Below are 118,347 nucleotides of genomic sequence, written 5' to 3' on the forward strand. Positions count from 1 at the left end.
TTACTTCTGTCCTCCTTCCAGCCTACCATAGGTGCTCCCACAGGCTGACTTCAACCAATACAGTATCAGGAGGTTGGGGCATTGGTGAAAGCGACTTCTAAATACATGGTGAAAGTGTCCTGGAGGCGGACATTGCCAGCACAGAACATTGACACAGAATAGCTGAAGAACCAAAGCGGATTCCAGAACTGAAAACTACAATCACAAGAACGAGTAACTTGGGCTGGGGACACACCTCAGTCCTCACAGCTCTTGCCTTGCAAACGCAAGGATTTGATCCCAAGAACCCTCGCCTGCTGTCCAGCATACTTCATGAGGTCTAATCCACTGAGAGACCTCATTTATAAAACAACAAAAGCAGCAGCAGAAGCAGCAGCAGCAGCAGCAGCAGCAACAACAACAACAACAAAAGGGCTCCTGAGGAATGACACGCCAAAGCCGTTCTCTGGCCTCCACGTGCATATGCAAACACGTGCACCCACATCTGCACACACCAATCCACAGTTCAATGAACTGTCCACACCTGCAGTTATTACGGTAAACTGGCAAAGACAGAACCACAGCCGAGGACAAGAATCATGAACGGCTGTTAGATGATGGACTTGCCATCCAGTAGGAGACAGGGAGACTGAGAACGAGGCAGACTTGGGAAATTTGGCAAGCTGCCTGCCTGGCTTCTGTAATCCTTCATATCTGAGCTCCAAATTGGGAAACTCATTGAAGTAGCTTGATAAGAGGCTGCTTCCAGACTGTGGCCTGTCCCCTCCAGACGTGAGCCCATCCCTCTCCTCTTGCTTAGAGACTAAGAAGCCTCCTTGTTGGTCTCCTCCTGCAGCCACATCTCCACTCTCGACACCAGGCAGGCATTGGACATTGAGGAAGAGGGGTGTGCTCCCCTACCCTGAGTATTCCTCCGATTTCCTTAACTCCCATCAGGGTTGAGGGGTGGATTCTGGATGCTGTGTTCTGGCTGGTGTCTCGGTTGTTGTTCTGTTTCTGTGACAAAACACCACGACCAAGGTAACTTATAAAAGAAAGCATTTACCTGGGCTTATGGTTTCAGAGGTTAAGAGTTCATGATGGCAGGGCTAAAGCATAGAGGCAGGAACGGCCATCTTTTTGTTGTTGTTTGAGACAGGGCCTCTCTTACGTATTCTTGGCTGTCCTGGAACTCACTATGTAGATCAGGTTGGCCTTAAACTTAGAAAGATCAACCTGCCTCTGCCTCCCTAGTGCTGGGATTAAAGTCGTGCCCTCCCCCCCAACGCCGGGTTTGAGAGTTCACCTCTTCATCCACAAGCAGGAGGCAGAAAGAGAGACAGCAGATTGTCTCAAGTCTTTTGAAGTTTCAAAGCCCACCCCCAGTGAGGAAACTTCCTCCAACAAGGCCACACCTTCTAGTCCTTCTCAAATAGTTCCACCAACTGTGAACCAAGTATTCAAACATGAACATATAGGGGCCATTGTCACTCAAACCACCACATTCTACTCCTTGACCCCATAGGTTCACAGCCATATATCACAATGCGAAATGCTTTTAGCCCAACTTCAAGTCCCCATAGCTTTCCACAGTCTCAGCAACACTGTTTAAAAGCAAACTACATACTTCCAACATAAACTGTTATGGAATATGCATTACTATTCTGAAAAAGGAGGAATGGAATATAGTGAGGAAATACTGGGCCAAACCAAGATCAAAGCATAATATATCTGAATCTAAATCCTTTAGCGCCATGTCTGGTGTCAGAGGGCTTAGACGGCTCCATCCTTCCGGTTTTGCTGTCTGCAACTTCTCCCTCTTGGGCTGAAACCATTCCCTATGTGAAGCCTTCCAGAGTGAAGTCAGAACACAAGCAGGGAAAAGGGTACCTGCGTTAGGCTGTCTCAAACTCTAAAGTCGAATACTAACCCACCTAACTTAAAATGCTTCCAGGCCCCTAACTGCCTATAAGAAAGTTTCAAAAAAGTTTAACATGACATGCCGCATCCTCTACTGGTCAGCTTTTCAGTGATGCCAGCCCACCTGTCTTCTCCAACTCCTTACCCATCATGTTGATTCTCCTGGTCACTGCTGTCACCAAACACCAGAACAAAGCAACTTAACAGAGGGAAGATTGGTTTTGGTTCATGGTTTCAGAGGGCAAAAGGCAGGAACAGCTCAGCCTATGCTGTCAGAGCAGCAGGCAGAGGGCTTGGGATCAGACCTAGCAGTGGGAATTGCCTTCAGAGGCCTCTAAAAGGCCTCCTTTTACCAGCCAGCCCCATCTCCTAAAGACCCTGAGGCCTTCAAAACAGCACCAACAGCTGGGGAACAAGGGTTCAAATCATGAGCCTGAAGGGACAATTCAGATTCAACTCATAACAGAAACTGCTTGGTTAGAAAAAAAATCAGTTTTAATCTCCATTGCCCCTCACCATGTCAGGAGCAACGTTCTGCTTGCAGAGGTCCATGTTGGGGACCAGATGCCTGGACCTCAGGCCCTGAGCTGTATGTGGTGTTTTAAAGTTCTAAGTTTGGGATAACGTGTCACATGGCATTGTGTCTCCCCGTGACTAATTCCTTCCTAATCCTCACATCTTAGTTCAGACTTCTCCTCCTCTTCCGGGAAGCCTTCCCTAACTTCCTGTCTAAGACATCAGATGGTTTAGCCTTCCAATATCCTCTACATCTTCTCTAGCAATCTCACCTGGACATGGCCTTGGAGACCTGTTCTGCTCCGATGATTTGGTGTGTGTGCACAGGATGAGGCTGTGCACCTAGGCCCACAAGTACCTCCTCCTCTCCTCTTTCTCTTCCCCCCTCCCTTCCCCTCTTCCCTCCCTGCTCCTTTCCTCTTCCCTTCCCCTCTTCCCTCCCTGCTTCTCTCCTCTTCCCTTCCTCTCTCCTGACATGGACAGTTTACTTTGAGATGGTTTTTATCACCTTCGGTTGAAAGAGTTCTAAACCCCTACGGCTTAGAGTTAGGGACCTCCTCCCTGAGACCCCCAGCCCTGGGAGCTTCCCTTACTCTGTATTACCACACAAAATCGCACCCAGCACTAGAACCCTGCCCCTGGTTATTGCCCCAAACTTCTGCTAACCTCCTCCCCGATGTCTTGATATGCCACGTTCATCTCTACAGGCAGAACATGTTCTGTAAAGATACACAAGTGAAGAGCCGCATAAGGAAGGAACACCTTCTTGCTAGTCAGAGGACCTCAATGAAACAAGAAATAGCCACCTTTCAGAGACCTATTTTCTGAGATCTAAGTTCCTCCTTGCTAAGTTTGACAAAGGGTTTATTGTATTTTAATCTCTCTTCATCCAGACCAGGCTGAGCCAGCCACTCCTATGGGACATGAAGTAGTATTTCATTACAGAAAACAAACCCAGCCCAGATATTCCGCGCCTAAAACAACGAGCAGTGATGTTTCTGGCAGGACTGGGTAGAAGGAAGTGAGCATGTGGGGTCAGGGAAGCTTTCCCCTTAAGGGCATTCTTTTGTATGGATTGATCTATTCAGTGAGCATTTAATGAGCACCTACTACATGCCAGGCATTACCCATAGTACTTCATTCTCACAGTTGGCTCACAGAGCAGCTACCTGCTATTGTGTCATGGATCAGGGCAAGTTTGGAATCTTAATTTTTTTTTTTCTGTGGTGTGGTAATCCTGTAGGGATCAACTTGGTCGCCTCTGGTCAGGGCACCCCAGAGGCTACCCCTCAGGGCTGCAATGTCCCGGGATACAGCTGGAGCTGACCAATCCCCATCCAGTCACACGCGCATGGATGTGTTTGATTCAGTTGCCAGCTCTCACACAGCATCCCTGGAGGGCAGCCTCAACAGAGCAGCTCCCTTCTCCAAGCAACTGACCCAAGAGACCGGGGAGTTACTGCCTGAGACAGAAGATGCTATCTTTTGTAACATAATCTCAGAACCGACTTCAGTATGGGATATTCTGTTTATCTGGCAGAAGTTGGGAAATCCAGCCCATACTCTGGGGGAGGGGATGACCCAGGGTCCCAGCACCTGAAGTCACAGTGACTAGGGCACCTTCAGGCTCAGGCCTGGACATGGCCATTTAAGCAATGCCTCCAGGTCAACCAGCTAGACTTCTCTGACTCCAAAAGTGGATTCCCGGGCTGGCTGGGGATGAGATGGAGGAAGTGTGTGCTCCATGATTGCAATGTGATGGATTACCCACAATTCAGAGGCTTAAATGCTTGCTATTATATAGTTTCTAGGGGTCAGGTTTTACGAGCAGTTTACCTGGGAAAGTCTGGCTCAGGGTCCCGCTAGAGCTGGAGCTGAAGCCAGGCTGCAGCTCTGAGATGTGGGTAGCTCCGGTCTGAGTAGGATTCCTGGAAGGCTCCCTCACCTGACGGTGGCAGGAGGCCTCGGCTCCTCTGACAGAATGATGCCTGAGCATCCTTAAGGCACTCATTGTACTGGGACTTCCCCCAGAAAAGTGATTCAAGAGAGTCTTGACGAAGGCTCCGATGCCTCTTGGAACCCAGCCTTAGGAGTCATACCTTCTGCAATATCCTGTTGAGTTACACAGGCCAGACCTCTTCACTGTGGGAAGTGACTATTCAAAGGCTTGGGACTGTTGGCAGATGAAGACCACTGGAGTGTGACCGCCACAGGGTACCACAAGACCAATAGTTCCCAAGCTCATCTGTTATTAGTTGCTGCCATGTTCAAAGAGGTCCAGAGAATTCCCACAGATTGTGGAGCATGATCTGATTTCTTTTGCTCCATCTCTCACTGTCTCTTGGGTGGATTGACACATGGCGTTGGCAGCCCACTTTGCTTCCAGACCTCAACAGTCCCCACAGATTTTCTTGGTGACATGGCCACTCCATTACCACGTGGTCTGTGCTATGGGAAGATCCTGCAACTATTCTGCCTTAGGAAAAAAATGTGTCTCTTTAGACACATGGAGACTCTAGGTGGGTGATGGGACAGGATGGTGGCCAAGCTCTGTCAGAAAGCTTCCACTCAAGTTGGGGGTGCAGGTACTCGCCAGTTAATCCAGTCATGTGTTGTGTCAAATTCTCCCACGAGGAAAAAAAAAATCACAGGACATGGGTAATAGTGGGCTGGCCTATTCTCTGTGCAATGTTTGAATAGTTAAACGATTAGGCTGGGCACGAGCGTCACCACTGAGCTCCAGGTAAGTGTTCAGCAATCCAAAACAACAGTAGTTCCAGTAACACGGATGCTTATTTCTGTCTTGTATAAAAACACGGAACGATTAGGAGATAAGACCTGGGCTCTCTCTATCTTAATGCTTTGCTCTATTTCACAGTCCAAAATAGTGCCCTCCACATTCTAGGCAGCCAGCTGGATAAAGGGACGCAGAGGGCAAAGAGCATACAGCAACTGTTCTGAAAGCAACCTTCTCCCTACATTTCAATAACTACAGACACACTTAGCTGCAAGGCAAGCTGTGAGATGCAAGTTTCTACGTGCCCATCTAAAAGTTGGGAGCTTTCTCTCTGTGAAAAAAAAAAAAAATATATATATATATATATCAACACCAGCCAACCTAACTTCATTTATACTGCTGGGCATTTGGTGCCCTTGGTCATGAGATGTTTTGGGAAGTCTGGGATAAGGATAAGGATGGTCCCTGAGATAGCCAAGTAGCTAATCTCCTGACCACCTTCTGGAAAGGAAGACACGAGGTCAAATGCCAACACCACAGAACTTCTGTCTTGGGGTCATCTGCACCCAGGGGGTACTGAAGTCCCCTCAATTTTTTTCTGTTACTCTCAGGCTCCGGGATAGGCTGAAATTTTCTCCTTTCCCATAAGAGCATGGGGTGCTTCTTGGGTGACTGAATGACTGGAAGGGAAATGAGGGTTGTCAGGAGAAGAAACTGGTAGGAACATGGTTCATGCACTCCAGACCTTGGCTTTTGCTGCCCACTTCAGTCTTTTAGGAAATCAAGTTGCTGTTTCCATATGTTTTTACCTCAGGAAATTGCCCATCACAGGTCCTGCTTTTTGAACTTGGACCCCACTTTCCTTCTTGAGTTGTTGTTTTGAACCACCACAACTTTCAAGAAGGCAAAAGCAGCAGAACCCAGGGAAGGTCAGAGGTCAGATTTTCCCTACGTGGGTGTTCTAGTTGGCTTTTTCTTTGCCGTGTTAAAGCAACTTGGGGAGCAAAGGGTTTATTTGGCTCACACATCCGTATCACAGTCCTTCACTGAGGGAAGTCTGGGCAGGTACTCAAGGCAGGAACAATGAAGCAGAAACTGAAGCAGTGACCTGTGGAGAATGGCGCCCTGCTCACAATTCAGCAAGCTTTCTGATCCCAGGCCTACCTGTCTAGGAACGGTACTACCCATAGGGGCCTGGGCTTCCCTATATCAATCAGGAACCAAGAAAACATCACAGATATGCCAATGGCCAACGTGAGGGAGGCAAGTCTTCAACTGAGGTTCCCTCTTTTCCCTCTTCCCAGGTCTGTCAAGGTGGCAGCCAAGATCAGCCAATCAGAACAGGTTTGCAGTGCAGCTGCCTCCTCGTCCTGCCCAGCAAGCTGAGGGAGCTGTTCTCTGCACTTTCGTGTTTCTGAGAACTGAGGCTCAGGGTGCAACCAGCTTTGCCATTTCTAACAGGGTGAACCCAGGACAACCCTGCCCGGACCTCACTTCAGGTGGGTAGATACTCGACGAGTACTGGTTGGCACCAAATGGAAGATGGTAAAAACAGATAGCTAAGCCCAGCTGTCGCCGGTGGAGACGTTCTCACTAGATGCCAGGCTGTTCACTAAACCAGGGTCCCAACGGTCTCCTTTGATACCTAGGAAAAGCGGGGTTAGCAGATACGCAGATGGAGAAAGGAGGGGTGGAGGGTCCCAGGAGCCAGATGGTGGTTCCTAAGAGGCAAGGGATGGGTGGACTTTCTCAGTGCGGGGACTCCATCCCCTCCACCCCCCAGTTTTAACTTTCACCCAGGGCAAGCTCCAAGAAAGGAACCCAACTTGCAACATTCTCTCTGATCTTCACAACGCAGTGGCTTTGTTTTAGAAGCACAAAAGCCACTGTTGGGAGGTCCCACATAGGCTAGGAAAGAAGATCAGAGGCCAAACGGAACCAAAGCATGAATCCTAGGGATGTGGGTCTGGGTAGCATCCCGCTTCTGGGCCATCTCATCCAGCCGGCCCTCAGGTCCCTTTAACCGGGCAGCGGAAGGGGCGGCCGGGGGAGTCGGCGGCGCCCAATGGGCTGCGCGAAGCGTCACTTCCCGGCGGCGGGAGGCGAGTGGCGAGTGTCGGGCCGGCTGGCGGGGGCGGGGCGGCCGAGGAGGCGTTGGCAGCGGGCTCGGACCCACGCGGCGCTGCGGCCCGCCTGGCCTGCAAAGCTCCCACCGGCTCGGCGGCACGATGCCCTTTGACTTCAGGAGGTGAGTGAGACCCGGGGCCGAGACCCTCTCTGCAGCCGGCGACGACCCCGCGTCGCGTGCAAACGCGATCCTGGTGCACGGTGCACGCCTCTGCAGGCCCTGGGGGACTGCGGCCTTTCTCGGGGCTTGGAGCCCTACCCCCAGCCCCTCGTGTAATCCGGGCTAGCCCACGCACTCTCTTTCCACAGCGCAGGGTCCCCAGCTCGCCCCTGACACCTTGCATTCATTCCCCTCCCCCTATCTGGGAACCAGATTTCCTCCCAACTCCCAAATAAAAAGAACCATCATCCTCAGGCCTCCCTAGTGGACCCTCGCCCGGCTGACAGGTGGGGACAGGCTCCTGGCTTTGCCGGTGGGATCTCAGGGCTGCAGCCCCGTCCAGTCTGGCAGCAAGCAACTGAAGAAGCTTAGTTCTTCAGAGCCCAAGAATCCTTTGCCTATCAGATACAGAGGCCTGTCCCCTCTGTGCTCTGGGTATGGGGATAGTGGGAAAAGAGGAGGAGGAGGAGGAGGAGGCTACGATTCTGGGCCTCTGCAGAGGGGCCAGGCTTTCTGCAGGCGCTACAGTGGGTGCCTTTGTAGGGTCCTGTGCCTCCTGGAACACCATTATACAGGGCCAGACCTTCTGGAAGCCTGCCTGGGAAGGGCCTCTCCACCAGACATTTCCCTTGAGATAAGAAACTCCAAGATGCCCCGGGCTGGTGGGATGCTTTGGAGCGAAAGGATTAGAATCCTGGCGTGCCCCTCCACCCAGCTGCTTGTGTGTTCTGGATGTTCGAGACAAAGGCTCAGGGTGCAGCCCCCCACAGCACAGCTGGCTGACCCCGGCAGGTGTCTGGGCACCCTCAAAGTATCGGTTTCAACTCTTGCAAATTGGAACTAAAAATAAGGTCCCCACCTGGAAGGGCAGGGAGGATGAGGCACCCCTGGCCCAGTCTCCACAGCCTGGAACTCAGAAGTAGGGCATCCGTGAACGAGGGGCTCTGTCCGCTGAGCGTTGTCCACAGGCAGAATGTGGGTATTCCCCTGTCTGTCACAGTGGCCCCTCCTCTGGTGTGCAGAAAAGAGTAGAGTGACAGTGCCCAAAGCTTGCTGTCAACTTATGGCACATGGGCAACCTGGGGTCGAGGCCTAGACAGGACATGGGCCCCGGACCTCTTGACCAGCTGAAGTGGTTTTTTATTTTTTTTTAGCTCCTCCTGGACACTGGGACCATCTGGCAAACCAGCTTCCTGCTGGCTTAAGGCAGCCCTGGGTGGACACCAGGGCTTAGACTGAAGCGCACAGACACACGTCAGCTTTGAGCTGGGAGAGCTCCCTGACAAGAGTTCAGGGGCGTTCCCAATACCGCAGTGTGTCCAGGCAGAAAGAAGGGTAATGGGCACATCCAGGTTCCCCAGACCTCCCAGGGCTGACTGTAGAGGTCCCCAGCCCCCCTCTGTCCCCAGATAGATCTGCAAGTTCTAGAGATTTTGAGTTGGTTGAAGAAACCATTGCTCTCCTCACTTTATCTCCTCAGCTCTCTCTCTCTGCCTGAATGCTAGAAGGGCCGGTCTGGGTTCATGTTGGAAGTTTGGGGGATTGGTGAGGTGGAAAACAAAGGAAAGCAGCTAGAGCCAGCTAGCTCTTGCTTTAGCCTTGGCAGGGCCTGCTTGTCACCAGCCAGTTTAAAGGATTGATATTTAAAGAGCCCAGCCCAGCTCTGAGCTGCTACTGCCCTAGGTCTTTCTGGACGTGCTTCAGGTCCTGAGTGCCCAGGTGCCACTGGGTGCCCACCAATATGTGTTTAGTAAGTTCTTGCTTGCTTGGGCTTCCTGGAGCACAGCAAGAATGGATTCCATGCTGTGTGAGCTCCTCATGCAAAGGAAGCTGTGTGCCCGGTAAATGTGTCCTCTTTCAGATTTTGACACAACAGTGCTGCAGAACTCACTGAGAAGGAAGGTTCCACCATTCTACAGACCTTGCCCACTTTCAGGGCCACTCATCAGTTTGCTGAGGGCTGTACCCAGTGTTTAGCCATCTGTCACTTGTTCTGTCATTAGGGGATGGCTGGCATGTGGCACAGACCTTGTAGCTTTCCCAGAGGTGTATTTTGTGAGTGTCACATGACTGGGTTCCAGGAGTATCCACTATACAAGCAAACTGGACATCCACCCATCCCTTTGTCACTTAGAGAGTGAATCTTCCTTTGAAACCACGGGGAAGGAGACCCCTTTCTGGCAGAAGCACTTTGCGTGTGTACAGATAAAGCTAGAGGTGGAGTTTGGTCTGCTAGCCTTGAAGCCTTAGCTCTGCCACAAGGGGAATCTTGGAGGCCCACTACACTGTCAAGTCTTTTAAGAGTGGGGACCCCCGAGGGGCATGCAGTGATTGGAACACTCCCCTCATCCCTGCCGGTTCAAGACCAAGGGGAAAGCAACTTCTTAACTTGGGTGTTTTCCTGCCCATGGAATGGTGTGATCAGCACCCACACATGGGACCAGGTGGTGTGTGGGACACCCTGGGCCCTGCCTACTGCCGTTATGGTACCCTTTCATTGAAGCACCTGCACTCTCCTACCACTCCGTAAACTAGCAAATTTGTATGCATGATCTCTTCCCTTTCATCACTATCTGATCTCCTAAGGGCAATAATGTATTTCCAGTTTACACGTGGCTGTGTCTGCAGCACCTAGAATGGTGCCCGGCTAGAGGTGTCCCAAAACGCGCCTCTCCGGTTTGTCTTGTGTGATTGCATATGCCAGCTGCAGGTGGAGAATTCTGCAGCCTTCTTTTCTGCTGTCCTTGGTTCTCGGAAGGGGAGAGCAAGCAAGCTCTCTCCCACTGAGCTGCACCCCCAAGGCCTGCTCTCTTCATCCTTGAATTGGCCCTTTTTGAGTCTTAGGGGTTAAGGGAGGAGGTGGACCGCAACAAGGAGGGGCCCGGGCCTGAAGTGATTACTGTGTTTGCTCCTGCAAAGCAGTTTTACTGATACCGATCATTGAGCTTACGGAACTGGCTTTGTGACCTAGGTCCGTGGGTGTTGTCCTTAGTTCCGGCTGGCTAGTGGCACTTTGACAGCCCTCCTCCCCTGGAGCCCGAGCCTGTCTTTCAGGAAAGAGAGGCAATGGCCTGCTGTGATGGCCTGCTCTCCCACAGCCGCAGTCCCCAGATGAAACCCCATGATCTAACAGTGTTACTCCCTCCCCTGCTTGGTTGTGTGCTCATTTCAAGGAGGGATGGAAATGGATGCTGCTTCACTTAGGGGGGACACCTGTGGGGCAAGAAAGACGTCCTGCAGTGCGCAGTCCAGGTGTCAAGGATTCTGATTCCTGGGGCTCAGTACAAAATGCAAGTTCAGCTCTTTTGAGAAAGGTTAAAGTTTCAGTGTTGGACCTCTCTGAACAGGGAGCCTGTGTGACAGCACAGGTGGTTTGCCTGTGGTGCTGACCGCATTGTGACTTGGTTTGGCCTCTATAGCTGCTTACCCTGGCTTTCCAAAGGTTTCCCCTCAGGGTGCTCAGGTGGACCTTGCAAAGGTTTCTTTGTGTTTTGTTTTGTTTTCCTGTCTTGTTTGCAGTGCTGGGGATGGAACCTCAGGCCTTGTGCTTGCTATGTCTGTGGTCTACCACCAAGCCACACAACCCAGCATGGCCCTCTACAAGTGGGCTTGACTTTTTCCACACCCCAATTTCGGTCTCCAAATGAGTGATGCTGATCTGAGAATCAAGTGTGTTTTCCTCAGTGTCTGACATGGCTTCCCCAGTGGGCCCTGCAGAAAACTGAATTTCTTTACTCCCTCTGGTAGGCTGAGGACAGAGTTAACTATCAACTGGGGAAGCAACAAGAATGCCTCCATTTCTACCTCCACATTCCAGGAAGAACCAGAGACTCAATGGGAACGCATACTTCACAGCACGTTTATGAAAATATAACAGAAGTTCAGACTAGAGGGAGAAGGACATGCAAAAGCCAGGGGTTTGGGTGTAGTGAGCTTGTACTAGTGTATAAGACCGTTGGAGTCTCACAGGTATGACTCATTGTACAACCCGCCCCTATACACACATAACGCAAGGCAGGCCCTGAGGACGTTCCCAGTCATCCCAGCGCTGAGCCGGCAAGGTCACGAACAAGGCCATTGCAGGAGCTGGCACAGCACCATTCACTTCTAGTGCTCCTCTACCCTCTGGGCTAGAAGCGTTTTTCTTTCCTGGTCCCTAAATTCAGAGAGAAGCAAAACCTCCTCCAAGCACGCATCTCCTTTATCCTCACTAATCCTGACCCAGCGGCGCGCAAACCATCAAACCGTCCTGTATACACTCTCATTCCTCCCTTCTCCGTTTCCTCTCTCCGTTCCTCTAACAGCCGATTCTAGAACCTTCTGTCATTAATTTTTGCTGAGGGCCCTGTGCTGCTGACCCTTGGAAGTTTTGGAGCCAGCAGCTATGTCCGTGTGCTTGCCTGAAAGGTCTGTCCTCTCCGGCCGTTTGGATCCCTGACTCTGGTGAGGAAGGTGCTCTGCCCGAAGCTTGCCCTCTAGGTCAGCGAGCCAGGACCTGGATGTTGCTTGAAATAAGAACAGAGCCAGCCATGGGTCTGTGCTGAAGCCTTCCAGGGACTGATGCTGACCCCGAGCTGAGGAGGCTTGTTCTAAGTTGGAAGAGCCATGGGCAAGTGGGCTAGAGCCCTCAGGAAAGCGGGGGATCGGTGGAGCCCTGGTAGGCAACCCTGGAGAGCAGAGTTCTGGCCCTCCTGTGTGACCTTACGTAGTCTGTTTTTCTACTTCTGCGGTGGCCAGTAAAGACAGTCTTAGAGTCTCTCTCTCTCTCACACGCTCTCTGTCTGTCTGTGTGCTGGACATTAAATGCAGGGCTAGGCTGGTGTTCCTCCACTGAGCTATACTGCCACCCTTTTTATTCTGAGATAGGGCCTGCTAAGTTGCCCAGACTGGCCTGGAATTTGAGATCCTTCTGCCTCAGCTTCCCAGGTAATGGGTTTGCCGGGGTGTACCACCTGCCCTTCCTGTTAATATCTTTGCCCTGCAGAGTGAAATTCTGAAGTCCATCAGCATCTCGGCGAGCTTGGGAGCTCACGGGTCTCCGTGCCCAGCTTGGCTGAGCCTGTGCGTTGGCAACCCTTGGTGGTTAGAGCCATGCCAGGTTCTACAGAGCTCTCCTCTGCATGCCACTGACGAGCCCACGGCTCTGGCAGCCCGTGCTCTCCCCCGACCGCTGCTCTAAAGGGTCCTGGTTCAGCCTGGTTTGTGTCAGATGTGTAGCCTAAGGAGCCTTGTTGTTTGTGCTTGGCACCGTTTCTCAGAACACAATTTGGGCAGCACGGCCCTAATTGATCCGGGGAGGGAGGGCTAATTAGTCTAATCACCTGTTGTCAACTTGCGCTTGTAGGTCTATTAACCTAATTACATTGGTTGTATGTGTGGGAAAAGTAGAGGATAGGCACCCCTCCAGCACGCCCTTGTGTTTGTTCTGGAAATTCATGGCCCATGGGAAAAGCTGGAGGAAGCAGAGTCAAGAAAGAAGCGCTACAAAGGCCACTCCGTCCGCAGAGCCTGTGGTGGCGGTTATCTTGTTTCACGGCTGTGGAGATCGACCACCAGAAATTCCGGGTCTCAAAGTGGGTGTTTCGAAGAGCGCCTGGGACCAGGCACATCCCGATGGCAGTGTCTCCCCGTCCAGGAATGCCAGCCACCCTCATTAACCTGCCTGAAGCACAGCTGGACTGGAGGCAAGCAGTGTTCTCTTCATCCAAATAGTGGGAACCCTGCCCACTGCCCCTGGCAGTGAACTTACAGACCTTATGTGTACGCGTGCATTTTTGTGTGTATATTTGGAAGCTACATAACCCAATTTTAAAGATGCACAAAGGACCTTGATAGATAGCTCTCAGAGAACAGATGAGTGGTCAGCGTCCCAGCAGCCCCTGCAGCCTCCCTTCTTGCTCCCATTGGAGGCCGGGTCTTTAATGTCGATGCTTTGAAAGCACTGAGCCTGCTCAGGCACATCACTGGACACCTTGACAGTCCTTTGAGACAGATGATTGTTTTTGCTTTGCTTAATTATTTTACCACACAATAAAATTGACTGTTTTTGGTGTACTTAACAATGAAGTTTAAGACACGCTTAGGAAGTCACGACCGCCAAGGACCCCAGCGAACTCTTCAACGCTGTCACTTCATCGTCAGGTGGTGTTAGTTTGAGTGTGGAAATGCAGGGTGATCTGTCCCCTGGGAGACTTGCCTGCACAGTACAGTGTCGTGAGCTGCAGACCATGGCTGCAGCGACAGGTCTACAGAAGACAGTAATCTCAGTGTAACTGAAACCCTGTCCGTTGATCCGCTCCCTCCGTCGCTTGCCTAGTCAGTGGCAGCCGCCACTCTGCTTCTCCGAGCTTGCCCATTTTTGAGAGTTTTACGGAGGAGTCATACTGTACTTGTCCTGCAGCTGAGGTACATCAGCTGACATTATTAAGTCCTACACGTGGCCTCCTTTTTTATTGCTGTGTAGTATTCTGCTGTGTACTCACGCCATCTTTTTATCTGCTCCTGAAATAGGCATTGGGGTTGTTCCCACAGCTTGGCTGTTGTGTTTAATCCTCAGTGAACAGGGGTGTGCAGACATCTCTTCATGACATTCTGGCTTAAGTTTGTGGGGAGTGCTAAATGCCAAGTTATGGGGTTTCTGGTTCAGGTGGTAGTTTTTAATTCCCATAATGGTTATATCATTGTTTGTTTTTTGTTTTTGGTGTTTTGGTTTTTTTGAGACAGGGTTTCTCTGTGTAGCCTTGGCTGTCTTGGACTCACTTTGTAGGCTAGGCTGGCCTCGAACTCATGGAGATCTGCCTGCCTCTGCCTCCCAGAGTGCTGGGATTACAAGTGTGTACCAATGTTCCCGGCTTTTTAAAATTATTTTTATTTTTTTTAAGTCCTAGCAAACTGTCCCCACACCCTCACCAGCCCTGAGTGCCTTTGTTTTTGGATAATGTCATTCAAGGAGACGTGAGGTGAGGCTCCAGGTGGCATTTCCCTGGCAGTTAGTCACATGGAATACCTTTTCATAATCACAAGCCACTTGTTTGCCTTGCACCTTCTACTCACCTTTTAATTGGGTCAGCATGTGCTTTTGCCGTTGAGTTGAAGGACTTCCTGTATGCTTTGGATATTACTTCCTTGTTAGATCCAAGGTTGGAGAATATTTTCTCCCATTGCCTAGGTTCTTTTTTCTTTCCAATAACTGTTCCTGTAGGCACTAATTTTTTAAACTATTTTATTTGGGGTTCCTTAATGCCTCCGCCTCCCTTCCACCAATCCCCCAACCCTAGGTAGGAGAGAAAGAAGGTTAGTGGAGAGAAGGTTAGTGGGGCATAAACCTCTTTAGACTTAGTCCTGATGATTAGGGTCATTGGGATCTTTTGGGGCATAAACCAATCTCATAGTCAGGATGACCAGCAGCCCAGGGAACCAGCAAAAGCAGCAAGCAGGCTTTCTTTGAAGCATTATCTTTCTTTGAAGCCTTATCCTCTGTCTCCTCCAAGCTGCCAGCGCTCTCTCTAGGCCCTCATATTTATACTCTTCCACAGTCCTCAGAATTCCACTAACTCCAGCTGGCAAAGATCACGGCCTCTTCATGCTGCACGAGGCTGTTACCAGCTGGCAAAGACCATGCCCCACACACGGCAATTATCAGTTGTGGACAAACTAAAATCCCACCCTTGGGATTTAAAAAAACAAAACAAAACACCAAACCATGTTTACATAACATAACTGAGTTTTTAAAGAAACCAAAAGTTCCATTACAGTTTTCTCTGCTGATTCATTTTAGAATAGGAAGTCAGGGCCCAGAGCTGGGAAGTAACTGGCCAGGCACATGGCTGCTGAGTCCTGGGCAAGACTAGAAGTCCAGAGCCCAGCATCTCGCTGCAAGCAAGTCCTGCTTTTTCCAGACACCTTGAGCTTGTTTGTTTTTATGAATCTTGAGGTCTTGTCTCCCCTCACATTCACGCCAGAAGCAGCTAGTGCTGAGGAGTTAGCCAAAACGTCCCCAGAGAGCTTTTGGAGCCCTGGTGTTGCTCTGATGTTTCTCTGGAGTCCATTCACGGTGTATGGTGTCTGCAGATCTTCCAGGAATGTGACACATAGTCTGGGCCAGGATGCTTTTCTCCATTGAAAATCTCTAGAGGATGACGGAGCACTGGCTGCCCTGAGCTGCCCCAGGATCAACCCTTTCGGTGTGGTGGACCTCTCATGATTGCTGTCTCCTTTCTCACCATTCACTAGCTGGGGGACCGAGGACAAGCTACAGGCCTTAGTTTTCCTCATGTGTAGCTTAGGGTGCTCCTTTGTTGCAGGGATTTTGCGAGACCTGGGCCCAGCAACTACTTTTAACCCCTGTATTCTTGCTGGGATTGGTGGATCACAGTGGTGAGGCACATGCTGCATGTCCATGGGAAACAGGGGTTGTGGTTCTGCAAGGCCCGAGATACGCACTTGGGAGCAGATTGGACCTGGGCTCCCCTTTGCAGCCACCATAGGTGACATCAGTGTGCTCACCTGAGAGGAATCCGAGAGCTGGGTGTGGCTAGCTGGAGAGTGGTGCCCGTGTGGAAAGGTGGCTTCAGTGTGTCTCTGTGTGCCCCGGATTCCCTCATCCTTTAAGAGGTGACAGAAATCTTAAAATCATGTGCAAATGATCCGCCATGGACTCCAGTTTTGTTTTTGTTAACCATCAAGGGTAAGCCAAACAAGTCTCTGGCTGGCAGCGCAGTCCTTTGTCACACACACATATATACACTATCTGGACAGTGGGACCAGCATGTGCTCACTGGATGGACAGGACTTTGAGCAGAGCCCTCTGGGATTCTTGGCCTGTGGCCAGAGTGACATGTCAGGCAGGCCTGGTTGAGGCTGGGACCGGCTGTGTGAGCTTCCTCTGAGCAGCACTGGAGGTCATAGCCAAGGCTAGCCAGCTCTCTCCTGAGGGGCATATACTTCCTCCACTGTGTATACCGTCAGTGCCTGGCTGTCACCCCCAGGCTTCCCTGGGTCCGTGTTGCCCAGGCACCAAGTGTGCCTAGTAGGCTGCTTGCATCTAGGGCTAGGCCAGAGGCATGCCATGGGTCTTCTCGGCTCATGGTTGAGGAGGAACTTCGTCTCCACTTGCTTGGGAAAGGACCACACTTGGCTAAGCTACCGCAGCGGCAGGTGACGCAGCTGAGATTACGTGCATGTTGGTAAGGGCTGGCTTTCTCAGCAGCAGCATATTCTGGAGGGGATGTTATCGCTTTGTTTTCTTGGGGTCATCCCAACAGAAACCCCTGTGTGGGTTGTTATCTGCTTAGTTGTGTTTATGGCTTGTTGCCATGGAGCCTGGGGGTGAGGGGGTGGGGCAGTGGTAGGCCAATGGGGAAGCCTGAGTGACTCTCTTGTCACTGTGAGCATCTTTGGGTAGGAAGTTACCATTGAGCTGTGCTAAGGAGCTGCAGAGAAGGGTGCAGGTCTTCCTGTGTGGACTTGCAGAGGCTGGAGCAGCCAGGTGTCGGGGTGGTGGTGGTAAAGGGGGGTCACCAGTCCCTAGGGCCTGCCTTGTGCCTTGTGCCTCATGTTCTGGAAGCTGGGGAGCAGACCAGCCCCTGTCCCTTGCTGCATGGGCTTGATTTAAGTCCTGATATTTTAGTTCTCATTTTTAAAAAAAAAATGATTTGAACTTTCAGTTCTGAAGTGACTTTGGGTTTTCGAGAAGTTTTAGATAAGGCAGAGCTAGCTGCCCGCTGTCCCCGCAATGGACGCTGCCCACTGCCACATGGCGTCATCCCGCCTCAGGAAGTGACGCTGGCGTGGGGCCAGTGTCCCTTAGTGCTCAGTCTCCCATGCAGGCACCCACGTGCCTTCATGCTGCAACTCCAGGCCCCGCTGGCAGGGGGCCATTGCCCAGGCCTTGGCCCTCATGACTGCAGCTGTCTTAAGACCTCTCCAGGGGCCATGCAGCATGTCCTCCTCCTGAGCCCATCTGACCTCTCTCGCCTGGAGACTGGATTGTGGGGCTGGGGAAGCAACCAGAGTGGGCAGGCCATTCTGGGTCACCCTCTCAGGAACTGCAGAACACGCATCCCGCTGTTCCACGCCTGCCTGGCTCCCTCCCGCGCTGCTAACAGACACCGGTGCTTAGAGTGCCTCGTGCGGGTCCCATGGCAGCGGCCCCACAACAGTGGGCAGCTGTCTCCCTTCCCAGCACATATGACGGCACAGGTGAGGGGGCCTGTGAGGCGCAGGCTCAGTCAGGACCTCGCTTCCTTCCATCAACAAGCCAGCAGGGTGGGAGGCACCAGCAGGGTTCAAAGCGGGAAGGAGCCAGTAGCAAGGGGTGTAGGAGCCAAGTTGTGAGAAACCTGGGAAGCCAGGAGTGGTGTCTTGGGGCTTGTGATCTTAGCCCTTGGAAGGCTGAGTCAGGGGGATTGCCCCAAGTATGAGGTCAGCATGGGCTATAGAGTAAGACCCTGTCTCAAAACAAAACAGCCTGAACTCGGGTCTTTCACGCTGCCAGGTGTCTTAAGGGGCATGAGATTTCCGCTCTTACAAGTTCCACCACCTTGCAGCATCACCGTGTGGGGTCCCAGCTTGCTTCGCATGACTTTGAAAGCAAATTACCTCCATCATATCCAGCTCATAGCCACGAAAGAGAACTAGTGTGGCCTCGTGAAGCAGAGCGCACGCCGCGCTATTGTTAAATACAGACCTGGTGTGTTCACCTGATCTTCCCCAGGTGCCGACCGAATGATCTGCTTTGTTTTTTTTGACCCGCATCTTCCCACCCCCCCCAAGACTCTATAACTGCCATCCTCTATCTATATTAGGTTCTCCTCTCCTTCCCCAGCCCACATTTTGCTTTATTTCGCTTCTTATGTCTTCCATCCAGGTCCATTCTGGCACAAGGTGGGCTCTCCTCTTTTTAAGGCTGAATAATATTCCATTTTGTCTAGGTGCTACGTTTTCTGTGTCCCTCCATCTGGTAGTGGCTGCTCCGAGTTCCGACTACAGTGACCCGCAGTGGGGGAGTAGCTCTTTGGAATTTCATCTTTCGGGGGTATGCACCGAGGATAGAGATTGCTGGGTCTATGGTTGTTCTGTTTTTGATCCCCTGTTTTTCCTAATGGCTGCACCATTCTACAGTCCCCTCAGCCCTTGAGTGCAAGCATTGTCCACACTCTTCCCCCAATACCTGTTACCTTTTGGATTCAGTGGCAATCCTAACGGCTGTGAGGTGGTATCACGGAGTATTTTGGGTTGCGTCTTCTTGACAGTTCATTGATGCCAAACACATCATCATTGTATGCTTGGCCCTCTTGCTCAGTTTTGAAACTGTGTCTCAAATGTCCACCCACCTGCCTGCTTGCTTTGCCTCTTAATTCTTGGGTGTTAACTCTTTAATTAGATACATAGCTTCCAAATTGTTCTCCCTGTCTATCAGCTACCTTTTCATTTTTGTTCTTTCCGTTGCTGCGTACATGCTTTTAGTTTGCTGTAGTTTTATTCATGAATTTATTATTTATGGATTATTTATTATTATTTTATTATTTGTTACATTTGTAGCCCAAGCTACTGGTGTGTTATTCAGTAAGTTGTATTTCACCAAGCGGTGGTGGCACACGCCTTTAGTCACAGCACTGGGGGTGGTGGGGGGTCAGAGGCAGGCGGATTCCTATGAGTTCAAGACCAGCATGGTTTACAAAGAGAGTTCCAGAACAGCCATGGCTATCGGCCAGTGATTTCTTCCAGGAGTTTTGTGGCTTCTGGTGTTCCATTTAGGTCTTATAATTTGTTTTTCTTTAATCTACATGAGATGGTTTTTACATGTGGAATTTGACAGTAATACGATCTTAGTCTTTCACATATAAAAGCGCAGGTTTCCCGGTACCGTTTGGTGAGGAGGCCATCTTCACCTGTTGTGTCCTCTTGATACCCTGTCAAGGTGAGTTTGACCATGTGTGATTTCTCTTCTGCCCCCAGGCCTGTGTGTTGGTTTTTCTGTTAGTAGCATACTGATTTCATTACTATGGCTTTGCGGTATAAGTTTTTATAAGAGTGTGATGTCTTCATCTGTGTCCTCGCTGTTTGGGGTACTTTGTGGCTTCGTGCGAGTCTTAGACTTTCTTCTGATATCTGTACAATCTCAGGTTTGTGTTACGACCTCATGCCATCTGTGGTTAGAGGCGGTTTTACTGTCAGAAGCAAACGCCTTTCATTTTATTTTTCTTGCCCGATGCGTCTGCTGGGCCTGACTGGAGACAGAGCAGCACCCGCCGGGCCTTCCGCCGGATCTTAAGGGAAAGCTGTTAGGACACTTAGCTTGTATTAGCTGTGGGGTTTTCATAGATGACTCTCACAGTGAAGACTTTCCCTCTGCACACCTGGATTCTGCGAGTGCGTTCAAGGGCAACAGCTTGTTCTGCATCAGGATCGTGCGGTTCACCTCTGCTGGCGTGGTGCCTCACCTCAGCTGCCGCGGCAGACCAGCCTCGATGGCCAGGGGCGAAGCCCTGCCTTGTGACCCATCTTGCCTCCATGGAGTCATGTTCGGCTGGCAGACACTGTTTTGAGGATGTTTATGTCGCCTGCATCATCACACACACCGGCCTGTTAGTTTCCTGTGGTCCTGTGGCTTAGGTGTCAGAGTGACATCAGCTTTTAGAAGGTGTTTGCTGGGAAGGTCCCCTCCCAGCCTTCCTATTTGGAGGAGCTGAAGTTTGGATCAGTTCTTTTTGCAGAGGCCTGAGACTTCAGCTGTGGGCTTTGTCTTTATTGGGAGGCTCATTTATTGTTGTCGCTGTTATTATTATTTTGGTTTTTCGAGACAGGGTTTCTCTGTGTAGTCTTGGCTGTCCCAGACTTGCTTTGTAGACCAGGTTGGCCTCAAACTCACAGCAGTCCACCTGCCCCTGCCTCCCTGAGTGGTGGGATTAAAGGCATGTGCCATCGTGCCTGGCTATTTACTTATTATTTATTTATTTTTAATTCTGATTCAGTGTCTTTTTTTCCTGGATTCTTACTGGTCCTTACTGTGGACAGGGCAGTGGGTGTGTCTGAGCTTATTCCTGAGGATTAGGCTTGAAGAAGGAGAGCATCTCCCCACCTCTGCTGCCAGCTTCAAGTACCTTTTCCTCCATGAAGCACTCCCCTTCCTCCCATATCCAGTGCCCCTCCCCCACCTGTACAGCCCTGACCACAGTGGCCCTCCCATCTCCTCAGCTCTGTCATGAGCCTCATAGGCCTTGCCACTTTCTCACTAGTGGGGGTCCAAGGCCCGGGCAGTGGCAGGCTTGGGCTGTCCATAGCAGGACCTGTCCTAGAGCCCTTGCTCAATTGGGTGGTGGCCCCCAGCTGATGTCCTGAGCAGAGGCTTGGGGACATCACAGGGCCAGGCACCCACTTCAGGTCACAGTGTCTCTGTACCTCTCGGCCTCAGTGACCTCACTAAAAGACAGGACTAATGATACCTCATACCTGCTCCCAGTCCCATTTGTCCGAGCTTAGGAGGGTCGAGTGGGCACTCTGTTAGCATGGCGCCTGGCTCCCTCAGGTGGGTGCTCGTAGCCTGCTCGTTGAGGAGGAGACGGCCGACAGAGCAGGCTGTTGGAGAGGATGGGCGAAGGGCGGACCCTCAGAGACGGCTGCCTTTGCATTCGCCCGGGAGCTTCTGGAAAGGACCGAAGATGCTCGGTGTCTTCATGCCATGCAGGCTTGTCTCTCCCTCATGTAAAGTCCCGGCAGAGTGGGTGCTCCGATTCCCGGATACTCAGAGGCCAGGTCCCCTCATTCAGGGTATGAGGGAAGCAGCCTGCAGGGTAGGCTAGGGTGTGCCACTGTCGCTTGTGTGGAGCAGGCAGGGAAGTGTGGTCTGGCCATGTGCCCTAGAAGACGCTGCTGTCGTCTCTGCCACCATGACCCAGTCTGTACTGACTGCCTCTCCATCGTCTGCCATCTTCGTCATTTCCTGGACAGGTGTGTTACTTGTAATGTTTCTCTTTTTTTCTTTTTTCTTTTCTTCTTCCAAGACAGGCTTTCTCTGTGTAGCCCTGGCTGGCCTGGAGCTATAATGTTGAAGTCGATAAGTGCTTAAAATTAATGCTTTCATTGATGAAAGGTGACTTACTACGTCATAAAAGCAGGGAAGCAGAATCATCTCCGTAGGTGTAAGCCCAGCTGCGGCAGCGTTCAGGTGCCCACCGAATCTGGTCTGTTTAAGAGGATCTAGTGGTCCAGTGGTCCTTCTTAGCCACTAGATCCATTCCAAGATGTTCCAGGGCACACCTGAGCTGGCATAGGACCAAACCACACACGTCCTGCTTTCCTAAACATAACACGTCTCCAATAGCTTAATTCATAAATTAGAGCCGAGAACTGTGGCTAAGAATAGAGCAGTGATAACTGTGCACTGAACTGGAAGGTTGTGCTTTGAGGACTTTGCTCGGTAAAACTAGGTTACTTGAGCACGGGCCTTGTGAATCCTCCATGGGTCTGATAACTCAGGTACTACCGCTGTGCTTGGCTCACTGGGCAGGATCTAGGCTCCTCCTCTGCTCCCAATACCCCTCCTCTGGGGTCTGTCTGTCCACCCCCAGTTAAAACATCACCATCCCACTACTGGCTCTGCCAGAACCTTTGGGATTTTCACTCAGGGCAGAAGTGAGAGGGGTTCGGGTATGCCTGTTGCCTTCCCTCCCTTTGTCCCTCAGTGCTTCATTGGGGCGTCTGAGGGGCTAGGACAGCCACTGTCCCCCTGGCTAGCAGCCAGTCTAGCTGCCAGGAACATGGGTAGAGCCACAGTATGTGTGGGTGTTCTCCACGCAAGTCCTGAAAAAGGAAGGAGCAGGTGGTGATAAGAGAGAGCTAACAATGACGTGGCTAAGCTAGGCCTCTTCCTCAGAAGAGCTCTGGCAGGCAGCCTCCGTGCGCGCCTTTGGGCTGCCTGCTGCCCCTTTCCTGCTCGTCACCTTGCCAGGCTCCGCAGGTTGCCTCGCTGTAACTTGGTGCAGAGCAATGGTCTGATTTTGTGTCCTGTTAACACCGGCCTGCCGAGATGGGGAGCACAACCTGAGGACACAGCCATGTCCACACACTCACATAAGGGCTGGCGCTGGGCCGGGCCTGAGGTGGGCTGTACCAGCCAGTCCTTTGTTTTGGAGCGTGGGAGCCAAGTTCCTGGAAGCATATAGTTCTTGTCCAGATTCATCAGCAAGCCAGTGGTGGCAGCTGGCCCTGGCCTTCTACACCTGCAAAACTGGGTCGCACTGGAGGCCAGGTGCTTTGTCACAGATGCACTAACCCTTAGTCAGGGAGGGTGTGAGAAGGCTTGCCACTATCCTTGCCCTGAGCCCCTCACTGTGAGGCCACAGTTTACGTCAGTCACCTCTGCCTGCTCCCTCACTGCCCTAGCATGACTAATTGTCCACCCAGGACTCTGTGATGAGACAGCCAGGCAGAAACCTTGGAGAAAGTAGGGTGGCACAGAGTGGAGGGTGGTGAGGACCTAGGACTTTAGTGGGCCTGGGCCCTGTCACTGCTTCTCACTGTACCCTCTGAGCCTGTTCACTGAACTGCAGGAAGGATTGCTTGTGGGGTACAGAGCTGCCAGAGCCCCAGGCTCCTGTTGCTCCTAATTCAAAGCCAGGACGGTTGTCTTCTTAGGAAGCTTTCAGACAGGCTTGATCTTCTCTGTCAGCCCCCCCCCCCCCCCAGCTTATCAATAAAGGAAATTGGCATAAATGCAAGCATGTGGGAATATTTCACATCTAAGTTTTGATTCCTCACACTTGTGGGAAAGTGAACCTTGCTGGTCACTGCCTACATGGCAGCCCCCAGCCGAGGCTGCAGTGGGGCCTGATCTTCCAGCTCCCACATGCTCTGAATCTCCCCCACCCGACAGAGACACACACACAAGTGCACACAGAGATTCACACACTCACACAATACTCACTCCATTGCTTCCCAGTGGCCTGGTTTATAGGGATGACAGGAGGACATAGACAAAGGCAGAGGTGAGGCTGGACAAAGCTCTAGCCACTCTGAAAGCGGGGAGGCCCAGGACTGAGAGAGCAGGGCCTGTTGTCAACGCAGGGGCCTCAGTTGCTGCACAGGTGTCTCCAGAATATCAGAACCGTCTCTGACTGAAACTGAATTCGTGGCGTTGTCAGGAGCCTGGATGTCTTAGGCAGGCTGAGTAAAATGTTTTGCTCTGTGACCCATGGCAAGGTGCTATAGTTCCTGTGCCCTCCTTTTCTCATTTGCCAAGTGTTAATGTGTGATGTCGGAGTAAGGGCTCTTGAGTGTCAACAACTACTGTGAATCTACCTCCAAACAGAAGACTGGCCCGATACCTGCTCTGCTTCAGTGTTAAGAACGGAGTCCAGGTCCTCAGGCATGCTGGGAAAGCGCTCTTCCATTGAGCCATAACCCCAGCTGGAGACCCAAAGGGTGCTCCCGAAGGTGAGAGTATCTGAAACTCCAAGCAGAGCCTAGTGTGACCAGGTGCGCCTCCTAGTAGCTGACTCAGTGAAGAGGAGTGGCTGAGACACCTCGTTATTGTCTCCATTTGATGGCTGGAGATGTGGGTGTGGCGTGTGAGGGTTGTGTTCTCTCCTTGGAGCTCTGTGCTTAGAAATTCAGCAGTGGGAAAGAGGCAGAACCAGGGAGCGAAGCAAGATGGCTTCTGATTTTCCGAACATAGGTATGCTCCGCCCCGGTGTCCTTAGGCAGAAATCGGCCCTGCAGGACCTGGGTTTCGTCAGCTGTTATTAAATCAAAGAGGTGACGTAGCGTCTAGCATGGACCACCTCCTTAGAAGGGATAGCAGGGACTGGGCTGGAGGTGTGTATCGCTCTATGGAGGAGCCAGTGGCTTTGGGGAAGAGAGTTCGGACTAGTCATTAAGTCCTCAGGGCGCCCCAGAATCGGGGACCACTCTGTCTTGATCATCATTAGGTCCATGGGGGTCTAGGGAAGTGCTGGGGTCACGGAAGATGTGGAAGAATGTGGCAGAGTTGTGGAGTGAGTATGCAAGCCCTGTCTTGGCCTTGCTGAGGATGGAAGACTTGGGAGTCACCCAACCTTGCATCCAGCCATGACCAACAGTCCAGCATAGGGGTCTGGGTCACTATAACCGGTTTCCCCAGTTATTTCTGTGACTGGACCTTTGTACAGGCTTCTGTATGATGCTCTGGACTTCTAAGTCACAGGATTCAGCTGTCCTTTTGGAATTTTCCCTACCACCCTGTGATAAGGGCCTAGAGAAGAGATGGATATGGTTCAATCTGAGGGATGGGACCTTACAGGGAGCCACCAAATGTCCTAAAAGCGCCTATGTGTACATATGTGTATACAGACTCATAGGAGTATGCACACATGTGAGGCTGTGTACTTGCGCCCATCTATGGTACAGTGGTCTCACTGTTGAGGCTTCCCAGCCTGGGTCCTGCACCTCATGTCCCCTTTCACCAGGTGTGCCTAGATAATTGCACAGAAACCATGCGACATGCAATGTGTCACAGGGCCAGCTGTCATGGTAACCTGATTGGCCTCAGGGTCTCCTCTTGCCTGAGGGAAAAGCATGCAGAGGAGTCCTGGCCTCAGCCTCCCTGCTGTGTGGGCTGGCTTTTGATGTCCCCCTGAACAACAGAGCCCCAGGGGTCAGAGAAGCGCCAGAGGCATCTGCCTCCAGGTGTTTCACAGAGTCAGGTCAGCCAGCCTGGACTAAAGAGTAAGACTCTCTCAAAAGAGCCAAAACCAGCTGGACATGATGGGGAAGGCCCATAATCACAGTAGTTGGGAAGGTCAGGAGTTCAAGGTTAACCTAGGTTACACAGCAGGTTCCAGGCCAGCCTGGACTCCATGAGACACCAACTCAACAGCAACAACTCCTATCCCCCAGGTAACAGCACCCCCATGGGTCTCGCCACACATGGAGGTGTGCAATGGCATTCTACTAGGCATCTGGGTTTTCACATCCAGTGAGAGCAGCAAACTCCGGATCCCCGAGGCCCAGCCATCCGGGCCTTGCCATCTGCTCAGCTGGGGCTTCTTTCTTCACTGCTCTGACTTCCTTGAACTTTCTGACTTGGAAGGGGAGGGAGGCCTGGCTTCTGCCTCTCGGGGGCACTGAAAATTCCATACCGGGGCTCATGTGTATCTGGTGTGTTTCAGCTGTTGATTGTTGCTATGGGACAACATGTGACTTGCCCGAAACGTGATTTAAGAAGCAGTAACCACCGAAGCCCAGGATCATGACTTCAAGTTTCCCCACCTCCTTTAAATAATTAACTGCACATGGGATCTGCATGTATGCGGCTGGGGTCAGACTTGCTCAGCATTCCACCCCACAGAAAAGAAAACCTCTGAGGCGTCGCTTGACCAGGGGACTCTCATGGGGCATTCCCGAAACGGATTAGGCCACGAGGGTGCTGACGGCCCTTAGTGGGGCAGGCATGGTGCGAGTGTTATCCATCATTGCTTCCCTTCCCCCTCCCTGAAAGCGCTGTTTCATAGCTTCTTAGGACACAGCATGAGAGGGAACAGAGGACAGTAGGGGTAGGAGAGGAGCATGTCCTCCTGCCTCTGTGACTGCCATGGTTCCAGGGTGGCTGCATTTTCCATGCATCTCCATCCCAATTCCCACGCCTCTGCACAGGTGGCCTGGCTGGGCCGAAAGTACAATGCTGCCTCCATCCGAGCCAATCCTCTAGAGCCTGTTTGTTCTCTCATGCAGTTGCAACTGCCTACTGAGTGCTACGTGCTACCAATCGATTGGGCAGAGGACGGGATGTCAGGCTGACCTCTGTGGACACGGTACCCACCCTTGTGAGGCCTGCGTTCCAACTTCTTAACCAAAGGTTTTCTAGCAAGAACGCCCAGAGAACTCTAGGGATGTTTAGCTTCAACAGGATTCTGGAAGGTTCTCCCATGATCGTTATTCTGATTTCTTAATGATAAATAGATTTTGGTGTGTTCCTGGAATAGGGAGTCCCAGGCTGCTCTGGAGAAAAATGGCAGTTATGAATGGGTCCGCCCAGTGGGTAAGCAGGTCCCCGAGGCCTGGGAAGGAACATGCCCTCGCTGCTTCGCATAGCCAGGGCCAGCTTTCTGCAGGCAGTGGCTTCTCAAGAGGGACGTCTGCACAGGCTCAGCTACAATACCATCCCATCATGCTGGCAGCAGTTGGCTCTGGCAGCAGTGAGTCTGTCTGCCAAGATCTCTCTTTGATTCACATTTTCCACATTGAGAGATGTTTTGAGAGCATTGACCTTCAATTCATCAAATGTCCCTTATTAAATTGTAAGTCACATCCAGCCAATTAATGAAAAGACAACGGGCGGGTGACTCAGCGCACAGCATCTTGGCAGGAGTGTGCTTGAGCGCTCTAGCCACAGAAGACCTGACCTAGTGATATCCATGTCCCAGGGCCGACAGCTCGTCACTGGCATGGGGGGCTGGGACTGAGTGTGGCAAGGGCTGCAATAGGGCTGGAGAAGCTGGGACATTCTGCTCATCCCCCTGGGCCTCGGCAGGTAGACTGGACCTTGACTTGCAAGAAGCAGAGGAAGAGAAGGAAGTGGTAGGCATGTGAGGGGTCAGTGAGTCGGGGGCCTCTTGGGGGGGGCACATAGATGAGTGTGAGCGGCAATCAGAGGGGAAGAGGTGGCACTGTGGTGTCTGTACCCGGCGAGCACTGGGAGGTGGGAGGGCAGAGAGGGATGGAGAAGGCAGGTGAGGTAGATCTTTCACATGCTGATCACTCAGCGTGAGCCACAGAAGGTTCTAGAACAGAAGGCATTCTGAGGAAGGTGGGAAGGAGCAAGCACGTGGAGAAACACGTAGGTGTGGAGGAAAGTAGCTGAAGGCCTAGTGGCATGGATGAGCACAGTTCCCAAAGATGGCATAGGGTGTGTCTCCTCTCTCCTGGGATGACTGTCCTTCCCTCAGTCTTGTTCATGGAGACAGGGCAGAAAACCAACTAAGACTGAATTCTAGCTTGCCTCCTTGTCCTCACACCTCACTGCCTCTACTTACCAATAGGAAAAGCTTTCTGCCTCGGAGGCCCGGGGAGAGTGAAGTGCCTGCACCTATGAAACGTTAGAAGAGTGCTGGGCATGTGGACAGCTCTAGGCTGGGTGTTGCCAAAGGCCAGACAGCAGGGATGCTTCAGCTGGGAAAGGTAAAAGTTTATTTGAAAAGTCGTGTTGGGGCCCCAAGGCAGCATACTTTAGGGACATGTTGGCATATGTTCATGTGCATTCACACACTGTACATGTCGACTCCTGTGCTGGAGAGCAAGGGAACCCATGGGGGCTTCAGTTTGCTCATTGTAAATGGGGACGGAGGCCAGTGCCTGCTTCACAGTGCCGTTGCAGTGATTGAGTGGCTTGTTTGACGCTGGAGAAGGGCTTGGCAATAGACTTGGCTGGGCTCCTTATTCACAACCCGGAGAGTCCAGGTTGTTGCCACTTCCTATCCAGCACTTTTAGGAAGATAACTGTCTGTTCCTGTTGCTTCTTTATAGAGACTGTGGAGCAGAGACTCCCTCCCCCCCCCCCCGTGAGTCTTGAACTCTTGGCCAGACTTGTGTGTAGCAAGGAATGGTCACAGCCTGGGCTCCACCCCTTCCTGGCTGTGGCAAGTTGGGTAGGCCCTTCAGCACTGTGGAATTGCTTTCCTATCTGTTACAATGGTCTAAAAACCGGTGTCTTTCGCCTCACGTGAGGGCAAAACATGATAGCACACATGAACTGCTCTGTGTTCCTCCTCAGGACCAGAATAGGGGAGAAGAGCAGCAGCCAGCCTCTTGTAGCATCCTCTGAGGCAGAACAGGATCCTGGAAGAAGGGGTTCAAGAAGAGTCACAGGGTGCCGGACTGGGTATCCCAGAATCTCAGGACAGTGGGGCTGGAGGCATCTCAGCTGAGTATTCTGGGGTCTCGAGGTGTGACAGTGCCAGCCCAGCCCAGAAGCAGGAATGGCTGTTCACTGTGCACCGGCCAAAGTGTGTTATCTTGGTATTTTGAGCACCCTGTGAACACAGGAGCAGCAGTCCCTACTGTCCAAGAAGCCTCTGTAGGCTAGGCATTTGGTGCCAAAGCCCCCACAGAGGCACCTTGCTGTGCCTGAGGCCCTCCAGGCCTTGGTCGGCAGCCCGGAGGCACACCCAGGGAGCCTCCCTGTGGTCCTCTTGTCCATCCTCTCTCCCTTATAGCTTCCTGGGTTGCAAGAGCTGGGAGACAGTACATGGCTTACATGGAAGGCTCTGCGTCAGCAGGCCTCCTAGTCACACAGCACACCGGAAAATTGGGTTGTGATTGGCACCTAGGCAGCTAAGTTCCCCTCTGTGCCCTGCATCCCCTCCATCCCCCTGCTGGGGTCACAGCGGGGCCGATCCCTGTAAATACCAGTCCACTTACATGTGCATTTTTCCTCTATGATCTTCCTGTTTTGATGAGACACTGCCTTTGGCCGCACAGGTTCCCTGGGGGACGGAGGTCCTGAGGCCAAGCCCTAGTCAATCATTCAGGAATTCTGCTTCCTGGCGCCTTACGCCCTCCACATTCCACCGGGCTAGCGCCTCCTGCTTTGCGTGAATGGGGTCCGCCTCCCCCATTCCCACGGTTTCCATGGTCACTTCCTTATCACCATCTCCAGCTGACTGAAAAAGGCCACATTCCAGGACAAAATTAGGCTCACCCTCCCTTTCTGTCTTCCTCCAGCGGGCAGGAGGGTTTGCTGGAGATCATGGATCTGGCACTGGAGCCGTCTTGCTGCCCACCTTCTGCTCAGCCATGTTCCCTGAATCTATCACTTGGTTTCTTGGATCGTTTGAGGAATGCTTGGGGCTCCTGCGGCATGCCAGGCACAGTCCCAGGCACTGGGCTTCCAAACAGTGGGAGCTACAAGGTGTGTCACGGGGCGGACAGCTGGCAGGGGAGGGAGGGCTCTTCTCATTTGCTCCATGTTGTAGAATCAGCTGATGCCTGCATGTTGCTGGTCGCCTCTGAGGGGTCACTTTGTGATGACCTTTCAAGGCATTTGCTTGTGTGTGCAGCACCCTGGATGGAGCACAGAACCTCTGCCTATGAGCTCCACAGCTGAGCTACACCTCCAGAGGGCAGAATGGAGATTACTCTAAGACCCTTCCTCTCTTTCTTTTGCCTTTGAGCTAAGGCAGCACAGGGACACACCCAGCACCAATTCCATGCTCTTCAAATACCCAAGGCTTCAGAACCATGGAGCAGGTAAAGCTCTTTCCAGAAGTTACCTAATCCTGTTAGAGACACAAAAAGTGAACTCAGATAAAACTCGTATGTGACATCATCCAACAAACCCAGGCTGGGGACATTCCAGAAACTAACCAGCAAGTGCCCTTCAACAGTAAAACAAAGAAGTGTCATGGGGGAAGGGACAGAGCCACAGCTGCACTCTGTAGACTGCAGTAGTCAGTCTACAGAGACCTCCTCCACTCAGAAAACCCCATGATTCCCAGCTTCGTGGCAGAGAAGAATTTCACGATGAGCCAACATGAAGCAGAGTCCGAGTTTATTAGGTGAGATTTTAAGTTTTTGGCTCAAGTGCTAAGGGTAGGAGAGGCAATAGAGAAGAAAGTAAGACACTGGAGAGCCTGGGTGTGGTCTCCTCAGAGAGCCGCACGTCTGTCTTTGTCCTCACAAAGAACAAGATAGAGGTGGTGGTGGCAGGCCTGGCGAGATGGCTCAGCAGTTAAAAGCACTTACTTGCTGCTCTTCTAGAGGACCTGAGTTCAATCTCCAGCACCCACAAGGCAGCTCAAGGCTTCCTGTAACTCCAGTTCCAGGAGATCCAACAGACCCACATGTAGGCAAAACACTAATGTACATAAAATAAAAATAAATTATTAAAAAGATTTTGTTGGGTTTAAAAAATGTTGTCTTCAAAGGATTGCTAAGAACCTAATGAGACCTCTGGATAGTTCCCAACGGTACCCGGCAGGGTCACACATGCTAGGCTAGGTCACAGGCAGGTAGGGGATCTTCACTGTAAGCAATGTTAATAGTCTTCGTTTATGGGAGCCATAAAGATATGTGGGAGGGAATAAGGCCCTACCCAAGGGCATACACATTCAGCCCCTATGCCTGATTCATTGCCATTTTAACAACATATCTATATATAGTTCAACTATAAAATAGCTATCATACTTACAGTCATCTATCATTTATTATAGGTCCATCATCTATCTATCTGTCTGTCTGTCTGTCTATCTATCTACCTACCTACCTACTTACCTATCTGTGAGACTCCAGTGTGAGGGGCTCTTTTTCCTCAGTTCTCTATAATTTTCCCTGTCTATTTCCTGCCTCAGAAAGTTGAGGACTGGTCACAACAGCGTGGTACCCGAGCGCAGCAAAAGGACGAGAATGGGAAAGTTAGCAAAACCCTGAGAAAGTTGGCAGCCTCGTTGATGGGACCATGCCAAGGTTAGCATCTTAGTGTTGAGAATTTCAGTTACATGAGCTGGTAGCATCGCACCATGGGAGTTGGGTGAAAGGTTGGTGGGAGCCTATAGTCATGGTTCTCCTCTGGAGACGGAGGTAGTCTGAAGTGGAAAGTTTATGCTGAGGTTTTTTTTTTTTTTTTTTTTTTGTTTTTGTTTTTGTTTTTCCTTCCCACAAAGGGAAGGAAAACGAAGAACAGGAGAGAAAAAAATATGAGGTATGGTATAGGCTGGTCATCTCACTTATTTTGGAGGCTGAGGCAAGAGGAACACAAGTTCAGGGCCTGTCTTGCTTACACCGGACCCTTCGAACCTGCAGGCACTATACTCATAGATTCAAACAACCACGGGAAATAACCAGAAAAAAAATGTCTGCCTCCTGTGTACAGACTTTCCTCTCGCGCTCTTGTCCTCTGAACAATGCTGTTTGCCATATTCACTGACAATATGCTATCTTGGGTAAGTTCGTGAGAAGTGATTTGAAGTGTATTGAAGGATGCATGTGTTCTCTGCGCATTCTGTACAACACACCTGAACATCCTTGGGGTTTCTGAGGAAGCCCTAAAGCCAGTCCTCTAGGATGCCTGGGACAACCGCACATTTTTGGAGAAAGGCCTGATGGAGGATGGCGGGTGGCTTTGGGAAGGGAGAGGCTTTCCAACTGTAAAATTGTTTCCATGTAGAATTTTCCCCAGCAGGTTGTCTGGCCTTGTTATCTGAGCTAGAGTCAGAGTCTGGGCCTTGGCAGCAACTGACAACCAGGCTTGGCCACTGCTGTCAGTAGTCCCCATGGAGTTCAGTGTGGCCACACTGCGAGAGAGAGCCAATAAGAGATCTGGTGACCCCTCTTGTGGGCTCCTGATGGGAACAGAAGGCCAGAGTCACCAGCAAGGTGTGGTCCTCCCCTTTCTTCTCTAGGCTGCAGTATCTCCTAGGTGGTCGACAAGTCAGGACTTTGTGGAATGTCTTTGTGGCCGGCCCTGGGCTCTCTAGGCCGTTTCCTTCTCCAGCATGAGATTGTGAGGGGAAACTCTGATTCCTTGGGCTACACGGACTCAGTATTCTGACAGTCAAAGAGAGGGACACAGGTGTCTCTTTAGAATATCTTTATTCTTGCCAGGAGTAACTTTTCCTGATAGGGGAATGTGCCCCTTGCTGTCGCCACCCTGACTCCAGGCTAGGAGAAGGGATTTGTCCTGAGATCCTTTCCAGCGCTTTCCTTTCCACATAGCGGCTCTTGGCACCGTCACAGTGTTTGCTGTGTCAGTTGCACACCCACCACCCTGTGCACACAGCATATTTTACTTAAGTGGACTCAGTTTTAAAAGCTTGAATGGATGGATTTTTCAGAGGCAAACATTGATCTCATCCCCACAAATGGAAAACAGTCATCGCCAGTGAATCCCAGGCATCCGTGAGTGGGCAACGAGGAGGCTTGAGGAGAAGATAGTGTATCAGCGTGCTTGTCTTTATGAAAGGTGGGGCTGGAGGTCGCTCCGTGGTAGAGGGCTTGCCTGGTGTGCGTGAGGTCTTGGGTTCTACCCCAAGCACTATAATAAGAGAGCATTTTCTTTATTCTACAAGGATACGGTAATATATTTTAAAGATGCACACTCAGGACTGGGAAAGTGGCCTAGTAGGTAAGAACACTTGCTACGTGGGTATGAGGGTTGGAACTCAAATGCTTGCCACCCACGTGAAAAGCTGGGTGTGGCTGAGCCTATAACTCCAGGATCGGGGTCCAGGGTCGGGGTAGGGCTCAGAGACAGGAGGATCTCTGCAGCTCACTGGCCACCAGCCTGTCTCCAGATTTAGTGAGAGACCCTGTTCAGGGCAATAAGATGAAGAGTGATAGAGCAAGACGCCGATGTCTTCCTCTGACCTCTGCATGCTCCTGTATTCACCTCGATACTCACCACATTCACACGAACACAGGAATGCTCGAACATGACACACATCCAAAATACAAAAGTGGGGCTGGTGATGGAGCACTTGGCTAACATGCTTGAGATCCTGCTGCCACCGGATGAGCTTTTCTTCTAAACGTATTAGGACATTTGAGAGAGAAGTGGGAAGCATTTGCTGTTTTTTTCTAGGCGTCTACCTAACACTACCTTTGGCACAAGTGCTCCCCAGATCCACCCACTTTTCCCGAGGGACAGGAAAGCAAGAGCTCTTGGCCATGGGCACAGCAGTCTTTGCTGTCAAGCTACATACAGACTGTGGTTTTCGTGTGGCCTGCCCCTGCCAGGAATTCAATGCTAGTGGTTGTTGGAGGTCCAGTCTGAAGCCACTTCCTCTAGACAGTTGACCTTCCACAATTTCATAGAATTTCTTAAAAAGCCAAAAGTTAGATATGTGATCTTCTAGGAAGTATGGGGGTTATTTTTCCAGTATGGCATTATTTGTTCCTGCTTAGTTCTGAGAACTGGATTTTGGCATATTGATGCCATCTGTGTGACAGTTGTGTATCACCACACCTGTAATCCTGGTACTTGGGAGGCTGAGACAAGATGATAAAAGTTTGAGGATGGCCTGGGCCACACAGACTATCTAAAAAAGCCAAAACAAACAAAATGACACCAAACCCTTAGACATGAACGTGGCAGAGCTTCTTCCATGGTGAGAAGCTTTCTTTCCTGTTTTGTTTTGTTTTCCTGCCAATTGTAATCTACCAACTTGATCTCTGACCCGACTAATCATCACAACTTATGTTTGGGAAAGCCTCCTTTCAGAGGGTTTAAGTTACCATCACATTAATAAGATCCATTAAAATACCTACTGTGTGCTGTGCTCTGCCTCATTAATCCCATCCACATTTGTGTATCAGGCCACGGGGTCTCAGAGAGGGACATTACTTTACCTAGCCCATGAAGCAACTGGTCAGATTCCAGAACCTGGGTCATGCTGACTTCTGCCCATGTTCTTGGGCCTCTGGGGACTTCCAAGCACCTGCTGTGGCTGTTTGTTCTGGTTGTTCCCACAGGCACTGTGGCCAGCATGTGTGTGAGGGGATGGATCTAGCAGGAAGCTAGTGACGAAAGAAACTGCCTGATCTCTAGCCTGACCCTAAGCCGGGCAGAGGAGTCCAGGGCTGGCTGATGATTATCTGTCTTTTTCTTCTTAAATGATTAAAAATTAAAAAAAAAAAAAAAATCAGAAAGCTCACAGATACAGGTCAGTGGCTGGCACCCTGGTCACTGGCGAGATCCCCTGCCCCCCCCCAGGCTCCTTCACACCCCTGCAGCAGAAAATCACCTCGTAACCTCCTCCCTGTGTTAGTGTCTTTTGCCCTGCGCGTCACGTGCATGAAATTACTCTTTCTGAGTATCTGAGCTTAGGATTTCTTTCACCTTCCTGACCTGTGGGGGTCATCCAAGTGGCTGTCTAAGGAATTCATTCTTTGTTGGTGGTGGTGTCGTCGTCATAGTATCTGACATCCTTTGTGGTGGTCCAACTTTTTAAAAAATTCATAGAATATATTGGACACAGAGACCTGGGCAGTGGTGGTACAGGCCTTTAATCCCAGCATTTGGGAGGCAGAGGCAGGTGGCTCTCTGAGCTCAAGGCCAGCCTGGTCTACAGAGCAAGTTCCATAAAGCCAAGGATGCCTCATGAGAGCACCCAGGGCAGGTCAGCCGGTCAGTCCCACGGTCTGTGTGGGACACCATCAAGGCATTTGGAACTGCTTTGCAACTTTCCCCGGGAAGTGACAGAACCGCTGCCTGGCCTTGGCCATCTGCTGCAGTGTCTTCAATTCAAGCCACTCACCTTTCTATGTCCCTCTGCTTTCAAGACATATGTATATTAGTTCTGGCTTTTAATCCTAACCCCCAAAAGGGCTCCTCAACCAAGAGGCAGACAACAGGGCTGGCCTTCTTTCTCTATCCTCTCATATACTTTGATTCCCTTCTCCAGCCATATAGTTTGTGGGGGATGCCAGGGTCCTTTCCATTGAGGACCACACCTTCTGTAGTCCTTCCTGGGTGCCAGTTAATAAGCTCATTTTGTTCTTATCAAGAGAGATATGTCATCCTCATTTGGGGATGGGGTAAACTGAGGCCCAGAAAAATAGATGTGTCTTAGTAGAGTCGGGATTTGAACTCAAAGCCTGGGTTGCCTCGATTTTCCCCAGTGCTGCTCTGTGGAAGAGAGAAGGCATATACAGAGAAGAGAAGAGAGAAGGTGCCTGGTGTAGTCACAGTCGCAGCAGCGGTGATGATGGTCATGACGGCCAACAGCTGCCCCATGCTTGCTCTGGGCTGTGAACTTGTACAGGCGTCTCCACATTTCATCCTCTTTCCCATGAGTCAGCGTCTTCTGCCCCCTTTGAAGAATCCAAGAGTGACAGAGGAAAGTGTTTCTAAGTCACTCAGCCAATGCACAGGGTGGTGGAACGCTGGACCTTGAAGGTCCACCAGGATTTGAAAACCAAGCACATGGTTATGTCCAGACAGTGGAGTATTATTTGGCACTGAAAAGCAGTGAGTTGTAAAGGTGGGAGAAGATGTAGAGGATCCTTCAGTACACGTCATTGAGTGTCAGAAGCTGGTCCACAAAGGCTACAGAGCCACTGATTCCACGCGAGCAACATTCCAGGAGAGTTTATGGCACTAGCACTACCCATCTGTCCCTAATTCTCCAGACTCATCTCAGGCAGGAGTCATCTCTAAGCCAGTAAGAAAATTTAATTCTTTAGAGATTCATTTTATCCATGACTTCTTAGAGACAACTTCTTTTCTAAACAGAGAGGAGTGTCTGAGCCTTGACGAAGCCATTGGCTCCTGCCACCTACACACACAAGCTGCCCCCAGTTGTGGGCCTGGATCTGGCTAAGCGAGTGGCCTGGTACACAGAGTGCCCGGGCCCATTGAGTGCTCGTGGTCCACCTTTGGCTCAGCCTGCCCCTCCCATGGATGAGTCACGCTGGAGACTTCAACATGCTGGCTGCCCAAGCTCCAGTTTAACTTGGCTCTTGAGCAAAATGTACTTTTCCAAAAGACATTGATTCAACTCGGCTTGTATTTTGCAATGCCCCAGCAGGAGGGGGGGCCAACCTCTCCCCTGCTCCCAATGCCAGCACATGCTGTCCTGGGGAGGGGGGCCCGCAGAGCACAGTATCACCCCTCTCCTCCATCCTTCACTCAGCCCTTCCCCTGCCATAGCCCTGTCCCTTAGGCCAGCCATGCAGTACCCATTGCCTGTCTCCCTCCAGCCCAGACACAGCACACACCGCTGAACTGAGTTTCAGATGACACCACAGAGCAGGCCTGGAAGGAGAGCTGGCCGAGACAAGCCTCAGCCTGTCAGCTTATCCCACTGGGGAAACCCTATCCTCTGCAGAGCCATGGGGCCTATGTTATGGGTGCAGGAAGAGTACCTGGCAGCCTGAGAACCAGCATGCACATTGTGGACTTGTTCTCTTAAAACGAGATTCTTTCAGAAGTTGCTGTGGTGGGAATTAAACCCAGGGCCTCACAGGCTAGATCGAAGTTCTGTGACCATTCTACATCATTAGCCCCTAAAACAGGCCCTGCTGGAGAGCAGTTTAGGTTCATAGAAAAATTGAGTGGCGGGTAATGAGTCCTCACTAGATTTCCTTGTCAGCATCCCCAGACAGAGGTCACCTGCTACAGTCAGAGGGCTAGCCCAGCACAGGTCACCCAAAGGCTATGCGTGACCCCTTTACAGCAAGGGTCTCATGCATTCCATATCCCTGGAAGAGCCGCAGATGACACTCTAGTTTTTGTGACTCTGGGACTTGGGAGAGCTTTCCGGACATAGGTCCCCTCCCATAAATGGGTCTGAGTCAGGTCTGATCACACACAGCTCTAACCCCAACACAGGGGAAGCACAAGCAGGAGGATGGAGAGTTTAAGACCAACCTAAATTTGGGGGCAGATAACGAGTTCTGCCTCAAAAACAAAATTAAATAATCAACAAATGTATGTAGGACTGCTTGTATCGAGTCAGCTTCAATGAATATCTGGAATACGTAGATCACATCCCCATGCTTGTGTCTTGGCAGACATTACTAATCCATCTCAGCATGCACACACGGGGTCAGGGGCTCAGCCTCAGCAGGGACTTGGAATGTGTAGGCCTGATCCCTTTCATGGAAACTTCTCCGAGCAGTAGGGCAATTCTTGGATTCCAAGTCCCCATTGAACTCAAGCCTCTGCCCTCTTGCTGTCTATTCTGGTATAAGTGTATTTCATTGTCAAGAGTAGAAGCTGAGCTCACAAGCTGATTGGTTGTCCTCAGGCCAAATCTGATGCATAGATATTTGCTTGGCATGTCTTTTTATTATATTAACACAGCAGTTGGCAACCTTTTTCAAACTGGTAATGTCACATAAGACCTCGAGATATCTAGGTTTCCCAGATCTGGCAATTTTAGGGCCATTTGTTCTATCCATGAACCAGTTCTCTCTGGGGCCTCTCCAACCATTGTGGGGCTGCCTGGCCCATTTCCTCTGTTCCTACAACCTGCAGAGCCTTATTCCGAATCCTCTACTTTGAAGATAGATGAGGACTGGTTGCCTTGATGTTTCTAGAAGGAAGATTGCTCCCACCTATAACTGTCTTTCTGGGAAATTGACGCTGGGCCTCTGTTTTCCCATGTGAGTTTCCTTAGAGCCAGAGCTTGCAGCGGTGGAGGCGAGTACAGGCCATGGTCACTGCAACTGCCACTATCAGTGGGGCAGAAAACGGCCTGGCTCTCTCAGGGGTCACATGGCTCTCTCAGGTGCTGGTGGCTCAGTGGGCCTTTGGTTGCTTCAAGATGATAGTCCCACCTCAAGACTGCTGGGGCAAACACTGGAGATCCCAGGATGTGGAAAGAGTTCCCCGTCCTCGGACAATCCATAGCTTTGATGGCAAGATACGCCTAGTGTAAATGAGACAGCGTAGGCTGTGCTGAACACAGCACCCATGGGCTTAATGACAACATGGCGAAAGCGATGACAGGGCTGCAGTACGTCACAAGGATAGGTGGTTCAGCTGACCTCAGCTGGAAGCGGGATGTGTGAGCTGAGATTTGAACAACCCCCTTGGACATCAGTCTGCCCAGTAGCCTTTACACCTGCTGTCCTTGCTGCCTAGAATGTTCTCCTTAGCTAGCCACCTGGCTGTTGTCTCGTTCCATTTGGGCCTCTGTTGTTTGGCTCTTTCTCAGGTCACCCTTACCAGGCGCCCCTCCCCTCCCCTCCTACTTCAGGCAGCACCATCCCTTTTCTTCAGATGCTCACCGGTGCTGACAGACATTCATTCACTAATTGTTGTCCTGCCCACCGGAGCACGAAAGTTGGGAATGTGACATTGCTGTATTCGCAGCACTTAGCCTCATGCCTGGCCTGTAGCAGCTACGCAGTAATGTGGGAGAATGGTGGCGGGGTGGACAGGAGGGAGAACAGATGACCTTCACAGAGAGCACAGCAAGTACGGAAAGACCCAAGCTGACACTCAGCCTGGACACGGGCTCTTCTGGAGACAAAGGTATTGGTGGCACCATGGGCAGAGAGACTTCGCAGATGATAGGACTGGCCAACCAGGCCCCCTGAAACAGAGCCTGGCCATCTTCATTTCCTCGTTAATAACCAGCCTGTTAGAGGAAACTGACAGTACCAGGCGACCTCGTCTCTCTAATAACCTGTAGCCAGGCCTGCTGCAGGCCCCTTCATTTCTTCTCCGTGACCCACCACAGAAGACCGTGAGAACTGTCCTTACTGTAATGTGATGGTCAGATTTCACACTCTCAAGTTCACAGTTACCTGCCAGGCCACAATACCATCACCTCAGCTGCAAAGGCTGACCAAATGGAGGTCCCACCTCGGCGCCAGTTCACTGAGTGACCTTGAGCTTTGGTGGCCATGAGCCTTTGTAGGAACTGCCCTGTGCTCTTGGCTCTTCCCACTCTTTTCTCCAGACATATTTCTACTTGTCTTTCTAGAATTAGGGTCTCCATCTGAGCCATTGCTTCTCCAGGTTTTCTGAGCCTTACCTGTATTATAAAAATGAGGACAAATCTAATTTTTGTGCCTTGAATTCCCACCCAGTTTTGAAGATCAGATGAGGCAGTATGAAATTAGGACCCAGGCTCAGTAGATGTCATTCAGCTTCCCAGGTAAAACCTTCATCTGGTCCTTTTATACTAATCCTAGCCGGAACTTGACCTCCAGTTACTTTCCAAGGTCAAAGAATGCTATCCAAAGGTGTTCTCGGCTCTCAGCAACACTGAGCCCAACACTGAGCCCAACGACAGGCCCAGAGGACATTTAGACTCCACTCAAGGGCACCTTCTGCAGCTATCTCTGCGTGGTACCCTCCCCCGTGCCCTCCTGAGTGAGAAACACTGACACCCCCTCCCCAACCTCCCATCCCTGTTTATTGCTTTTAAACCTGTTGGAAGGCTGCCCCTGGCGGGGAGCCACAAGCATGAGAATCCAGTCCAGGAATAGCCCTTGCCACTCAGCATTTAAATGCTGCCTGGATTTTTACCCCGTGATGGGTCACTTTCGAAAGCCCCCGCTCATGTTCTGCCCCTCTAAGAATACATTTCCATTTATAGCCTCTGTCCGGGGGGTGGGGCAGGCAGCGCATCCTGTTTCAGTGAGTTGGAAACACTTCAGGGGTTCCTGTTCGCTAGCAGGAAACCTGAGTCCCGGCCAAACCCCAGGTGCCTTTCTGCTTCCAGAGTCTGAGCTAATCTGGCTGTTGCAGGCTGGGAGACAGGTGGGGGTCCGGGCCCCTTGCCAGCTGTGTGTTGCCAGGGTCCCCAGGCAGCACGGCATTGCAGATCCATGGCTCTAGCACACCCTTTCTCCTTCGTCACCCACCAAATGCCCACAGCCTTCTGTTTGCACAGGGTCTTATAAGAGTACAGGAGGACAGTGCTGAGCATGGGCAGCAAAGGTCCTTGGGGGTGAAATGGAGTTTGGGAGTGGTCAAGGAAGCTCATCAGGTGACTCCTTTGGCTTTTCACCAGGCTCCAACCCCAGTTCTGTCTTTTTCTGATTCTGTGAGTGTAGGCAAGTGATTTGGCTTTTCCAAACCCCGCTTTCTACATTCGTTAATGTTCCCTGGGTATTCCCTGGGCGGTGGGCAGGATTCAGCAGGATAGAAGCAATCAGGTATTGAAGTAGTACCTGGCCCAGGAGGTGGGACTCTACCCTTTCACATCCCTCCATTGACCCTGGGTGACTCAGGTAGGTCAGGCTAAATGTCTTCTGAAAGATACTTGACATTAGAAACAGGTGCATGCTGGAAGTTGTCAGGTGCCCAGGCCTCTCCTGAATGCCACTTCTTAGAGACACGGGCCCTGCCCCAGCCCACCCTGCATGCGTCATTCTATAATCAAGCCAGGCACTGAGAATCTGATGGTCGCCTGGAGGATCCTGAGGGAGAGCATGGACTCCACCCACCTTGCAGTTGTCTCTCAGAGCCTGTTGTTCTGTGCTGGCTCTCACAGCCCAGCACTGCAGTCAGGCAGTACACAAGAACACGTGTATATGTAACTGCGAGGAGCAGAGTGAAGAAAAGAACAGGGCGGAGTGACGCAGAGCGGTGGACTTCCCAGAAGGTGGCATTTGAACGCAGGTGTGAGTGAAGGAGTAAGCTGTACCGCTGAGTGAGCGGAACACTCCAGATACAGGAAACCTTGTTTACAAAAGGTCATTATTAGTTCAGAAATACTGAGTGGAAAATTCTAGCTGTGGCTCATATGTTTTAAACATGTCCTAAACAACGTAATGAGACCTGTCACCCCAAAATATGAATATCTCTTTGTCTAGAACATTCACCTTGTGTATCTGACTGGCCTAGTCACCTATTGATCATCCCGGTCATCAGGCCCGTTGTCACGGTATCACGGGCCTTGTTTCCATTAACCTTTATTTTTCTTAATAATGGTCCTGAAAGGCATGAGTAGTGACAATGACAATTTTATTACAGTATAACATTGTAATTATCCTGTTCATCGCTGCTGACGTCTTCCTGTGAGTGCCTTATAAATTAAATTTCTCATAGATGTACTTAGGAAAAGGGTATCTAGTTTCAGGTACCTACATTGTGTTTCCCACAGTGCGGGGGGGGGGGGGGACAACAAGTGCCCAGGTTCTCCCACTGATGCACAGTAAGAAATTAAAGCTTCTTACTTCTGTGCCTTTTGCATTTTATCTGTAAGGAGTGATTTTGGCGGAAGTAACAGAAAACCCAAATGAAAGTGGTTGAATATGTTTGGCTTTTCCAGTGTAACATGACACCTGAAGGTAGAGGCATTTTCAGGGTTTGCCCCAAGGATGCCAACATCTTTGTCTCTGCTGTTAGCTAACTGTTTCCCTTGTGGTCCCCGGAAAGCTGCTTCCAATCTATATCTGAAATGAGAGGGTGGGAATGAGGATAGAGTAGGTAGCCCCAGGAACACCTGACTCTTCAATGCTAAGATCTAAAGCTCATTGGCTGACAGTACTTCATATAAAATGTCATTGGCTGGGTGGCCGGCCTAGTGGGTAGAGTGCCTGTCATGCAAGCGTGCAGCCCTGAGTTTGGGTACCCAGCGTCCTGTAACTGCTCTAGCAGCACCTACTGTAATGCCAGCACAGGTAAAGCTAAGAGGATCCCTGGGCCTCACTGGCTAGCCCTGTTAGCCAAGTGGGTAAGCTCCAGCTTCAATGATAGGCTGTGTCTCAAAGAAGTTAAGGAGGCAAGGGATCAGGAAGGGCACTAGCCACCTCCTTTCCTCTCCCGGCACCCCCATTTTTGAAGGAGATTGAGTCACTTGTTCTGTAGATTTCCGCATAACACAGCTATGGTTTTCTGAGTCCTCTGTAACTGGTGAGCTCGAGAGCCTTGGAGTCTAAGGTCAATCTCTTGGCAAGAAGTGTTTCTGGTGGTGCTGGGCATATTTGCGTTGGTGTGCCTGAGGTGTGCAGTGATGGCATAGTGGCCTGGCTTGTCTGTTTAAGGTTTCTGCCCACCATGGCATCCCTTGGCTGGGAGAGCTGGCACAGGCTGAGTCTTGTGACCCTCATCAGTCTGCATTTACTGCTGGAAATCCTTCTGTAAGACACAATGTTGCCTGTGTCAACTGTTTGGTCACCTAGAAGTAGATATTGTAAAAAGAGATTCAAAATAAGTATTTCCCATGTAGCTGGTGGCCTAGTATGTTGGTTCAGCATGGCCTCGATTTGGAGGGATGTTGTTTGGAAGGCCTGTATTATATTACATTATTTGACACATTATAATTATGGCTGTTATTAAATATATTGGCCTGTACATGACACACAGCTAAGTGTCACCTATTTATTGATATGTGTACACCATGACATCATCACAGCCCAGACGATGAACATGTCCATCATTCCCCAGAGCCTCCTTTCGTCCCCGCCCACATTAATCTTCTGGGACTCCAGACTGAGCTGCATTTTCTAGAATCTAATCTGGATGAAGTCACCCCATCAGAACGGAGGCACCTTTACTCAGCATCCTTAGAATCGACCATGTGTACCTGTCCACACAGCATCCCACTTCACGGTCGACATCTCTGTTGTTTTCCTCTTTTGGCCAGTATAAGTAAAGCTCCCTGAGTGTTCATGTACACACCCCTGGGCATGTGTAGCTCTTCACTTCTCCTTGGCACACACAGTGAATGTGTGCTGTGGTTTTAATACAGCCTGACTGTACCGTGGCTCAGTGTGTCGGTGCACAGGTGTCAGGAAGATTGGCAGGTGATTAGGGCTCTCCACTTCATCATCACTGAGTGTTTTCTGCAGAGTGGGTTGGCTCCTCTGCGACTCCCTGAGGTCTTGAGGCTCAGGCTGGCTTCATGGGATTAGCTAAGGTCTTAAGGGACTATATTAGTGACCAAGAGAGCACGCGAGCCTAAAGGAATTCGGCACCTTTCCATCTATCTCTCTCTCACACATGCTTCTTCCAGGCATACCTGGAAACTTCTTGCCATGTCTCTACGGTGTTGCGATCCAGCACAAGGCCCGCCAGAAGTGGACCAGATGTGGCCACTCCGTCATGGATGGAATTCTGTGCTCCAGTAAATCTCTTTTTATAAATTACCCAGTATTTTGTTATAGCAACAGGAAAATGATAGATATTTAACTTTCTAAGCTCGTGCTGAATTCTTCCCAAATGGCCACACAGCTTTATGTCCTCAGTGGGAGTACATAAGTGTTCTTAGTTGGTCCACGGCTCCAGCCATCACGAGCAGTGATCTCTCACTGTGGTTCCCGTTTGGGTTCTCCCAAGTGACTTTAATGGTAGCATCCCTTCAGGTGGTGTTTGACATCAGTTGGTCTTTGAGGAAGTGTTAGATCAAATCCTTTGTCCAGTGTTCACTGCACCACTTTCAGATACGTGTTTTGAGAGTTCTTTAGCCTGGACTTGCGTCTTTAATCAGACATCTTTTTTTTCCCCACCCTGTGGTTCATCTGTGTTCTTTTTAAACACATCTCTTCTTCAAAGAGAAGTTTTTAGTTTTGATAAATCCTGATTCATCAACTCTTTCATTCCTGGAGTTTAAGGTGTCTCATCTAAAAAACAGTTCCACCCAATCTCAAATCACAAAGATCTGCTTACGGCCCCACAGGGCTATGAACGTAAACATTCAGGGAAGTTTATTTATAATGACCGAAAGAGGAAAACAACCCAGATGTCCAAGGACACAGACGTATGTACAGACTGTCCACGAATCGGGTACTATTCAGATCAAGTGGGGCTGAGGGGCACCACATGGCTGACTGCAGTCACTGTGCCACGGCAGCACGGTTCAGATGGCGTGAGTGAGCCTGCCCGCAAGCTTTGCCCGTTCTCTAGGACCTTTATGTGCCTGTGAGTCTTAGAACCTTCCTGTCTGTCTGCAGTCGTGCTTGTGGTTTGGGTTGGAAGTGAGTTGCATCCAGAGAACAGTTGAGGAGGAAATGACCTTTGCTAACAGCGACCCCTTGCCTCAGTACACACCTCCACCTTCTTAGTTTTTAATTCCCCTCAGCAATGGCTTCTAGTTACACACACACACACACACACACCAACTCAGTCTTACACTCTGTCAGCTTTGTCCTGGTTATTTAACATTTCATGCATCTCTTAGTACTTGTGGGTATAATAATTTGTGTACATTTCAGTCTCACCTTGAGTATCAATTCATTGTCATCACTGCTCCCCACTGTTCACCCCAACACCCACGTACAGTTTCCCATAACAATCACAGTCCTTGCCCTTGGCCTTCTCCCTTTGCACATTAGGAGGATCCTGTTGGTCCTGAGAGTCCCCGTTCCCCTTGGCAAATGTGCCACCCTCCACTTGATGGGTGCTGCCTAGCCTGTGCCCTGTCCAGCTCCTTTGCCTGGGGCTTTGGCCTGGCTCCGGACATTTGCTGTTGCAACGGACACTATGGCGACCAGCCTCATGCTGATGCCATTTCACAGCTGTACCTGGAAAATACTGGTGTCATTAATGGGCTAGGCCTTGCGAGACCCAGGGAAGAGGCTGGGACAACAGTAACCTGACCCGGCATAGCTTGGTGGGACCTGGAGGTGTGCCAGCTGCCCCAGCAACACCGCCTCCTCCCCAGCCACCCTCGGTGTCTGTGGGAAGGGAGGAGAAAGGCTGGGGCTCTGTGGTTACAAAGGGCGTTCTGGAACTAGAGAGGTCACGTGTGGGATGATGGGGCAGAAGTGGAAGCTGCTAAAGCTGGAAGCCCTGCAGAGGCTAGAGGGTTCCTGTGGCTACCAGACGTCATGACATCTCAAAGGCTGGGCTGGAGGGAGAAAAGCATATCTGTATTACGGACTTCACCATCACGCAGCGGCACGCGCCATCACACCAAACCCTCCTCCGCCGTTAGCTCGTCCCCTCCTCTAGGCAGCCTGGGTAGAAAAGCAGATGCCCCGCAGCAAACTGAGTTTAAATTCTAGCCCTGAATCAGGGGCAAGATGGGCAGAGACACGTGACCTGCTACACAGGGTTAGGAAAGTGATGGGACACTGAGTCAGGTCCCAGGCCTGGAGCACAGGTTAGCCCTCATCACAGGGGGCGGTGGCCAGCATGGCTGCGATGATCCTTCTCACTCGGGCCTTGGCGGAAGGGGTCGGGGAGAGGGCTGGAGACAGCCAGGCGCTTGTTCCACCCACAGGAGATGGTGGTAGGAGTACACATTACCATGTAGAATGTCCACTCAGGATGGAAGGCACAGTGGTTCTCACCCTGCCCCTCTAGGCCTGCGTGTGCAGCGTGTCCACACGCCCGTGCCCCGCTGATGCTCTGTGAGGTGAAAGAATGACTAAGAACAAATGAGTGTGCGTATTCTACCTCACTCCCTGGACCCACACCGAGGGCTTTGCCAGGCCAGCGGGCAGGGCTGACCAGGCCAAAGGTCCAGCTAAGTGTCTTAATAGCTATTTTTGGGACAGGTCACCCCACCACCCAATGACTTGCTCCTAAGTGGCGTGTAATTTCATTAGGCCTCGGAAACAGTGACATGCCAGGCTCCTGCCGTGGACCCGCCCACATCTAGCCAAGCACGGAGCTGTGGAGATCCAGCTACAGGAACGGGGAGAAGCGAGGCCCCGGGCATGCAGTTAAAATAGCACAGCGGAGGCACTCTGCTGTGGAAGGAAGTCACAGATGAAGTCACCCGGTCCTTCCAGCAGCACTTCCCTTGCTTGGGAGCTGGGAAGGCAGGCATGTTTATTTTGGGTCGGGCTGCGGCCCCCTCCCTCCATAGGCTGGAGGTGGGCTGCAGACAGACTTTCTGTGAGCAAATCCTGCTTCTCATGACCCCCAGTGCTGATGTTGGCGTATGTTCCCACGGCACCGTTTCCTTCTTAGCACCGAGGGAGGGGGTTTGCACAGCGCATTGTGAAACGGTGGCACGCATGCTTACTGTGCTTTCATCACAGGGCGTAAGGTAGACCCAGGCGGTTTGACCTTTTTCCTGTGCGTTTCTTTGCCCAGTTTTTTTTTTTTTTCCACATAAACTTCGCTTTTTCAGGCATAGAGTGAAAAAGACCAGAAGGACCTGCTTAATCCCAGAATCATGGTGTTTGTGGTGCCATCAGGGCCATGGCCGTGGCTCTACTAGCAGGAGCAGAGAGGCCCCTGAGGCCTCCTGAGGAGGACACCGGATGGCTGGGGAAATGAAGCAACCCCTTCTGTGATGTTCTATTCCACACAAAACAGGCCTTCTCAACTGCAGGCCCGTGGACGGCAGTTATAGTCGTTGTTCCTCCTGGAGCTTTCTGTGCAACCGAGAGGCCAGTAGCATCCCCAGCCTCCGCCCACCAGGTGCCAATAACACCCCAGCCCTAACAGTGGTGGCCAAAATGTCTTCAGAGTCCCACACCCCCCAGGGAGGCACACAGGCACCATTATTCCTGACTGAGACTCAATCCCTGGCATACAGCTTTTCAAGGACACAAAAGCTGCCAAGGTGTGATGACCAATCTTTGTTGTCAGTTTGATGGGATTTAGCAGCACCATGGAAGCACACATCTGGGTGTGTCTATGAAAATGTTTCCAGAAAGGTTTAACTGAGCGGGGAAGACAACATGGGCAGGCCGCACCACCGAAGGCCCTGAGATGATGAACTGAATAGAAAGGAGGAAGTGAGTTGAGCGCCAGCATTTGTCTCTCTCCGCCTCATGCTTTACCTCCACACCTTCCTTACACGATGGACTGCATCCTGGAACTGAGAGCCAGAATCAAACCTTCCGTTGCTTTTCTCACAGCAACTAATACCCACAATAACTAATACCCACTGCTCCACTGCTGTACGTTTTCAATTGGCTCTTTACTGCACCCAGCAATCTTCCTGCCTCAGCGTCCCGAGTCGCTGGGATCACAGGTGTGCCCTGCCATGCCAGGCTCTGTTTTAAATACTTACCCCCGGGTAAGCTACTCTTCTCAGGGACTCTAGTCTTTCTTCCAATTTGAGCGGGTGGCGTAGAGTAACTGCAGGGACACTTCCAGAGCTGACGGTGCTGAGGGTTGAGGGCAGGAGGCCTGACTGGTCAGTCTGGAGCGTTCCCAGCAGGTGGTCAAGGTTGTGCCTGCCCACTCCAATTCTTGCTCCCAGGCTGTTGGCATTTGCGCCAGGCTGGGTTTCCTGTACTCCAGGTTGTCCTCTTGCTTTAATCTCAGCTTATTTTGCCTTATTCAAAGAAAGTCCTCAAATCCCCATCAAAATGGAGCATGTATGTGTCACCCTGTGCCACCACTGTCCATTCCACCTGCCGATCATGTGCTTAGTTGATTTATTTTTGGTTTTGGTTTCTTTTGCTGTTGGTTGATTGGTGGGTGGGTTGTTTGTTTTGTTTTGTTCTTTGTGTGTGTGTGTCACTCTTGTGGGTGACTGTGAGGGCCAGAGGTGGGCATTGGTACTTCCTCAATCACTTCCCCTCCCCCCTTTCCATGTGTTTGTGTGGTGGTTTGCATGCAGAGGTATGCATGTGGGGTGCACATATGTGTGTGTGTGCATGTGGAAGCTAAGGGCTGAAGTTGAGCATCTTCCTCCATCATATTTCTGTCTTTTTCTTTCGAAATAGTCTCCAAATTTAGAGGCTGGAATGAGAGGCCGCCATGCAGTATTGCTGTGGGTTCTGGGGATCTGAACTGTGGCCCTTTTGGCTGTGTGCTGAGGCATCTCCATAGCCCCAGTTTATTTTGTGAGACAAGATCTCTCATTGACCCTAGAACTCTTTGTTTTGGCTAGACTGGTCAGCCAGCACCAGGAGCCACCTGCCTCTGTCCCCAAGTGCTAAGGTTACAAGTGTCCACGGCCATGCCTGGCTTTTATGTGCATGCTGTGCTAGAACTTGGCTCCTCCTGCTTGTGCAGCAGGCACTTTAGCCACCGAACCATCCCCCCTGCACCCCACTTAGTTGTTCTTTTGTTGGGATAGAGTTTTTGTAACCCAAGTTGCCCTGGAATTTATGATCTTCCTGCTGTCGCCTCCCAAGTGCTGAGTGCACAACCATGTACCCTCCTCTGGGCTCCTAGGGCAAGCCTTAGGCCTTGTTCTTCTCAAGAAAAGGGGCTCAGGTGCCTGCATTGGCCTTGAACTTGCCATGTAGTTGAGGGTGACCTTGAACTCTGGATCCTCCAGTTTAGGGAAACACATTGCACACTCAGTTTATATGGTGTTGGGGGGCGGGTGCAAACCATGGGCTTTGCTCAAGCTAGGCAAGCACTGCCCACAGACTGACATCCCTGCCCCAGGTCGTCTGTCTGTCTGTCTGTCTGTCTGTCTGTCTCTCTCTCTCTTTGAGACAGGGACTCACTCTAACCCCTTCTGGCTGCCTGGAACTTACTATGTAGACCAGGCTGGCCTCAAACTCACGAAATCCACCTGCCTCTGCTTCCCAAGTACTGGGATCAAAGGTGTGCGCCACCTTGCCCGGTGCTGGGCCTCATTCTTGGTTGATCTGTTCATTGGCTGGAAGGCAAAGACTAAGAAAAATCCTAGGCTGAGGAAAGGGCAGGAATTGGACCTACTCTTCCTCTTCCTCTGTGCGGGGCTGAGCAGTGACAGGTTGTGTACCTTTCTTCCTAAATATTTCCCCCCAAAATGAGTTGTCCTGCATTTGGAAGAATCGGGGAGAATGCGAAAAGCCTGCATGCAGAACGCCGCATGTATAAATTTAGCCAAAACCATGATCCTATCTGATGTCCATATGTGAAATGAGATAAGACCTAACTCAGGCTGGGCAGGAGAGTGGACTGAGCACACAGGTAAACCTCAGAACGTGGGCGGCCGCAAGCGTCCTGCCGTTTCCCTGCTGTGTGCTCTACCTTTCCTCCACATTCTCTGAGGCAGAATAGCCAAGACTGATCGCATCACCACTGCGAGGGCCTGACTAATTGGAGCCAGAGGATGCACAGCTCACTTCCTCGTCTGTCACATGCTTGGGCTTCTCACTAGCCTTGCTGGTGGCCCAATGTCCCAGGGACAGTCACCGCTGACTCACTTGTTGTGTGGTCACCTCTGAAACCAGGTTCCTTTTCTGTTCTCCCTTAACCCCGTCACCACTCTCCAACTCTGGTCTGTTGTGTGGGAGCAGATCCTTGCCACATGTCACAGGTGGCCTCCGCCGAGGAGCCCAAAGCTTTGCTTGGCTGGCAGCTTTCTGAGGGCAGGAACCGTGTCTGCCTTGATCAGTCCCTTTTCCCTACCTTCTAGAGCACTGCCGGATACAGTACATGTTGAGTACATATTTGCTGAATGAATGATGGATTTCTGAGATTTCCTCTCGCCTCCCAGGCAGCATCCTAGGAAAAGTAAATGACCAAAGCCTTAAGACCTCTGTCTAATTCGCCAGCGAGGGAGCATGAGCCTGATTCCCACTAGCGTGGGGTGGTGGAGAGAAGATGATGGCTTGGTACCAGGTTTGATACTACATCCCAAGAGCTCAGTGACACAGGCGTTTCCTCCACCCGAGCCTCAGGTCTCTCCAGGAGAGTATCTGCCAGGGTTACCATGACAGAGCTAGATATGTATGTCAGAGGGCCCGGCCAGGGCTGGAAGTGACCATTTGCCGTCGGTCACTCTTTCTGGAGCTTTGCCTCCTGTGCTCTGGTCTGGGTCACACTGGGTGACCCAGCTAAGTTACAGCTTAACTCAACATCTCCCTGTCCCTGCTGCTGCCCCAACAAGCCGTTAAGTGCAGCTTGCCCTGTAACACCCAGCAAGCGCTTGCTAAGCCGTAGGGACCAGGCTTCTTCCCAAAACAGCCTAAGTGGGATTTTGAGTGGCCAGCTTCCAGTAAATTTTTTTTCCATTTGAATATTAAAAATATCTTTATCCATTTTGAAATAATTTTATACTTATCCCCAAATGGCAAAAATAGCACAGAGTTCCTGTATGCCCTTTACCCAAGCTTGTCCCTAGAGGTCAACATCTTATGTCATGCCCCGGGTTGGATCTAAAATGTCCTCAGAGGCCCTGTGCTGAAAGTCTTGGTCCCAGGACAGTGGTTAGAGCAGATTGGATATGAGGGCTCCAGCATCATCCGTGGACTCACCCACTGGGGGGTTCTAGCTCAGAGGATTGTTGGGGCTGAGCTGGAAGAAGTCACTGGGGAGTATCCCAGAAGGGAATCTTGTTCCTGGTCTGTCTGTCTGTCTCCCCCCTCCCCCCAACCTCTGATGACCATGAGGCAGGCGGCTCCCTCTGCCACCTCTTCCACCACTGAGATGCTCTACTTTATCGTAGGGCCCAACCAGCAGAAACAGCCAACCAGAGTGAGACCTCTGGAGCCCCAGCCAAAACGAAACTTTCTTCCTTGAAGTGATTTTCTCTGGTGTTCTGTCACAGCCATGGAAAGCCGTCATGCATAACCGTAATGCCACCATCTAAACAAGAGCAGTGACATTGTATGGTGCTGCCAGCAAGGCCTCGGGGCTTACTAAAATTTCCTTTTCTCCAGAAAAGGAGATCTGTTGTGATCCCGCACTCGGTCATTATGCCCCATAAGTCTCCTATGTCTGGGGCAGTCCCCATGTTACTTGTCCCGTATAATCTCCCCCCGCCCCACACACACCTGTGACTCACGCCGGGCAACTGTCATTTCTGTCTTGGCTTATGATCAAATAGAGATGTCCGTGGTGGGCAAGATCCCTACCGAGGTGATCCAGTGTGAAGCATACAAGGACACCATGTCTCCCTCCTGATGGTGGAGACGGTGTCTTCTTGGCATGATGTCTACCAAGTTTCTCCCCGTTAAGGCTACTCTCCCCACTTTATAAGTAGTGTCTTATGGGGAGGTGCTTTGGAGCAACAGCAGTATCCCGTTTCCCTCCTACTCTGCCTCATCCATTTCTTCCTGACTCCACATAGATTCTTGACTTCCTACTTCCCCAGGGCTGATCATCCAACTGTCATTATTTTGAGTTTCACATTGTCTCTCCTCTGGCCAGCAGGAACCCCTTCTCGTCTCTTTAACCCCATCCCCACCCCCTCGGCACACACACATATCGTTAGAGTAAGTTCATACTATTGGATTAACTTTTCCTGGGAGACATGAACATCTGTTCGCCCCAAAGAGGGTGTTGACAACTTACAGCTGTGTGGAGGTATGGGCGAGGAGTTACCTAAACTTACCTCTGGCTTCCACTTTCCCAGCATCCCTTAATCACTTGTGTATCTTGATTGGGGGGGGGGTCCTCATATGACTGGTGCATGCCCCTTGAAACTCTCCCTTCTCCTCGAGTACCTGGTGATAGAACATGAGTGGGACATTACTGAGGGTCTCCTGAGCTCATCACAGCGGATGTGCTTTCAAGAGAGCGATGGCCACATTCTACCCAGAGGACGGTGTTCCACAGTGCTGACCTAAGAAGGTGATCCCGGTTTATCTTGCCTTCCCCCACCCAACCCAAGAACCAGCCACTTCTGATTCCTTGGCAAATCTGGTTTTGGTTGGCTGTGTCCATGTGCCTTGTGAACCCTGTCTGTGAAAAGAGCTAGGGACTGTAGATGCGTGCATGTCTTTCTCCATACTGTGATGGTGAGTTCACACTCCTGCCTGCACGCCTAGTCAGTCTTCTGCACTTGCACTCTCCTCCCTAATGCTGAGCACCCCCCCCGCCACGCTTTCCTTGAAACTGTACATACTTGACCCATCTCCCCCATCTCCCTTTGCTCTCCTTCTCTCCCAGAGTGAACCCCGATGCCTCATCCTCCACCACTTCCGGTTCCTGTTGAGCAGCCTCTAGCTATTCACAAACTCCTGGTTTTGTAACAGTAGTTCGTATATTTCCAAACCATGAGGCTGGTTTTGCCCATGGGAACCTGATGGTGACGGGGCCAGAGACAGGCTGGGTTGTAACCCCCAGCGGGCACTGCTATGTTTGTGCCGAAGCTGGAAAGACCAGTCAGGCCTTCTGTTCACATCCTCGCTTTTCATCCAGGGAAATTTGTCTGGTCGCCTCAGGAGTCCCACAGGGCTTCCACCCTGCCCACACGGCCTACTTTACGGACATCGGCTGTCCGTGTCCTTCAGCTCTTCAGCCCACGGAGTGGGCCATGTCCGTTTATAAATGCCTCTTTGTCTTGTACCTGCGTTGCACAACATTTGAGAGCTGGATTGTTCCATGTGTAATTCCGAATCCAGAGGCTTCTCTTGGAAAGTCAGCGCATCCGGCCGCCCTAGGCCCACCTCCACCTGGCCTCCCCGTGCACGCTCTCCGACTCTCCTAGGAAGTGAGTCGGGAATGAAGCTGTGTGGGTCGCTGGTGCCCCACTCCACGCTAAAGAGGAACAGTCTAGGCAACGATCCGGAGTGAAAGGGTCCTTCTAGATGGATGTCCCTCTCACACCGTCGGCAGATTGAAAGATTGTTTGGGATCCATCATGAGTTGAAAACCACCTGCAGTCAGCTAGGGTGTTCCCTCCCCATTCTGCCGCCCTCCCAGCGTGCGGTCCTCTGACGGTCCCAACAGCACTCCACCTGGGAGTCCCCGGCCGTGGCCTGACAGTCAGGAACTTTGCATGAGACCTCTCTGCCTCTTCCCATTCTCACCCCACCGCTCCCCAAAATTAAACACAGGATCCCAGTAGCCCCGCTTGTGTCCTGCTCTTGCTCTTTGCAGTCTTCAAGCCTTGGGCTGCACTTTCCCTCCCCAAAAGCGCGCTCCCCTGTGCAGAGTTCACCTCCTAAAGAAAGCCCCACTGGGACCCCAAGGCCCTTCTTCATGCCACGGGATCTCTAGCTCACCCACCTGACGCTCAATGAATTTTCCTGCCACTTTTTTTTTTTTTGTCTCACTTGCTAGTTAAGACAGGCCAGACTGATTACAAGGGCTCAATGTGGAGTAGGGACCTGATCGGTCAAGTGAGGGTTAGTAAGAGGACCATCAAACACTGAGCAGGTCCAGAATGCCAGGCCTGGTTCTGGGAGCTTTATATGCATCCAGCCATTGTTGCTCTTGTGGCTGCGAAGTCGGTAAAGTCCACAGAAGTTACATGCCATGCCCAAGATAATCTACGGTGCTGGGGTAATGCTTGAGCCTCTCGGAGACCTCTCCAGGTGTGTCAGCGAGAAGTGAGGTGGGTGTGTTGTGTAGACCTCCCGGCCTCTCGGTCCCACCGCAGCCCTAGCAGTTAAGCACAGAGCAGAGAAAGTGTCAGCCTGGCATCCCACAGGATTTTTTTTCTCCCCCCGAGGCCTTAGCAGATAGGTGGCTCGTGTGTCATCTGTAATTGGCAGCATCGGGCACCAGCCTTGATTCAGACAAAGGTGTAGCAGGTGTTTTTGGTTTCCCAATCACAAAGAGGAGCCTGGCTGTTCTGCACCAGCCTTTCCCTAAAGTCAAGCACCACCTTCGAGCTTGAGGGTGTTGGATGGAGGGCCCTGTTGACACGGCTCAGCTACGGGAAGACTGGCTGTCTGCAGCTCGTGGCCTCAGGAAAGCCAAGTTCATAGAAGCCTCCCGTGGGGCCTCTGTACCAGATCCCCTCACAGACGGGCCCAAGGGCAAGACAGGATGAGAATTAAATCTGTGTCCATTTGACTCCAAAGCTCCATATTTTCCCATAATATCCTAGGACTGCCCTGGCCCTGGTGATGTGTTTAGGAAAGAAAAGCTAGAGAGAACAACCAGAGGCAAGAGGCAGCCTTTCTTCCAGCTGACCCTGCCTCACCCTGTAGGCAGAAGTTGGTAGGGAAGGCGGGGATGGTGGAGCAGCACCAGGAGGCGGAGGCAGGAAAAGGAAGAAGAAATGAAGAGGTGGTTCAGAGTAGTGTAACTCAGGAGACACAGCCTACCGCTGGTCCCTTAGGCCCAGATGTTCAGTTCAGTGTACAGTTATGGGGCCAGTGCCTACCGCCTCCCAGGTAATGCTGGGGTGGGGGTGGACAAGACTTCCCAAGGCCCTTTGTCTTTGAAAAGGGATAAGTTACGTTCTGGCAGAGGCAAGACCCACCAAAAAATGTGCACAAGTCTCATGTGCACATGAGAGCATAAAACGGTCATGAGCTTGGGTCATGTCGTAGAGACAGGATGGGATGCAGCAGAGGGATGTGTAGGTATTCCATCTTGTTCGCTAGTTTTATGTCAACCTGACACAAACTTAGTGGTCTGAGAGCAGAGAACCTCAGCTGAGAAAATGCCTCCATAAGGTCGGGCTGAGGGCCAGCCTATAGAGCATTTTTTAAATTGTCATCGATGGAGAAGGGCCCAGCCCATGGTGGGTGGTGCCATCCCTGGGCTGGGGGTCCTGGATTCTATAAGAAAGCAGGTGGAGCAAGCCAGTGAGCGAGCACCCCTCTGTGACCTCTGCATCAGCTTCTGCCTCCAGGTTCCCTCCCTGTTTGAGTTTCTGTCCTGGCTTCCTTCGATGAACAGTGATGTGGAAGTGTAAGCCATGTAAACCCTTTCCCCCCCCAGCTTGCTTTTTGGTCGTGGTATTTCATCGCAGCAGTAGAAACCCTAAGGAAGACGGTAGGGCTCTCATAAGGCCTCTCAAAGGAGGTTGCAAGGAACTCTCTGTTAAGAGCTGTGGTTGCTGACCCCGGTGGCCTGCCATCAGCGCCCCAGCCTCTGCCTCTAGGCCTGTACTCTCTACACCTGCCCAATTCCTCTGCTTTTTCTCCACAGGTTTGACATCTACAGGAAGGTGCCCAAGGACCTCACGCAGCCGACATACACTGGTGCCATTAGTGAGTAACTGCCCTTCTCACCATTACTCCAGCCCTCCACCTGCTCCCCAGACAGACAGGCTTCCACTCAGTACAGAACTCCAGAGCAAGAAGGAAAGACTGGTGGGAGACGAGACGTGCCTAGCCTCCCACAGGCCCTGCAGCCCCTTCCACACAGCATCTCTGTCCTTGCTATAGAACCCCACAAGGTAGAGCCTCCAGCCAGGTCTAGAAGGCTTCAGAAAAATATCAGTGCAGGTTCAGGATCCCGAACTCAAAAATCCAAAGCTATGTCTCCTAGATAGAAAACTCTGGGAGTCCTGACGTTCACTGTAAACTGAAAGTCCACCCCTAGCCCTGGGTAATTGGTGGCCCTGAAGATGTGGTATTACCTCAAGGCTGTATGGATAAGCGCACTTGAAACACGAAGAGCCCCATTTTCAAGATACCAGCTATCCGAAAGTCTGTGAGACGGCCGGGCAGCTGAAAGCATTTGCTGTGCAAGCCTGATGGCCTGAGTTAGATCCCTAGAACCCATGGTGGAAGGACACACACGAATGTGCACACACACACACACATATATACACTCTCTCACTCACTCATGATCATCAAGCAATAGTACTAAATTACATACAAATTTTAAAATAAAATCAAATCAGGGAAAATAAAGTCCAAGCAAGCAGATCTGGGGTGGGAGGGAGGCTTGCTTTTACCTTCCTGCCTCTGAAATGGTTTGAATTGTTAATAATTTTAGCCAAAAAAGAAAACAAAAAAAAAGATTTCACAAACTCACTCTGACTTGGTTCAATCAGAGGACCCAGGGCATCTCAGACAATTGTCCATTTGCAGCACCAGGCAGGGCAGGTGTAATCTGAGCCTAGAAGTTATGTCAGCAGGACAAGAGGACCCAAGGACTGAGACTGGAGCGGAAGACAAATAATGACTCTGATGGTTTGGAACCAACCAAACAACCAAGAATTAGGGGAAAGGCCTTTGAGTCCATTGTGAATTGGGTTAAGAATTCTGGTAACCCTGAATACTCCTCCCTTCTCCTCCTCAAGTATTGGCTGGGTGTAGCAACTCACTGCCAAAGATAAGACAATAGAAATATAAAACAGTAGCTTTTCTGCAGGGAAACCAAGATGGCAGCTCAGCCACGAGAGTGGTTGGCGTCACCATCATTGGTCATGTGGATATACGAATGCCTGACACGACGTGCAGAGACACTTGCCACTGAGGGGTCTTCCCCCACTAAGCTGTAGCCCTGGCAGATATGACAGAGCAGTACAGTCCCAGTCTGGGGCTCTTCTGCCAGATGTCTGAGCAGTACACTGCCAGAGAAGCAAGGCCTTGAAAAGACTAGGGAAGAGGGAAGGGTGGATTACAGAAGGACTCAAAGGATTTGAGGATCTGGGGGTGCAGGGTAGGATTCAAGATCTGTTCCTTCACCAGAAAAGCCTCCCTGGGAAAGCCGGTGAAACCCAAGTAAAGGCTGTGGCAGAGTTAGGAGCAAGGCAACAGCTCGAATTCCTCCACACCGACATAGTGTGACGACACGGCGTGGTTATGTCAGATGTGAATAGGGGCATCCAGGAGAAGCTGTGAGCACTGTCCTGGCTTTGCATTCATTGCCATTCCACAACAGAAGACGTCCCCCCAAAGCAATACTCAGAACAAAGCAAAGTCACCAGCAAGTCAGTGGGAACCCTTGGGCCTCGCCTCAGATGCTCAGCGAGGGGAAGTGACTCATCCAAAATGTCACTGTTTACAGAAGGGGACAGTCAGGATTAGGTCTCGGATGCCTCGGATGCTTGGTATCAGACAGAGAACCTCCCAACTGCCCCAGCCTTGCTGTATGAACAGAGGCCAGGTGAACAGCCTGGAGTCCGCCATCAGGTAGACTGTTGGCCTCCGGCTACCTCTTCCGGCCACCTCTTCCGGCCCTCCCCTCCAGCCAGGTTCCTTAAAGCAGCAGGTACCCTTCTTCAGTTGCCAAGAAGAGATGGGTCTGCCTGGGTGCTCACAGCCCTTCCTGTCAGGAAGAGCTGACTTCATCCTCACACTTACCTCCTGTGTGTCCTTGGGCCAGTCCTCTTTGAGCCTCAGTTTCCCTATGTGGAGATTAAGGGAAACTGAGCCAGTTTAGGGGCGGGGCACGTAGGGTCTTCCTTCGTGTACAAGTGGTTCCTGGTAACCCACAACTGAGACATGAGCATGTGACCCAAGAAGCCACGAAGTTCAGTGCCCCCTCTACCCCAGCAAAAAGACCTGCGTAGACTTGGAGAACTCGCGTTCCTGCCCCCTCCATGCTGCCACGTGGCCGCTTAGTCCCCCAGCAGATTTCTCTAGTCTTTCTCTTCTCCAGCCTCTTGAGCAATCAGGTATTGCCCTCCTAACAACCCAGGCTGTCCCTGCACCACTGTCCTGCACACTGGGGCCAGCTGTGCCACATCCCCGCCTACCCTGTTCCCCACCTCCACCAACAGCCCTGCCCTCTGTCCAGCCATCTCCTGTGGCACTGAGGGTGGCGGGCATGATTCCGGCCTCTTGTCACACAGATGTCCTTGCCATGCCTTGGCATCTTCTGTAGCTGTGACCATGAGGTCTCTCTCCAGGGTAAAGGAGCACGGAGACAAAGGGGAGATACATTTTTAGCTGTTTAGAAAGTTCTGCCTGGCAGCCCTCAGGAACATGGTCTGATGAGCATTTCCTTACATGAGGGGAAAGGTCTGAGACATGGGAAGCCAGCCCTTAGCTACCATTTAGTGCACAAATATTTATGAAGCTGGACCTAGGGCCAGGCCCTGTGCCAAGTGCTGGGACAGTGCTGATGAATGGGGCTTTGGTCTTCGTCCTTGAGGCTCATACGGCCAAGCCCAGCAGCGCAGCTCAGGCATGCGCCATTGCATTACGTTGTGGGATGACTGCTATTAATAGCTGAAGGAGACAGCAAAATTCTGGGGCTTGAACGTCAGCCTTTGGATTTTGCCTCCTCCCTTACACGGCTCTGCGACCTTGGACGGACTCCTTGACATTCCCTCGGGGTGTAAGGTCTCAGGCCATAGCCCCTTCAGCTTGGCAGCACCCGGCTTCCTACTAGCAAGCGTCTCCTGGGGTTACATTCCAACTGCCCAGGGCCTGAGTCAGTTTCAGAAGTCTGGAGTCAGAGAGCCTCCAAGCCTTTGCCCAAACATGGATTGAAAGCCTTCACCCAGCCTTTGAGATCTGAAGGCCGTGGCTGGAACTCTTCCTACCTGCCCCCATGGTTTCTCACTCACTCATTCATCTACTCGATGGAGATTTATCCCCTGCCTTCCCTGAGCTGCGCTGGGTTAGCGAGGTACTAAGACCTCACCTCCGGCTCCCCAGTCTGAGACAGGAGACAGGTGCACTTAGACAATACAGTACGTGTAAGATGGGGCCTTTGGACTCAGCTGAGTTACCCTGTTACCTGCTTGGCCAACCAGGCTTTAGGCCAAACCTTGCATAAGCACACAGGTCTCAGGTTACAGCCTCCCCAATCTCTCCATCTCCCCACCACAATGTGGGTAGTTAGGACTTTGGGGTGTACCTATAGGTTTGGAGCAGTGAGGGCAGCTAGAGAGACGAGACGTTCATCCTAGAGTCAGCAGTGACCTTCGGAAAGTCTCCTGCGCCATGCCCTGACTGAAGCACCCACTGCGGCTGGTGCGACCAAAATGATGCAGAAATGTGGGTCCCGGATGGCGCTGGACAGAAGGGCACAGGGGGCCAGCTGCAGGATGCTTTGCCCGCTGGCCGATTCTTCCCCAAGAGGCAGAGGGAGACCGGGAGCCAGGACCTGGGTTGGTAGCTGAGCCGCTCAGGGTGGGTGGGGTTCAGTCCACAGCTGGAAAGGATAGTTGCATTTAATCTCTGTGCCTTGAACAGGACAAAACAAGCCACTGTCTGAGCCCGGACCTGTTTACGCTGCTTGCTGAGTGTGGGAAGCATGGCTGAAGGGGGTGTCTGTCATACTGCTATTGGTTTAGAGCAAAGGGGCGGGGTGCTTAACGTATGTTTATCTGCATATATGAATGTGGATACATGCTTTGTTTTTATTTTGAGAGAGAGTCTCAGCTAGCCTGGAACTTGCTGTGTAGTCTAGGCTAGACTTGACATTTGGACAGTCCTTCCCATCTCTGCTCCTGAATGCTGGGCTTTATAGATGTGGGCCACTAGGCCTAGCCGTGTGTGTGTGTGTGTGTGTGTGTGTGTGTGTGTGTATACAGTCTAGTTTATTTGTGTGTGTGTATATATATATATACATACACATATATATACATACACATGTGTGTTGTTGCATATTTTCATGTGCTTAAATGCCCAGTTGGATTTTTTTTGTTTGTTTATAACATGCACATATTTTCTGTTTTCCCCCAAAGTAAAGCCTTTAAAAGCCATGTGCATACTGCTTATGTCAAAGCGGGGCAGAGGTTATAAGTATTCTGGCCCTCACCTCTGTGTGCCTCGTCATGCAGTTTGGGGATGTCCCATCTTTCCCTTGCAGCCTGGGACTCTTTCTAGGGCCCTTGGTCATAGAGGATAGGGGTCCCAGTCCCTTGTCGCTCAGCCTGCATTTCAACACCAGAGCCCCTGTCAGGTTGGCGCCATGGTGTCGTGGTGGGGCAGTTTGTTAATGTACAACCACAAGCATGTAGTAGATGCTCAATAAATTCCTGTTCTTCCTTCTATGGAGACAGATAGGAAATTAGGTAGGCAGCAGATGGACAGATGGACATGGATGGAGACGCTTCTCTACTGTTACAAGCTTGTGTCCCAGCAATCCTCTTGTTAATTCAGAATAGCATAAATGGAAATGGAAGTCGGTTCCAATCTGAGGCACTCCTCAGCTCAGCCTGGTGGCTTCTGTGGCATGCTGGCATCCCTTTGGTGATTGCAGGTTGACCAGGAGCCATGGCCCACTGCCACTGGCCAGCATCAGGACAGGGCTGTGCATATCACTTAGCTGGGAAGAGAGCCCAAACTGCCACACCTCTTCTGCTGAGCAACTCTGCCCTCACTCTGTTCTGGAGTTGAACGCTCCCAAGGTGGGCACTGGCCGCAGACAGAGGGACAGAGCCAGTGTGGGAGAAGCTAGCAGTCTGGATGGTCACGTGGCGTCTCCCAGATGTTCAGTGTGGACTCGGATTGTAATGTGCATGGCACTTAAGGCAGACAGAGCACCTTGTCCACCAGCACTCAGTCCTCGTCCTGGGCGACCTGGGCATCAAAGAGATCCGGAGGAGTCGAGCAGGGCTCATTGCCTGTGTAGAGTCAGACCAGTGGTGACTTTCCCAGGATCACACTAAGGCATGAGTAAGAAACACAGAGGTTGTGAGTAAGAAACGGGGTTCACACTGAGGCCGTGAGTAAGAAACGGGGTTCACACTGAGGCCGTGAGTAAGAAGGAGCTTTGACGATCTCTGGGAAGGCACCTTCACCTTGTGTGTGTGAGCAGCTTTCCTCCAGGGTAGCAGGAAGGGCTGGAAGAGCTGGCCTCCCGTGCAGAGTATTCTACATCCCTAACGCTGACTCTATGTTCCCCACAGTCTCCATCTGCTGCTGCCTCTTCATCCTCTTCCTCTTCCTGTCAGAGTTTACCGGATTCATCACGACAGAAGTGTAAGTCATTTTTTCCCTGGGGCAACTGGCTTTCTGGGGTCCAGATGAGGAGAGGGAGGCATATTTTGGAAAGGGATGGAAGCCCTGCAACTGGCTTGTGTCTATCACAAAAGGGCTTTGAACTTTAAGTAAATCTGAGCCTCGCTTTATCAGAGCCCTTTGTGTTCCTTTGGGCCCGGGGTCTCCAGGGCCACGGACAGAGCAAAATCACTCACTAATTATCACTGGCCCCAAGTTTGGCCGGTGGGTTTTCCGTGAGCCCTTTGATGTCGTAGCTGGAAGTACTGAGAAGGCAAAGTGGCCCTCTTGGAAGCCCCTCTCATGTCTCAGGCCCACGCTCAGAAGTCAGAATGGATTTCCCAGCAGCTGACACCACAGTCATCCATCCCTGATTCCAGAATTAGCTGTCATCCACAGCCTGGTAACCCTCCTGCCTTGGGCCCCCCAGCCTCAGGCTTCAAAGCCTCTTTGTTGCCGTGTTTACAACTTGCAGAATTGTCATGGGGCTGGGCCCTGGCACCCCCTTCTCCTGCCCAGCCTTGGAATTTTCTTTTTCTGCTCATGGAATGTCTCGGTTTCCTTCGCTCTCTTCTCAGCCACAAGACAATAGGAAGCTAAAACCAGGCACCGTGTCTACAGCTGGCTGTTACTATCTTTGCTCCCAAACAGCCCCGGTTTTATGTGGGAAGCCAGGGCTATGAGAGGTGCAGGTACTTGCCCACCCTGGTGAAGTGAGGGGGCCCCTGAGCCCTGAGAAGCTGGTTACACTGCCTCTTAGCTCACATCCGATATGGCTTCCCACCTGCCACTGGCGTTGGGAGCATCTGCCTCCCTGTCACTCTGTCCCTGTTTTTAACCTGGGAAGCTTAATGGGCCTGGTTGAGAGAGCACCAGATAAGACACGAAGAGACCCAGAATCAGGATACTGCGTTAGTGTGTGACCCAAATTACCCAACCTCTCTGAGGCCAATGAGTAAGATCAGACTCAGATTTCACTTCCAGCTCTGGAAAAGTTTTGCCTGCTTTCCATGACCACAAAGCAAGTAGAGGGTCATCAGAAGGGTCTGTTCCCACAGTCCCCGACAGGGACCGACCGTGACCGTGGGAAGCATCTTCTTTGTGTTATCCTGGTTACTGTGTATCCCGGGGCTTACTCTCCTATGAGCTAGAGATGGGAGTAAGGGGGAAATGAGAGCCGGAGACAGGCTGGCAGTGTGCCAGGCAGGTGTCTGCTGGCCTCTTCGGGCTGTGTTCTCCTCTGAGTAGGTGGTGGCAGTTCACCTGTGAGAGCAGCAAGATGCAGGTGTGCATGCAGGTGGCTTCAGGGTTGTGGACAGAGCAGCAGCAGGTGCTGAGGCCCGGAGGCAGGAATGGTTTGGGGTTTGTGGAGAACAGGGCAGGCTGAGCCGCAGCCAAATAACTGCTAGTCAACAGCATTTGGGCTTTGACTGTGCGTTCTTAAAGCTGCTCTCTCGCTACATCCATGCCTGCTGGCTGTGGGCTAGACTGCAGTTGTTCCCCTCCCCCACTTTGTCCTTGGGAGTTTGTTTCTGGGACCCTCACCCCAGTAGCTGATTTGCATAAAATCTACATGTTATTTGCATTAAAGCTACCTATAATCCCCCTTTGAACATTTTCTTCTATGAAGATTTTTTTTTTAATTTTATATGTGTGAATGTTTGTTTGCATGTATGTCTGTGCAGTGTGTCATACATGGTGCCATCGGGGGCTGGAAGAGGGCATTGGATCCCTTGGAACTAGAGTTACCAAGGGTTGTGAGCCACCGTGGGATGCTGGAAACTGAATCTGGGTCCTTTGCTCGGGTAGCCAGTACTCTTAAATGCTGAATCATCTCTCTAGCCCCTTGCTTTTATTCTATTTTTTGTTTGTTTCATTGTTTTATGTTGTTTTGTTTTCTGAGACAGGATCTTACAGGGTCTTCCTAGGTAGCCCAGGCTGTCTTCCTGAGTGCTGGGGTCACAGTTGTTTGTCACTTTGCCCAGTCTTCTTGTCTACTTTGTTTGTTTGTTTGTTTGTTTTTGGTTTTGTTTTTGTTTTTTTTTAGACTGGATTTCTCTGTGTAGCTTTTGTAGACCAGGCTGGCCTTGAACTCCCAAAGATCCGCCTGCCTCTGCCTCCTAGAGTGCTGGGATCACAGGCTTGTGCCACAGCAGCCTGCTCTTCTTGTCTACTTTAAACTGTTACTTATATATTACTTGAACATATAATATAAATGCTATGCAAACCACAAGGGAGTAGTGGAAAATGCTCTGAGCAAACAGTGATACAGGGTGGAGCTAGATAGTGAGGGGCAGGATGGGGTTAGGACAGATGATGGACGTGCTGTTTTCTGAAGACGGAACAAGGTGACCTAGCTAAAGGATACTTAATCCGAGGCCTGTGGACTTTGCTGTTAGTCAGACCTGGTCGTTTGGTGCCTCTGTGCTCTCCATAACACTTGAGGAAGACTTAGTCAGCTCAGCCCAGTGAGGGCGTGCCTGTGGCACTGAGGCATGGCCGCATACAAGTGACTTTTGATGTCAGAGCTTGGGCCTGCGAAGGCTGTGTAGCAGGCTGGGCCACTCAAGCAAGCCCTGACAGTGGACTTTGCCCACTGTTTACCGAGGGCAGGGCTGTCCATGTCAGAGCACAGTGTGTTCCCCATGCCATCCCCTCCCCTGCTCAGGGATTTCCTCTTCCTGCCTCCTGGATGCTGTGGTCCCAGGAGGAAGGAAAAGGGCTGAGGAGGCTTGAGTCTGGCTCGATGGCTGTTCCCTGCTGTCGGTGGGAGCCTAACACCCCCCCACCCCCACCCCTGTGCTTCTTTACCAGGGTACAGACTTATCGGGGATCCAGGCAGGCAAAAGCGAGTTCATTCTCTTTTGGGGAATCCACTGGTTCTGTCTGATGGCTATATGAGCACACTGGGTCAGCGGATCCCTCTTGCCATGAGAATGTCTATAACCAAAGGAAATGAGGTCACCACTGGCTGGGTCAACACCACAGCACTGGCCCATGGTTGCCAGCGATGTGAGGTGCTGAGGGAGGATGGTTTGTTTGGGTGCTTGACTTTCAACCTGAGCTTTGGCCAGGGAAATTGACAATGAGGGAAAAATCAGTGTCCCATGGGATGTTCAGAGGTACAGGCCTCTCAGAAAGCGGACAGTTTCAGCCTAGTTTTTAACATAGTATACCTTAAGGTGCTTTCTAGGAAGTCATTTGTGCTAGTCTCATATGCCTTACAATGACTGCCTCAAAAACTGTCACAACACTCTTTGAAGTTTCTGGGGGAAACCAAGGCACCAAGAGGCTAAAAACCCATAAGGTTAGTAAAAGGTAGAAGCAGAGTTTAAGCCCAGGACTTGTGGACACCCAAAGCTCAGGCACCCCGTCATCCCACCCATCTCTGTAGGGCATGTCTTAGAGCCTCAAGTGCTTGTGAAAGCCATGGCTTGTTGGACAAAATTCTTGATTGTTAGGGCCAAAAGCTTCAGCGGGCAGAAGCGTGTGCTTCTGCAACCCTAATGACCCAAGTTGGGGGCCTAGAACCTGTTCCATTCCACAGCCTTGTCCCCTGACCTCCATATGTATACTCACACACACATCATGCACATAACACACACACAATAATGGTAATAAAGTAAAATGAAGTTTAAAACCTACTGATTGGAAGACTTAAGGCTCCCCTGGAGAGTTAGGTAGCAAACTGGAAGAGGCCACTCCAGGAAGCAGGAGCTTGGAGGTTACCAGGCTGCGTGCTAACATGTCCCTACATTGGGCCAAAATTGGGGAGACTAGGAGCTTAGCCAAGGGGAGGGGAGCTCCCTCCTGCCCAGCACCCCTAAACCGAGTCTCGAGTGTGGCTAGGACTGGTGGAAGTAAGACTTCACCTTTTGCCATGGGAGGCTTGAAAGCTCTCTGAGCACACGGTGACAGAGTCAGTGTTCAGAAAGATCATCCTGGAAATGTTGGTCTGGTGAAGAGTGACCGTGAGCCCTGGGAAGGAGTGGGCTGATTGCCAGGGGAAAGAGAGAGGGCTGCTGGGCAGCTGGCTGTGGTGGGCATCCATATCCGGCAGGCAGTAGCTGTGTTTTCACTATAAAACTCGGAGTTTAAAAGCCAAGGTTCCTGAGGCTTACTGGTCAACCTCCCCACCCCACACCTCCCTCCTTTCCTGCTCCCCCCTCCCAGTTACTGCGGCCTCCCTGCTTCATGGAAGTTTCCATTTGATCAGATAGTTAAGCATGGAGGCCAGCAACCTTGGGCAGGAATCTGAGCTATTCAAGTACTCTTCTAAAAGCAAATAAAATTGTTTTGCACAGATGTCATCAGACTCACACCTCAGCCTAGAATCTCAAGGCCTTCAGCTACATTCCACCTACATCCCCCACCAGGACCTCCCAATCCTTTCATCTTCTCTCCCTACAAGGGAAGTTCTCACCCACCGCCACCCCATGCACTCAGGCCGTGCAGCGCTGCACTGGCTGGTGTCCCCACCTGGCATATTACCCCCCCGCCACTCCCATCAGCACACACCTTTCTGCTTCCTAGGACTTCTGAGAACCTGTACCCACACTCTCAAGTTTGTGTTCATTCCACCAAAGACACTCAGGAGTTCTCATTCTGGTGGGGGTGTGGCAGGAGGAGGTAATTAATACAGGAAGGTTTGTGGAGTAGAAAGCCATTGGACCTAGGGGCAAACATGTCTCATAAGCCCTGAGGGCTAGGATGGTACAGCTGGAGTGTATCAGAAAAGACAGTGACACTTGCATCACGAGTCTCTCTAGGGGATGCCTTGCTCTCCAGGGATCTCTGTCCTCACCAGACAGTATAACCCAGTAGGAAAGGCAAGACTAGTCCCTCAGTAGCATCCTCCTCTTGCTCCTCTAGGCTGTGTGATCTCAGCCACTCATTTGTGCTGTTCACTGAAGACACAGTAATCCTGCCTAGCACTGGCTTGCTAATGTTACTGGAGATGCCACATGCGAAAGCCAGTCCCCGGCATGGCCTGGGGCACCTTCTAGCTTTTAGTGGGGCAGGCCTGTGCTATGCCTCTCCCAGACATAATGCACTTGACCTTCATGGAAGCACTTGGCCATGGAGTAGTGTCCCTGTTATTTTACACACACACACACACACACACACGCACACACACACACACACGCACACACACACCCCTCTGGCTGGCCTGCAGCTTTAGCTTATCCTCCAGTCACCCTGAGAGGTGCTGAGAACTCTTGTTCCTTTCCTTTCTCCTTCTCTTCTTCCTCCTCTCCCCCTCATTGGTCTCTTTTCAGTGAGGAGGCATGTACGACTTACAGCAGATGCACAAGTCCAAAAGTCTGGGTCAGTGAATCTTACCCTCCTACCCATCATCTCAGTTGAACCGTGATGCATTTCTGCCATGTAGAAGGTTCCTTTGCCCACCCCGAACCCCCGCCTACCACCATTCTTCAGACTTCTCTTGTTGTAGCTTAAGTCCCATCATTTGAACTTCACCCAGGATGTCTTCAGCTACTCTGAAACTGGGGCTCAGAGAAATGAAGCACCCCGTCCCAGGTACCTCAGCTTGTAAGTGACAAAGGCAGAGGAGAGCCCACAGGCCTGCTCACCTCCTGAGCTGGTTATGGGACACCAGGCCAGTAAGAATCCCTAAACCATAGTAGTGTGCCCACCGAGTGTTTCTTTTCTTTGAGGTGAGCTGATCCGTAGCAGCCCGTCAGCCTTTGAGAGCCGGCTCAGCCACAGCCAGTGGAGTCAGTCAGTCCTGGCAGCTCTGAACGGGCGGCTGTTGGTGAGGCCGCACCTGGGGTGGCAGGAAACTAGCTGGTCTGGAACATTTGCCTTGGACACAGAAGGCAGCCTTGCTGACCTCATCGGTAGGCGGTGCGGGCGATTGAACCATATACATCTTACAGCCAGGGGGAACAGCCAGTTCTGGTCTTACATAACCACCAGCCCAGATTGCCACAGGCCATGTATTTCTCCTCCCTTCGGGCACCTCAGCCCCTTTGTGCTGGGTGGCCCTTCAGCCCTGGCAGCTGACCACTCCAGTTCTTCTGGCTAGGAGACAGGGATCCATGCCTGGGAGAAGCCTCCCCAGGGGCAATGAGCTCACCTGAGCCACACCTGAGATTTGCCTCACTCTGCTGAGGTCATCTCCCAGGATTGCCAGGGAATGACCTCATCCCATAATCCCTCAGCAATTCGAGGAGGTCTAGGTTTACCAGCTGGGAAAGGTGAGCGCTGATGGAAGAGTCTCTCTGGGAAGGAAAGCCCTGTCCCTTGGCCACTGTTGAGTTAAGCACACAGCAATTTCCTCACTAGCGTGACGGTCCTTTGGAATTAAGGCTATGGTAGAAACAGGTGCTGAAGTCACAAGGGCAAAATCTCGCTGGGCAGAAGAGGATCCTCCTGACTTGAGTCTCCTGTGGCCTGTTCGGCCCTTTCCCACTGCTGGTTCTGTTCAATACCTGCCAGTACACTGAGCACTGTCTGTCCTTCCCTACATCCCTTACCCTGTCCTTGACACTAGATAATAAGGAGCCAAAGAGGAAGCTCTATAGCCCTGGAAAACTTGGGGCTTGAGATTCTAGCTTGGTTGTTTTCTGCTGTGTGCTCTTGAGATAGAACACCTCTCCTCTGAACCGTGGTTTCCTGGTTTTAAAATGGGAACAAGGACTTCGCACAGAGGAAAACAGGATGACGCGGATACATATATTTGACTTCCATGGTTAGGGACATCCCTCTCCTCCTTTGCCTAGCTTAATTCTCTAGGTGTTCAGCACCCTGGAAAGTAAGTTTATCTGTGGCTTTCATGTCCCCAGGGATGTATTTGTGGCTCCCACAAAGAAACATAATGTGGCTGTGTTCTTGAGCCACCCTTCTCTGTAATTAAGCAGAAGCTGTATCACATTAGATGGAGTCTTAGTAAAAAGAAGATGTACTTGCTGGGCCTGATCTGTTCTTTCCTAACAAGAGCCACTCACAGGGCTCCCTTGGAGTCCTCTGCTTGTATAACCTGTGAGCAGGACCCAAGGGATCTCACTTCTGTGGGCTATCTTAAGTGTTTGTTTATTGCTTTGTTTAAAGATAATTTTGTCAATTTAAAGTGTGCATGCGTGTGTGTGTGTGTGTGTGTCTATTTATGAATATTCACATGTGAATGCAGGTACTTGTGGAGGCCAGAAGAGGGCATTGGTTGCTGTAGAGCTGGAGTTGCAAACATTGTGAGCTGCCTAATGTGGGTGCTGGGAATCAAACCTGGGTCCCTGAGAGAGCAATAAGTGAGCTGTCTCTTCAGCCCCATTTATTTTATTTTTAACTGACAAAATGGGGCACAAGGTGATATTTTGATAGATTGTCAGAATACTAGTTCATCTAGTTCGTATGGCCATCACCTTAAATGTTTATGCTTTCCGTGAGAGAGGTTTAAAATCTCTTGCAGCTTATTTGAAGTAGCAGTGTGTTGTTCCTGTAGTCGCCGTGCCTGGGCAGTCGGACAGCAGGACTTCTGTCATCTGTAACTTCCTGTCTGTTGGCCAACATCCCTGGCCCATCCATGAGCTTTTAGCACAGCCCAGTCCATCTACTCCAACACTGCTCAGCCAAGTATCCTTTGAGGCCAGGCCTGGAGAGGGGCTTTCTCTTCCCCATGGGGAATTATCTGGGCAGCTAGCCTCTAAACTCGGCCCCTCTCCCTCCTTACAGCTTCTGCTGTAAGGGCCCCTGGCTTGGTGAGGAAGGAAAGATCTGGAACCATCCACTCACATGCCTCCCTTGGCCGATCCCCTAGCGTGTCATCAGCATGCCACCCCACCCCACCCCCGCCTGCTCCCAGCAGCCGTAGGTTCTGGTCCACTGTGGTCACCTACCATCTGGTCTCCTTGGCACATGGTGGCGCCTCCAGGCCTCCAGCCTGCTGAGGCACAAGCTTGCCTGTGTGGCTGTGCTCAGTGTTAAACCGGCTGCCTGAGCCATGTCACAGTACCACACTTCTTTGGCTCTCACAGTGCATCTGCCGTGACCCTCTTTTAGTCCCTCTGTCAGCCCCGGGGTCCTGCTGTGGGGTCCTTCCTCCTCCTGCTGAGACCATGCGTTTTCATCCTCTTAGAGACTTCCAGGCTTCCTTGTGGCACTTATTTAGGATCTGAGCTAGTCTGGTTCTGCCTATGACCAGGCTGTATCTGGCTCGACGCGGTTTCTCGCACCTGACAGGCAGTAGATGCGCTGTTGGTGAATGTGTGCTGCTGCTGTCCTGGCCCTGAGGCAGTGAGGCTGTCTGGGGCTGCCTGCCCTGTAACTCTGGTGATAGAATACTGATCTCATTGCTTGCCCCTAAAGTCTATGGTTGTGCTACTCTACATGCCACGTGGAACATGACAGATGTGGTCACTTGAAGGATGGGAATGGCTAGGTTAGCCAGACGGGCTACATGGCCTATATGAGGGTGCAGGAGGGAGAGAGGAGGGGCAGTGCTGTGCAAGTATGTGGTAAGCTTTGGTTAAGCCTTTGGCTTCGTGACACTTGATTACAGCAGCCCTAGGAATCCAGTACAGCCATCTGGCCTTGTTTGAGACCTGGACTCCTCCGGCCCCCCGTGACTTTATAAGGAGGAGCCTCAAAAGAGCAGGCAGTGGGTGCTGTGTGCCTGTTGGTGCCAGGCCCAGAGCCATGCAAGACCCTATTCCTCATTTTACTGTCTAGTATTGTTTTTTTGTTTGCTTTGAGATTTATGTTTTTAATCACATTTGCAGTGTTCTGCCTGCACACCAGCAGAGGGTACCAGATCTCATTATAGATGGTTGTAAACCACCATGTGGTTGCTGGGAATTGAACTCAGGATCTTTGGAAGAGCAGCCAGTGCCCTTAACCTCTGAGCTGTCTCTCCAGCCTCAGTCTAGTAGTGTTAATCCCCTTTCAGCTGATGGGTTTATGGAAGTGCTGGAGGCAGGATTTGAACTTGAATCTGGACAGATGTTCTTACCAGATGCCTCCTTCTTTCTCAGTAACTGCTCTCCCTCCTGGTAAAGCCGTGCTGGAGAGTTCTAGCTCTTGGGACCTGGACATATGCATGCTCTTGTCCCCACATGGGTCTCTGGGTCATTGAACACTGGCCACCAAGTGAGGTGGCCCCTGGCTGCCCATCCCCTTTGGGCAGGGTTAGTGTCTGTGTCTCAGTCTAGGTTTCTGCGCTTGTCTGTCCCTCAGGGTGAATGAGCTCTACGTCGATGACCCAGACAAGGACAGCGGAGGCAAGATTGACGTCAGCCTCAACATCAGTTTACCCAATTTGCACTGTGAATGTGAGTATTCCGAACAGCCCTCTGTTTCAGCCAGCCAGCCTGCAGGTGATCTGTGTCCAGACACGGTGAGCCGCCCGGGGCAAGCTAAATACATGCCACCAGCCGAAAGGCACATGTGGCCTGTGACAGCCCCACTTTTTTTTTTTTTTTTTTTTTGAGGTAAATATAATTAAACATGTACTGGGAGGTCTTCGGGATCAACGACATCTCATGCACCTCTGCAGAGCAACCATAAGTGCTCTGGCACAGGTGGCAGAGTCTGTCTGGTTGGTTAAGCCTAAGATCCTTGAGCAGGTGGCTTGTGGAGAGCAGATGGGACTAGGCCAGGCAAGAGGATGAGCCCAGATGTGTGTGCAAGCTGAGGCCTGGTCTGAGGCTGACCTCCCCACATGCTCAGGAGTGTGGTAACACCATAAAGCTGCCTCATCTGGCAGCACTGGGGCCAAGGCTGTTATTCTCCCTGCCGGTGGCTGGTGGCCACAGGACGGTTCCTACGGGAGTTGCATGACCTCTGGAGCAGTTATGATGAGACGCCAGTTGTGCAAGCCCTGGCCTGCACAGTCCAGCTGCAAAACCCCGGGGCACACTGTCAGCGAGAGGATTCCCTGGCATCTTTCTTTTTAACCGCGAATTCCTTTTGTTTACTATTTTAATCAAGATAGAATTATTTTTTTTTTTATAACAACAGAATGAAAGCACAGCCAGACTTTTGGCTACTTTACTGGGTTCTTTTTCCTACCTTGCTACATCACCCCTTTCCCTTTCAACTCCCAACACTAGGCGGGAGAGAAAGAAGGATAGAGTGGAAAGAGGGTGTTATTATCGTTAGACTACTTCCTGCTGACTAGGAGCGTTGAGTTCCTTGGGACAAGTTTGATCTTCGATGTCAGGATATCTCCAACCAGCAACGCAGCAGCCAGCAAGAGCAGCAGGAGCAAACAACAGACACGCCCTTGGAGCTCTGACATTTATCTCCTTTCTCAAGAGTCCCCAGAATTCTAAACATAAACTATCCTCAGCTGGCAAAATCAAGCTCCTGCTAGAGCACGAGGCAACTCATAGTCAGCTGCTGTGGACACTCTGAAGCAGCCCCACGGCCCAGACCTGGGCTTAAAACAAAAACATATTCACACTAACATTTCTGTGGTTTTGTTTTGTTTTAATTTTCGATACCAAAGTCTGATTTGGAGGCTGACCCCGCCTCCTTTGCTCAGATGAACCTTGGCTGTGGTCATCTCAGCGTCCCCTTTGGCACAGAGGGCTTAGTAACCATTACCAGAGGTTCCAATGAGATGGTGCTAACCATATTGGCAATGAGTTATCGCCTTCATAATGATGGTTCAAGCCATCCCTCAGCCCCACTGGCTCTGCGGCCTAATGTAGCGTGTTCAGCCTCCTCCTACCCCTCCCTTCCGATCACAGGATCTGGCTTAGGAGCACAGCCCGCAAGGACAGAACATTGGGTGGGCCCAGACAGACAGGGAGACATTCAGCTCTGTTCCTGCTTCTGGTGAGAGTGACATCACAGCTTTGAGCCCACATTGGGCCCAGGGCCAGGGAACCTGTTGAAATAGGTCACTTTTATTTATTTTTATGTTTTCATTTTTCTCTCTCTCTTCTTCTTAGGAAAATAGCTCATCTGGCAGCCTCTTCTTCAGGGGCTGGTTGTAGCTCAGAAGCAAGGAAATTCTTAGTCAGGCCAGAGGATTAGACCGGCAAGGGCTGGAAGGATGTGGCTATAGTCTCCGTCCCAGGCCCAGACAGCGTGACTTTGGACAGGACAGGTCCCAGTCCGTGTGCTGTGCACCCTGTGGGTCCTGCCAGCTCTGCAGGACTATGTCTTGAACACGCTGGAGCCCAGCATGTCAGACTTTTCTTTCAAAGCCGACAGGGCCGGGTGTAGCTTGGTGGTTTGCCCAGCATGCTCAGGACCCTGCACCACTGACACAAGAAGACTCTCAAAAATGGTAAACACAGAAATGCCCGTTCATCTTTGCATCTCTGGAAAACCCAGAGAAACAGAGAGAGGAAATCACCCATAACTCCGCCACCCGATGACAGGGTCTGTGGACATTCTGACATCAATCTGTCCCCTTGGCTTTTCTCCTGTGCATTCTGAACATGGCTGAGGTCATACTATAGGTACTGTGTCATATTCTGCTTTCAAAAATTATATACATATTCTTAGACTGGGGTGTAGGGTTAGAGTTAGGGCCTGGTGTATTCAGGCCCTGGGTTCCATTCCCAGCACTGTAAATGTTTTATGACAATAACAGTATTCATTACATACCTAATAAAGGAGTTATTTTTCAAGGTACACCTTCAAATATAGAACTGTAGCTCAGTGGTAGCATGCTTACTTAGCATGAGTTGATCTTCGGTACACAGGGAAATATAGCTTGTATGTCTTTAAAAAACATGTAAGTACCACTTTGTGATCCTTTCTGTTGTTCCTGTTTGTCATTGTCTCCAAAGCAGCCTGTGCTGACAGTGAAGACCTCTTTTTCCTCTCCATGTTTGTATCCGTAAACATAGTCACTCTGTACCTGCAGTTTTCGTACTCACAGATTAAACAGCCATAGGACAAAAAAAAATATTCAGAGAAAAAGATACCTTGCCTCTGACCGAACATGCACAGACTTCTTGCCTTGTACTTACTTCCTAGACAACATGGCACTGGAAATCACTGCGTTGTCATTTTGTTAGTGTAAAATGCCAGAGAGCACTAGCATATGAAGAGAAAGGTCTACGTGGGCCCAGGGTTGCGAGTTTCAGCCTGTGGTCAGTGGGCCCATTGTTGTATATGGTGATGGGGGTGTGGAGCGGACAGATCTGTTCCCCTCAAGTCAGAGAAGCAGAGGAAAGAGGACAAAGGGCAGTCATTTTACTGTCCCCGTTCAGGGGCACACCCTGATAACACCTAGGACCTCCCGCTAGACACCTAAAGGTTCACCACCGTCCTGAGGCACCATAGGCTGAGGTCCAATGCTCCATTACGTGGACCTCTGGGGGAACTGCAGTCCAAACAATGGCAGCTATTTACATGGCATTTGCATTGTGCTTGGGCCACGTGGATAACCCAGAGGACGCTATGTCTGGAATGCAAATACCCATCCATTTTACAGGAGGAACATAAGCATCCCAAGACTTTGGTACCCGAGGAGACGTGTGTATATGGTTGTGTAGCCTGTTGGCTTTCTATTTTCTTCTCAGATAACTAGACCTCTACGTGTCAGAGGACTTTTGTGAAGTTTCTCCCCCAACATCCAGCTTTCCTTAAATTACTTACACTCTCAGTGGAGCTAATAACCGGCTATTTCCCCAGCCAGGCCTACGGGGAATCATTTGCCTGTGTTAGGATATTGAGACTGGCTGGGTTCCAGCAGACTGCCTTTGGACAGGCCCAGAACAAGATACTGTGACTCCTGTGCAAGCTCTGTTGCTTCTCAGTTGTGAGCTCTTTGTACCTCAGTTTCCCCTGATGTTGGCTGGGGAGTTATATCATCATCTGCCCCACAGGAAATGTCCAGGTACTGTGTTCTTACACAACTCTCTTCAGCTGAGGGTCCAGCACACAGTAAGAACTGTTCATGTTTCCCACATCTTCGCAGCGAGCTTGTGACAGAAGAAGCTGAGCCATAGGAAGGTTAGGTAGCTTGCCTCTGGACCAAGGGTCAGCCTCTCCACTCCTGCCAGGTAGTGTGTTCTCCGTGCTCTGCCTCACATCGCAGAGGAGACCCGATCTGCCAGCCATCATCATTTTGACAGGCACTCGAGTGGTTCCTAACTGTCCGGCTAAACTGTTCCTAAGTTTCCAACAAGGCCGGCTGGAGTGGCCTTTTGCACACATCCAAGCATGAGTGACTCTGCAAGCTGGCCTCAAGTGGAACTGTTGAGTCAGGCAGGGGTTGCTTGCATTTCTTTAGCTTTCCCATTACAGGCCAGTGGCATCATCCGTGATGGCCATGTCACATGTCCCTCCACACTGGCTGGCACATACTTCCCTACACCCACTGAGGGACATATTCGTTCCCATTTTCCCTTTCTGTCTGGTTGTCTTTAAAAGAGCTGTTCTTTCTCTGTATCAAGTCCCCTCTGGCTTCCCTGCCAGGAAGCTTGCTACATTCCCATGGTGGATAAGACCATTCCGCCCTGGGACCATCTCACGGACCACAGTAGAGCAGCCTGCTCATCGTTACAATGCAGAAGCTGAGCCACAGTAAGGCTACAGTGCCATGTTGGAGTCAGGACTGGCATTGGGGGCTGCATTCCTCCCGTGTGTGAGCTAACAGACCTCCTAAAAGGGCCAGTGCTCCTGAAGGCTGCAGCCTGACTATCCCATGATGGCATCCCGTGCTTAGGCTGGTTCATGGGACTCAGTAGTTAATAGATACTGAGTAAAGGAAGGTGCGAATGAAAGAGAGATAATAAAGAACGAATGAAAGCCTGAACCTGTTCACCCAGTGACCCCAGACCGTGATGCGCTAAGAGTACCAGCGCTGCTGAAACGCTTGTCACATGCCGTGCTGAGCATTTGCCGTACCTCCTAACCCTGATGCACATACTCTTCCAATGTTCATCACCTCATCCTTCAGAAAAGTAAACTGAGGCATTGAGGTTAGTGATACCTCAATGTGACCTCTCAGTCACATTGCTGAGAGGCACAGTCCAGATCCAGGTGGCCAGAGAGGCGGACCCCCCACGGTCCCTCTTACCCCACTGCCTTCCTTTGGCCTTGCATATAGCTGAGTCACCCTGGACCCAGCATCCTTGGCTGGTCTAGTACCTGCTTCTTCCTAGCTCTTCCTCCATCTCTAGCCTTAAGCAATGGTAGGGGGTACTGTGACTCTAGGGGTAGGCGGAACTATTTTAGGCGCTGTAACTGGGAGGGTGTGGACTCTTTTAGGTGCTGTGACTCTGGGGAATGGGGCTGTTTTGGGTGCTGCGACCCTGAGCGGGGACTGCTGTTTGGGGTGCTATGGCTCTTAGCCAAGCAGCCCCTTCCTCCTCTGCTGGCTGACTCTCTGTGTAGCCTGGGTTTCCTAGGCTTCATGTTCATGGAGGGCTAAATGGGGCTTCTGTAGAAGCAGGCTGGTCCCCACTCTGCTTGGCTGTGGGTGACTGCTCTCTTTGGCCCCCACAGTGGTCGGGCTTGACATTCAGGATGAGATGGGGAGGCACGAAGTGGGCCACATCGACAACTCCATGAAGATCCCACTGAACAATGGAGCCGGCTGCCGCTTCGAGGGCCAGTTCAGCATCAACAAGGTACAGAGGCGTTGCCTGGGCCCTTATCCCTCTCCCTGCCCACTTGACCCCAAGAGAACCCTTATCAAGCTGAGAATCAGCACATGACTGGGAAGGCTCTGGACTCCCTGAGATTTCAAGGTGGGTTCAGAAAGGGCTGCTCCTTGCTAGAGTGGAAATGAGAACACAAGGCTTCCAGTCCCAGTTCCTCCTCCTCTCCAGCAAGCAGTGGCCCACAGGACACATGAGGTTACAGCCATGATGGTAATAATGCCACAGCGGCATCACCTACGCCACAAAGCTCACGTGCAGTAAATGAGTTCACTCCAGGTCTGTAATGTGCACATTGTATCAGAGATGGCTATAGTTGGATATAGGCAAGTGTGGACAGGTGAGTGGGTTTCCAAGGCAGATGGAGATGGACAGTCAGACCATGTCCACCGGTGTCTTACATCTCATCGGCTCAGTGTAGATAGTCCCCTTTGTGAGCTATGTGGGGATGGAGTAGAGGAGGCCAGGAGCTGAAGTGGGAAAGGATTCAGAATCAACAGGACTTAGCTGTGAATTGGGAGTGGCAGGTAGAGCAGCCACACACTCAAAGACCCTGTTACATTCCTGCTTCCACAGCTGGTTTGCAACAGTGAAAGCTTGGGAAGGAGGGGCTCTGTGGGAGAGGACTGGGACTCGGTCCTTTAATTCTGGTCCGTTCCCTTCCCAGAAGTGTCTTAAGCTGCGATTTGGAGATGTGTTTTTTTGGATTGAAGAGAGAGTTTTGGGCAACAGGCCTTCCTGTAGGAGTCAGCAAGCAACAGTGATGTGGGAAGTCATAGGTTTAGTTTGGGGCCACTCCGAGTGGGGACCCCTAGTAGAATTGCCTTGTGAGTACCAGGGAGGCATAACCTGGGGCTCCACCTCCAGCCTCCTGAAGCCCTCTCAAGACTCCAGACACCAAACACTAAGGATCCCAAGGTCTCCCAGGGAGAAGGTGAGAGCCTTGTTGTAAACCTGGGGTCCTCTAACCCCCTGAAACTGTACAGATTTAGCTGTAAACACCCCAAAGAATGTGGATTAAGTTCCATTTTTTTTTTAACTAGGCTCTAACTCTAATTTAGCATCTCCTACAGCAGTTAACACAATAAAAAACCAAAGGAGCGTTAGCCACACCAGTGACTTTGTTCCTGGAAGCTGCTGCTGTCCACACTACATCAGATTTGTAAAGACTTTCTAGGTACTGTACACACATCGCTTCGCTGATGATGAAGCAGACACTGTGGGGAACGGGCGATCCCCCTGTGGGAGGGCTGTGAGGAAGGTGTCTGAGATGGTGGTTGAAGACACTGGGCACGTGTGTACACACATGCACCCTTCGCAGTTGTAAGGTGTGGTCACCTTCGTTTGAACAGGCACGCTCCTGGCAACGCAGGTGGGACACCACCTGTGTCTCGGCGAACATGTCTTCTGCCCGCTTGGGTGGGCTGTGTTGTGGATCCCAGCTGGCTCTGGGCGGACTAGAGCTTTTCCTCATCAGACCAGCTTACGTTCAAAAGGCCGAGTCGGGTGTCCTGGCTAAGGGTTCTGAGGGTCTCAGTGCATCCAAATTCTGGTTCCCTCGTCTGTAAAGGGGAGGTGGTATTGTAAATACCAGCTTCATATGATCAAATCAAACACATAAAGTGCATCATGAAGTGGTGACTGGACAGGCAAGGGCGCCCTCTCTTGCCCTGCCTCATAGCCCACCGTTAGGCATTTGCCCTGCTCTTGTTAGCCTGTGCTCACCATCACTTTGGTGTGTGGCCAAAGTATGGCCCCCACATGTGGACAGCAGACATGCAAGAAACCAAGAGGGTGACGAGGGCATCTTTGGAAGGGCTCTCCGGCTCTTGGGCTGTGGCCACTATTCAGTGGATCCTTGCCTGGCTCTTAACTAGGTCTGAACCCAGGCGCGCTGGCCACTGGGCCCTGAGCCCTGCCTGTGGCTCCAGCTTTTCACATCTGTATTACAAATGCTATTGAGCAGAGTGGCCATGTTTTTCCAGGTTCAGCCTGGACTGCTGTCTGCTCAACCCTTTGGGGAATGCGGAGACCCTTCTGGCAGCGCCCACTCTGCACTGTTGGGGTCTTGAGCCTCTGAGGAGCTATCATTAAGACAGTGAGTGTGACAGCCTGCCATGAGGTCAAGGAGGGCAGCTGTCCCTCCCTGGTCTCCTGTCATCAGACACTGACTTGTACCATGGCCCCTTTATTTATCCCATCAGATGCCCTGGCAGCCCCCAGCAACCCAGACTGAGCCTGCCTAACTAATCATGGCTGCCCCTGAGAGGAAGGCAGAGGGGAGCAGGTGGAGCGGGGAGCTGACTGCAGCTATATATTTTTAAAATCCATCGAAGACGCTGACGTAGCTGCCTAAGTCACAGGCTCTAAAAGCGTCGCTCTCCGCTCCATCGGCTCAGCGTGTGCCAGTGTGACTCAGATCCCTGTGATGGGTTTGGTGTGGAGTGGAGTGGGTTACTGAGTCACAGCCTCGAAGGGCTGGCAGCAGGTGGCAGGTACCCAGGAGCCAACCTTCTCCACTCTCAGCCCTGGGGACAGAGCCCCCAACCCCAAGGCTGTCTGTGCCTGTGGCCTGGCCCACTGCCCAGAACACCCAGCAGGATGTGTCCGTCTCAGGACTTCTGATTGTATCCTGTAAAGGCCTTTTCTTCTGCGGCCCCCTCTGGTGCTGGAATGGATCCCAAGGCCTTGTGTATGTGAGGCAAGGCGCTCTTTCTGACGTAGGCACTGCATCCCCACTGAGCTGCGTCCTAGTCCTGTGCAGGTTTTGTAATGGAAATAAATCCAGGTACTACTTACACTGTGAAAGGAAGCGTGAAGTTGTTTTTAGAAGCAGTGGCTTTTCCTCACAGCCTGTTGTTTGCTCATCCCAGGCCCCTTCTGTGTGAGTCCTGGAGCGTGCTCAGCCCACGTGCCTCTGCACCTCCTGTCATTCCAAAGACGTCTATAGGCACCATCCCCATATTCTGGAGGAGAAACCAAGCCACGGAGTGACAGCTGGGCTTAAGCCCAAGTGCTAAGTGTGGAGAATCACTTTCGATGGGTCCCTGAGGCAGGCGGTGCTGATGGCTCTGCTCTCTCTAGACCTTCCTGAACTGGCAGTCATGTGCTGCCTCAGACTCCCTGGGCTGCACGTTCCTGCTGAAGACCCTCAGCCCAGTGCCTGAAACAGAGCACCCACAAAAAGCCCCTGAGGAGCAGTCACATGCCAGGCTGTAGCCATGTCCCTCCCTCCCTGGCAGTTGGAATAAGAATGACTCCCGGGTTTTCAGTGTGGCAGTCAGGATTTCAGCTAACGTGTCCTGCGCCTGCCTGCTTTCGCTTTCCCTGTTACCCTTCCACCTTGATCCCCTTCTGTCCAGGGCTTTCCTGTCCCTCAGGCTTACTTGTACTTGTCTCTGCCCTGAGGCCTTGAAATAAAGCTGAGGGTCCTCCCCTGCCTGAGCATAGATCTAAGGGAGGTGGGGAAAACTTAATGGACCAGCCTTCCAGGAAGAAGTGGCAGGCACAGAGGGCCCTCCAGAGGGCTGTGCAGGACACTGTTCCCAGTGGTGCAGGGAGGCCAGTGAGGCTGAGGGGTGAGTAGAGCAGAGAGTGGTGTTGATGAGCCATAGGGAGTAGGACCAAGTGTGTACCCAGCTGGCCAGAGTACACTGAAGGAGCATGTGGGCTCAGCTGGGTCGCTCAGTTTTTCCATTGCCGTAGTGAAATACTGAGGCAATAATGAGTAAAGATTTATTTAGTCCTCGAGGCTGAAAGTCCAGGATCAGGTGCCCATCATTTGGGCTCTGAGGACCTCTAAGTGGATGATGTCACGGTGGTGGATACGTGAGGGAAAGGATCGTGAAGGAAGGATGGCGTTGTTGGGACAGGAAGCCAGAGAGAGGACAGGCCAGCCTTGCTCTCTCAAAAACCAACCCAGGCCCCGCGGGAAGCGTATCGATCCCTTCTGAGATCGGTGTCCCTCGGTGACCTAAGGCTCACCACCCCCAGCTAGAGGTCCAGTGAGGGCCACAACACCAGCGCTTGAACCCTTGTATGCTATACTACCTTCAAAGAGCAGACTGACGGCCACAAGCCTTAGCAGGCTTAGGGCTGAGGGGTGGCAGGATCCAAGATAGGATTTAACACCCATTCTCTCCCAGCCCTGGGGCAGGGTCTGTATGGGGAGCAGCAAGGGTACAGGGTAGAAGCTCCTCAGATCCTCTGCAGAGACCTTGGGTAGGGAAGGTGATGGCGTGCAAGGCTACCATAGTAAGTCTGTCTGTGGTGATGAGGCCAAACTGGAGCAGGTATGAGCTTGGTTTAGAGCTCAGGGAAGTCATTTTGGTCCGCTGGCTCAGAGGGCACCCCCACCCACCGTCGAGCCAGCAGCCTTGAATCCACAGAGATGGGCGGAGACTGCTGTCGTTTTGAGTCCGGGCTCTGTGTCAGGTGTCCACATGGGCACCTCGTATGCACTCTTGCCAACCCTGGGTTGTCCCAGATCCCTCTTCTGGTAGTTTCTGCAAGTGTACCAGCCTTCCTCAAAGTCATACAGTGAGAAACGCTGCAAGCCAGAGTCCCAGTTCCAGCGTGTGTCCTACGCCAGTGCCCCAGGCTGTGCATAGACCACACGGCCCTTGCAGCCAACCCCCTCGCTCAGCCACCAAGATACATGAAACCTCCCTTTCTCCCTCCAGGTTCCCGGCAACTTCCACGTGTCGACACACAGTGCCACCGCCCAGCCTCAGAACCCGGACATGACACACATCATCCACAAGCTCTCCTTCGGGGATACACTACAGGTGAGTGGGGGTTGGGGGGGGTGCGGGCACAGGGGGACATGGCTATGGCGCTCCCCGCTAAGGGTCACCCACATGGAGTTGTGTCTCACTTGACTCCTCTTTGTCACGTCTTCTGAGGATGTAGCTACGGTGTCACATGCCGCATAGCAGACTTAGATGCTGAGGCTGGGACCTGGGCCTGGGAGGGAGGGGAACTCCAGTTGCACTCACTCCGTTCATAGCTGTCTGTTTTCTGTTGCTGTCACTGAGCAGCACAGGCTGGGTGGTAGTTAATGAGCAGAAGTTTATTTGGTTCACAGCTCCGGAGGCTTAGAAGTAAAAGCCAGCATGGTACTATGGGGAGAGCTTCCCTCCTGTCGCACCACACACATGGCCAGGCTCATGATGGGCGGTGTTGACACAAGGCCCGGACAAGGCAGCACCGGACACATTACCCTCTCCCGCCACACCCAAGCCTTCATTGTTATATTAACGGACCCTCAAGCTGACTTAGAAAAACTAATCAGCATTTATCCGTGACCCCAGAATGACATGTGTAGACATGAAATGCCAAAGGCCTGAGTCACCAATGAGGGCTTCTGTCTCTGTTGGCTGAAGGAGGGAGCGGGAAACTGGGTTTGTGTGAGGAGGGCCTGTGCTAGGGTGATGAAGGGGTGCTGAGGGAGTGACGCCACTGCCTCACCAAACATACATGTGTTGTGAGAGGAAGGATCCATGAAGCAAGGCTGTAGGCAAGGAGGTGAGGAGCTGCCTCGGAACCAGAGGACAGCAGCCCCCCCCCAACTCCGCATGAGTATACAGAGGTTTTTTCTTAGTTTAGAGCCATGTCAATCTGCCCACTCAAAAAGCACTTATCAAACACCTACTGTGTGCCGCGTCTTGGCACATGTTGGTCAGGCTGAGGGTGGTCCCTGGTGGTGTGATTCCTCCAGCCTGGAGGGAACACCACATCTCCATCCTCCGGATCAGACACCAAGTCTTCACACTTCCTTCCCAACACAGCAAAGGGACATACTCTCCTTGAGTGGGGTCAGCCTGAGGGCGAGGTCCCTCACCTGCTGCTCCTAACGCATTCTTCTCACCTGCTGCTCTGATCTCCCCTCCTTCCCTCTCCCCTGCGGTCCTGTGGGCCTCTGGCCCAGTCTCCAGCTCAGTCCTTTGCAGAGTCTGCTTGCGTGGCCCACTTTGGGCCTTCTTCCAAATCGGTATCAGTGGTCCCTCCTCCCAGAAGCCCTTGTTAACTGGGCTCAGTGGCTGGATTGCCCTTCATGAGCAGATAGATGATCCCTGGTCAGTCCCCACAGCCAAGGCCAGGCTTGAGGTGGCCGCCTCCTAGGGACCATCTCTCACTATGCTTCTCTGCAGGTCCAGAATGTTCACGGAGCTTTCAATGCTCTCGGGGGAGCAGACAGACTCGCCTCCAACCGTGAGTATCCCAACATAGAGCAACTGCCTCCCCCAGGAGTCCCCACGCCGCAGGTGGCATGGACCAGGGTAGCCAGAGGGGCAGAGGGGTCAGTCAGGTACTTGCTACAAGCCAAGGTCATATCCTCACACCATTCCCCTCCCACAGGGGAACGTGCCCTGGGAGGTACACAGACTCATTTCCATCTTCCGGAAAAGGAAAAGAGTAGCCCGGGCCCAGGGATCGCAGCCCTGGACTAGTGCTAAGCTCCGACTCCAGTGGTTGTCACTGTTGTTAATCACTGCTTTGCCATTGTCTTTTGAGGTGGTAATCACCTGAATCCCATAGAATGGTAGCAGAATCAGAATTCACTCTGTGAGAACCAGCTCCATAGGTGGCCGGTGCCGGAAAACAGCCGTCCCCTCCTCTCTCCCCTTCTGCCCAAACCTCTCTTATCTACCATTGGCTCCTTCCAAAGTATTAGAGAGCACTGAATCTCCACTCAGGGCCAAAGAGTGCACACACATACCTCTGTTTTTATACATGCCCCTACGTGCATGTGCCTGCGTGCACACACACAGAATGCTAAGAAAAGTAATGTTCTCTGGGTCACTTTGAAGAACCATATTAGGATTAGCCTTACTGTGTGGGCAGGGACCTGCATCTTGGAAAGTGGGAAGCTTCTGGCCATGATGTCTCAGGCCTGTTTGGCAGTCAGACACCAAATGCATGTTGATCAGGCGCAGTACCAAGTTCTAGAGACAGGAAGGTGACTGAACCAAGCAAATAGCCTCTACAGGCTTCCATTCTGTGCTGTTGACTTGGAAAGATGTTCATGGTACCTCGTCCTGAGAAGCCCCAGGTGGTTCCACGAGGACATCTGGCATGTGATACTTGAGTGGGAATGTAAACTGGTTTTCTGTACACAGTAGAAAGAGGTTTTCTTTTTCTTTTTTTTTTTTTTTCTTTTGTGACTACCTATGTTTTATACAAATAACAACAAGAAAAAAATATTACAGTTGTGGTTTTTGCTGTGAGGCATTCATTCCTTCAAGCTGTATCCCTGGATGATAGGAATTTGAGACATGTACTTCAAGGTGGTCTTTGGTCTCCTGGTTTAGGTATAGATGCTAGGCCACACCTAGGGGTCTCCAGGGATGAGAACCGTGGTCATCAGCCTTTGATCCCAGGTGACCCTGGTGCTCAGAACCCTGAGAGCCACTGTGGGCATGAACAAGAGGCGTTGAATCCTCTAGGCTTAGCTCAATGGCTACAGGGCTTTCCCCAAGTTTCCTGGGGTGAGGGGTTAACTCGATTCGAGGAGTGCTATCCTCTCCTGAGGAGACAGCAGGGCCAGGACTGGTCCGGGGCAGGAGTTCTCTCTGGGCCCACCACCCTTATACAGGAATCTGAATCTGACCTGCGGGGACCAGCTTTAGAACCCAGAAGGCTAAACTTCCATGCAATTTTAGCTCCATTTTAGTTTTCAGTCCAGGGTACTAGAAGGTATAAAAGGGATGGATGTTGGACCTTTAACAGCATTCCAAAGCCCCTCAGGGTTCAGTGCTTGCCTGGGGAGGCTGTGGCAGCTCTGGTTCCGGTTACCTCATGCTTATCAGTAGCTGATTGATCCATTCTCCATTCACGCCTTTGTCCAGTCATCCTTCTGTTCATTCATTCATCCAGCAAGATTTGCCACTGTCTGCCCCGTACCAGGCACCATGTAGGAATGTAAAACTTAGCCCCTGCCCTCAGCATCTTCCCCCATCCTGGCTGGGAGGAGAGGAGAGAGCTGGGTAAAAGGGTCATGTTGAAGTATTATAAGGCTGGAGGATCAGCAGTTTAGCCAGATCCTTGGAAAGAAATTGACCAGATTTCTTTGTTGTTTGTTTTTGCAGTGCTAGGATGGAAGCCAAGGCCATGTTTACACTAGGCAGGTACCTGCCCCCTGAGCCAATCCCCTGGGATTGATCAGTTCTTACAGAGTTCTTTCTGGAAGGTTCTTTTCATTTTTCTTCCTGAAACCCGGAACCCAGATTATTTTAAAAGTAAAAGCAACACAGACAAATACCCTTAATGAAATGGGGTCTTCTCAGAATTCTACCTTTCTCCCTAGAAAATTTCATGGGGTGTGAGTAATGTCGGGGTTAATGTGATTTTTACCAGCCCTCTCTAGTCTAGGTGAAGATGAAACTGAAGCTGCTCCATTTCCTGGAGATCTTTCTAGATAATTCTGTATGTTCACCCATTGAAGACACTGTGCTCCTTGGCAGGCCTAATTCACAGGCACATGCTGATCTGTGGCTTGGATTTGGGAGAACATACCTTCTCGGCACCCCTCTTTAATGGCTGTGATGGCTCAGAATGTTATATGTTATGGAATGCAGATGTGACGATCCCAGCATTTGGAATTGCTTAGGCCTCCGCATTCCAGAGAAGAGGAAGAGGGGAAAGGACCCTGCCATGGCAGGAGGACCTGAGCTTGGGATTACATGCAGAGCCGCCTGCCCGTCAGCGCCCAGCCCCCGTTTCATCTTGTTTTGTATTCCCTGCAGCCCTGGCCTCCCATGACTACATCTTGAAGATTGTGCCCACCGTGTATGAGGACAAGAGTGGCAAGCAGCGCTACTCCTACCAGTACACAGTGGCCAACAAGGTGAGTGGGCCGCGATGGGCTGGCATTGCACTTGCGCCCTCTGCTGGCTGAGAGCATAGGCGATGACCCGCACAGTCCTCCGAAAGGAATTTCATGGGGTTGAGGAGGTAGGTAGTCCTACCAGACTCATTCTCTAGTCTAGGGGAAGATGGAATACTCAGTTCTTGCCACAGTGGTGGCCTCAAGATACAGGGGACAAACAAGGAGATAAGGTGTGATTTGTTCGAAATAGGCAGAGGGCCATCCCTAAACATCCCAGGCCTGCCATCTTCTGGTCCTGGTTTCCTCAGCCTCCTGCTTATTTATCATCAGCACATGGTAGAGGCTTTGGATCAGCCAAGGAGGTATATCATGATGGCTGTAGAAGTCCCAGGACTTCAACACTCTAAGAGACAGACAGGTCTTCTGGGAAAGAGAGGGACATCAGAGCCAAAGAAATGAGATGACCCAGCAGTTAGTGGCTTGGGTCTCTCCAGAAACAGTGCTGCCAGCGGAACATAAGAGCTTAGAATAGGTTTCCTGTTTGCCACCAGACACTCCTGTTTCTGATGTCGCAAGGCTACCCCCAAGTCCTTAGTAAATGATGGACTGTTTGTCTCACTTAACTGCCATCATGGCGGAGGTGAGCGTTATCATATCCTGAATACTTCGGAACTAGGCACACCCAGCTCCCTGCCCCCATCACTATTTTCAGTCACTATAACTGCCCTGGTATGGGAGCTGTTGTCCCCATTTTACATGTTGGTCACTGAGCAATTGAAAGGTAGTTCCAGGGCTGGATAGTTGCAGCGAAGGGATTAGAACCAGGTTCCTTTTGGGCTCCAGAGCCAGAGCCCCAGGTTGCTCACCCACTCAGTCTGAAAAGAGACTGTTTGGGCTTGCCCACTTGGGAAGCCTCTCAGTGATGGGTCCCTCCACTCTGATTCCCTCTGATCCTTAATTCTCTCTCTCTCTCTCTCTCTCTCTGGGGAGTCTTATTTCTTAATTCTCTATTTCACAGAAGGTGTCTATCTTATTCCCTTCTCTTCTTAGGCTACATTAAAGTCCTAAGGCTAGGTAATATATAAAGAATAGAAGTTGATTTATCTCATGGGGTTGGGAAGGGGAAGTCAGCTCAGCCCCAGCCTGTGGTGGGCCTTCTTGCTGTGTCATCCCACAGTGGCGGGCAGAAATACGAACGTACTAACTTAGGAACATCTTCCTCTTCTTACGGGAGAACTAATGCCGCCCTTAGCAACCCCTCTCATGGCCTCATCTAACTTAATCGCTTTTCAAAGGTCCCACCTCTAATTACCACTAATATATACTTATGGGTTCAGTCCCTTGAACTACGGAAAAAGAACAGGGTAAATTTAGATGAAGTGGAGTTACACTTCCTAGCGTGCACGGGGCTCTGGGTTCAATCCCCAGGACTGCAACAAACAAATGCGTATGAGTTGGGGGGGGGGCGCTTTTACACCATTGTACTCATTGTAACCCGAGTGCCACCACATCTAAGCCGGAAGCATGGGGGGCTCAGGACCACACTTCCCTATTCCAGCTCAGTCACTGCTGTTTCCTTGTTTATAACAAGTCCATGGTAGTTACTTCGCAGGATTGCTGTCAAGTGAAGCAACGCTTTCAGAAAACGCTCAGCCTGCAAAGAAGGCTGGGGTAATTGGTGCTTACTGCTGCCTTTTATTATTATTATTATTATTCTGTTTCTCACCCCTCAGCTCTGCTCTACCCCAGACAATCACCCTGCCCTCCCAGCTCTCCCAGGGGAAGCTGAATTTCTCTGCTCCAGGCTTCTTCCCTCAAGGCTCTGGTGGCTGGAACAGCTCACTCAGCATTCCCTGTGGCTTTGGCCCCAGCCTGTCCTGTGAGTGAAAGTGCCTGTCCAGTAGGAGGTTAGGACTCAGTGGTGTCCGTGCGATCAGGCCAGCTGCTCAAGACCAGTGCTGGGGTCATAGGAGGCTGGGCTTGGAGTACCCTAGCATGCGGCTCCATTTGTTGTCAACAAGGGAGACAAGCTTTTCATTACCCCTGCAGTGTCCAAATAAGGTCCAATGGGTCATCAGCTCCTAGATCCCTAGGGTTGGGAAAAACAGCCCTCCAGGAGAGATGAAACTGGTCCAAAGATAACCTGTCCCTTTAGCTCCCTGGTGGCCCATTTGGTCATTGCTGTGTGCATTCTTAGGAGCCATGGCAGTCTGGGCACTGCACCTTTCCAGTTCTCTGGGCTGGCCCTGCTTTGTGGGCAAGCTCACATCTACTTGGCCTTTGTACCCATCATACACAGTCAGGATGTCTTCTTACCCATCAGGTGTGGCTTAGAATGGCCCCTCCTCTGTGAGCCCTCCGGAGTCCGCTGAGGAGAAATGGCGGTTCACTCACTGGTGCTCCCCCTGAGCACTCGAGTTCCTCCACCGTAGATGAACACTGTAGGAAGTTAGTGACGCGATGGTGTCTTCGTCCTCCAGCCTGGCAGCCTGCAACTCCTCAGGGGAAGGGGCTTCGTCACCCCAGGAATCCCAGAACAGCAGAGATGCTCAACAGCATCAATGAGTAGATTTCATGCGGCCAGGGAATTCCAAGGAGGAAACAGACTGAGCCCAGAACCCGCTTTTCTCTTACATCTCACCCTTCAGATTTGTGCTCCATTCTGGCACCGCTTCTATGTTACATGGCCTATCTCCCCCAGCTGAAGGGGTCCGGAATGCCCCCTCAGTGCTGCCTGTCCCAAGACCTCAGCGAGAAGATGAGAGGGAGCTGCCTGGACGCCCTCTGCAGTCCACACTGTCACCCACCTGAGGCCGGTTCTGCTTCTCACCCTCCTTCTTTCTCTCTCTGTAGGAGTATGTTGCCTACAGCCACACGGGCCGCATCATCCCCGCCATCTGGTTCCGCTATGACCTCAGCCCCATCACAGTCAAGTACACAGAGAGAAGGCAACCGCTATACAGGTTCATCACCACGGTGAGTACCCAAGCGCCTGCTGTGGGCTCCCTTGCCTAGGCAGCCCTCACCTACTCTTGCTGGAACCAGATGGAGCCTGATAGGCCCCGGTTGAACACAGGTGGCTTTGATTCCCAGACTGGCAAGACGTGTTACCAGAAGCATCCTGCACCCTCTGCCATTTCCCTAGCTGATGGTTCTGGGAGGTCCTGCTTAGCACATCTAATGCCTAAGAGAAATCTCCACTGCCTCTGCCTCCAGGATGTTGGTGATTTTTTTTTCTGTTTCTGTTGTTGTTTTGTAGAAATTATTTTCAGTATTTTGTTTTTGTTTTTGTTTGTTTGTTTGTTTGTTTGTTTGAGACAGGGTTTCTCTGTGTAGACTTGGCTGTCCTGGAACTCACTCTATAGACCAGGCTAACCACAGACTCACAGAGGTCCACCTGCCTCTGCCTCCCTAATGCTGGGATTAAAGGCCTGAGCCACCATGCCTGCCAAGACATGTCCTTTTCATTTCTTCTTTTCACGCCTTCTCTCATGGCACGGCTGGCTGTCCTGGTTCCGGCATGTTCTTTCTTCCTGCTTAGTTTCCTTCCCTCATTTTTCCTTCTCTCCACCTTGTCTTCTACTCCAGGCAGCAGTAGCATGCCAGTTTTCTTTTACACTGATTATTTCTGCCACGTGAGCAGTCTTCTGGCCTCCAGCTCACAATCTTGGGTACAGAGCAGGTGGATCACAGTGCCCGCTCCACTCTTGAGGCTCTTGACCTCTGGGGTACATCAGCAGAGGTGAAAGACAGGACAGCTCTCTACCTGTCACATTCAGACACTGGGACTTAAAAATATATGTAATATTGGAAGACCTTGTAGGGGCTGAGGCGGGGTCTCACTGTGTGGCCCAGGCTGGCCCAGAACTTGCAGAAATTCTCCTGGGCTCAGGAAACCATTTCGCCTAATTTCATACTTTTTAATAATGGTTCAAGATCATGATTCCAAATCCTGGCTGGTTCATTTCCCGCTGTGGTGAAATCTGCATTAGTCAAGACAGGATCTGTGAAGCTGGGGGTGAGTCGGCATCAGACGTGGTCGTATCTGGTCTTACTTTGTAAGAAGTATCTGTCTACATCTTCCAATCTTTTTGTCTTTCTCCGTCTTGGCTTTGTTCTCGGATGGAATTTAGCAGTAGTGGCTTTCTGTTTATTTCTCAGCAGTCCCGTGCCAAACCCCAGAAAGGAAGGTGCTGTCCTTGTCTCAGCTCAGGTCCCATGATGTCCTTCTGTTCTTCTGGCTTAGAGAATGGAATTCTCTGCTTGGCCCAGGCTAGGTCTCTTGCCCTCTCTGGAACCAAAGATTGTGAGGAAAATCAAGGCCAGCCGCTGGGATGAGTAGGCATTGCTAGGCATGTGGTCAGGGAGGTGTATGCAGCTAGGCCATCGCTTCTAACCAGTGACATGAAAATAATGATCTTTGTTCTTGCTACCCCCCTCCCTGGGCCCGTGAGGCTCACAGAGCATCGTGAAAGGGAAAATTGTTCTCTTTATCAAGAGAACAAGCAGGTGGGTACGCATACCATGTGTCGTGAGCCTGAGCCTTAGATAAGCCTCCAAATAGCTTTTTGGCCATTCTGTGACTGTACGGGAATCCAAAGCCTGTGTTGAACCAACAGCACCTACATAGAGCTGAAACCCCACACACAGGCTGGAAGGGCTTGCTACACGTGTTTGTGAGGAATGGGCCTCGGCATTTACATAGATTGAGTCCACAATGGCAAGTAATAGCTAAGTGGCCAAAAGGAGTGAGGCCAGGGCTCAGGACTGCTGTTCCCCGGTAGACCTGGTGAAACCTGCACCTTTTGCTTGAACTTGAAAAAAACGATACTCAAAATATTCAGACCCGTTCAAGCCTATCTGCCTGGCATTATTCAAATCCTACCACTCACCACAAAGATGCAGAGGAGATAAAACTAGGGACCCACATGCAGGAGGAGATTTATAAAAGTTTTCACCTCCAAATCAAGGAATTTGCAAACAAATGCTTGTATCCAAGATCCCCCAGGAGAGCACATGCTCTAAGCGCATGTGAGTGCAAACTTGTCCTATCCTAGTCCCACTGCATACCCAGAATAAGCCAGACGATGAGCTATAAGCAGATGTCCCTCATGCTTCCAGGCAGGTGTGGCCTGTCCTCAGAGGCCTGGGAGGGGGGTACTGTACTGTCAGAGGTGGCATTGACACCCTCCATGCTAGGCTCCCTCCATGGGTCCCCAACCCCCCGTTCCCATTTGCTCATGGGAAACAGCTGATCTCCTGAGCACCAAAGCCCCTTGGCAAGTGGCTGAGGAACAAGGCAGCTTCGGTTACTCATCTCCTGTTTGCTAGAATCCACCATGTCAGGTCTGAGTGAGCCTGGCCCTCCAGTGGTATGGAACATTCCTGTGAGAACACGGTGCTATGCCATGGGAGCCCTGTTCCTGGCTTCCACGGTGGCAGAGAGGGGAACCTCACACCTCTTCAGCAAGGCTCTGACATGTTAGGGAGGAGAGGGCTGCCTTGGAAATGGTCTCCTGTATACAGAGACACCACTCCAGCATGCTTTGTGAAGGCCAGCCAGCTCTCCCCTTGGGATGGACTCCCTGTTCAGTCAAGGTGAACCATTGACCTTCCAAGAACTGGAAGTTCCGCAGAGTCACAGGGAAGATCTTCCTGGCCCAGCACCACCATGACCCCTACCCTTGTTTTTCTCTCCTCAGCCCCTAGCTTGTTGGCCATCTCTACCAGGTCCACCTCTGCTGCAGCACCTATAAACCCCAGGCTTGCTCACCTCTCTGCTCCATGGAACCTCCTGTTAGCTTTCTGAAGGCCCCAGGCTGCCATCTTGGTTGCCGTGGCAACCATAAGGCCAGCTCATGAGCCAGCTGGCTCCCGGCAGATGGCGTCATTGTGGAGCTTCAAAGCCTGTTGTCACGGGGCAGCAGATGTGAGGGTGACGCCGGCTCTCAGACACACTGCACAAAGACTCCTGGAGCCTTCGGAGGGTGGGTGGGGCCGTGGCAGAGTGGAGACACCTGCCACGGGCTTCTCTGCCTCTCCTTTTAATATCAAACACTTGTGTGCAAAGCTCTAAACTCCGAGTGGGTGTCCTCTGCAAATAGCCCTTCAGAAGGGGCTGCTGAAGAAGGGCTTAGGCCAACATGCTGTCACGTGATGGCTTCAGGGAAAGGACAGCAGCTGTGGCTGGGCTGGAGCGAGGGCATAGCTCCAGGAGAAGCTTTTTTCACATACCTGGGACCAGGCTGATTCTGGGCTCTCTTCAGGGTCTAGCCGAGAACACGCTCTGCCATACCAGTACCAGGCTGCCCAAGGCTTCCCTCTCTGGACCCTCAAAAACAATACCTCCATCAAACCTATGCCTCTTACTCTACCAGAACGTTCTTCCCCCAAAGGAGTAAGCATTTGGCAGTATCACGTGCCTGCATCCCTTCCCACCCTGACCCCTCCATATCGGTCCCCTGATGCTTGCTGAAACCCTTCTTTTGAGATTGCCTTTAAGTGGGCTGTGGTGACAGATTGCATGACTTGAGCTGTCAAATCTCTCTTTGCACGGTTTATTTTATTTTGAGAGCGGGGATGCCCAGGAGCCATAAAGTGCCAAATTGGGCTGGGATGACTGTAACAATTGTTGCCTGCCAGAAAAGTACCAGAGGCCAATGGTGCGCCGCTCCCATTGGACTATCGTGCAGCCCATTCAGCTGAAGAGACACTTAGGGGCCTCCAGATGAGGGGATTTTGCTGGAGTAAGCCCCACCCACTCCTGGTCTTTCCACTGTCCTCCCCCATACTTTCCTTACCAGGAAAACAATGCCATGCTTTAGATGGCACTTCCCAGTTGTCAGGTCCAGTTATAGCCTCCAGGTGTCATGACTCATTTATCAGTGTCCCTAGCTTCTAGCGCAAGGCCTGGTCTGCACTCCAGGGTTCACAGATGTGAAAGTAACAGCTGCTTAGAAAAGTGACAGTAGCTAACTATACTAAGCACCTACTGCGTATCAGGCAGTTCTGTAATTATCCCGTGCCCCTTCCAGGAACCTCTGAGTGCATTCTAGTTGGTGTTTTAGATGTTGTGGTTCCCTGCTCTGCTTCCTCCCTCGGCATTCAGGAGCTGCTGTACACTGGGCTGGGAAAGATAAAGCGGATTGGGGAATGAGCGTGTCCAGGAGGGATCCGCCCCCCCATCCCCTCCCCCTTGTCTGTGCACCTCTCACCCCTTGTTTCCACTGTTACAGCCCTCTTGGGCAATAGCCGGTCTGGATGTGCTTCTTCTCTTCGGAGCATCTAGGCACCCGAGCATACTGGAGGCGAAAGCAGGAAGCCTAGCCTGGTGGGCGGGTCTGAGGGGCCCAGCCTGGTGGTGAGTGTCCAGGGGGAGAAAGCCGCCTCCCATGTAGTCCTTCAAGCGTAACAGCCTTTTAGCTGTTTTTCCCAGTGAAGCAGCTTAAACGACATTTGGTGAAACAGCTTGTGCCAGTTTATTCAGGGTGAACAAGGGGTATGTGAACCTTGGGAGGGTGCGAAGGGACTCCCAGGGTGGGTGCATATTGTTGGTTGGGGCCGGGATGCTGGCAATGGTTTATTTACACGGAGAGGAATTCCAGGTGCCAGGCCACATGACTGCCCCGAGAATTGCAGAGGTAGAGGGTCAAGACTATGCGTCAGGGCGAGGTAGCACAGAATAAGGAGGGAAGGATCCTTACTCCTCCCTGTCTCAAGAATGACATTTCCAGGGTTAGGATACATCTCTACCTTGCACTAGCTCCATGCCAGATTCCCTGGTGACACAGTCCAAGGGCCCCGCAGATATGAATTCATCTGAGGCTCAGAGAGGGAAAGAAACTCCTCCAAGATGACGTAGTAGTAAATGATGGAGCTGGGACTTGTCCCCTGCCCCCATGGCTGCCTTTGCAACATTGTTTCGCTACCACTCCAGGCTTTCCCTCCCATCTTCCTTAATGAAGGCTCCCAAGAGTGCTACAGTAACATGTTACAGAGGTCATGGAGCCCTTGGTACAGGACACTAGCATTACATGACCTCTACCTGGCACCAAGATGCTATAGCAGGAAATAAACTGATATTATGACCATATAAGCACATGCCCAGCCATAAAGAGAAACCAAGTGACCACCTGAGGCTGTGTGGCTAAGTGTGTAAGCTCCCCTGGCGGTACGTGCATCTGTTTTGGTGTCCGTCTGTCCTTTGTAGCAAGGGGTGAAGAACCAGGAAGAGTTGATTGGAGACAAACAGGACTGGGCCATAGCTCAGTGGAAGATCATAAGCTTAGTGGGCAGGAAGCTGGGTGTCTGGTCCCTAGCACTGTTTAGTTTGTTTGTCTGTGTCTGAGGCGTTAGCTTGGTTGGAAAAGTGTTTTAGCATGCAAGCGTGAAAACCCAAGTTCCACCCTAGAATCTATGAAAAGAGCTGGGGCATGGTGGTGTGCAGTTGTGACCCCACAGTCGGGAAGGTAGAAACAGGTGCGTCCTTGAGGCTCACTGTCTAGCCGACTCGGCTTGCTTTGGAAAGTTCTGGGCCAGGGAGAGACCCTCAAAAACCAAGGTGAGTGGCACCAAGGGGTGACCTCCGCCTGTCAAATATCTATACACACACAGTTTTACACTCCTCTCAGGCTATGTGGGTTAAAGAGAAGAAAAAGCCGCTTTGCCACATGGACAGGGGGCAGCCTTCAGAGCCTCACGTGGGTGGCCTGGATTCTCTCTTCTGCCTGTGTCTCTTCCCTGAGCCAAGAGGACCAGGTGTATGCACCTTGGTCCCCTCCTTTGCCACCACTGCGGTGTGCAGGACAAAACAAAGCCCAAAGCAGGAGCCTGGTATTCAGGGCTGGACTGTGCGGAAGCCTTGGGATCGGATCCATCTGGGGCAACCGAGTGAAATGAGGTCTTGCTAGCAGCTGTGTAGGCCCGGTGGAACGAAGAGGAGTGAATGAAGTGAAACTTCTCATGCTCAGGTCTCTGAGGTGGGTTCTATGGGGCGAAGGGGATAGAAAAGGAAAGGCCATGGCCACCGCGGTTCGAGGACGCTTGTTTTCAAAGATGCATAACTTCTAACTTCCCAACCCCTGCAAGCAGGGGTTGTTTCAGTTATCCTGGTTTCAGGATATTGGCTGTGCAGACCTCTCTAAGAGAACCGAGAAAACAAGCACCACAAGCTCAGAAGTTCATACGTGAGGAGATGCACTGAGGGGAGGGACGGGGTGGTCTAGTAAGAAAAACAGAGCTGTAGCCTCCCAAGCCTGAATTTGGCGAAGCCTGCCTTCTCTCGGTGGCTGTATGACCTTGGGTGAGCTGCTTTCTCTTCTGTGGCACAGTCACAAGAACTGAATGAGAAGGCAGAAGAAAACACTGTCCCTAGGTAGGCTGTAGGGGCTCATCTAAGGTGGAGCTTTGTGGTGAGGTGGGAATGGGTATTTTCCAGTTAAGCACCCTCACCCTCAAACTTTTCCTTGAGTTAGGGGCTGAGGATTAGATGGCTGGAAGCCGTGACATGCTGAGTAGCGATCACAGTCCCTCCCTTCCTCCTGTCCCCAAACTCTCCAGAACCCGGTCAGCTTCCCTTCCTGATGCTGTCCCTACCCCCTGCCTCTGCGACTTGGGTGTTCTCATCTGCGGCTCCAGCCTGTCTGCCTCCAGCAGCATAAGATGAGACTTCGGTTCATTATTTATTTCCTCTGACTGTGCCTTTTCCACAAGCTTTGAAACCACACTGCCTGGATGAGGAAAGATGAGCAGTTCCTGGCATTTGTGGTCACAGAGGCCTCATAGCCACCCCAGTCATAGATGAGAGAAACTGAGGCCTGGAGAATTAAGCTGGCCTTCAACATCACAGAGCTGGCTTCCACCCAGGAGTATTTGCCCCGGCGCCTGCTTTCCTTCCCTCCCCAGAGTGGCGGTGGTGCAGGTTTTTTCACAGCCACTGGGCAGTAAACATGGGCCCAGAAGGGGCAAAAAGATGTTAGTCTGGTGGAACAAGAATTCAGCTCTCTCTTTGGTAGCATAAGGAATCGAGAGCCACAGTTAACACGTAAAGAAATGCATCTTTTAAAGTTTTGCTAGGGTGTGAACTCCAGGACAGAACACTTGCCTGTCAAGCTCTGCCAAAAAGACAATCAGCTAGGCTTGGTGAAATGGTAACACGGCAGGTAAAGGCACGTGCTGCAAAGCTGAGGATCTGAGTTTGATCCCACTGACCCATGTGGTAGGTACAGAGAACTGACAGCTCTTGCCCCATGCAGGTTGTCTTCTGACCTCCATGTGGGCTCCATGGCCCCTGTGTTTGCATGCACATAAGTAAGTAAATGTAATTTTAAAATTAGTTACAAAGTGAAGAATTCAAGTAAGATGATTTCATCCTGATCAGCACAGAAGGTTGTGAAGCTCTAAGGTCTCGGAAGGAAGGTGCCAAATCAGAAGAGAGACGTTGATGGTGAAGTCTGGCGAGTGCTTTTAAATGGCCTCAAACACACCGGGGCCTGGGTAGTGGGTTGTCATGCTCTTGTTTCTGGGGTTGGGGCTGCGGACCAGGGTAGGAAGGATGGTAGGAGGCACGGTGTTTCTTCCAGGCTCAGCAGCTCTCCTCCCTGACCCACCACAGGAATGCCCCCTCACCCTAGCCGCCCCTCAGTTCTGAGACCTGGTAGAGGCAGGCGCCAAAGCCATAGGCACTGGAGTGTGTGTGTGTATGCATGCCCCACAGGTGCTCATTTCACAGCACATTAGTCTCGAGAAATAGTCCCCAAGCCGGGCGGTGGTGGCGCACGCCTTTCATCTCAGTGCTACCAGAGGCTAGTGGATCTCTGAGTTTGTTCTTGTTCTGCAGAGTGAGTTCCAGGACAGCCAGGGCTACAAGGGGAAACCCTGTGTTTCTCAGGGGAAAAGGAAGGAGGGAAGGAAGGAAGGAAGGGAGGGAGGGAGGGAGGGAGGGAGGGAGGGGGAAGGAGGGAGGGAGGGAGGGAGGGAGGGAGGGGGAGGGAAGGAGGGAGGGAGGGACGGAGGGAGGAAAGGAGAGGGAGGTAGGTAAAAATAGTCTTCCAGTTTTTAAAAGCAAAGACACGAGGAGGCAGACAGCCACACTGATAGGAAAGACCTGTGCCTGGTTCTCTAGATTTTAAGGCCAGTCTCTCTGCAGCAGCAAAGTACCTCGAAGCCCCAGGCTACACTGCCAGGCACAGGGTTTTGAGGAGCCACAACAGGCTGAGTGAGGTTGTTCCTATCTGCCCTTCACAAGCCTCCATCTCCACACTCTCAGTTGCACCAGCTCCCAGGCGCCTGCTAAGAGAAGAACAAGGAGCCCATCATTCCTTTGCTTGTTCTCAGACCTGTCCAGCCGCTCCTTGTTCACTCTTGCGCTCACTCACTCACCCTCACTGTCTACTTACTTAGCAAATGCATCTTGAAAGCCTGCTCTCTACCAGTGACTTCTTTTGTCTTCTCTCCCTTGGCCATGAAGATAAGAGAGAAAGCAATAAGGTTGACATGGGTCAGACACTAGGAGTTCCCTGATGAGGGAACTGAAAAGGGTCTCTGACCTAAGGAACCTGATCCAGAGTGAGGCTCTTCATCATGGATACTCCCTGACATTACCCTAAGCCATGCCCTCCTTCCTGGACAACAGTTACCTGTTCTGGTCCAGGCTGACCACAGAACCGCATGGCCAACCAACATGGGCCTTGTGGGTAGCTATGTAGTCTTCAGAGAATCTTGCCATCCTGTTCTTCCATGATTGACTTCCTCTTAACATGCCAGAAATAGGAGTTGAGACAGAAGGCCTCTAAGAATAGTCTAAAGTGGGTCTCAAGTATAGAGTTTCACATTTATCAACAAGGTTGGCGACTGAGAGATAATATCAGGCGCCATTTACTGAACACCTACTGAATTCCGGGTACCCTAGAGATCTCTGTAGGATGCCTGCCAATGAGGTGAAAGTGCTTTTCCTGTTTCTAGATGGAAGAACTGAGGCTCTAAAAGACACTTCCATGGTAGCCACTGCTCAAGCCCCAAGGGATGAGTTCTCTCCTCTGCGAATAGGAATGGCCCAAGGCGACTCCCCAGTCCTCATCTCCTGCCTGCCCTGGTCACTTGAATGGAGGGGGTACTTGCCTACCTACCTCATCTCTAAACCCCAGAGAGGCTTCCAGCAACAGACGAGGAATTTCGTGCCATTGGCACCTTCTACTTTATCTCTGTATTTACTCATGTGCGCTGATCTCGGTCCCCTGCCTTCAGGCCAGGGTGATGCTGAGTGTCCAGTGGCCTGCCCTCTGTTCAGGACATTCTTAGCATCCCTCCCGCATCACCTCTAGCTTCATCTCACAACTGCTCCATTCATTTTTTTTTTCCGTGTTGCCCAAGACATCATCAGTGGTAAGGAAGGACCATCACACCCTTATGCAGCCCGTGCCTTCATTCCCCATGTGAGAGGCCTGACCTTTTCGGCTCAAGGGACGACCATGATGGAAAGTTTCCCCAGCGAGTCCCAGTGTGATATCATCCCGGTGCTCGTAGCTGCCATGTCCCCTCTGTATGCCAACTGCAGGGTACTCCATGTTTTAAGCCTCCTGGTTGTGTCTGTAACCCTAATCCATGTCATTTCTAGTTGGTGCTAAGGATGGGGATGAGATACTACAGTATCCTTATACTTGTCTGCATAGTCGTCCACAGTGTGAGAAAGAAATGGTTCATAGAGTTTAAATAATATTATTAAATAGTATTCCTATTTTATTATCATTAGTCTTTTATTATGCCTAATTTGTAAGTTAAAAATTAGTAGCTACTTTTTTTTTTTTTACTCCCTGCCAGGCAGCACTGGGCAGGGAGTGGGGGGTGGGGAGGGGAGCAGAGGCAGGCAGACTTCTGTGAGTTCAAGGCTAGCCTGGTCCACAAATTGAGATCCAGGACAACCGGGATTTTTGAAACCCTGTCTCAAAAAAACAAAACAAAACAAAAACAGAAAGTGTACATTAGGTATTAAGTCTGAAACTCTCTAGTCCCACGTACCTCTGAGGGTCATCCCCTGAGGATGAGGGGCCACGAGAATCTCCTCAGATCTAAGGAACCCCCTCACATGTATCAGAGTTCCTTTCCTTCTTGCAGTCCACGAGAATCTAGCTCCCTCAAGAGGCATTACGTACGAGTGGGTTCAATGCCATGTGTAGACAGACATGGAAACTCACTGCAGTATGCCCCTCAGCCTTCAGGGTGACAGTAATGTACTCTGGGGATTAGGCTTTTGCTTAGCTTGCAGGCTGCCTCAGTTTCCCCAAAGGCTCTATCTTCTTGTGGGCCTCAGTGCGTATGTCATCTCCCTCTACTCTGGGCCAGCCCAATGAAAGAAGACCTCAGCCGGGTGCCAGGTGTGTGTGAGTCATCGGAATCCAGGCGTCAAGTTATGTGTGGATGAAGGCAGATGGAGGGGTTATTTTTTATTTTTTGCTCTGTTGCACTGAAGTCACATTTTCCTACCCTCTGATCCAAGCTCTAAAAGCATTTTGTGGTATAAAATCTGCCACCATCTGACCCACTCTACCGAAATAAAGCAGCTCCTCTGCCGTCATTCTCCCTGAAAAGTGCCCTTGCGTCATGCACTGGGGCTGGTGGGGAGAGGCCTGTTTAAAAACACTTCATCATAATCCCCACAGCGTCCCCGATCCTCTTAGCTCCCTGGGGGGGCCCGCTGGGGTTTCTCAGGCTGTTATTACTGGAATGCCAGCTGCTCTACTTACAGGCCATCCACACAGACCTGCTCTGTCTTAGGCCTTGTACGCCTCTGCTTAGCTCATCCCATGAAAACAACATTTAAAAGATAAATGCCAGTGTGGCATGCCCTTCTCTCTCCTTGGCCCTGTCCTCCGGCTTCCCACCCCTTGGCATCAATCGATCCGTTAAGGCACTACTGCCACCCAGAGTCCTGTGGTGGTTGTGTGTCATTGGTGTCCGTCCCTACGTGCACATCCAGAGCTGTATAAGGGTATGGATAGTAATGCCCATAGGAAAGCGTGTGCACCTTTAATCCCAGCACAAAGGAGACAGAGGCGGGCGGATCTCTGTGAGTCTGAAGGCAGTTCGGTCTGCATGCTGAGTTCCAGGATAATCAGGGCTACACAAGAGAGGCCATGTCTTGAAAACAAAACAACACCAACAAAAACAAATTTAATATATATGTATGTGTGTATGTATATGGAAAGCGTTAAGTTAAGCTGCAGATGGGGTTTTGACAACTTCAGTTAGTACAGCTGCTTCTCCATGTATGTTGGAGTTTGCATTCCATGTTCCCATCGTAAGTTGAAGGCAGCATAATCAAAAATGTTCTTTGGGAAGCTTGGCATGGTGACTCATGCCTTTAATTCCAATACTTGGGAAGCAGAATCAGGGGGAACTCTGTGAGTTCGAGGCCAGCCTGGTTCACATAGTGAATTTCTGGACAGCAAGAGCTATGCAGAGAGACCCTGCCTCATTAGTATGTATATTTTTCACATATTGTATAATGTATTAAATATAAGTACATATCAACATATAGTATATAATAAATAATATCAACATATATAATATTTTCTGTAGTCATATGTATGTAGATATGTATCATTTTTATAAATGTATCACATGTAATTTATAATCAAAATGTTTATATGCTACGGGCTGCAGAGATGGCTGGGTAGGTAAAGTGATTGCCTTGTAAATGAGAGGTACTGAGTTCGAATCCCTAGAGCTCAGGTAAAGCTGGGCTCAGTAACACACACCTGTAATCCCAGTGCTCCTGTGGTGAGATGGGAAGCAGACACAGGAGAACCCCGGAAGCTGCTGTATCAAACAAGAGGACTGACACCCAGGGTTGTCCTCCGACCTCCAGATGACGTGGATGGCACGTGTGCCCCCACACTCATACACGTGAATGCCCACATATACATTATACACAGGTTTAATACAGCCGACCGACCCAACACCGTGGCTTTACACACTTACATTAGCCCCGAGAGGAACAGAACTAATAAGATGAATATGCAAATGAAATAAATCTCCATGATGATGATGATGAGGTGAAGATGACCACAGGCTGTGGTCCATCTAGGCCAACAGTGGCTGTCTACCTAAGGAAAGTCCAAGAATCCAGTAGCTGTTCAGTCCGCCAGGCTGGATGTCTCAGCTGGTCTTCAGCATATGCCAGAATCCTAAAGAAACAGATGCTAATGCCAGTGAGGGAATGGACTTGCCAGCAAGAGTGAGAGCAAGCAGGGAGGGAGGGAGGAGGAGGGGGAAGAGGTAGAGAAGGAGGGAGAGAAGAGTGCTTCCTTCTTCCACGTCCTTTCTATAGGCTTCCAGCAAAAGGTGTGGCCCAGGTCAAAGGTGAGTCTTCCCACTTCAAAAGATCTGGATTAGGGCTGGGAGATGGCTCAGCAGTTAAGAGCACTGGCTGCTCTTCCACAGGTCCTGCGTTCAATTCCCAGCACCCACATGGTAGCTCACAGCCATCTATAATGAGATCTGATCCCCTGTTCTGGTGTTCAGGTAGATAGACAAATGGAGCCCCCACATACATAAAATAAATAAATAAATAAACCTTTAAAAAGATCCGGATTAAAGGTGGGTCTTCCCCACTTCAAATGATTTAATTAAGGAGGGGGAAAAAAAACACCTTTGGCAAGGCAGTGATGGCACAGGCCTTTAATCCCAGCCCTTGGGAGGCAGAGGCAGGCAGATGTCAGTTAGTTGTACAGAGTGAGTTCCAGGACAGCCAGAGCTAGAACAGGGAAACCCTGTCTCAGGAAAAACAAAAAAAAAACCCAAAAAAACAAAAAAACACCCTCACTGTCAAGGTAGTCAAGGTGACAACCAAGGATAGCCATCACAGGTAAAGTTCGCCAGCGTCACCTAACCAGAGGTCTGTTCTGCAGTGAAAGGTGAGCGTGTCTTTCAGTTTACCGAATGTTGTGCCGACGGTGGTGAGAAGCGGTGGTCATGGACCTGCCTTTGTGCCACAGTAAAGTTGGACAGCCCTAAGTTAAATCATCCACATCTGAGGGGGACCCTGCAGGTGTCCAGGCAGGGAAGCAAACCGGGAAGAGATGAGAATGAAACTGGGTTCAGATTGACGTCATCGACCTGGTTCGGACCCTGGGAGTCTAAGGCCAGGCAGTTCACTGCTGGCAGCCAGCATTCCAATCCCAGGCACACCATAAAGCCTAAGGTGTGACTACATAGAAACTCCTTTGGGAAGCGATGTGCCTGTGCAGGCGGCTTCTGTAGCTAAAAGCCCCAGAATCTAGTGTGGTCTCTGGCAGACAGCATAGAGGTCAGCAGGCCATAAAGTACATGCAACCTCTCCCCTAAGGATGGGTTGAGCCGGGAGCTAAAAAACCGAGGTCCAGGGAGGGAGAGTCTGGGATAAGAATTCTGGGGGATTTGGGTGAGGGCTGCCTCCACAGATAGCAAAATGCTTGCCAGGTCGTTAACAACATCCATTCCCAGCCTTCTGGGCTGGAAAACAGGTTAACTTCATCCATGGAGGAGAGGTCCCTGTGTGCCTAACGTTCCTCGTTCCCTATAGCTCCGTGGGCACAAGGACCTTTGTGCCCCAACACGGGTGGAAGGCTTTAAGCTGTTCATGTAGCTGGCGGCGTTTCTTGCTGAAGAGGCAGGAAGCTGCCAGGTTAAGAGCTGCGTCAGCTGGGTATAATGGCGCATGCCTGCGAGCCCAGCACTTCGGAGACAGGAGTGTCAGAAGTATCGAGGTCAGCCTATAACTATAAGAGTTTGGAGTTAGCCCGGGCTACATGAGCCCCTGTCTCAGGGAGTCGATGAGTCAGTTTACAAAATGGGTAAATAAATAAAATAGCATGGGCTCCAACGTTTTGAACCCCAGTTCAGCCGTTTGCTGTGGCATTAGCCAAATGATTCCAGACCTCTGAGCTCTGAGCGTCAGCCCCTTACCCTTGTGATAGATATGAAAAAAAGCACCAACACCTGGGGGTTGATTCTTTGAGGTCTGGACTGATCCACAGTATCTGCTGTGACCCAGTAGGCAAAAATGGCCTGGAAGCTTAGGACTGAAAACACTCCCACTCTCTGGCTGCATTCCTTCTGCAGGCTGCAGTCCCAGGTGACCTGCATACATATGACCTGGGGGGTCAGAGGCATCACATTTCAGACCCTCCATCATTTATCTGAAAATAGGACTATTAGTAGCTGGGAAACCCAGAGTAGTACTATAGCCACCAAGGTCAAAGCAGACCTGAGTTCAAATCACAAGCTACTTACTTGGTGAACTTTGAGATGTGACCTCACTTTCCTCACCTGTGAAACGGGTCTAATAATCTCCTTTCTCATTCAGAAAGTTCATCTGGGAGCTAAAGGAGCCCGTGCAGATAGGGATAATTGCTTTTACCTTTATTCAGTTCATCATCCAATAAGTAATTTTCTTTGATCCCCCAGTACTGTTGACAACAGGTAGCAAGTGAAATTGGTACCATGGGCAGCGTGTATCTTCATGAGTGAGCTCATCTGCTTGTGATGCAGGAGGGGCACCGCCTGGTGCCTCTCGGGCACTGATCTCTGACACACTCTGTCCTCTCGCCCCCTTGCAGATCTGTGCCATCATTGGCGGGACCTTCACTGTGGCTGGCATCCTGGACTCCTGCATCTTCACAGCCTCGGAAGCGTGGAAGAAGATCCAGCTGGGCAAGATCCACTGACATCTTGGCACCCCGTGACTGAGGACCAGGAACCCCTCTAGCCCTGCCTCCAGCGTCCTATCTCCTTCTGCCTTCTCTGGCCCCGTGTGTGTGGGAGGAGGGGGTGGGTGGGAACGGGTGGCACAAGGTTCCGCAGCTACCTCTTTGCCCGTGTTTTAGATAAATTAACACTGCCTGGAGTCATGGTGTTCCCTTCCCTGCAGGGCCTCAAGACCAGAGTCAAGCATGGGGAAGTACTCCAGGGATGCTGGTGACCCCGTGGGAAGGCTGCAGTCTTTTCTCTGTTAGGGAATAGCCTAGAGTCCACACAGACCAGCTTTCAGACAGGCTTTGACAATCTTAAGCCCCCACCATTCGGACACATTAACAGCCTGATTTCTTGCCCAGCAGCCAACCTGAGCTCTCGGCCTTGGGACCAGGCTGCCCAAAGGTACTGCTCCCTGGCACTTTCAACACGGAATGGTACTTGGCAGGCAAGCCCCTAGATACAGCTCCTTAGCTGGAACTTGCTTCTGCCCCATTGCTTCATGCCCAGCCCTGAGCCCAGGTCTTTTCTCTTGCCCTACCCCTGCCTCGTTCTATGAAGCAGATGCCCAATTGCTTGGCAGAATGGTGGAGACTCAGATTTGCCTGGCAGTCCTGAGGCAGCTCATAGGTGCCCCTTCTTTTGTCCTTGCTCTTCTGAATCCCTCACCAATGTGCCTCAGCCGCTGTGCTATGTGGCAATAGCATTTCTTGGTGAAGGGGCTGGTTCCCATCGTGAAGCCTCTCCTCTCCTCCCCACCCCCCATTACATTCTGCCAAGGGAAAGGGCCATGTGGCTGGGAGGTCATCCTGGGAGGACCACAGAAGGCACAGTTTGTGCACTTCTCTACAATCCAGAACCATCCTTTCCTGCAAATCACAACCGATCATGTCTTGACATCAACCTTTGGTCCTGAGGCCTTAGCTGGGGAAGTGAAGCGTGAAGCGGGCCAGCTTCTCTTTGCACCTCCACCTTGCGGGCTCCCGAGGGATGTCCAGCACCTTCGACCCACTTGCCATAGAGACCCCCCTATTAGCTGAGCACACACCAACTCATCCCCAGCCCCTTGGGGGGCTCCAGTGTCTCCACTTTCTCCTGAGGTGGATCCCTTCCCTGTCACCCACCTCATCAGTCCTTTTTTTTTCCCCCCTAATGGGAGGGGCAATGGTCCAGGCATGACTTCTATCCAGAGAATTTTAGCTATGCTCTCACGTCCAGAGAGAGGGCTGCATGCCTGGGCTTCATTTATATGGAGATTGCTTGCATACTTTTGTAATGAAGGGGAGTCTCCAGTAGGAAGTTTTTTGGTTTTTTTTTTTTTTTTTTTTTTCTGTTTTTCTTAAATAATCTCCTATGGGTAGCTGGATTCTCTGCCATTTGTAAATTTTGCCTCTGAATTCCAATTAGCAAAACTTTCCTTTTTATATGAGTTGACTCTCGTGTATGTAAACTGCCCCTGAGTTATTTCTGGTATCTGGCAACTTGGATAGTTATCTTTTTTTAAACATTCTGTTCCACAGCTTCAGAAAACAGTCCCCTTGGTGTGTGAATCTGTCCCCGGTGGAGGGTGGGGCAGGGTGGGACGGGGCAGGAAATATGTGGCATGCGTATGAATTGTGATCCCATTTTGGTGAGGACACGGGATATCAGTTTCCCGTGGAAGAGACGCCTCTGGCCTGTTATAAAGGTATTCTCAAGGGGACATATGTTTCGATTCTTTCCCACCCATTGGGTTCAAATAGATGATTAAAAGGCTGCTTTTCAGAAATATTGATGTTACTCTGCATTGGTTTTGGCTGGGTAGCCTAGAGTGGGACTGAGAGTGAAATTTAATTCTACAAGACAGAGGTTGAAAATGCTGAGAAGCCGGTCGTGGTGGCACATACCTGTAACTCCAGGACTCAGGGAGGCAGAGGCAGGTGGGTCTCTGTGAGGCCAGCCTGGTCTATAAAGGGAGTCCAGGACAGCCAAGGCTACACAGAGAAACCCTGATCCTAGCACTTGGGAAGCAATGCCAGGTAGATCTCTGTGAGTTCCAGGACAGCCAGGACTATACAGAAACCCTCTCATGAAACACAAAAACAAAAAAGAATAATAAAGCCAGGTGTGGTGGAGTATGCCTTTGATCACAGCACTCAGGAAGCAAAGGCAAGTGGATCTGTGTGAGTTTAAGGCCAGCCTGGTCTATCTAGAGAAACAAAAAACAAAACAAAACAAAACAAAAAAACAAACAAAAACCCAACAAACAAAAGGAAGACGAAGAAGAACATGCAGAAGACAAGGTCTGTTGAGAATGGAGAACATCTTATAGGATGGTTACAAACCATTGACCTTGAAGATTCTAGTTGGCTTCGACCCAGCCAGACTATCTATAAAGGGTTATAGAAGCTTCTAGAGAGGGGGCTTCTTCTGACCAAGTTTAGCTATGGGCACCCTAGGAGGGGCTCACCCTGGCAGGAGGGGGTCCTGATGCTGATGGCTTATAGGTAAGGCACCCCATGCAGACTGGCAGTCCGCTCACCCATAGGACTCTTGCTAAATACAAAAGAATCCTTTCCTGTCCTCAAGCAGTAGCATTACCAGAAATTTTGGGAGACCTACCTGGGATGCCAAATGTCTGAAAAACAGAGCACCAGATAAATTGTCTTTTTCCACGGACACACCTAGGTACAGGATTGATTCATTGACAGATGTGTTTGAAATTGACAGATAGCATGGAAGAGATTAGTTGGTTTTGTTGTTGTTTGTTTCAGTGATTTCTCCTTTTTGTGTAGAGGAGGGGTTGCAGAGCAGACTCATAGAGGAGTATATCAGAGGCTGGGGTCCCTGAGCAGATATGCTCCTAGGAGGGGTGGAGGAGTACCACAAGGGGAGGAATCCAAGTGCTTGGAGAGGTGTGTCACATCATGGAGGAGCCTGGGAAGTGAACTGTGGCGCTCAAAGTGAGGAGGTTTTATTCCCTCATGTCACTGTAAGTTGTTTTTATTTGCTAGGAACAATAACAGGCCACTAGAGGGCCACATCCTTTAAGAAACATTGAGGGGTGGGGTTGTTATCTGATGGCTCACCAGGTAAAGAAGCTTGTTACCAATCCTGATGAACCACATATGGAAGAATTAGGCCCCTCATATGCCATGGCACAATATATATGACTACATATACACACAGGTAAATAAGTAAATGTAATTAAAAAAAAAAAAAATCTAAGTGCCAGCAAGATAGTCCAGCTGGCACCTGATGACTTGAGTTCAATCCCAGGAGCCATGGAAAGGTGGAAGGAGAGAGAAATCTTCACAAAGTTTGTCCTCTGCCTTCCATCTGTGTGCCATGGTACACAATCCTCCCTTCCCCCATATAATAATAAACAATTGACTTTTTCTTGGTGTTTTGAGACAGGGTTTCTCTGTGTTACAGAGCCCTGGCTATCCTGGACTCACTTCATAAATCAGGCCGACCTCAAACTCACAGAGATCCACCTGCTTCTGCCTCCCAAGTGTTGGGATTAAAGGTGTTTACCACTGGGGAAATTCACATTATCTTTGTTTGTTTGTTTGTTTTAGTTTCTCTGTGTAGCCCTGCCTCAAATTCACAGCAATCTGACTGCCTCTGCCTCTCTGAGTGCTGGGATTACAGGTTTGCGCCACCGTGTCTGGCCAAATTTGCATTATCTTAAAACTGGTTTTAGGGCTGGAGGTGTAGCTCAGTGTTAGAGGCCCTAGGCTTACTCCCCCAGCACCAAAACAACCAAAGAAACCTGATGCGTACTTCTAGAAGGTTCCTTATCTGAAGATAGACAGTGTACGGATGTGAGAGAGAACATAGGTAAAGGAGAACATTCTCTGAAGACCCCTTTCCTCCCCACAGCTGTTTCCTGCCAGTTCTTTGCTGATGAGGTCATGCATTTAATTGTAACCCATCGTTGGGAGGATTGGGCATTCTCGGCATGCCAGGAAGAAACAGAGGCGTAATTGCACCCTAGCTACACAGCCAGCAGGTGGGAAAGTTGGAATTCCAACCCAGATCTGCCTGACTATGGGGTTGTGAAGAAACACATGGTGCTGCCTCAGCCCCACGATCATCAGGGCTGTCTCAGGTGGACAAGCCAGAAATTGGGGGAAGAGGGTCAGAGCAAGAGGGCCTTTTGTCTGTTTTCTTTGGTCTTTTAAAACAGTGGCTCTCTACCTCCCTAATGCTGCAACCCTTTAATACAGTTCCTCGTGTTGCAGTGACCCCCAACTATGAAGTCATGTTTTCGTTGCTACTTCATAACTGTAATCTTGCTACTGTTATAAATCATAATATAAACCCTTTTGGAAATGTTTGCTGGAGGGGTCACGACCCACAGGTCGAGAGCCATTGCTTTGAAACAATCTGTGAGGGTCTGGGAACATAACAGAATTAGAGTACAGGGCTTCACGAAGATGCCAAATAAATCAGTAAGTGAATACACATTTGAGGAAACATGTCGGGAATGACTTGAATGTGAGGTAAAAGAGCCAGGAGGTGAAGAATGGAGTCATCGCCATGAAGGACCACTGTGAAGAGAAGCTGTGAGCCTGCTGTGCACAGTCATGCGCCCACGTGCCCCTGTGTTTCCACTGGTGGACGCTGGGTGCGGTGGAGCGCACCTTTAATCACAGCGCTCTGCCGAGGTCACTGATGGACACCCTCCCCAAACCATTGCAAGCCTGGACCCACTGACAGTGGATGGCAGCGCAGTGCAGCGTTAACCGCAGCAGCATATTTTGCCCAGGTGGAGACTTCCTCCAAAAATCTCCAACACTGATTGCAGAGGTCTCCAGATTAAAGTACTAAACAGGACCCTGCAATAGTCAGAGCTCCAGCAATACTGGTGTCGAACAATTTCACTTCGTATTACCAACCCTAATAAGCTAGGGATGTGCACAGGACCAGTGTGCAGGTGGGTTTTTGGCTTTGGGCAAGACGTGCTTTCTGCATCTTATGGTCTCCATTTGTTTAGTGAATATTGCAACCTCATATCCAGAATCTGGTACAAAGCAGGTGTTCAGCAGATGTACAGTGACTGGATGGGCCGGGATGGGGAGTGAAGAGGTGTAGAGACGATGAACGACTAAAACTTTGCACAGAATAAGCACTATGGGCTACTAAGATGAAAACAGCGGAAACCGGAAGCTCTTTCCCTCCCTCCTCACCGCTACATTGTTCAGGGAGGGGCTGTCACAGCGCTGGTGCCTCCCTCACAGGGCAGGCACAGCCGGGAGCAAGACTTTCCGCCCAGAGGATGCGCAGCCTGGACACAATCTGACAAACCTGCAGGTGGCGCCCGCGCTCCCAGCAATCTTCCAATTTAGGAGCCGCAGGGCTGAGGAGGGGCAGATGTGGCACTCGGGGGTGGGCGCGGGGCGGCCACGGACTCCCAGGATGGTGACCCGGTTCTTTCCCAAAGCTCTCAAGCAGTTTAAAAAAAAAAAAAAAGGTTGAGAAAGCACACCTCATTCTGTCACCAGCGTGGTGCATCGCTTATGTTTTCATCAAACGAAAAGCTAAGGGTTTGCAGCATTGTAATTAATTTAGTCTGAGCTCTGAGCGCCAGTCCCCAGCATAAAACGTCTAAGTGTGAAGATGACAGTGGATGTAAAGGCTGTCTTTTGGATTACGCTGGAGTGAGAGTCACACACCTGCTTTTCTTAGGAAGACTGGTTATAACTGCTCTGTACCAAACACTGTTCTGAACGTTTTTGGGAACTCATTTAATTCTCACAACGACCTACTAAGATCATACTCATTCTACAAATCAGAGAATTAGGACTACAAAGCAGGCAGTTTCCAGGTCCATCAAAAAAGTCACACTTGGGACCAGGGATGACTTTATGATCCAAGAGCTAAACAAACAATGGAGGGGTATGAAAAAAAAATCCCCAAACCTTAGGTCGCCTCAAAATCTTTCAGAAGGTGAGAGAACGCTTTTTTAAAAGTTCAAATTTGGGAGACAGGGAAGTTTAAGTCAATGGTAGAGTGTATGTTTAATATGTTGAGTTACTGGGTTCAATTGCCAGCACCAATAAATTAAAATTATATTTTAATTAAAATTTGATTTAGATATAACTCTATTTAAAAAAGCACTGTGTTTTTATAGAACTGTAGTAGGGCCCAAATTTTTGCATTTTGAACTTCTTAGTAATTCTGAAGAAGCCAGTCAGATGGCTTTTGAAAGGTGTGTCATGGTGTTTAAAGAATTTGCACAATGGACAATCAGCCTGCCACATGGGCACGTTTCACAGAAAAGTGAACCAGACACAGGTGGCAAACGCCTACACTAAAGAAATGTCCGTCTATACTGAACATGGACAGATTTTTCTTTTCATTTCCTAAGCAATACAGCATAAGAACTCATACAGTCTTTACATTGTAGTAGGTGTTATAGCTAGGCATGATTAAGTATGAAGGATTAAGTATGAAGGATATTAAGTATGAAGTATTAAGTATACAGTATATATATATATGTGTGTGTATATATATATGCAAGATTTGTGATGGAATGGGCTTGAATATCTGTGGAGGGAGGTTCTGTAACCAGGGTGCTGAGAACAACTAGGCAGTACACACCCATGTGACTAATACAGACTCCTTTGTGGAGGGCGATGGGGGTGGGGTGTTCGGGAATGACGAGAAACTAAAACGATATCAACAAGGAATGGGGGCTGTGTGTGGTTGAGTGAGATAAGTGTTACTGGGAAATAGAGGGTGAGTTTTAGTCTTTTTTTTTTAAGGTGTATTTATTATTCATACAGTGTTCTGCCTGCATATGTGCCAGCAGGCCAGAAGAGGGCACCAGATCTCATTCTAGATAGTTACGAGCCACCATGTGGTTGCTGGGAATTGAACTGAGGACCTTTGGAAGAACAGTCAGTATGCTTAACCTCTGAGCCTCTCTACAGCCAGGGAGCTTTAGTCTTATCGATAAAAGTAATTTTTAGAAAATGGACCCAGAAGGAAGTTGAGAACCATCTTATGGGAATTTTAGAAAAAACAAGGTAGGCAAGATGTAAATCTCCGCTGCTACCAAGAAAGGGTCGAATGCAGCAGGCCATGCAATGGAAGTCTGAAAGCAGCTTGGGGTAAGGGGTGGGGGGGTGTGTGGAGGGTGGAGGGTAGAGGGTTGAGTAAAGGGGGCGGGGAAGAGCTGCCTTCAGGAAATGACAGTGCCCCAATGTGTGACAGCGAGTAAGGTCGGCATTTTAGTACCTTACTAAGTATCCTCCATTTCCTTTTTTTTTGTTTTGTTTTTGTTTTTGTTTTTCGAGACAGGGTTTCTCTGTGTATGTCCTTGGCTGTGCAGAACTTGCTTTTGTAGACCAGGCTTGCCTTGAGCTCACAGAGATCCTCCTGCCTCTGCCTCCCTGAGAGCTGGGATTACATGAGTGCGCCACTGTGGGAGCTGGTATTTTAAATCTTAAGAAGGGGTGGTTTGAGGTGCTTCCCTTTCTTAAACTTGGTATGTTATCAAGAAAACAGACCCCACAAGCCTGGTGCTGGGTCGCACGCCTATTGATTCCAGGACCCAGGGAGGCAGAGACAGGAGGATCTCTTTGAGTTCGAGGCCAGCCTGAAGCCTGATCTACAAAGTGAGTACAGGACAGTCAGGGCCGCACAGAGAAACCCTGTCTCGAAAAAAACAAAAAACAAAGCAGAAAGAAAGAGAGTGAGAGAAAGGAAGAAAGAAAGGAAGAAGGAAGGAAGGAAGGAAGGAAAGAAAGGAAGAGGAAAAGACAAGGAAAGGAAAGAAAAGAAAAGAAAAGAAAAGAAAAGAAGGAAAAAAAAAAAGAAAGGAAAGGAAAAGAGGAGGGGGGGAAACCAAGCTGATCCGGACGAAGAGAGTCCATCTTCAGTGGCCTCCAAGTTGGCTAATGCCTGTCTCTCTAACTACCCAAAAGAATAGGTCCTGTTTTTGAGAGAGGGTCTCATACAGCCCAGGCTAGCTTTGAATTTCTCATCCCCTGAGCCCCATCTCCTTAGTACTGGAATGACAGATCTAAGACACCAGGTCAGGCTAGAAAGGGTCCCAAAGCCCTGGGTTCGGTTCCCAACCACAAAACCGAAAGCAGAAGCCAGAGAAGCATCAATGAGCTTCTATTTCAAGCCCTACAAAGCGGTATTAGGGGTTCCAGCCTGAGGCTCACCCTGTCCGCGCCGAGGCTCAACTCCAGCCGCAGAGGGCGCTGTCCCGATTTCCCGCGGCAGGAAGCGGAGTCTCCCATCCCTTCTGCGCTTGCGCCACAAGGAAACGTCATATCCGGCTCTGCGCGCTCTTCGCCGGAGCTAGGATCTCATCCTGGATAGAAACCGGGCCGTCACCGGGAAGTCCCATCCCTTGGTGACCTGGGACCGCAGCATAAGCCTCAAACTCCATCTCAATGGCCCCTCCTACGTGCTCCGGAAGACCATGTCTTCCCGGCTGTCCAAGGACCTGCATCCGCTCCATGCCCATCCGCAAGGACGACGAGGTCCAGGTACATCCAGGCGTCCTCGAGTTCTAGTTACTCAGGGGCATATGGCTCAGTCACCTCCTTAACATGAAATTAGGCAGGAGTCACATACCCCCAAGACCTCAGCAAGGTGACTACAGCGTCTGACCTGCCTCAGAGTGTTGGGGACAAGCAAAAGAAACTTGTTCTGAATACTGCTGTTTTGTTTTCAGACTCCATTTAATCACTAAGGTCAAGGGCCCTACCCGTGCGGGAGCTGGGACTTAACCAGTAGCCGAACAGCTTCTGTTCTAAGGAGACAGTGTCTGAGGCCAGCCACCTCAGGGACAACTTGTAAGGAGACAGTTGTCTGAGGCCAGCCATCTCAGAGACAGCTTCTCCATCTTGCTGGTAGGGGCAAACTAAGTTCATGTTCCCAGGCCCAGGAACCAACTTCTTTCCTGATTGGTGGAAAAAAAATGTAACAATAGCTTGGCACAGATGTTTGTGGTTTGCAAATTTAAATATTCTGTGCTATTCTGCCTCGGGGTTGCAGTTCACCTCCCGAGTCTGTTCTGTGGCCCTGATCGACCAGTAGGGGCTTGATTATAATACATTTTTTGTCACCTGCATTGACCTGATGTTCGAGTTGTGTTGGATCTAAGTGGACACCATAACACCATAACATTCAGATCTTCAGTAATGGTGATGCTGTCTTTGCATGCCAAGACAGCAAACTTCTGCTCTCTCAGTTTAGCCCTTTTGGCCTTTAGTTTGCCAAGTATAACTAATGATGGCTTCTTGAGCCAGTCTTGGAAGGAGAAAATGCTGTAGTATCTCTTGAGTTTGGTGGAATTGGTGGGCAGGCATCCATGGAGGTTGACTGTGCGGTGATACTAGATGTGGGAGGGAAGTCAGTGGTGCAGAAACCATCAAAAGATTATATGTTCCCTATGACTGGAGGATATGTGACAGGGTGGAGTTGGGGACATGGGACGTGACATGGTCAGAGACTAGATTGGTTGCCAGAAGGAGTACTCCTGTGCCCTTACCAGACACTCATCCTTCAGGACATTAGCAGTGAGCAGGACTGAGGAAGCCCCTGCTCTGGGAAGCTCTCAATTGCACAGGGCTTCTTCTTGGTCAGGGTAGTTGTGGAAAGCTCCCCCTTTTCCCCCCTTTTCCATTGCAAAATGCTAACGGCATCCCTGGCCTCTGCCTTCTTGGCACTGGTAGCACTGAGTCCACTTTGCCACTGTCACAAGCAGAGTATCACCAGGTCCTGTTAGATGCCCTTCCCCAGCTGAGAACCTTCATTTTAGAGAATGAAGTGAGATAAAGTGAAGGGGTCTGTGTATCGGACATGTGATGTTTGGGTGGCCAGTTAGTGTGAAAGTATAGCTGGAGTGAAATAGAAAGGGCAAGGCTGGCGATAGGCTGGCTGGGCTCAGCACTTAGGAGCGTGTTCTGCTCTTGCAGAGAATGTGAGGTTAGCTCCCAAAACCCATGTCCAGCAGCTCACAACTGCCCGGAACTCCAGCTGCAAGGGGATCCCATGCCGTGGTCTTATGGGCACTGCAGCCATGTGACATATAAAGACTTATACATATCATTTAGTGAATGACACATGCCTTAAATTTCAACACTTCGGAGGCAGAAGCAGGCTTTTTTTTTTTTAACAGACTTAATTCACTTTATTTTTCTTGTATAAAAAACTCCTTATGTGGTAGCCATAGCTGGAGCCTGGGTCCTCTGAAGCCCCTGTGGTGTGGGTTTTCGTAAGTTGATCAGTGAACACAGTTGATCAGGTAAACACAGTCTCTTTCCAGAGGTCAGGGCTGTAGGTCTTGGAGATGGCATCAAAGGTGGCCTTGCAAAGTGGCCCAGGGTGGCAGCGTAACACCTTGCTGATGTGTAGCTGGTCATCCATACCAGCCATCATCAGTAGCTTCTTGGGCACAGGAGCAGAGACGATGCCAGTGCCTCTGGGGCCAAGGATGAGAGGCACCAAGACAGAGCCACAGTGGCCTGTCACCTTGCACGGAGCAGTTGGGACTTGCCAATCTTGTTCCCCAGTAGCCTCACCACACAGAGATGATGGAAAGCTTGGCCAAGATGATAGCTCTTCGGATGGCAGTGGCTACCTCCTTGGAGCACTTTATGCCAAGACCAGCATGACCATTGTAGTCCCCAAAAGTGACAAAAGCCTTGAACCTGGTCTGCTGTCCCGCCCATGTCTGCTTCTGCACTGGCATGATCTTTAGAACCTCATCCTTTAGGGATGCACCCAGGAAAAGGTCAATAATCTCAGATTCCTTAATGGGCAGGGGGAATAGGTAGATCTCCTATAAGGACTTGATCTTCATGTCCTTAACCAGGTGACTCAGCTTGGTGACAGGGATCCACTCCTTGTCTTCGGCTTTACCTCCACGAGCTCCATGACCACATACCACGGCCCCTAAGACCACTGCCAAATCCTCTGCAGAAGCCATCCTGGCCTCCCAATCCTGGACCCCTGTGTCCTCTGGTCTTTCTGCTGTACCAGCATCATCCGCCATTTGTTTTTTTTCCCGAAGAAGCAGCAGCAGACAATCTCTTAAATTTGAAGCCAGCCTAATTCTAGGACAGGCGGGCCTACACATAGAAACCCTGTCTTGAAAAACCAATATGAACCTGAAAATGTTTACCTTTTTTTTTTGGTTTTTCGAGACAGGGTTTCGGTGTGTAGCCCTGGCTGTCCTGGACTCACTTTGTAGACCAGGCTGGCCTAGAACTCAGAAACCCACCTGCCTCTGCCCCCGCAAGTGCTGAGATTAAAGGCGTGTAACACCGCACCTGGCATGTTTACCTTATTTAAAGGAGAAAGTCAGATAACTTCAGGTGACAGTAACCTTTGACATTATTCTAATTTGCAAAACAACTGGAAAATTCATACTCTCTTCTCTCTCCACATTTCCTTCCTGCTACTGCTCTGTTCCCCATTTTATAGCCCAGACTCTCAAAAGAGTTGTCTATACTAGCAAGGCATGGTAGTGCACACCTTTAGTCCCGTCACTAAGGAGACAGAGGCAGGCAAATCTCTGAGTTTGAGGCCAGCCTGTTCTATATAGCAAGTTCCAGAACAGCCAGGAGACCTTGTCCTGGCTGGGGGAAGGGTATGCCGTCCTGCCAATCACTAGTGGGTGCTCTCCAGTCTCATTCCTGTCCATGTTGCCTTATAAAACCTGCCTGGGCTGAGGGTACCAGTGACCTCTGTGGCTAAGTCCAGCAGCCACATTCATTAGCGGTAGCACCGCCATAGTTGAGTTCATGCTTACAGATGCTTGCAGCTTCTCAGACCCCTTTTCTGGTTATCTCTCCCCTCTGAAACCAAACTCCTGGGGTTCACCAAGGTCTGGGTTTGGTCTCACATTTCTCTTTGATATTCTCTACCTAGACAGATCCATTAATAGGTAGCATTCTGTTCTCCAAGCTTTAAATGTGTGCTCTGTGATAACAAGTAATTTGAGACAGGATGTCACTGTTTAGCTTAACCTGGGGGTTTTGTTGTTTGTTAGTTGTGGTGCTAGGAAGCAAACCAGGGGCCTTACGCCTGCTAGGCAGGCACCCTGCTACAGAGACAGAGGTTCAGACCTCCAGAACAGTCTCGATCCTAATACTCCTGCTGCTCCTAAAATCTGATTTTCCTCTCAGCCTCTGTATCTCTGTAAGTGACATATCTCATCTCACTCCGTAAGTGACACTCTTAGCCCTGGCAGAGTCGGCTCCTCTCCCTGTAATCCCAACATTCATCCTACAGTGGTAAAAGCCATCTGTGTCAGCCATTTGAGTCACTTCTCATGTCTCCTCTGAGCAGTGATTACATTTGTCTGTTTACTTGCTGCTCACCACCTCTCACACTGAAGCGCCATGTGCCAGAGAGCTGTCTTGTTTGTTGCCTGGTCTCAGTCCAGAGCCTGGCACCCAGCAGGCCTCAGTCAGCCAATACTTGTTGAATAGGAAAAAAATTATTAACTAAACAAATATAAAACATGATATAAACAAGTTTAAACATATATATTTATGCGTTATGACTTGTGTTTTCTTTTAGATATGAAGAAACTGAAACTCAAGTTAACTACAGAACAAGAACATGTAGCTGAGGATGACCTTGAACTTCTGATCTTCCTGTGCTGGAACTGTTGGCTTGTGCTACCATGCTAGCCCTGTGCACATTCTCCTAGCCCTGTGCACATCCTCCACCGCCAACTTCACTGTCTGCCACAGAAGTTTTGTGTTTATGGTGCTGGGGTCTGAGCCCAGTGCGTAACAGGCAAGTGCTCTTGCATGCATCCCCAGTCCTGTCTTACAGTTACAAAAACTGTGGGTTTCAAATGGTTGCCTGATACTCTGTATAATTTCTTCAACAGCATCTTAGGTTTCAATGTTGAGAGCTGCAGTGCGTGTCTCAGTGGTAGAACTTGCCTAATGTGCAAAACCTGAGCTTCTGTCTCCATACTTGGAGAATGATTACATTTTTTTACACCTTTTTCTTTTAAACATTTTATTTATTTGTGTTATGTGTATGGATACATATATGCCACGGTGCACATATGGATGTCAGAGGACAGCTTTCAGGAGTGAGTTCTCTCTACTGTGTGGGCCCCAGTGATGGAACTCATGTCCTCAGGCTTGGCAACAATGGTTTTTATCTGGTGGGCCATCTTACCTGCCCTGTATTTTTTAATTTCAAGACTTCTGTAATGACTGTCCTTGGCAGAGCAAGATTTCTGTTCTCCCTTAAATTTAAAAAAAAAAATAAAAAATAAAAATACAGCCTTGTCTACAGAATGAGTCCAGGGAAGGAAGAGAAGGAAGAGGAGGAGGAGGAAGAGAAGGAAAGAAGGGTGAATCTCCACATAAACAACCATAACACGAGTACACAACACAAAGATAGCCAGCTCTGTCTGCAAGGCAGCTTTTGTTCAGTCATGTGCACATTTAGCCCCTGAAGCTGTTCCTGACAGCTTCCTTGGTGTGCTGTGCTGTCCTAGGTGGTTTGAGGACACTTGCAAAGATCAGCAAGGTAGTCCACGTGTACAGAAATCAGTATGTCATCTACATCAAGTGGGCACAGCATGAGAAGGCCAAAACTCTTAAAGGTCACAGCATTGGGAAGATTGAGAATGCTGATCTAGAGGCACCCTGGTTTTGCATTACACCCCCTCCCCTTTTTTTATAGCACTCACTTTTAACTATTTTATTTGGAGTTCCTTAAAGCCTCTCCCTTCTAACCCCCCAACTTTAGGAAGGAGAGAGAAAGTTAGCGGGGAGAAGGGGCGCAGATGCCTAATTTCTCTCAGCTGTTTAGGGTCAATGGGTTCTCAGTCTGTCTCCAAGCGGCTGCACCACAAAGCATCTCTCCCATGTCTCTCCAAACCACCACACTGCCTGTCTCTGGTCTCTCTAAACCTCCGCCCTTTCTTTCTGGGCTCTCCTGTTTTTAGCCCTGTGCTGCACAAGGCGGGCTGTTATCAGCTGACAAAGAGGCTAGCCCGCAGGAGGCAGTTATCAGCTGTGGACAAGCTAAAGCCCAGACTAAACCTGGGATTAAAACAAAAACATATTACATAACTGAGTTTTTAAAGAAACCAAAACTTCCATTGCGCGGTTTCTCTTTGTAGTCTTGGCTATCTTGGAACTCACTCTGTAGACCAGGCTAGCCTTGATCTCCAAGATCTGCCTGCTTCTGGATTCTGAGTACTGAGAATTTTTTTTTTTTTTTTTTTTTTTTTTGGTTTTTCGAGACAAGGTTTCTCTGTGTGTAACCTTGGCTGTTCTGGACTCTTTCTGTAGACTCACAGAGATCCACCTGCCTCTGCCTCCCCAGTGCTGGGGTTACCGTGTTGCCTGTTTTGCCATTCTTCATGATGGCTGTATCACCAAGTAGATGGCAGGAGGGCCCATGCATTCTAAGCGTCACTAGTTCACTAGAAGTTCTGAGAGAAAAGGGCAAAGCTCTCTTCCTGAGCCTCCCCACCCAGGTAAGATTCGCTTTTCACCTTTGAACTCTCATTTCACACTGCTTTCTTCTCTTAGTCTCAGATCTGTGCATTGAGTGGTTAGGGCTTTGTCTTTCTGCATTATTACCCAGTAGCTGCTGAGAATCCAGATTTTCTTCAAAGCAGTGTACCTTGACAGCCAGGGATGTAAGCAAAATTTCCATCCCTTGTCAACACATCACTGACCTGCCTACATGGTCTTGTGGGAACCTCAGAGAATCCAGGGTCTTCAAGCTGCCTGGCAGGAGGAGCCCACAGGAGGCTCCACTGCTTGGGATTATGGAGATTATAAATTCCTTCAACTTAAAATTGTTTTGTTTCCTAACAGGTGGTTATCACCGGGCTGGAACCAAAAAAAAAGGAAAATAATTCTTGAATGCAAAGCCAAGTCTCCGCAAGTTAGGAAAGAAAAAGGCCAATATAAGGAGCTCACTGAGAATGCAAACGTGAACACAAGCTGTCATGCAGCCACAGCTAACCGCAGCCGGAGTCTCGTGCCAGCCTCTTAGGAGCTTTTCAAAGCGTGCCTGATTGTGTCTCTCTTTCCACCTGTTTGGCTACTGACCTATCATTCTGTAAATCTCCTTTTGCAGTTTTGATAAATTATGAATAAAAACTGGAACCATTTCCTAATTCCAAGTGGCATTTGCATTATTTTACAAATTAAAGCCATCTCATCCATATCAGGATTCCAACAGTCTGGCAAACAGCAATCCAGCAATAGCAAAAGCAGCAACCTCTTTGAAAAAAAAAAATTGAACTGAATTAAGAAGAAAGAAAAGCAAGAATTACTCTTTCTTGTTTTATTTTTTTGTTTGTTTGGTTTTTTGGTTTTTCAAGACAGGCTTTCTCTTGGGTAGCCTTGGCTGTCCTGGACTTGCTTTGTAGATCAGACTGGCCTCAAACTTAAAGAGATCCACTTGCCTCTGCCTCCCTGAGTGCTGGGATTACAGGCCCACTATGCCACTGCGCCCAGCAAATTATTGTAATTTTTAGGTAAGGTCTTATGATGTGACCGTAGCTGGCTGGCCCTGAAATCATGATTCCCTTGCCTCCTGAATGTCAGCATCATAGGCAAGCAGTGCCTGTCTTTAAGGCTGTGAAAACTGAAGTGTCAGTTCACCAACCTGGCCCAACTGTAGGAGTTCACATGCTCGTTACCATTAGTGTCCATCCTTTCACTTGCATTCCCGAGGGTGATGTGTGTGTTTCACGTGAACTTTGGTAATTCTTAGATCCATACAAACTTGATTCGTTTCTATAGAATATATACCCAGTTTATAGAATGGTTGCATATCACCTAGAGGTGTAACCTGCTGAGCGAGGGTGAGCAGCTTAACTAGGAAGTTAGTTCTGTGTTTGTGGTTTTTGTTATTTTGAGTATTTTGAGATTTAATGTTAGCGTAGGTGTTTTGCCTATGTGTATATCTGTGTACTATTATGTATGCGATGTCGGAGGACAGAAGAAGACATCACAAACCCCCAAATGGTTGTGAGCCACTGTGAATGCTGCAATTGAAACCAGAGTCCTCTGGAAAAGCAGCTAGTGCTCTTCGGCACTAAGCTAGCTCTCTAGCCCCGTGTTGTAGTTATTTTCTATAGAGTGTTGTCTTCATTCTCAATCAGCTTAAGTTTTGGAGTGTAAAAGTTGGGTAAAAGTTATATTTCATACTAAACTAAGTGTGTAGAGCTGTGTAAGAGTTCTCTAGAGGAACAGAGACTACAGCTTCAGACTGAGTTCTGATACTAGTTTGGCCTGTTTTTAAGTGCATGACCTGGAGCAGATTGATTTAACAATGTACATTCAATGGACTATCAGCCTTAAAAACAGCTATTTTTAAAATTCAGTAGTTGGAGACAGGAGAACCACAAGTTTCAGTTTTAGGGCAGCCTAGCCTATGTAGTCAAACCCTGTTTTTGTTTTTTTGTTTTTTTTTCAATATATTATGTATACAGTGTTCTGCCTGCATGTACACCTGCACACCAGAAGAGGGCACCAGATCTCATTATAGATGGTTGTGAGCCACCATGTAGTTTCTGGGAACTGAACTCAGGACTTCTGGAAGAGCAGCCAGTGCTCTTAACCTCTGAGCCATCTCTCCAGTTCCCAAACCCTGTCTTAAGAAAATTCAGCTGGGCGCTATGGCTCACCTTTTATCCTAGCACTCAGGGAGGCCGAGACAGAGGCAGAAGCAGGCAGATCTCTGTGAGTTCCAGGTTATCCTGGTCTACAAACCGAGTAAGGATAGCCAAGGCTACACAGAGAAACACTATCTGGAAAAAAAAAAATCCCTCCCTCCCTCCCTCTCTGTCTCTCTCACACACAAACATGGATAAACCTTGAAGATATGCTAAGTGAAATAAGCCCACCGTGTACCGACAAGTGTTCCTCCTTTAGGAGATTCCTAGAACAGACAAGCACACTGAGACGGGCTGGTGGGAGGGCTGATGTTTAACTGATAGGAGAAACATCTAGAAAGCATGGTAGTACTTGTCTGTAATCCTAGCACTTGAGAGGGC

At 50.6% G+C, this 118,347-nt stretch overlaps 1 protein-coding gene and 1 long non-coding RNA gene across 2 annotated transcripts; both read left to right on the forward strand.

Moving 5' to 3' along the window:
* Positions 1-7,095: 7,095 nt before the first annotated feature.
* Positions 7,096-103,107, forward strand: Ergic1 (endoplasmic reticulum-golgi intermediate compartment 1). The gene is made up of 10 exons (XM_021635611.2): positions 7,096-7,400; positions 54,496-54,557; positions 60,107-60,179; positions 69,390-69,484; positions 74,628-74,752; positions 79,465-79,569; positions 80,935-80,995; positions 83,530-83,630; positions 86,466-86,588; positions 101,207-103,107. The coding sequence occupies exons 1-10, from the start codon at positions 7,111-7,113 to the stop codon at positions 101,312-101,314; spliced, it is 1,143 nt and encodes a 380-aa protein (XP_021491286.2). The 5' UTR covers positions 7,096-7,110; the 3' UTR covers positions 101,315-103,107.
* An 11,006-nt stretch (positions 103,108-114,113) lies between these two features.
* On the forward strand, positions 114,114-116,460 carry LOC132646327 (uncharacterized). Its single transcript, XR_009584492.1, has 2 exons — positions 114,114-115,809; positions 116,156-116,460. It is a non-coding gene; the product is annotated as an uncharacterized LOC132646327 (long non-coding RNA).
* The last annotated feature ends 1,887 nt before the right edge of the window (positions 116,461-118,347 follow it).

This window comes from Meriones unguiculatus, chromosome 11, assembly GCF_030254825.1.
Source record: "Meriones unguiculatus strain TT.TT164.6M chromosome 11, Bangor_MerUng_6.1, whole genome shotgun sequence".
In the NCBI taxonomy this organism is placed as follows: domain Eukaryota; kingdom Metazoa; phylum Chordata; class Mammalia; order Rodentia; family Muridae; genus Meriones; species Meriones unguiculatus.

Coding starts and splice junctions, on each gene's coding strand:
- Ergic1 (XM_021635611.2), top strand. CDS start 7,111: ATGTGGGTCTGGGTAGCATCCCGCTTCTGGGCCATCTCATCCAGCCGG. Junction 60,180..69,389: donor GGATTCATCACGACAGAAGT/GTAAGTCATTTT, acceptor TCTGTCCCTCAG/GGTGAATGAGCTCTACGTCG. Junction 86,589..101,206: donor TATACAGGTTCATCACCACG/GTGAGTACCCAA, acceptor GCCCCCTTGCAG/ATCTGTGCCATCATTGGCGG.